We start from the raw sequence: 121,699 nt of genomic DNA, 5'->3' as shown, positions 1-121,699 counted from the left end.
CGGAAAAAAGCTTGTCCGGAGAAGACAAGGTGAGCGCTACCACCAGTCCTGTGTCATGCCAACAGTAAAGCATCCTGAGACTATTCATGTGTGGGGTTGCTTCTCAGGCAAGGGAGTGGGCTCACTCACAATTTTGCCCAAGAACACAGCCTTGAATAAAGAATGGTACCAACACATCCTCCGAGAGCAACTTCTCCCAACCATCCAGGAACAGTTTGGTGACAAACAATGCCTTTTCCAGCATGATGAACCCCCTTGCCATAAGACAAGTGATAACTAAGTGGCTCAGGGAACAAAACATAGATATTTTTGGTCCATGGCCAGGAAACTCCCCAGACCTTAATCCCGTTGAGAACTTGTGGTCAATCCTCAAGAGGCGGGTGGACAAACAAAACCCTACAAATTCTGACAAACTCCAAGCATTGATTATGCAAGAATGGGCTGCCATCAGTCAGGATGTGGCCCAGAAGTTAATTGACAGCATGCCAGGGCGGATTGCAGAGGTCTTGAAAAAGAAGGGCCAACACTGCAAATATTGACTCTGCATCAACTTCATGCAATTGTCAATAAAAGCCTTGAACACTTATGAAATGATTGTACTTAATATCTAAAGACACTGAGGCAGCAGACTTTGTGAAAATTAATATTTGTGTCATTCTTAAAACTTTTGGCCATGACTGTACATTCATCTAAACTCAGCAAAAAAAGAAAAGTCCCTTTTTCAGGAACCTGTCTTTCAAAGATAATTTGTAAAAATCCAAATAACTTTACAGATCTTCATTGTAAAGGGTTTAAACACTGTTTCCCATGCTTGTTCAATGAACCATAAAAAAAAAATATGAACATGCACCTGTGGAATGGTCATTAAGACACAGCTTACAGACGGTAGGCAATTAAGGTCACAGTTATGAAAACGTAAGACACTAAAGAGGCCTTTCTACTGACTCTGAAAAACATCAAAAGAAAGATGCCCAGGGTCCTTGCTCATCTGTGTGAACGTGCCTTAGGCATGCTGCAAGGAGGCATGAGGACTGCAGATGTGGCCAGGGCAATAAATTGCAATGCCCGTGCTGTGAGACGCCTAAGACAGCGCTACAGGGAGACAGGACAGACAGGTGATTGTCCTCGCAGTGCCAGACCACGTGTAACACCTGCACAGGATTGGTACAAACCCGAACATCACACCTTAGAGACAGGTACAGGATGGCAACAACTGCCCCGGTTACAACAGGAATGCACAATCCCTCAATCAGTGCTCAGACTGTCCGCAATAGGCTGAGAGAGGCTGGACTGAGGGCTTGTAGGCCTGTTGTAAGGCAGGTCCTCACCAGACATCATCGGTAGCAACTTCGCCTATGGGCACAAACCCACTGTCGCTGGACCAGACAGGACTGGCAAAAAGTGCTCTTCACTGACAAGTCGCAGTTTTGTCTCACCAGGGGTGATGGTCAGATTCGCATTTATCATCGATGGAATGAGTGTTACACCGAGGCCTGTACTCTGGAGCAGGATCGATTTGGAGGTGGAGGATCCGTCATGGTCTGGGGCGGTGTGTCACAGCATCATCTGACTGAGCTTGTTGTCATTGCAGGCAATCTCAATGCTGTGAGTTACAGGGAAGACATCTACCTCTCTCATGTGGTACCCTTCCTGCAGGCACATCCTGACATGACCCTCCAGCATGACAATGCCACCAGCCATACTGCTTGTTCTGTGCGTGATTTCCTGCAAGACAAGAATGTCAGTGTTTTGCCATGGCCAGCGAAGAGCCAAGATCTAAATCCCATTGAGCACATCTGGGACCTGTTGGATCGGAGGGTGAGTGCTAGGGCCATTCCCCCCAGAAATGTCCGGGAACTTGCAGGTGCCTTGGTGGGGTAGTGAGGTAACATCTCACAGCAAGAACTGGCAAATCTGGTGCAGTCCATGAGGAGGAGATGCACTGCAGTCCTTAATGCATATTGTGGCCAAACCAGATACTGACTGTTACTTTTGATGTTGACCCCCCCTTTGTTCAGGGACACATTATTCCATTTCTGTTAGTCACATGTCTGTGGAACTTGTTCAGTTTATGTCTTAGTTATTGAATCTTATGTTCATACAAATATTTATACATGTTAAGTTTGCTGAAAATAAACACAGTTGATAGCGAGAGGTAGTTTCTTTTTTTGCTGAGTTTAGATTATAGAATACAAAGACACAATGCAATGAATCAGCTTGTTAAATGAAAAGTAAACTTTTTTTATTCGTGAACCACAAAATAGACCTCTTTGGTTGTACAAATTCACTAGTTACAGTTTTGGATGAGCTTTGACCCCAGCACTTCTACCCTTTCCCTCTGACACATTTGGGAAAAATAGTCCCCCAAAATAATTCAAGAGAAGAGTGTAACCAAAAGGAAGTTCCAACAGTTGTTTGGCATAAAAAAATGTTATGAATCCCATTTTGTCTTAAGTTTTACCCACTACAGTAAGTAAAAAATAAAAATAAAAATTGTCAACCAATCGCAAATGTTATCATCCTAACTGAATTTCAGTCAGCGAAAGCAACGCAGAAAGATATGATTAGTACATTAAATTAAACACGAGTGCTTCTATCATGACTCTCCAACAAAGCTGCCATCAGATAACATCCATGACAGCAGCAGGTAAAGCAGAGGAAAGAGATTGAGAATGATGGTCGAATGAGATCCATTTCAAAAGGGATTAACAAAATGTCTTCTGCCTCTACAGGTTCTCCCAGTAAAGCCAATATATTGTACATGCAGAGAGAGAGAGAGAGAGAGGTAGGGAGAGAGCTCCCCAGTCCAGACACTTGCTTGGTCTTGGCTTAGTAGACTGGCTCAATTTCAACCGTACATTTAGCTTTCCATTCAGTATTTTGTACATTATTCACACAACAATAAAGGATTTTCAGTGGGTGTCAGATTTAAATTAATCAAAGGCAGATAAAAAAAAAAAGCAAACACCTGCTACCTTCACCGGTAAAATCTGGAAAACCATCCAGATAGGAGTGAGATTCACATTGACAAATGATTTCCACCAAAAGGGCAAGGAAAGTACCGTATATGTAAATGGAGATGAAGCTGAGATTATGTTCCTAAATTTACAGCCATTTTGAATAAAGACTAGTGGCTTATCTGTCCATGTGTATGTGGGTGTCTCTGCTGGTCTCTCCAGTGTAGTTACATTCTCGAGAATAGGAATGGGACAGAATTTGATAAACCTGGTCCAGGAAAGCTAGAGATCCTTTACTCTGATCCACCGAGATCAAACAACTGTACTGGGATCAGTATCCTACAAGTCTGTGACAGCATGTTCCTTGTAATGTACCAGTCAGAACCTGGTTAAGGCCTGTGCATCAGAGTGAAAACAAATGTATTCATTGTAAAATAAAATATATCTTGGTGATATGGATTAAACATGTGCTTGCCTCCTAAGATGTACATTTGAATTAATATGATATCATGATATGCATTGATGTCATTATGATAAATAAAATGATATGCATTGTTCTGTTGCACTCGAAAGTACAGGGGGTAACAACAATGTATTACAGGGGAGGCTTTAGAATCGAGTAATAAAATACAAGCAAAATAAATTATTTAAAAATAAACATGTTGTTTTCTAAGTAGTGTGGTAGTGCAGTTGAGATATGTATGTAGTGTTTAAAATGTGGAAGTGAAGGTAGCAGTATGTTCCCAATATATACACGCCCCCCCGAAGCCCGCTAAAAATCTTGACATTTCACAATATATTCATTGAAAACCTCAAAAATAGCATCTGAAAAATTAGTATTACATCTACACAATTCATATTTTTTCCTTTCTCTTCCAGAACACATTTTTCATTTAAAACAGCAAAAATCAGAGGGTCAAAAGTAAAAACATAAGTCACCTGTATAATTCAGCTACTAAAACGTAAACTGAAGAAAAATAACCCAAATAAAAAAGAGAATGGTATTTCTGAAGCGTAACGCTAGCTCCCCTCACCAGCCCTCCTCCTCCCTGGCCTCAGGAACGTTGGGCCTCATGTTCAGGCCAACACATCCTCAGACTGTAAAGGCAAGATATGACATTGTGTGTGTGTGTGTGTGTGTCTGTTGACTATCAGCATCATGGTCTCTGCAGTGGTTACATGGGACGCATCTCCCAAACCTGTGAGTGTGTGTAGTGACCCGGTGCCTCCTCTGTGTATGTATGTCTCCCAAGTCTCTTGTGGTAGATGTGTGTGATGTGTTATGTGGGCACGGCGGTCTCCAGGCTGCGGCAGCCCTGCCTCAGCTGGCGCGTGTTGCTGTAGAGGGCCATCTCCAGTGCTGAGGTGGCAGTGGGAACCTCAGTCCCGGGATCCGCAGCATGCACTGGCGGGCACAGAGAAACCAATATTAACATGACACCCTGGTGAATGACTAAACCTTTAAATCTAGGTTCCCCTTTCAGTGACTCATAGTGACCTCTAAGTCTCCCCCAATGCCAGCACTGTGGCAGTAGTGATGTGTAGTTTACGAACGATACATTCTTTTTGAAAGACTCTTTTTACTGACTTGAGAGTCATGACAATTTTGTCATGACAATGACTCATTCCAGACCAAATCCCCGTCATTCGCGTGAAGAAAAGACAGAAATACGGGGGACGGCGATCGGGGTGCCTTATCCGTTGGCGTTACCATCCGTTCGACGTGCAATCACTGGAGAATAAACTGGATGATCTCCGTTCGAGACTATCCTAACAACGGGACATTAAAAATTAATATATTACGTTTCACCGAGTCGTGGCTGAACAACGACACGGATAATATACAGTTGGCTGGGTTTTCCGTGCATCGGTAGGACAGAACAGCTACGTCTGGTAAGACGATGGGTGGGGGTGTGTGTATTTGTCAATAACAGTTGGTGCGTGATGTCTAATATTAAGGAAGTCTCAAGGTATTGCTTGCCTGAGGTAGAGTAACTCATGATAAGCTGTAGACCACACTAACTACCCCAGAGTTTATCTATATTTTTCATAGCCGTCTATTTACCACCACAAACCGATGCTGGCACTAAGACCGCACTCAATTAGCTGTATAAGGCTATAAGAAAACAAGAAATTAATCCAGAAGTGGCACTCCTAGTGGCCGGGGACTTTAATGCAGGCAAATGTAAATCAGTTTTACCAAATTTCTAACAGAATGTCACATTGCCAGAAGCATACCACCCTGCATCCCACTGCTGGCTTGGTCCTGGTCAGTCCCTGGATGGGAGACCACATGCTGCTGGAAGTGGTGCTGGAGGGCCAGCAGGAGGCACTCTTTCCTTTGTCTAAAAAATATCCCAATGCCCTAGGGCAGTGATTGGGGACATTGTCCTGTGTAGGGTGCTGTCTTTCGGATGGGATGTTAAACGGGTGTCCTGACTCTCTGAGGTCATTAAAGATCCCATGGCACTTATCGTAAGAGTAGGGGTGTTAACCCCGGTGTCCTGGCTAAATTCCCAAGCTGTACCTCACACCATCATGGTCACCTAATCATCCCCAGCTTACAATTGGCTCATTTATCCCCCTCTTCCCGCCTGTAACTATTCCCCAGGTCGTTGCTGTACATGAGAACATGTTCTCAGTCAACTTACCTGTTAAAATAAAAAATAAAACATGTGCAACCAGAAGAAAATAATAAAGGCTAGACCAACTTTACTCCACACACAGATGCATACAAAACTCTCCCTCGCTCCCCATTTGGCAAATCTGACCATAATTCTATCCTCCGGATTCATGCTTACAAACAAAAACTAAAGCAGGAAGTACCGGTGACTGGCTCAATACGGAAGTGGTCAGATAACACGGATGCTATGCTACTGGACTGTTTTGCTAGCACAGACTGGAATATGTTCCGGGATTCATCCAACGGCATTGAGGAGTTTACCACCTCAGTCGTCAGCCTCATCAATTGTATTGACAATGACATCCCCCCAGTCACCGTACGTACATATCCCAACTAGAAGCCATGAATTACAGGCAACATCCGCACCGAGCTAAAGGCTAGAGCTGCCGCTTTCAAGGAGCGGGACACTAATCCTGCCACTTATAAGAAATTATGCTATGCCCTCAGACAAACCATCAAACAGGCAAAGCATCAATACAGGACTAAGATTGAATCCTACTACACCGGCTCTGACGCTCGTCGGATGTCGCAGGGCTTGCAAACTATTACGGACTACAAAGGGAAACCCAGCCGCGAGCTGCCCAGGGACGCAAGCCTACCAGACGAGCTAAATGCCTTTTATGCTTGCTTCGAGGCAAGCAACACTGAAGAATGTATGAGAGCACCAGCTGTTCCAGACGACTGTATGATCACGCTCTCTGTAGCCGATGTGAGCAAGACCTTTAAACAGGTCAACATTCACAAGGCTGCAGGGCCAGACGGATTACCAGGATGTGTACTCAGAACATGTGCAGACCAACTGGCAAGTGTCTTCATTTACATTTTCAACCTCTCCCCTCTCCCAGACCGAGTCTGTAATAACTACAGTGGCAAGAAAAAGTATGTGAACCCTTTGGAATTACCTGGATTTCTGCATAAATTGGTCATAAAATTTTCTGATCTTCATCTAAGTACAACAATAGACAAACACACCATTCACAGGGGGTGTAGTGGAGCGGGTCGAGAGTTTAGTTCCTTGGTGTCCACATCACCAGCAAACTATCATGGTCCAAACACACCATTGATAGTTTGTCATAGACTGTTCTTTAAGCTACTGTACGGCAAGCTGTACTGGAGCATCAAGTCTAGGTCCAAAAGGCTCCTTAACAGCTTCTACCCCCAAGCCATAAGACTGCTGAACAATTAATCAAATGGCATCCAGACTATTTACATTGACCTGTTTATTATCTAGGCATAGTAACTTTACCCCTACCCATATGTACAAATTACTTCAACTAACCTGTACCCCTGCACATTGACTCAGTACTGGTACCCCCTGTATATAGCCTCATTATTGTTACTTTAAAAAAATATATATATATATTTTCTTAACTCTATTTCTTGAACTGCATTGTTGGTTAAGAGCTTGTAAGTAAGCATTTCACTGTAAGTTCTACACCTGTTGTGAGGAACCATCTAACATTAAGTTGTAAAATAAAAGGGGAGGTTCAGGTTAAGTCTTTGGTGTAGTCAATTTGAGTTCATGCAGGATCTGGATCTGCAGTAGTGTCAGTTTGTTTAACACACCAAATATTAATGTACAGCACTATAGAAAGTTTGACGGTAATGTTAGCTAATGTAGCTGGTTGACACGCGAGGAATGGTTAGCAGGCAAAGCCATCAATGGTAAAAGCAAACCCACTCCCAACGTTGGAAAAACATCCCTGATATGGCTTTAGCCTCCATAACGGTAGACACGGTTACAAAGGTTACAGACATATCAGGCCAAACCATGCCCGACTACTCTAAAAAGCTGAGAGCGGGAGAGAGCGGGAGAGAGCGAGAGAGAGCGAGAGAGAGCGAGAGAGAGCGAGAGAGAGCGAGAGAGAGCGAGAGAGAGCGAGAGAGAGCGAGAGAGAGCGAGAGCACTATGAACATATGGTCCGACTACGCTATGGTTTACCACACTTGACTAACAGGGGTACACAGCAGTTCACACACACTCGGGCCAAAGTTCAGAGGAACACACACGTACGCAAATGCACAGAAACCGTATGTGAATCCTACCAATAGGAGTTGCTTATCCCAGGAAGTCACCTGAATCAAAGGGATAAAAGTGATCAGGGTAACATATTGTACATTATTATGGGCTACGGTTGCAAAATTCTGGTAACTTTCCCAAAATTCCCAGATTTTCCAGATCCTAGGTGGAATTTTAGAAATCAGTAGGGAATAAGCAGAACATCTAGGAATCCTCCAACCAGGATTTCTGGAAATGTTGGTAAAGTTACCAGAAATGTTGCAACCCTAGGGCCAATTCTACTTAAAGCACCCTATTTTACCAACAGAGATGCTGGACCCTACTTGATGTGGTTGTCAAGAGGTTTTGTTGACCCTGACCCGCTGACACTCACCTGGGTTACTGGAGCCATCGTCAATGAACTGAATGTCATCGACCACGTCAGGGGACTGCAAGAGAAGGACACAGAGAGTGTGTGTGAGTGGATGACGGCTAGGGGATGTGGCCACCTATTATCCCAGGAACACCGTCACCAAGTTGGGCTAGGGGACTGGTAGTGGGTAGGTGTGGGTCTTTCTCCCAGGCGGTCACAGTGGCAGCAAGGGTGCAGAAGGTAGGTTCCACTTGGCCACAGCAGTCTGGTCAGGATGACGTTAGGATTGGGGGAGGTTAAATGGAGGCTTGTGTTAGTCCATCAGTTCCGGGGGTTGTTCCATCTCACAGGCAAAGCGCAGGGAGCAGCTGTTCACAGGCAAGGAACCATTACAAGACACTTAGCCGAACCACAGTCACCAACGCGGCAGAGAAAATCACAGCACAGCCCAGCCCACTACACAGGTCTCTCCCACTGGACTAAGCACACATACAATAGCCCATTTTTGGTGTGAATTCAAACACATACCTTGCTTCCCAGTTCTCCACAACACTTCTCCCTAAGTGTGCACTCGCATCATCACAGGGAGTGTGCATGACAAGTGCACACATCGGGAGAAGTGTGGAGAACAAGGTTGCACACATACCGTACACTGAGGTCTATACACACTGTTAAGCTCAGTAACCGTATGCCAGAAATGATGCACATTCCAGTGTCCTCCTGAGTTTGTGAGAAGCATATCAGTATCAGAGAAGCCTATTGGTCTCTACAGTAGTTCTACTGAATTTAGATCACGAGGCCTCAAGACAAGGCAAGCTTGCTTAAAGAACAGCAAATTATTAATTGAACGGGTGGAGCTATTAGAGTTAAGAACAGCACGTTAAATGTAGAACTCCACGGCCAAATTACATTGGGAGCAGTGGAGGAATACTTGGCGGCCTTTCATTGAGGAAGACTGATTGATAAAACAACCCACAGAGACCGGAAAAAAAGACTGATAGCAGTACATACTACAAAATACTGGACCAGAAACCACCACAACCACTGAGAAATAAGTCTCCCTGACCCCCAAGGAACCCCCTGTAGAATCATCCGTACGCAGTCTGAGATCCAAGCTTAGGGAGACCTCATTGAGTTTAGCCCAGGAAGTTCCCATCACCCATGTTGGTTAAGTGATAGACTGGAAAATACTTTGCACTGGGAGTCAAGAGCATGACAGGACACGAGATCCCAAAATATGTGTTGTTGTGATACAGGGAGAGGTGATCAGGAACCAGGACAGACACGTAAATGAGCCCCAGCCATGGAGAGATATGGAGAGCTGGTGAGAGTGGCTGAGAAGGAGGGAGAGATGCAGGATCTGGGCAGTTTCCTCAAGAAGCTGGTTAGTGGGGCTCAAATCACTGGTTGGTGAATGTTGATTTTGCCTGGTTGAGGCTGGTTGTTTGGAAATAACTGAAGGTGATTGGATGGTGAGTGGGAGAAAAGGGATGGAGATAAAGCTTTAAGCAGAGGTGAGAGGTCACCCTGATAGAAAACTGACCCAGGACCTGATTTGATTACGTGGTCAGTAGCTTACTGGTGTATTAGCGTATTAGCATTATATTTTCAAGATCCATTCATCAACTAAATCGGAGGCAGCAACTAACAAGCCAAATCCCCAGAATGAAGCACTGAATAATCAATCAGGGGGAAAGCCAAAATGGCGGCAGCTGTTGAAGCAGTGGCACCACCAGTGCTGCTGTAAGGACCAAAGGGGAGAGAGGGGGACTGGGGCGGAGGCAGAAGGGAAAGTCAGGGGGAGGGGTCTGGGGCCTGGGAGCTCAGCATGCAGTCAATACCTGGATGTCGTATACGGGTTTGGAAGAAGGAATGGCAGCAAACTGTCGGTAGTCAAACTTATTTTCTGACAGGGACTAGAAGGACAGCAAAATGGAATGAGTAGAGGAAGAGGTGAGGAAAGAGGAAGAGTGAAGGATAGGGACAGGTAAAGGGAAAGAGGGAGGGAGAAGGATGGATGACTCAGCGGCGTGGCTTGTTTAGAGAGGGATTTGATTGGCTGTAGTGATGATCCAGGCATTTGATAGGCTGAAGTGATTGTGTACAATGGTGGCGAAGCATTTCAATGCGCCTTAAAGCCCATCAAAACAACTTTGTCTACAAATAAGCACACTTTAGATGATGGAACATCTCTAACCGGAACAGCTACTTAAAAGATAAGGAAGGCAAAAGTTAGACTGTGACATTGTTATTCTCAACAAAAATTTGCTCTGGTTGTCCAAGCAACAATCTGAAGTCTCTATTACCCTGGATTGAAATACGTCAGTGGAGACATCTCTATGAACTCTGACATTTAACAAACAAACGCAGTAGAGAACTCAGTTCTTACCAGTCTGCCTGGTGACGTTACTCCTTGTGGACTGAAATCTGTTAGACAAAGGTTAGGACACTATTAGTCGATTGAGGTCTGGTATTGAGTGAGAGGCTGCATCCCAAACGGCAACCTATTCCCTATATGTATTTTTTTTTTTACCAGGGCCAATAGGACACAGGTCAAAAGTAGTGCAATATACAGTGAATAAATAGGGTGCCATTTGGGACGCAGACATTGAGTGAGAGTGAATTAATGTAGGTGCTAAGCTGTGTGAGAGTGTATGCGATGGCCACTGATGTACCTTCCAGAGGGGTGGGGGATGGCGTGAGGGCGGGCGAGGGCGACTCGGCCAGCTGGTCCAGTGTGCCACGCTTCTTTCCCTCCCTGGACTTAGCGATGACCATCTGAGCCTTCAAAGCATCCTGCTCCAGAGACTTCATCCTGTTGGTGAGAGAGAGAACACCGTCAGATAGAGAGATGGACCGGAGAGGGAGAGACAGAAAGAGTGGAAAAATTAGGACAGGACAGAGAGAAAACTAGGACACGTTGCTCTAATGGAGTGGGGAGGACAACCAGAAAACAGCAGATGTTGGGTGCTCCTTGTCCTGGCCTGCGGTGGTTCACTCAATGCAGAAAATGCTTGTTATTAAAACTAAAGTATAAAAGTACAAGACCAGCGTGGCAGCATCCAGGAGAAGGACTACTTAGGCGGGCCCTCCCCTCAGACTGCTACAGCCACACTGGAGGCAGTATGTTAGTATGATGAAAGATGCATTAAAACCAAGAGAAGAGCGAGAGAAAGAAAGACAGCGATTGAGATGTAGAATGAAACAAAGTGAGAGAGAAAGGAAGCAAGCTAGCTGAGTCAATGCCCCCCCCCCCCCCAAACCAAAGCACCCCAGGCAGCAATAACCCCACAATGAAATGCGGGCCAGGGTGAGCAGACCTGAGCTGGGAGGCAGCGGAAGAGGCGGCTGCGTTTTGGGACTGAGGGGGTGGCGCGGTGCCCTGAGACGCCCTCACTCGCGACTGGTAGAGCCTCTTAGCCAGGTCCTGCTCATACTGCCTAACATCCTCCTCTAGGCCATAGGGCCTGCACCCACAACGAGGGGGAAGGTGGGCAGGGAGAGGGGGAGGAGGAAGAAGAGGAAAGGAACACGCACAGAGGGACAGGGCACACAGAGGAAAAAAACACAGAGATGGGCAGTAAAACATTGAAACGAATAGGAGAGAGTCAGGAGAAAACCAATGAGACCAGTCTAGTAGTAAGAGATGAAAACAGTGAGAGGGAGGATTTCAAAAGTAGATACGCAGCCTTCAGAAAGTATTCACACCCCTAGACTTTTCCATTTTTTGTTGTGTTACAGCCCGAATTGAAAATGGATCAAATTTAGATGGTCACTGGACCACATAAAATATTCCATAATGTCAAAGTTGAATTATGCTTTCAGAATTGTTTACCATTTAATAAAAAAGGAAAAGCTGAAATGTGTTGAGTCAATAAGTGTTCAACCCGTTTGTTACGGCAAGGCTAAGATCAGGAGTAAAAATGTGCTTAATAAGTCCCACAGTGCATTGGGAAAGTATTTAGACCCCTTGACTTTTCCACATTGTGTTACGTTACAGCATTATTCTAAAATTGATTAAATATTTTTTTCCCCTCATCTATCTACACACAATACCCCAAAATGAAAAAGCAAAAACAGGTTTTTAGAAATGTTTTTAAATGAAATATCACATTTCCATAAGAATTCAAATCCTTTACTCATGACTTTGTTGTAGCACCTTTGGCAGCGATTACAGCCTCAAGTCTTCATGGGTATGACGCTACACATTTGACACCTGTACCGGTTCTAGGAAGAGTCTTGGTGGTTTCAAACTTCTTCCATTTAAGAATGATGGAGGCCACTGTGTTCTTGGGGACCTTCAATGCAGCAGAAACTTTTTGGCACCCTTCCCCAGATCTGTGCCTCGACACAATCCTGTCTCTGATCTCTATGGACAATTCCATTGACCTCAAGGCTTGGTTTTTGCTCTGACAGGCACTGTCAACTGTGTGACCTACTCTTAAAAGGTGTGTGCCTTTCCAAATCATGTCCAATCAATTGAATTTACCACAGGTCGACTCCAAACAAGTTGTCGAAACATCCTCAAGGTTGATCAATGGAAACATGAAGTACCTGAGCAATTTGAGACACAATTGGAGTTTCTCAAAGCAAAGGGCCTGAAGACTCATGTCAATAAAGTATCAGTTGTTTTATACATTTGTAAACATGTACAAAAACCTGTTTTCGCTTTGTCTTTATGGGGTAGTGTGTGTAGATTAGTATAAGTATAAGGCTGTAACGTAACAAAATGCAGAAAAAGGGAAGGGGTCTTAATACTTTCCGAAGGCACTGTAAGTCTCACAAGTTGCATGGACTCACTCTGTGTGCAATAACAGTGTTTAACATGATTTTCCTACAACGGGTTGGTCAAAACAAGCATTGTGATTGGCTTAGAACGCGTCTCTCGACCATACTAAAAAAAACATTTTGCACCGGTAAGCCTATGACACAAAAATGGGAATCTTGTTTTCTGTTCCATCTGAGAAATCATGCTCATCCACTGTCCCATCAGCACAGCCAGCCAATTCATTAACTTGACCTCCACTGTAAAGGGATTATTATTTCCACGCTTCTAGCCTAACATTTAGTTGAAACAACGTTGCTGTCTGTCTCTAGACATTTGCAACATAGTTTCAATATTACACTGAACAACAATATAAATGCCGAGGAGGTATTTCTGTCTGTAATGTGGGTTTTTCCCTTCTGTGGGGAAAAAAACATTTTGATTGGCTGGGCCTGGCTGCCAAGTGGTGGGCCTATGCTCTCCCAGGCCCAGCCACGGCTGCAACCCTGCCCAGTCATGTGGAATCCATAGATTAGGGCCTAATGAATTTATTCCAATTGACTGATTTCCTTACATGAACTGTAACTCAGTAAAATCGTTGAAATTGTTGCGTTTATATTTTTGTTCAGTATATACACTGCTCAAAAAAATAAAGGGAACACTAAAATAACACATCCTAGATCTGAATTAATGAAATATTCTTATTAAATATTTTTTTCTTTACAGGTCTGGATTTGGAGTCACACTCAAAATTAAAGTGGAAAACCACACTACAGGCTGATCCAACTTTGATGTAATGTCCTTAAAACAAGTCAAAATGAGGCTCAGTAGTGTGATCTCCTGAGGGATCTCCTCCCAGACCTGGACTAAAGCATCCGCCAACACCTGGACAGTCTGTGGTGCAACGTGGCGTTGGTGGATGGAGCGAGACATGATGTCCCAGATGTGCTCAATTGGATTCAGGTCTGGGGAACGGGCGGGCCAGTCCATAGCATCAATGCCTTCCTCTTGCAGGAACTGCTGACACACTCCAGCCACATGAGGTCTAGCATTGTCTTGCATTAGGAGGAACCCAGGGTCAACCGCACCAGCATATGGTCTCACAAGGGGTCTGAGGATCTCATCTCGGTACCTAATGGCAGTCAGGCTACCTCTGGCGAGCACATGGAGGGCTGTGCGGCCCCCCAAAGAAATGCCACCCCACACCATGACTGACCCACCGCCAAACCGGTCATGCTGGAGGATGTTGCAGGCAGCAGAACGTTCTCCACGGCGTCTCCAGACTGTCACATGTGCTCAGTGTGAACCTGCTTTCATTTGTGAAGAGCACAGGGCGCCAGTGGCGAATTTGCCAATCTTGGTGTTTTCTGGCAAATGAAAAACGTCCTGTACGGTGTTGGGCTGTAAGCACAACCCCCACCTGTGGGCGTCGGTCTGTTTCTGACCGTTTGAGCAGACACATGCACATTTGTGGCCTGCTGGAGGTCATTTTGCAGGGCTCTGGCAGTGCTCCTCCTTGCACAAAGGCAGAGGTAGCGGTCCTGCTGCTGGGTTGTTGCCCTCCTCCGGCCTCCTCCACGTCTCCTGATGTACTGGCCTGTCTCCTGGTAGCGCCTCCATGCTCTGGACACTACGCTGAGACACAGCAAACCTTCTTGCCACAGCTCGCATTGATGTGCCATCCTGGATGAGCTGCACTACCTGAGCCACGTGTGTGGGTTGTAGACTCCATCTCATGCTACCACTAGAGTGAAAGCACCGCCAGCATTCAAAAGTGACCAAAACATCAGCCAGGAAGCATAGGAACTGAGAAGTGGTCTGTGGTCACCACCTGCAGAACCACTCCTTTATTGGGGGTGTCTTGCTAATTGCCTATAATTTCCACCTGTTGTCTATTCCATTTGCACAACAGCATGTGAAATGTATTGTCAATCAGTGTTGCTTCCTAAGTGGACAGTTTGATTTCACAGAAGTGTGATTGACTTGGAGTTACATTGTGTTGTTTAAGTGTTCCCTTTATTTTTTTGAGCAGTGTATTTAATCTCCACTGTCCTCTTGAAAATGAACGTATTTTCTCAGCCAGTCGAAATATACTGTAACGACCCTGGGCCCAGGGTCGTTACAATACATTTTGATGGATAAAAAGAAATAAATGTAAATCGAAAAACAGGTGAAATGAAATGCAGCTGTTATTCTAGCTGCACGGTTTACAGGCAGCATGGCAACGGCACATTTAGAAAGAACGACTGGGTCGCGCCCATACATATAGAACATAGACTTCACGACTGTGTCACGTTTTTGGCAACCTAACCAATAGAATGAACAGACATTTTTTCTCAGCCAGTCGAAAACAAAGACATTTCAATAGAAAAACTGGTCAAACGTCATGAAATGCAGATAGTTTGCTGTTTTACCAGCTTCAGTTTGAAGTGATTACATTAGCTGTGTAGTTGGGCTAGCTCCTCTGAACAGTGTGCTGACGAGAGAGCACATGTTATATGCCAGGCGAAATCCAAAACAGCTTAAACAAATGCACATGCACCTACTTTGTGGTTATTCTAGCTGCACTGTTTGACCTGACTGTTTAGCAGTAGTTGGCTGGCAAGCAATGGATTAGAGCATGGCAACCAAAACACTTGCCAGCCAGCATGGCAACCGAACACTTAGAATGAACGACTGGGTCGTGTCCACACATATATAACAAAAACGACTGGGTCGCATCTCTGGCAGCCTAACCGACAGAATGAACGGCCAGCCGGCTTGGCTAGCAACAGAGGACTAGGCCTATATTTTTGTTCAGTGATGAAACAGGCAGGGAGCAGGTCTCGAACCCTTCTAGCCCAAAGTCCAGCGCGCTATCGACTGTGGCAATGTCCCTCAGCCGAGCAGTGAATTTCTAACAGATTCGACCACAAAGGCCAGGGAGGTTTTCCAATACCTCGCAAAGGGAATAAATTGGTAGATGGGTAAAATAATAACGAAACTAAATATCTCTAGAGTGTAGTGAGGTTATTAATTACACTTTGGATGGTGTATCAATACACTCAATCACTACAAAGATACAGGCATCCTTCCTAACTCAGTTGCCGGATAGGAAGGAAACTGCTCAGGGATTTCACCATGAGGCCAACGATGACTTTAAAACAGTTACAGAGTTTGATGGCTGGGATAGGCGACTGGATCAACTGAGGATGAATCAACAACACTGTAGTTACGCCACAATAATAACCTCAATGAGTGAAAAGGAGGAAGCCTGTACAGAATAAAACTATTCTAAAACATGCATCCTGTTCGCAACAAGGCACTAAAGTAAAACTGCAAAAGATGTGGCCAAGAAATTAACTTTATGTCCTGAATATGTTTGAGGCAAGTCGAACATAACACATTACTGAGTACCACTCCCCATATTTTCAAGCATGGTGGTGGCTGCATTATGTTATGGGTATGCTAGTCATCAGCAAGGACTCAGGACTTTTTTTTAGGCTAAAAAGAAACGTAATAGAGCTAAGCACAGGCAAAATCCTATAGGAAAACCTGGCTTTACAACGGACACTGGGAGACAAATTCACACTTCAGCAGGACAATAACCTAAACACAAGGCCAAATATACAGAGGAGTTGCTTACCAAGACGACATTGAATGTTCCTGAGTGGTAGTTACAATTTTGACTTATCTCTGCTTGAAAATCTATGGCAAGACTTGAAAATGGCTGTCTAGCAATGATCAACAACCAACTTGACAGAGCTTGAAGAATAAAAAAATATATAATATGCAATAATATTGTACAATCCAAGCGTGGAAAGCTCTTAGAGACTTATCCAGAAAGCCTCACAGCTGTAATCACTACCAAAGGTGATTCTAACATCTATCGACTCAGGGGTGTGAATACTTACATAAATAAGATGTCTGCATTTCAATTTCAACAAGTTTGCTAAGATATCTAAAAACATGGTTTTCACTTTGTCATTATTATGTATTGTCTGTAGATGGGTGAGAGCATGGCGCTTGCAACGCCAGGATTGTGGGTTTGATTCCCACAGGGGACCAGTATGCACTCCTAACTAAGTCACTTTGGATAAGAACCTCTGCTAAATGACTCAAATGTCAAATATTATAATGTATTTAACCTTTATTTAACTACCCAAGTTCCTTTAAGAGGAATCTTTGATAATCAGTCACTATAACGCGAGGAAAAGATAAGAAACACGACATCTGACAAAAGCAAAAATAGTAGAAACACAGAAAAATAGATTGGGAAGGCAAAGAGGAATCTCCTAGTTCTCTACATAGCTCAGTATTTAGAGCATATTGATCTATGTCTCTTTATTTTGTTCACACATATTCAAATGTACTTTTGTGATTGTGTGTGTGACCTGATTCTGTGTGTGTAAGTGTGTACCTTGCTGCCCTCCACAAGGCTCTCTTCTCGGCTTCCAGAGCCCGTTTCTCGGAGGGGGAGAGGTCCTTGTCTCCAGCTGGGGCCAGCTCTGGACTCTGCATCCTCAGCCGCTCCTGTTGCCTCCGTTCTGCCTTGGCTGTCCGGATGGGAGCCCCCGACTCTCCAGGGTACACTGGGATCAGACTGGGTGGAGATGGAGGAACACAAAATGTCAAAACACACTGCTAACACTCCACATAACACCTCACACACACTGCAGGAGACTTGGGAGTCACACACACAGAAGAGGTGCTGAGTCACTACACACACAAGTTTGGGAGATGCGTCACCACTGCAAAGACTATAATAATCAACACATACATGAATTTGTGATTTAAAATCTAGGACATGTTTGGTTGTCTTTACCCAGTCATGGAGTTGGGCCTCTGCTGCTCCAGCTTGAAGCTCTCCTCTAAGGAAATCCTCTGAGAGTCTCCTTTACCATCCACTGACGAGGGCCTATGGGCACAAACATATAACATATGTGAGGGAACATTTAAATAAAAAAAACTCACAATATAATCTTCCATTACTCAAAACAAAGGCAATCAAATCAATCTTCATTTAAAGTACATTTCCTAATAAATTCAAGAGAAAAGGCTGTATGTACCCTGAGCTACCACAGTAGCTAGGGGGTGTGGCGCTGTAGCTGGGGGGCGTGTTACAGTGCCTGCGGGGGGTGGCTACAGGCTCCACCTTGTACTCCACCCCGTCCAGCACCACTTTGCCCGTGGCCTTCAACACTCCCATCTGCTTCACCAGGTCATCCTCCTCCTCGTCATCTTCATCCATCAGGTACTCCCGTGCCCGCTGCTCGAATCTCCTCTCTGGGATTGTAGAAACATAGTTCCATTAGGATTCCATTCATCAGAGCTTATGCTGCGTTCATAACAAGTGGGAAACTCTGAAAATACTACTTGTAAACTGGGTTGCTTGGATTGACATGCTTTGAACTCGTTGAGAATGCTGCGTCAACCTGCACTAAAAGTACAGCTTCCATGCTTGTAAACAAATTAGTGTTCAAAAACCAGATGAACAGATTAAAAATATATATATAAATATTGTTTTTGGGTTGCATTTAAATAATGTTTTGTTGTTGCATTTAACTGCCAAAAATGCTGTTATCGAGGTCATTTCTATTGTATGTGACGTCAGCGTCAGAGTTTAGCATGTGAGAAGCCACCACCACTAACATACTGTGGCTGCTGCCAACATACTGACTCAACTCCAGCCACTTTAATAATGGAAATTGATGTAAAAAATTTTTTATCACTAGCCACTTTAAACAATGCCACTTAATATAATGTTTACATACCCTACATGACCCATCTCATATGTATATACTGTACTCTATATCATCTACTGCATCTTTATGTAATACATGTATCACTAGCCACTTTAAACTATGCCACTTTATGTTTACATACCCTACATTACTCATCTCATATGTATATTCTGTACTCGATAACATCCACTGCATCTTGCCTATGCCGTTCTATACCATCATTCATTCATATATCTTTATGTACATATTCTTTATCCCTTTACACTTGTGTGTATAAGGTAGTAGTTGTGGAATTGTTAGGGTAGATTACTCGTTGGTTATTACTGCATTGTCGGAACTAGAAGCACAAGCATTTCGCTACACTCGCATTAACATCTGCTAACCATGTGTATGTGACAAATAGAATTTGATTTGAGCTCAGATGAGACCATTTCCCACTTACTAATTACCAGTTGGAGGGGCGATCAAGTAGATATTTCCAAGTCGCATGCTGGTATTTAAGAATTTAAGATATGTTATGAAGGCAGCATTAGTCTCTCTGACCAAAATGAACCAGAGAGTTGTACCATTTTCAGAAGGGGGTAGAGTTGCAAGATTCCTGTAAGTTTCCCCAAAAATATTTTCCGTAATTCCTGGAGTAGTACCGGAATCATGAAGATTAAGCAGCAAATTCAGAATCCTCCAACCAGGATTTCTGCAAAACCTGGGAATGTTGGGAAAGTTACCTAGAAATGTGCAACCCTAGAAGGGGGTGAAGGGTATTATTTGGGCTTGAAATAAAGGAGCTGGCTGGCACAAACCTTCCTCCTCCCTCATCTTCTTCAGGTCGTCTGCTCCAACCAGGGACACGCGGCCTTTGGGCTTGGTGTCGGGCGTCTGCTGCTTCATGTCGATCTCAAAGTACTTCTGTCTGTCCCTGAAGGAGCGCTGCGCCAGGTCGTCTCTGCCACCAGGTGATGGAGTCTGTGGGAGAGGGGACCACGGGGATAGGGTGGTTAGGATGGTGGAAGAGGGGGACAGAGGTTGGTTTCGACTTGCCCAATCAAATGTTCAATGGACACAGACATAAGCCAGATCCCACAACAAAGTCCATAAAAATATGAGGATTTTTTTTTTATAAACTGAAATACTTTGATTTGACCATTTCAATTGAGAATTATCACAGAGTTATGAAAGTTTTACTGTATATCCAGCACAGTATTCATTGATTGTTAAGCAGGTGGGAAAAACTAGGCATTAAAATTAGGCAGTCGAATCACAACCCAACACCACTAGCTACGATTGATTCTGAGGATGATTTATTGACAGGATCCCACCTCTGACACCAAATGTAGCACCACCGCCCCTTCCCACTGTAAGTAACAGTGATATAGACACTGCAATCACCACCAAAGCAAAGGAGACCACAGCCCGATCTGAGCTTTTATTGGGGGCACCCATGGTGGGGCACCTTTACAACCATGTCCATGGAGGCTCTGTAGAGGCGTGGCGCTGCTGCCAGACTCATATAGTCCAGACAGTCAGAGGAGAGGGAGGGTCGGGGAGAGACGGGGGCTGCCTGACCCATACCCATTCCACCGTCCCCCTCTACCTCATCCTCAAACACCTCGTTGTTCAGCTCAGGCTGAAAGAACCACATGTACAGAAGTGGTCTCGTCACCGAAGTGTCAGCCAAATGGGACATGACCAACCGCCAATGTCACTTTAAGCAGGTTTTATCGGCACTTTTTCAACGTCTTCTAATTAACACACACTGACCTGCATTGCCATTCAAACTCATTCGATGTCACACAGACAACAAAAATCACACGTATGACCATTCATTTGTATTGTCACTGGTGGTACAAACGCTAACCTCTGGAGAAGGCTGATTGTGGTGGACGTTGTTCCTCTGGCCAAACAGATCCTGTCGATAAGACACAGAAGAGAACGTGTGAGAGGGAAACAGGAGGCAGCCATTGGAACAGACAGAAAGACAGACTGTGGAGAGGCACAAACATAGGAATAGAATCAGAGATGAATCTATTTCTATGGACACAAAGCAGGCAAGGTGATGAGAATGGTTGAGATGGGACTTCTCAGCACAGACAGACGGCTGATGATCAATGATCGCTTTCAGAATGGAAATTGTGAACATCACGCACCACCAGTACAAAAACAAAGAGTACAACACAACTGCATTCCAACACAGTACGGAGCACGGTTACAGGCCCAGACGGGGGGGGGGGGGGGGGGGGGGGGGACAGGCTTTGAGGGGGGGGGGGGGCTGCGTCAGTCGTGAAGGGGGGGCCGGAGCGACTAAAACAGTGACGACGACCATCACAGCATGCTGGCTGGGGCCCACGGGGTGTCTGGGTGGGGCGACCTGCCTACCTGCGGGGGAGGCTCCAGCACGGCCAGCCAGTGAGGCACGGCGGCGAATGCCTTGTATGCCTGCTTGGGGTTCAGGGGGAACTCATCGATCGTGTCGGGGGAGGGGGCACGAGGCTGCAGCTGGGAGGGGGGGGGGGGTCCATGAAGTGGGAGGAGCAAAAGGGAAGAGAGGAACAAGGAGAGGGGCAGACTATGAGAAAAAAACTGAAGAGCTGAAGAAGACAGCGTGAGAACAAGGTGGAGAAACGATGATGCGAAGGGGGATGTGCAAGAGACAGACAGTAGGGGTGGGCGAATGAGGCTGTGCCTGCCTTGTTGAAGATATGGCACTCAGATAATGTGTGCGCAACTCGGCGGCGGTGGCATTATATACAGGAACATGGGAGATTGTTGAGATTGCTGAGATTCAACCCATAGCTGCTTTATAGCAGTTGGATGATGAAGTAGGGTTAGCCCAATCACCAGATGGAATGAAACATTTCAGAACTCCCCTGTGAGCCATTGGTTGGCTCTGGCTACAGTAGTAGCGACTTAGATAAATCTTGCTGAGAATGCAAGTCCACTTTTACGCCGCTTGTCTTCAACAACAGTGCTTTTACAGCGAGTCCCTGTGCGCGAATGAATGCATGGACAGGGACCCAGCTCAAACTCCTTGGTAAGTAGCTTCTACAAATAGTAGGAAATAGTTGCGATGAACATCAATGACACTGCTGTGAGACGGCACCCATGATCGGGGGTGGGTGGGGGGGGGGTCTCACCCTCACCCTACGTGGTGGTGAGGGGTCTTACAAAGGTCTGAGAGTTGATGGGGGAGGGGCCATGCTGGAAGGGATTGGGGCTGCTGTGCCCGTCCGGAGTGGCTGGAGAGGTGATCGGCCGCCCGCCACCACGGGAGAGGGGCTGGATGGCACCTGGCCTTGTCTGGAAGGGAAAACCACAACAAAAGACGTTATCGTCATATATTTCTATGCAGGCTATGTCCAAAATGGCACCCTATTCCCTTTTTCTAGAGACTTAGGGTGCAATTTGGGATGGAACAACAGTCTGAGCACGGAGAACAGACTATGAATGTTTACTGTCAATGATGGACAGTGAGAGTACAGATCTTGCCCCATTCATTCTCTATGACTGGATTTAAGGTCAATACCTCATAGGGACTCAGTGGTGAGATTTCCTCCTTGGCAGGCAGTGCAGTAGGGGTGAAATGAATGCTTGCCTGAAAAAAGAAATACAGAATAATGCATGGAGTTGACATGACGGCTTACATGACAAGCCACACACCCCGATGCTAATATTTCAACATAGGTGTAGGGTGAAGTTACCCCTAGACGGTGTTCCTGGGTCAGTTTTGGGGATAGGAAACTGATACTAAATGTGTTCCCAGAGGAAAACTTCACCCCGGAGCTTTCAACATACAGGCGCGCTTTCTACAGGCGCAAACATGGATCTCACACAAACGTGCACACAAAATAAAAATGGTTTTGCAATTACTACCCTGACTTGAGCTACCCTGACGATGCAAAATGAACACTAGCTCTGAAATCTGTAACACATACGCTCTGAAGCTGAATAACGTGCAGTAGCTCAGAGCTAGGGCTGTGACGGTCATGGATTTTTGGATGACGGTAATTGGCCAGCCAAATGACCGCTGTCGCCGTAATAACCGTTCTCACTGCATGTGCTTCCATAGAAATATAATTAATAGAATGGGCATCCCCATTCAAGTACATAATGGCATAATTGTATTTTATTTTATACTTATGTTACCAGGGAAGTTGAATGAGAACACATTCTCATTTATATCATAACCCGGGGAATAGTTACAGGGGAGAGGAGGGATGAATGAGCCAATTGGAAGCTGGGGATGATTAGGTGGCCATGACAGTATGAGGGCTAGATTGGGAATTCAGCCCGGACACCAGAATTCAGCCCGGACACCAGGGTTAACACCCCTACTCTTACAACAAGTATATATATATTTTTAAACCAAAGGAAAGAGTGTCTCCTATTGGCCCTTTAACACCACTTCCAGCAGCATCTGGTCTCCCATCCAGGGCCCCACCAGGACCAACCCTATTTCGCTACAGAGGCAAGTGAGCAGGTATGGTGGTATGCTGCCAGCAATTGGTGGACTGGCAGCCATTGTGAGTGTACCCACTACCCATAGGAGCAAAGGAGGAAGTGTACCCATCAATATGTGCTGTGATTTGTTGATTCAACTCAACTGACATTACAAAAAATACATTCCATTGGACACAGTTAAAATATTTCTACATTATCATGGAAATGATTTCATCACAATACAGGGCATTCCGAGTTTACCAGTCAAATTGCCAGGGTTAGCGGTTCCAAGACTGTTCTATTCATTATAATCCTATGTGCTGCTGTTGGATTGTGGGGGGTGTTGCCTAGGTTACCGAAGATCATTTGCTACAACACCTTTTTTTATTACTATATACAGTACGAGTCAAAAGTTGACACACCTACTCATTCAAGTTTTTTAAATTATTTTTTTTACTATTTTCTACATTGTAGAATAATAGTGAAGACATCAGAACTATGAAATAACACACATGGTATCATGTAATAATCAAATAAGTGTTAAATCAAAATATATTATATTTGAGATTCTTCAAAGTAGCCACCCTATGCCTTGACAGCTTTGCATTCTCTCAACCAGCTTCATGAGGTAGTAACCTGGAATGCATTTCAATTTATAGGTGTGCCTTGTTGAAAGTTAATTTGTGGAATTTCTTTCCTTCTTAATGCGTTTGAGCCAATCAATTGTGTTGTGACAGAAGATAGCCCTATTTGGTAAAAGACCTAGAACAGCTAAAATAAGCAATGAGAAACGACAGTCCATCATTACTTTAAGACATGAAGGTCAGTCAATACGGAACATTTCAAGAACTTTAAAAGTTTCTTCAAGTGCAGTCGCAAAAACCATCGAACACTTAGATGAAACTGGCTCTCATGAGGACTGCCACAGGAAATGAAGACCCAGAGTTACTTCTGCTGCAGAGGATAAGTTCATTAGAGTTAACAGCCTCCGAAATCGGCAATTAACTGCACCTCAGACTGCAGCCCAAATAAACGCTTCACAGAGTTCAAGTAACAGACATCTCAACATCAACTGTTCAGAGGAGACTGTGTAAATCAGGCCTTCATGGCCAAATTGATGCAAAGAAACCACTACTAAAGTACACCAATAAGAAGAGACTTGCTTGGGCCAAGAAACTAGAGCAATGGACATTAGGACCAGTGGAAATCTGTCCTTCAGTGTGATGAGTGCAAATTGAAGATTTTTTTATTTTTACGGTTATGACTTAATTTATTTTCATGACGGTCTTCATCCATAACCGTCGGTTACACAGAAATTGTGTCAGCCCTACTCAGAACACATTCCGATACTTGGTAAACACATTTCAACATCATTCTCAATGCAAAGGTCAGGGTTCATTACAAATTCCAACAAAGCTAGAATTAAAAGCACAAATGACAAGTAGGGTCCTCAACAATTTCCAAAACCAGAGGGTGCATCCCAAATGGCACCCTATTCCTTATGGGCCCTGGTTAAAGGTAGTGCACAATGAAGGGGGACTAGGGTGCCATTTGGGATGCAAACAGAATCTACTACTGCATGAAGTAGAGAAAGCATCAGTAATGAGTGGCCATGGCAAGCTCAGCAGATGCGTGTGTTTAAAAAAGGTACACTTGTAGTATAGCTTCACTGTAGTACAACTCATTATAAACAGCTGACAAAAGCAAAGGGCCAGACTCCACTGATAGTTGTCTATGGAAGCTGAGCAGACAAAGCCAGGCCAGAGCAGACCACTTACGAAGCGGGTCTCCTTGCCTGCACACAGGGAGCTGGTGGAGGAATGAGCACTGGGCTAGGGATGGAGGAATGAGCACTGGGCTAGGGATGGAGGAATGAGCACTGGGCTAGGGAGGGATGTGAGGGGGGGAAGGAGGGAGGAGGAAGAACCAGCAGGTACACTACATTTACCCTCTCTGAAATGGATTATGTCAAAAGATAACAAATCTAGGTGCTGTGAATGCAGGGGTGTGAATGAGGGGACTTTAAAGGAGGATGTGAAAGGAGGGCTGTTGTTGGGCTGGGGTGGACATACCGGTTGTGTGGTTGGTGAGTAGGGGGCGTCTCTAATGGAACTGTCTGTCCTGGGGGGCTCAGTGGAGGGCGCCTGAGAATACACAGACAAAGAGAGATGGGGAGAGATTTAGCAGCTGTCCCATCATCCACCAACTCCACTCTCTGTGGAGTAAGCAGGTTATTATTATTGGTAAGGTTGCAAAATTCCAGATTTCCTGCTTATTCTGGAAATCTTCAAACTAGGATTTCTGGGAAAAAGTGGGACTTTTGGGAAAGTTACCAGATTTCTGCTACCCTACTGGTGCAGCAAATAACAGTACACATGTAAAAGTCATTTTTGGACATGAATGCCAAAACGTTCAGAAATTAAAGGTGCTCAAAGTTGACCCATTTTGCATAACCCACCATAGCATGAGACATCCATGTCTTCATCACTGGAAAATATAAACTGCTGCGATTGATATCATTTAAAAGCTTACAAAAAGGGTTAAATTATTTCATGTTGCCCTTCAACATCTTACATCAATTATCTGAACGTGTAAACTTATTTTTTCATATTCACATTATTTAACATAATCTAAGGTTTTGGTGTTGTGCCCGCCATCGGTTGAGACACAGCATGCTCTTGAATACAGGGTGGGTGTTATGTTCTGGCTGATAAATGGGACTACATTTGAACTTTCAACTGTCAAATGGTACCGCAAAGATGGTTGGAGGTCCACATGTCAGAGAATGCGGACTTGAATGGGAATATCTGTTGAAATCAGAGAAACAGAATAGACATGACCATTTAAGTTGACATTCGACGATGGGTGGACCTGCAGTCATCTTTGTGGTAGAAGTTACAATGTCAATACAATAAACAGTTCAATGGCGTACCAGCTAAATAGCAGTGGTATGAAGGGATAGGTCCAATCTATTCATTCCATTTCTATGATTGAAACAACACCCACCCTGTATTCAAGAACATGTTGTCTCAACCGATGGAGGGACAAACAACCTTAGATTTATGTAAAATAGGTTCTAAACTACAACATATGAGAATACAAAAAAAAAAAACAGTTTACACGTTTGTAGATTATTTTATAAATAGTTTGACAACAGTTTGTAAGCTTTTAAATTACATCAAACTCAACCGTTTATCTTTTCCAGTGAGGAAGACATGGATGTCTCATGGTATTGTGGGGTATGCAAAATGGGTTCAATTTGAGCATCTTTATTTTCTGAAAGTTTTGGCATTCATGTTCAAAAAGTCACATTCTGATCACTTCTTCCATGGGAAAACATGTATGGACAGTTTTGTTAAAATCAAAAGGGATGCTGTCAAAAAGTGAATGAATTCAAATGGATTTACCCCGGACTCATTCATAGCAGGAGATTTCTCCATCTCAATTCCAGCGGTCACATGCTCATGGCTATTTATTTTCAAAGGGTTAGTGGTCATTCAAGTCATCCTGGCTGGCAGTGTTTGATTGGCAATGATTATACCATACAAGCGCACAAGTGTGTATCCTTTGCTACAGGGAGGAACTCAATGAAAATAAGGCAGGTCAGGTTGTAAGCCTAACGGTTGTTACAATGGAAAAATCAAACACATAACATACATTCTACCTTATAACATCTTGGCTGAAACATGTTCTATTGGCTCACAGACAAAAGGAACTGCTAATCCTAAACCAGGCCACACACCATGCTGGCTCAAACCCACACGTGCAGGCAGGCAGTCTGCTTGCCTTGCTGAATAACCAGGGCTGCAGTTTGCCCGCACTCCCGTAGCCCACAGGAGGCCCTGAGAGGATGCGCTCAGAGGGGGGGCACCCCTTGCCCCTGCGATTGGCCACCAGGAAGGGGTTCTCAGTGAAGTTGATTGGCTGGGAGTCCACCAGAACCACCACCTCCTCATCTTCACCAGTAGGCAGGGCTTCTTGTCTAGCTGCTCCTTGATTGGAGGCGGTTATCAAGGGACTGGGAGAGTGCTGGAACATGTAGAGGGGCCCTGCCTCTGTGTTCATAATGGGGCCGGACTGAGGTAGAGCATGGGGAAGAGGGAAGAGGGAGGTGGGGGGCTGCCCCAAGTCAAAACCCAGGGGCTCTACGGTGAAAGAACATTGGGCCTGAATGGGGGCCTCCATGGGGGCAGTTGCACTGACAGAAGGAGATAACTGAGAGAGCGAGAGAGAGAGAGAGAGAGAAAAAGGGGGCACAGTGAGACAAATGGTAAGAGAGGGATAAAGGAAAACTCAAATCTGAAAGGAGAGGGATGCAGATTAAACTCAGAGGGGGAGAGAGGGAAAAAAACAGAATAGTAGGTGATGTCCAGATATGTCCAAAAAGGGGAAACTCTGAAATAACTACTTAGAAATTGGGAGCAACGAGTTGTGTGCATTCATGTGCTTTGAACTTGAGAACAGCGATTGGCTAATGGCAAACAAGCTGCGTCAACCATAAACATAAAAGTAAAGCGATCATGCTAATTAGCAAATGACTGTATTCCAAAAAAAAAAAAAATAAATATATAAATATATATATATATATATATATATATATATATATATATATATATATATATATATATATATATATATCTATATATAGGGTTTTTTATAAATAATGTTTTGTTGTTGCATTTATAATGCAGCACAAGCTACATAAAAAGAGATGGAGACAGATCGCTACATGTTAAGAAATGGGAGACACACTGGAGGACATGAGGATGGAGACAGATCGCTACATGTTAAGAAATGGGAGACACACTGGAAGACATGAGGATGGAGACAGATAAATACTTAAGAGAGAAATAGGGAGCCATGTGGAGAATAGCTAAAATAGACACACAGATCCACAGTACACACTGGCTGGCCAGATCAGAGCAAATCACACACAAAACCCAAAGTACTGTCACCACGAGAGTTGCAAAACTTTCCCAAAATCTCCAAGTATTCCAGAAATTCCGGTTGGAGGATTCCCTCGGTTTCCTGCTTATTCCCTCCTCCTGATTCGGAATTTCTGGGAAACCAGGGAATTTTGGGAAAGTTATCGAAATGTTTCAACCCTACACACATCTCAAATGCCTACCGTCCAGTTCGTACGCAAAACTTCCCTAATGTTGAAGGGATTTGAGTGGGTAACGGAGGAGCGGAGCCCACGTGACAGTTCCTTTAATCTGTGAAGGAGGAGCTTGGCAGATAGATAAGTCATCATACCAGAAGTATTAAATGGTTGTCTATCCCTCTAGTTACGCTCACATAACCAGAACAGTAGCCTGCCCTGCCTGGGCCCCAGCCTTAAATAACTCACACTATCAGTACAGTTAGACAGCACTAGACTCTTAGGCTTCAGTCCACTCCTTACACTTACGAATCAGGCCTCAATACACTCCACATATGACATAGGAGAGAGTTCATTAAAGAAGCACAACATGACAAGACACAATACCCCACAAAACCTCAAATAAGGCCCTTGGATAAGAAACTAACTTGATGCAGTAAAACAAATATTCTTCAACCAAGTGACACAGCAGAAGATTGAGTCCCAGAGAGCATTCCACTGCGACCAGGTTGGATTTGAACTCAAATGTGCCAAAAATGCTAGGGCTTAAAGTGGGACGAGGCTTAGTGTCTTCAGAACTACATTGTTCTACACTGACCGTGCATTCCAAGACACGGCCTTGACATGTCGTGACAATCCAAAGAGTGTCACTAGGAATACATGCAGTCGTGAACTGTGACACATCGTAGTGTTGGTGTCGGACATGGTGGTTAAATGTGGCCTATAGTACAGAGGTCAGTGGGGCGTAGGGTTTCCATTAGGAAAATGTGTCGCCTGACAACATGACCAGGAAGATTTAAATTTACCAGACCCATATGCATTGGGTGCGTAACCCATTAAGGCTTCCACCCTAGGTGCTCAGAATGGCAGAAATCACTTTTAAACTCACCAAAATAAAAGAAACGTGCTCTCACTGTCAACTGGGTTTATTTTCAGCAAACTTAACATGTGTAAATATTTGTGTGAACATAAGATTCAACAACTGAGACAAACTGAACAATTTCCACAGACATGTGACTAACATAATGTGTCCCTAAACAAAGGGAGGGTCAAAATCAAAAGTAACAGTCAGTATCTGGTTTGGCCACAATATGCATTAAGTACTGCAGTGCATCTCCTCATGGATTGCACCAGATTTGCCAGTTCTTGCAGTGAGATGTTACCCCACTCTTCCACCAAGGCACCTGCAAGTTCTCGGGCATTTCTGGGCGGAATGGCCCTAGCCCACACCCTCCGATCCAACAGGTCCCAGACGTGCTCTCAATGGGATTGAGATCCGGGCTCGTCGCTGGCCATGGCAGGACACTGACATTCCTACCTTGCAGGAAATCATGCACAGAACGAGCAGTATGGCTGGTGGCATTGTCATGCTGGAGGGTCATGTCAGGATGAGCCTGCAGGAAGGGTACCACATGAGGGAGGAGGATGTCTTGCCTGCAACGCACAGCATTGATATTGCCGCAGTGACAACAAGCTCAGTCAGATGATGCTGTGACACACCGCCCCAGACCATGACGGACCCTCCACCTCCAAATCGATCCCTCTCCAGAGTACAGGCCTCAGTGTTATGCTCATTCCTTCGACGATAAACACGAATCCAACCATAAACCCCTGGTGAAACAAAACCGCGACTCGTCAGTGAAGAGCTCTTTTTGCCAGTCCTGTCTGGTCCAGCAACTGTGAGTTTGTGCCCATAGGCGACGTTGTTGCTGGTGATGTCTGGTGAGGACCTGCCTTTACAACAGGCCTGCAAAGCCCTCAGTCCAGCCTCTCTCAGCCTATTGCGGACTGTCTGAGCACTGATTGATGGATTTTGTGTTCCTGGTGTAACTCGGGCAGTTGTTGTTGCCATCCTGTACCTGTCCCGCAGGTGTGATGTTCGGATGTACCAATCCTGTGCAGATGTTGTCACACGTGGTCTGCCACTGCGAGGACGATCAGCTGTCCATCCTGTCTCCCTGTAGCGCTGTCTTAGGCGTCTCACAGTACGGACATTGCAATTTATTTCCCTGGCCACATCTACAGTCCTCATGCCTCCTTCCAGCATGCCTAAGACACATTCACGCAGATGAGCATGTTTTTCAGAGTCAGTAGAAAGGCCTCTTTAGTATCTTACGTTTTCATAACTGTGACCTTAATTGCCTACCGTCTGTAAGCTGTTAGTGTCTTAACGACCATTCCACAGGTGCATGTTCATTGTTTATGGTTCATTGAACAAGCATGGGAAACAGTGTTTAAACCCTTTACAATGAAGATCTGTGAAGTTATTTGGACATTTACGAATTATCTTTGAAAGACAGGTTCCTGAAAAAGGGATGTTTCTTTTTTTGCTGAGTTTAGATTATGGTAATTCATCTTAACAGAACATGCAACTCCTGTAATGAAGCAGCTAATAAAACCTAATTTTCAAACATTTTCCAAAATGCAATTCGCGAGCGGTTTTCTTAAGTGACAGATGAAAATCTGTTAGAAACTTAGAAAGAGGGGGAATCTAAAGATGCAACAACTAGGATGGGCTGCTAATATGACTAGGATTGTGCCTTTGGCTTCTGGACAACGAAAGAAAGTTGAAAACCAACAGAACAGGAGAGAAATGCTGGTTTCAATGGCCTATGAGGAAGTCTTCATAAAATAATTGCCTCCACATTTCTATGGTGGGATTTTGCCTCGGCTACTTTGAAGCAAGGTCATTTTTATTTATTTTATTTGACCTTTATTTAACTATTCTTATTTTCAATGACATTCTAGGAACAGTGGGTTAACTGCCTTGTTCAGGGGCAGAATGACAGATTTTTACCTTGTCAGCTCGGGGATTCGATTTTGCAACCTTTCGGTTACTAGTCCAACGCTCTAACCACTAGGCTACCTGCCGCCCAAGGCATGCCTCATAATATATGAAGTAAAACGACCAGGTTTCAAACAAATGAAGTAAATGTTTTCAAAATGCATACTGCCTCCAGCTTACATTGTAAAGTGGTGGGTGACATGCCTACCGTTGCCTATAAACCTGTAGGGTGAAAAGGAGGCGCGCTTCAATTACAAGTTGAGAAAAAATAAACATAGAGAAGCTCTGTTTTTAACATGTAATTGTGGTTACATTTGTTGCGCAATGACTGGGCATCAGCACATTTCTCTCCAGCAGCAACGAGCTGAGAAGCTGCAGCAGCAACTCTAGCGGTCTGACAAGCGATATTCCCCTCAAAATAGGCGTGCGCGATAAATAATGAAAATACACAGGCTGATAAGCATGACTGTCAAATGCATCTCCATCAACTGATATTTCCATCAATGAATAAAAAGCATTATTTTGAAGTCAATTTGGCCGGCAATTTTTTTTTATTGGCTTTTCATACTTTCATTTTTATCTGTCAATTACTGGCTAACGGAAACCCTGGTGGGGTGGTATGTAAACCAGTACCCTTTTGGCACAGGCTCAGAAGACTGTCGAGGACAGCTGGGCTACGGCTGGAGGCCTGAGGGAGGAGGGGAGGTGCAAGAAAGACGATCAACATGCCAACAAGGTGAGACTAACTTTACCCAGAAGGCCTGGGTGAAGGGTGGAGCCAAGTGTGGTTCATCACGACACAATCTCTGCTTACCGCTCCCTTCTCATGCCAAGAAGCATGTTTCTTCATATGACTTGCTACATACCTTAGATACTATGATTACATACCATAACATGACCAAACTTCAGCTGTCAGAATATCGCAGATAAACATTATGATAAAAATAAACTATAGACGGGGATTAAAATTATCGCAAAAAATGTAAATCCAACAAATGAAAATCCAACATACCAATCGACAGGAAAAATCTCAGGGAGTCATGACAAGAACCACTGGTAATCATCCTGGGTACACAGGTCATGGAACCCAGGGGTCCTCATTCTAACTCTAATGCACAGCCATAATGCAAGAACAGCTGCAGGCAATATATAGGTTAAGCACTCCCAGAAAAGCCCCATGGCCTAGTACTAGAGCTTATAGGTCTAACCACTGTTGCATTAAGGTAAAATAAATAGCTAACAGAACACAAATAGCTCAAAATACAATAAAGACCCCGAATACAAACTAAGCTTGGGAAAAAAACTACAATATTGACACAAATAGTAGCCTCTCATGTACATGCATCTATGCAAGACCCTAAAACGGTGACAGGTATGAGAGCGTAATAATGTATTTATGTCAGCTCATAAATCCTTGGTAATTTACAGCTTTAGCAAAAATGGCTGCTGTTCACACATGTAGCTAGAATATAGAATTGACACAATGACGGTAGAATACATTAATACATAAATGAAGGAAGGAAACGTGCAAGAAAGACAGAAGAGCCCAGCCCAGTTGCCCCGCCAGGCGCTGTCCCTATACTCACTGTAGGCTGTTGGGACCAGGGGTGCAGTAGCTCCAAACTCTTCCAGGGACACTGACTGACTGACTAATAGAGCCCACACTCTTCCAGGGACACTCTCCCTCCCTCTCGCCTGCATCCCTCCCACTCCCCTCCTACCCTAAGTTTAAAATAACGGCCAGCTGTCCCCCCTTACCCACCTCCTCCAATCAGTCCAGCGACTTCAGTGCTTTTTCCTGAAACAGGTACCAACCATTTTGGCTGCATCATTTCACTTCTCTTCTATTTCCCAGCATTCCAGCTAATGATGTGAAAGGCAGCCTTCAGTTTTTCTTTGTGTCCTCACCCTTCGATTCATCTCATTTTGTTTTGTAAACGATGTCTTCAAGCCAAGGTAGACGGATCCATTGACATGGCGTGCATGATGAAACAAATGGATCTTGTTTTGGAATGTAGCATCTCATCATATCACAGAAGTGAGTGGAATGGTTCCATTCCATTGTAGAGGCAATCGATTCTTTGGGCCCAAGGCGTTGGTGAGGAAGGCAGGAGTCAGGGTTGTGAACATTGGGAGGGGATGGGGGGGGTCACATTCTCCCCCTAGCCTCCAGAGGCACCTGCTTGACCTCTGGCCACAGAGGGTTTCCCGGGAGATAAACAGGGTGGATTCCACAGGGAGGTCTATTCTGGGCCCAAAGGGACCATTTCCAAGATAGTCAGCAGACAATTCCAGGCATTTCACAGCCTTAGTCAAGGTTCACAGGTCTTATAAGAGGTCTACTATAAGAGTTACCTTTCAAGTAAACTAATTACTGTATATTTCTTACTTACCCTGTTGACCTTCTGAAGAGCGGTGGTGGGCAGTGCGGCCAGCGTCCGGTAGTCCAGTTTCAGAGGCCCAGTGCCCAGGTTCTGAGGGAAAGGGGAAGAGGGTGGAGTGTCAGACATAGTGGGGGAAAATTACTTCCCTCTCATGTGTCACTCTGTAAGGAAGTAACTTCATGATTACATAAATATGCATTGAAGCGCAACAGGTTGCAAAACATCTCAGAGGCTATAGTAAAATCCTCTGGAGCTGTCCACCTCTCTGACAGGGAGGCAGTTGGTTGAGCTGAGGACTCTGAGGCCCAGGGGGAACCAGTCTCACCTCGGTCTTCTCTTCTAGCAGGCGAGTATCTTCCTCACGCTCCAAGCGCATGCGCTCCTTCACAGAGAGGACAGGGGAGGACACCCAGCCACACAGATAATGGAAAACAGGGGATGACATGAATGCAGGTGAAATGGGATAAAAGACAAACGAGATGGAGGAATTAAGTGGAGGTGGAGTGAGTGGAGATGGGAGTGGTGTATGGACGACCCAGACATTATGAGGGGAGGGAGGGGAGGGTCGGGGGAGGCAGAGAAAGGGTAGAAGAAAAGAGAGTAGGGGGAGAAAGGATAGAACCCACACACATTAGAAAAGGGCTCTGTTAATTTGCCACAGTAGCAGAAAAGGCATGCGAAGTAGGACTTGGCTACATGGTCTCACTCACCACCTTCTCCATCTCTTCTCTCTCCCACTGGGACGTCTCTCGCACCATCTCCACCTCCTAGGAAATAGATTTTAGGTCAAAATGTTTCATATTAAAAGTGATCTACTCCGTTTTCCCCTGTGTTTAGTATGTGTGTGTGTGTGAGAGAGTCTTGTGTGTGTGTGAGTGAGTGCGTGTGTAGTTGAAACGTATGCTTTTTTTGTTGTTTTTTCACTTTGCACTAACAGCTTTTGTTATTCTTTCGAGCATGGATTAAATTAAGTATATTTTAGCATCTCGGCCTCGTTGGGTTGAGTGCGACTACCAACGTAGTTCTACACTCAGGTTTTTCTCCCACGCACCGGACACCATCCACTGAAGCCTGAGTGCAGACCCTCCCACTGGCTGTGTGTCATATTATTCTCACCTTCTGTAGGATGTCCATCTCCTCGGGACTCAGGTCTCGGTCTATAGAGGAGATGCTCTCCATGCTGTTCTTACGCACGATGCCTGCGGCAAACGGGTTGGCAATGATGCCCGGTGACGCCTGAGATTAAACAAAGACGCGCTATTAACATGGCATCCGATTTGTATCTGACTCTGTATCTAAGGATCATTACAACCCGGAATGGATGTTAATCCGTTTCCCTCACCTCTACAGCGGCAGCGTTGCCAGGGTCGAAGCCGTCACACACCAGCATGACCAGGGTGTCTCCCACGGCGCGGAGCACGCGTACAGCCTCCGTGTGGGTCATGCCCAGCAGGCTGTAGTTACTCACCTCCAAGATCCGCATGCCCACAAGCAGACGGCCATCCCTGGCCGCCGCACCGCTGGAGCTCACCTACAGGGGGTGATGCAGGGATGGGGGGGTTAAGAGGAGTCAATATATCAAAGGAGGTCAATCATTGGCCATATTCCAAGGGGGATAGAATGACAAGGTGGGTTCCAGGTACCTTGGATATGAAAATGCCCTCATCGGTGGCGTCGAAGGGGTTGCCAGCGTGGCCCTTGGCACCGCCGCGGATGCTGATGCCCAGCTTTTCTCCAGGCTGCTTCTGGATCACTATCTCCTGTATTGGGACACATAGATCAGGAGATGAGACTGGTTGGGGGGTGTGTGTGTGTGTGTGTGTGTGTGAGAAGGGACAGAAGCTGTGTGTGCACGTATGTGGGTCTACTGTGTAGGCCTATTTCCGTGAACACATGTGGGTTTAAGAGACGTCACCTCCATCCCGGGAGGCGAGGGGTCCCTGCGCACCAGCATGCGGATCTCCTGCTTGTTGGAGAGCAGGGCTTTAACAGCCTCCTGGTGGGTGGCGTGGCGCAGGTCGATGGTGTTCACCTCCAGTATCCTGTCCCCCACCCGCAGCCCACTCTGACACGCCAAGCCATGGGGGATCACCTAGCACAGGCAGGCGAGGGTGAAATACACAAACTCGGGAAAATGAGAGAGAGGGAGTGAGCGCGACCGAGAGAGACAGAGAGTTGAAGTCTTCTGAATTGAGAGAGAGAGAGAGGGGGAGCAAGAGAGAAACCTTAGAGATGAAGACGCCAGGCTCGTTGATGCCGAACGGGTGACTGGCGTGATCACTGCCTCCCACGATGCTCAGTCCCAGGGGGCCGCCCGCTTTCACCAACACCACTTCCTGTCAGGAGAGGAAATGAAGCTACAGTGTTGTTTCAATTGAGGGACAAGGTTCTACGATATGGGCTCTACAAATACAGTATCAGGAGACATGAGGAATTCGGGAAAACATCAGTGTCACAACCGGCAAATACCAAATACACTCAATCTTTAAGTCAATAACTTCTACTAGACAAGGAACACAAACTATCCATGGATCTACTATATCTACTTGAAGACAGGTATGAGATAAGACATAGGCCTAAGCTCTAAGTCAATGGAACAGACTCCAGGTCTTGCTGCATTTCACTGGGCCACACTACACCAGCCTAGGTTTATTATGCTTTATTATGTCAGGACTAAGCATTCGTACCTTGCACCATCTTTTCTTGAGCTGTAGAGCATTCGAGATAAAAGCCTAATGTAAAGGTATTAAAACTAAAGTTAATCTGAAGCTTGAATGCTCCATCATGGTAACTTACCACTATCCCCATAACATAGCCCTATACCATTTTTCCACCCGCTTCGTTCGCTCCCTTCGTCTCACCTCGATGGGGTATTCGTCCTCCAGCGGCTGGCTCAGGTGGTTCCCGTGGGGCAAGAGGCTGGAGTCGTCGTTGCCCTCTTCCTGGTCGGGTGAGTCAGAGGGCTCTGGAGGTGGGGGGGAGTGGGCGCGGGCACGGGACAGGCCCGGGGAGCACCCTGGGGTGCCCGGCTCGGCCTGGTCACGCTCCACCAGGAGAGCAATGGTGGGAGAGGTGCCGGTAAGCAGCGCTACTGCCTGGTCGTGCCTGGCCTCGGTCATGTCTACGCCATTGATCTGGATCCAACGGCACAACCAATGAGGGCAGGCGTCAGTAGGCTGACTGACTAAACACAGTGTGCAACACTCAGGACTAGAGGTTCAGTGAGGGAAGAGAGCTATGTGTTCGGGGGTTGGAACCGGTTCAGGGAACAGAAAACCGGAAAATAATGACATTTTTTGAAGAACAGAACCAAGAACGAAAGTGATATATACTGTTCTGGAAAATAACTTATTTTAAAAGCACAGGAACCGGTTAATAACTTAATTTTACATTTCAGGCATATTGTCCAGTGTCAAAAAAGAAAGAGAGAAAAAAAAGCCATCGCTGTCACTCAAACTTATTTCAATGTCTACCTGCCAGCTGAAAATCTTTGCCAGTGTGTATGTGTGTGCGTGCGTGTAGGCTACCTGCCTCTCCCTTCCCTCCGAAGCATGAATAGTCTACTGTAGCTACTGACGTTAAAGGTATGATTAATAAATTAGGGAGATATTTTTAAATCGAGAACAATGGATTCACTTTTTCTATGCGAGTTAAGGACAGTATAGTTATCAAGTTTCACATTGGACTTATTAACTACAAAAAAGGTAAGATATGTTTTCATTTTGGTGTTGCTAGCTTGTTGACTAGCTCTGGTCTAGCTCTTGATAGCTCTAGGCAGTATTACGTGTAATCTCATGGAACTGAGAGTCATGATCAAGAGCAAGCTCTGGTCTAGCTGTCGATAGCTCTAGGCAGTATTACGTGTAATGTCATGGAACTGAGAGTCATGATCAAGAGCAAGCTCTGGTCTAGCTGTCGATAGCTCTAGGCAGTATTACGTGTAATGTCATGGAACTGAGAGTCATGATCAAGAGCAAGCTCTGGTCTAGCTGTCGATAGCTCTAGGCAGTATTACGTGTAATGTCATGGAACTGAGAGTCATGATCAAGAGCAAGCTCTGGTCTAGCTGTCGATAGCTCTAGGCAGTATTACGTGTAATGTCATGGAACTGAGAGTCATGATCAAGAGCAAGCTCTGGTCCAAACGTTAGTTAAGCAAACACTGAAGTTCAAAGACATTCAAAGTTCCTTCATAGAAGTCACTCAGTGAGTGAGTTAATCTGAAGCTTGAATGCTCCATCATGGTAACTTACCACTAGATATAATTCTGTGGGTATAATTCTGTGGGCCTAACATAGATAACGCATGTCATAACAACAAGATGCCCAGCGCTCTCCTCACTCTCAATTTCAGTTCAGTTCAGTTTCAGTCGTGCGACTTGCAACTGAAATTGAGAGTGAGGAGAGCGCTGGGCATCTTGTTGTTATGACATGCGTTATCTATGTTAGGCCCACTACACTCCACTACACTTGTCTGTCAAATGCATGTACATGGCTTACCGGCTCCATAACAAGCTGCTCTATTCCATTTGTGAACAAATTTAAGCTAAATAAAAATAAAAATAATAAACATTCAGAGGCTTAAAAAGGAACAGAAAGAAACAATATAAACCATGACTTATTTTTGGTTAGAACCGCTTCATAACTTTATTTTTCTGTTCGAAATAGTGGAACGGAATGAAATAAATAATGGTTCTGTTTAGAACAAAACGATTGGAAAATAATTTGGGTTCCAACCCCTGGTTTAGACTAATATCCTCATTGTTTAGAAGCACATCACGTTGCCATAAAGCTGTATATTAGTACTATAATAAAGTAACTCAATCATTGCTCAATATAGTACATTGAGACGTACAGCAACAAAGTAAGCCAGAGTGAGTGATATCTGAAGAGACCAGGAGCCAATACCCATACAGAAGAAGGGAGGCAGGAGGAGAAGGGAGGAGAATGGAGGAGCAGAGGGCAAGCTAGCAATGAGCTTCTTCAGGAACTTCTGCATGTTAAGTCTTCCTCCAATGTCCAAAGTCTTGAAAGTAGTCCTACAAGTCCTGTCAATGCAATTAACTATACAGTCTTTTGGACGTTGGCCAATCTGACTTATGTTTATGCCATCCGTTTGCGATTGCTCACTGATACAGAGAGCAACGTCATATGATGGACTGCCAAAGAATGGGCTGATCTTGAGTCAGCAAACAGAGTTATCAATACTTTTCTACAGCTCCAGCCTCAGTGCTGCTCCTAGACCTAGCTCTTGTCCTTTACACATTTTAAACTATTCTATTGCTTTACAGAGGGCATTTGAGGATTGACTGCAGTCTGTAAACTTTCCTAAAATGTAGAACGAGGTCCTGATACCTCTGAGGGGTGAGGGTCAAAAAAGCGGGCTGTGTCATTGGTCCTCTTGTCCGAGAGACAAACAGAAGCCAGCACTGACCATAGAGTACCGGCTCTTACCGTTGGCTGAAAAGCTTACTGCGGCTGCTGCTATGGTAATACATGCGGTTACCACAGAAGCTCCGCCCACACACCCAACAAAACACCCACCACCACCGAGCAGGCAAGGAGACACATTGAGCATTAGTTGCCATGCAGGGAGAGGGAGAGTGAGAGAGCAGGTTCACAGAGAGGGAGAGAGAGAGCGCACGAGAGAGAGAGAGTGAGGGAGAGGAGAGAGAGCGAAAGCGCAAGAGAGAAGCCGAGAGACCAGAGAGGAACAGAATCATTCAGGAAGCCATTTTAGGATTTCCCTCACATAGGAGGGGGAAGAGGCAAGGGAGAGAGAAACGGTTATGACTCAGAGAATGAGGGAACAAGACAGTAGTAGTTGTAGAGACACACAAGAGGACACTATTTCACGCGGCACACAAACGTAACTAAGGGGTTAGCGAATGTCTCAAGATAGAATGAATCACTGGATTGGTAAAAAAGCCTATTGAGCGATCACATCAAGGCCCTACCTTTGTAGCCATGGTCAAGGATATGAGCATGAGGTGCCACTCTGAATCAGCACTCTGTCAGCAGGTGAGGCCATGCCATTGTATAATAAAAACACTATTATAACCACAGTAGAGAGGCACAGTGAAGAACCGTGCAGGAACCTTGGCTCCAGCAGTCAGTCACACACATGTCAGCTAAGGTCATGCTAGTCTAAGATTGCGTCCCAAATGGCACCCTATTCCCTGCATAGTGCACTCATTTAAAAAAAATATGTTACCCTCTTTTTCTCCCCAATTTCGATCTCGTCTCATCGCTGCAACTCCCCAACGGACTCGGGAGGCCAAAGGTCGAGTCATGCGTCCACCGAAACATGACGACCCCCCCCCCAAACCGTGCTTCTTAACACCCACCCGCTCAACACGGAAGCCAGCCCCAGCAATTTGTAGGGAGGAAACACTGTTCACCTGACGACCAAGGTCAGCCTGCAGGCGGCCGGACCGCCACAAAGAGTCGCTAGAGTGCAATGAGCCAAGCAACTAAATCAATCATTTGAAACCTTGCTTATATTTGTATACAAACTCCCTCTAACGCTTGAGAATACTTGAAAACAGATTTCCAAAATTAATACAAAAATAAAAGAGTTCAGTTTACTTGAGTGGCCTGCACAGTCCCCAGACCTCAACCCAATAGAGCATCTTTGGGATGAGATGGAACGGGTTGTTAGCAGCTTGAATGTACCATATTGTGAGTTTGATGAGATTACTCACCACATTATCTAACGTGTGTGTGCTTGGTTGGTGTGTTTGGCATGAAGTTCACACAGATCGAGCTCTGGTCCAGAGAGCAAGAGAAGAACATGGGTGGTGTCTCAATTAGCACCCTATTCCATATATAGTGCACTGGTCAAAAAGGGATAGGGTGCCATTTGGGATGCCTCCATGGGGCTTAAACAGAGGAGTGGAGGGGTACTCACGGTGATGACCCTGTCCCCTACTCGGAGTGTGCAGTCTCTGTGGGCCGCCCCTCCCTCTGCGATCCGCGAGATGTAGATCCCCTGCAGAGACGGACACGTGGCACAAGAGTCAGTTCATAATTTCATCCTGTCTATGTCCTAAATGGCAGCCTATTCCCTATATAGTGCACTATACGGCGCTGGTAAAAAAAAAAGTAGTGCACTATGTAGGGAATAGGGTGGCATTGGGGATGCAAGCCCATGTCTGTGCACATCATCCTGGTTCTAATGAGTGTCTAATATGAGTGCATGAAATTGAGATTGAGATCAGAAATGATTTACACCCCTTTACTTTTTCCCATTTTGTGGTGTTAAAGCCTGAATTTAAAATATATTACATTTCAATTGTTTTGTCACTGGCCTAAACACAATACCCAATAATGTCAATGTGGAATTATTTATTTTGAAATTTTACAAAATTAATAAAAAATGAAAAGCTGAAATGTCTTGAGTCAAGAAGTAAAGCCACCGTGCTTCTACACCTGCATTGCTTTTAGGCTGGGTTTCTGTACAGCACTTTGGGACATCAGCTGATGTAAGAACGGCTTTATAAATACATTAGATTGATTTGATATTTAACCCTTTTGTTATGGCAAGCCTAAATAAGTTCAGGAGTAAAAATGTGCTTGTCACATAATATGTTGCATGGACTCACTGTGTGTGTAATAATAGTGTTTAACATGATTTCTGAATGACTACATCATCTCTGTACCCAACACATACAATGATCTGTAATGTCCCTCAGTCGAGCAGTACATTTCAAACACAAATTCAACCCCAAAGACCAGGGAGGTTTTCCAATGTCTCGCAAAGAAGGGCACCTATTGGTAGATGGCCAAGCATTTTTTTTTTTCAAAAGCAGACATTGAATATCCCTTTGAGCATAGTGAAGTTATTAATTACACTTTGGATGGTGTATCAATACACCCAGTCACTACAAAGATACAGGCGTCCTACCTAACAATTGCTGGAGAGGAAGGAAACCGCTCAGGGATTTCACCATGATGCAAATAGTGACTTTAAAACAGTTAGAATTTGATGGCTGTAATAGGCGAAAACTGAGGATGGATCAACATTGTAGTTACTCCACAATAATAACATAATTGACAGTGTGAGAAGGAACACAAATACTCCAAAACATGCATCCTGTTTGCAACTAAAGGCACTAAAGTAATACTGCTAAAAATGTGTCAAAGCAATTCACTTTTTGTCCTGAATAAGAAGTGTTATGTTTGGGACAAATCCAACGCAAGACATTAGTGAGTACCACTATCCATATTTTCAAGCATAGTGGTGGCTGCATCATGTTGTGTGTATGCTTGTAATCGTTAAGGACTGGGGAGTTTTTCAGGATAAAAAAGAAACGGAATGGTGCTAAGCACAGGCAAAATCCTTGAGGAAAACCTGGCTTTTACAACAGACACTGGGAGACAAATTCACACTTCAGCAGGACAATAACCTAAAACACAAGGCCAAATCTACATTGGAGTTGCTTACCAAGAAGACAGTTAATGTTTCCGAGTTACAGTTTTGACTTAAATCTACTGGAAAATATATGGCAAGACCTGAAAATGATTGTCTAGCAATGATCAACAACAATTTTGACTGATCTTGAAGAATTTTGAAAAGAATAATGGCCAAAAATTGTACAATCCATGCGTGGAAAGATCTTGGAGACTTACCCAGAAAGACTGACAGCTGTAATTCCTTCCCGGCGCACCAGGAGAGCTGTGGCTAATTCAAGTGTGCCTACTGCGCTGGCCAATCAGATAGCTCAAATCACTGTGGCTACAGCTCCCACAGCAAATGTTGATACTACATGAGATTTCATACATTTTAAAACCATGACCAGACAGAGACATTCTCAACAACAAAAAATGTGCATGAAAACAAATCGTCTCTCGTTGAATGACTTCAAAGACTTTATTGAATAATCCCAACTGTTGACCAGTCACAGACAAAGAGGCGTAGACTTTAGCTATCGACTTAGTCTGATGCAACAGGTCTGCAATGCCCCCTGCTAGTTAAATCAGTCAGTCTATTCTGGGAGAGGGCTTACCAGGGGATGTCCAATAATGATGAGCTGAACCATTACAAGCATACCCATAACATGATGCAGCCACCACTATGCTTGAAAATATGGATAGTGGTACTCACTAATGTGTTGCATTGGATTTGTCCCAAACATAACACTTCTTATTCAGGACAAAAAGTGAATTGCTTTGACACATTTTTAGCAGTATTACTTTAGTGCCTTTGGTTGCAAGCCCAGCCAGGACTTAATATAGTCTAGCGGTCTTATTCAGTCACTAGTCTACCACTACCCTCAATTGTTTGTTTGGGCTCGTTAAGTAGTATTTATGCGGCAGGATCTCAGCACAAGAATAACTGAAGTACATGGACTTCACAGGAGGTTGGTGACACCTTAATTGAGGAGGGCAGGCCCATGGTAATGGCTGAGGTGGAATGATACGAAATACATCAAACGCATGGTTTCCATGGGTTTGATGCCATTCCATTTACTCTGTTCCAGACATTACTATGAGCCACCCTCCCCTCTGCAGCCTCCACTGTTGTACTTATGGTTCAGCTCCTAAATTCTAAACTATCATGCACAGGGGCAGACAAAGTGAAGGCCTACTCCTAACCCATCTCAACAGAGATACCATCCATTCTAGAAAAAGGCAGACTTACAGACTCCAGCGATAAGTGTGCATCTCGGTTTCTCTCCACAGGCTCCCCGAGCTGTGTGTGTGTTTGAGAGTGGTGTTTGCACAGGACATGTAGCCATGAATGTAGCCAATGCAGTGGCAAACAAAATACCCCCTGGCCCCTCCCGTCCCAGTTACACAGGACCTATCAGGTGTCGGCTCGCTATTCACATCTCTGTCTCCTTGGTGATGGCTGTAAATGCTGGAACTGGAAAAGGGGTTGTCAGAATGAGAAAACCTTAGAGGGGTTGGGGGGGGGGGAGACTATGACTCGGCATAATACAGAAATACGTAGGAAATCCACGAATCCTGACTCTTAAACTCTCCCTCTAATGCTGTAGCTAGCGCAGTTAGAGGTATCGTGTTGTTGACTTGAGAAGTGGGACAACCTGACACCACATACATACAAAAAGGGTTTCACTACTAAGACCAGGAGGATGAAATATTAATCGGCTCTGAACACCCAATATTCCTACACCACTCTGTTGTACATTGAGGGATGTGTGTGTGAATCTCAGTGTCTACTGTACACACTAGGGATGTGTGTGTGTTCAGCTCACCATGTCCCCCGTGCGGTAGGCTGTGGAGCCTTTGCCCCCGGCAATGCTGAAGCCGAGACCTTTGTCATTGCGGACCAGGCAGGCAGACAGCCTGTGTCGGAAGCCTGCGGGGGAGCCTGCCTCAATGCAGAAGGGAAGGCCACTGGCCTGTCTCTCCCGGGGGAAGTAGTCGTCCTCTGGCCTTAGCGGTGTGGTGGTGATGGCGTTCTCCGGCTCCACCATGTGCTCCCGGAGGACGCTCATGGAGACGGCGGCGCCCGAGCTGCGCAGGGCCTCTACCGCTGTGTGGTGCTCTGCCCCCTGGAGAACCACACCGTTCACCTGAGAGAGAGGGCGGGAGGGAGCGGAGATCATGGTTCTCTCTACAGTCAAAAGGCCTGTTCATGGACCTTGACCATCAATGCACCATGGCTGCAAACAGGCATAAGAATGGGCACCCATACGCTTATCAAGCACGCACATGCACACACTTTACCTCTAGGAGTTTGTCTCCCACTTTGACCCCAGCCTGCGCTGCAGGGCCCTCTTCAGACACCCTGGAGATGAAAATTCCCTGGAGGGACAGACAAGTACACAGTCACAAGTCTCAATCAGTCCCCAGCATGTATCCAGAATAATATCGTCTTCCTATGCAGTGCACTATTTTGACCAGGGCACTGGTTCCCTATAGAGAATTTGGGACACAATCCATCTGTACATTTAGGAGTCTCCACAGCTGTCCTTGGCCCTCACCTCATCATCCCCCTTGTAGGGTGTGGATCCCTGTCCTCCGGCTATGCTGATGCCCAGGCCCCCAGTTTGACGTAGAATGGTCAGGGTGTACTGGAAACGGAGGAGAGGGGGTCAGCGCACTGAGCTGAGTCGCCTCATACAACAGCCCTATCCTCAGACAGGACAGGAAGGAAGAGGGCTCACCACACTCCACTTGACACAATTGTTTTTAACAAGATGATACTTTTGGGTCAAATGTCAATTTTAAGGTTGCTGCATATTGTGATGAACCAACTGATAATGTGATTACGTGTAATGTTGATTGGACAGTAAATTAATTTAATTGACTATTTATTTAAATGAAGTCAAGTGGAGTGAGTGAACCCCCTCTCCACTCAAAATGTGGTGCCGATCTGGGGAGTGCGGCATGGATAGACTAGGGACAGACAGACGGGATGGACAGGGCTACTCTGGTCTCAGGGCTAAACTCAACTCAAGTGTATGTCGAATGAGAAAAGGCCTGAGTCTTGCCTTCCATCTCTCCGTACAGAGAGTAGCTACAGTAACTTATTAAAAAGGTGGCCATTTTGGAGTAAAAATATAATTAACGGTAGTACTAAACAAATTACCCATCATATCACAAGGCATTGACATTAGCCCAAAGACGCACAGTGAAACGACTCGACACACGTAATCCTTTTGACATAAAACATTAAGGCTAGTTTCAGACACAATACTCGGTCATGGAACAGTCACATCAAAGGTGGTGTGTGGGTCTAAACTGGATGTGTGAATGCTGTCCGCGCAAGCTGTGCAGAGTGGTAGTAAGTGGGGGATGAGGGTGAAATATAAGTGGGAGAGAAAGAAGAGGAAAGAAATAGTGAAGTGAAAGAGTGCTGTGTTCTGGGGTGGGGGGAAGGGAGTGGAGGTTCATTCCAGTGTGTCGTCGTCAAAAGGCTCCGTTCTCTCACAAACTCGTTGTCACCGTTGCAGAACGCTCATGCAACAACGGGCAGCGCAGATGCACAATATGCATGTACCAACCATTCCATAGGCATCCTCACCAGAAATGCAGACCCAGTCACCAAGGCCAACTATCACGCCTCCATAACCAAAGCCACCAACATAAAATAATCAGTAGGTATCTTGTATCTTATCTTATTAGTTAAGTATGTGCTACCACCCAACGACACTATTCAATCCTTTCAAAGTAATACACATTAAAATAGTAGATATGTATAGAAATATTGTACAAAATGAATCAAAATCCAGGCGTCATCATCTCCCATCTAGACTACTGCAATCCTGTTGGCTGAGCTCCCTGCTTGTGGCATCAAACCACTGCAATTGATCCAGCACACCGCAGCCTTCCAAGTTCATCCATGTGACCTCGTCCCTCCACACACTCCACTGGCTTCCAGTCGAAGCAAAGGGAACTGCCCCTCCCGATCTTCAGGTTATGCTCAAACCCTACACCCCAACCCGAGCAGTCCTTTCCGCCACATCTGGTCTCTTGGACCTCCCACACCTACGTTGGGTCAGCTCCCACTCAACCCAGTCAAACCTCTTCTCTGCCCTGGCAGACCAATTGGATAACCAGTTTCCGCGACGCTAGGACAGCAGAGTCCCTGCCCATCTCCTGAAAACGTCTGAAACCCAACCTCTCCAAAGAATATCTTAGAATATCCACCCTAAAAATAAATATGCATATATACACACACACTGAACAAAAATATAAACGCAACATGTAAAGTGTTGGTCCCATGTTTCATGAGCTAAAATAAAAAATCACAGAAATGTTCCATACGCACAAAAAAGCTTATTTCTCTCAAATGTTGTGCAAACATTTGGCTACATCCCTGATGGTGAGCATTTTATTTCAACCACCTGACAGGTGTGGCATATCAAGAAGTTAATTAAACAGCATGATCATTACACAGGTGCACCTTGTGCTGGACACAATAAAAGGCCATTCAAATGTGCAGTTGTGTCACACAACACAATACCACAGATGTCTCAAGTTTTGAGGGAGCGTGCAATTGGCATGCTTACTGCAGGAATGTCCAACAGAGCTCTTGGCAGATAATTGAATGTTAATTTCTCTACCATAAGCCACCTCCAATGTAATTTTAGAGAATTTGGCAATACATCCAACCGAACTCACAACCGCAGACCACGTGTAACCATGCCAGCCCAGGACCTCCAGATCTGGCTTCTTCACCTGTGGGATTGTCTGAGACCAGCAACTTGGACAGTTTATGTTTTTCTGTTTGTAATAAAGCCCTTTTGTGGGGAAAAACTCATTCTGATTGGCTGGGCCTGGCTCCCAAGTGGGTGGGCCTATGCCTTCCCAGGCCCACCCATGGCTACATCCACACCCGTCATGTGAAATCCATAGATTAGGGTGTAATGGATTTATTTCAATTTATTGATTTCCTTATATGAACTGTATGTAACTTAGTAAAATCATTGACATTCTTGCATGTTGCGTTCACATATCTTAGTGTGTCATCTTAAAGCTTAATTTTAAAATGGGGTCACGTGAGAAAAGGTGTGCTTGGTTTATAGGACCAGGGTTACGTCAGTAACCTCCAGTAGCCGCCAGATGCAGCTGTAATAAACTTCCTACAAATGTGGCTTCATCTTTTGAATGCTTTAATCTACAACATATTATGACCCCATCACTGGCGTACTGTTTGCATTTACTATGCCCACAAGCCGTTAGAAAGTAGTGGACAAGACCAGGCACTAAATCAGACTGGTGGGGAAATAACGTCAATTATGTTCTTTCCTACACAGAATATCATACAACATCATTACCTGATGACTTTCTGAACTTCACAATACCTTTCTGATGCATTTCAGTCACTTCAAACCATACCGTCTTCAGATTGAAATACTGTCAAAAATACTTTGACTAATGTTCAAACTTAGACGTCAAACTGCATCAAGGTTCTGGTCTAATGCTTCTAAAAATGTTAGGCATAACCATGTTCCTGGAGAGCTCAACTAGTGGTACACCTCACAGATTATGGTGTATGTTCTGTTGGTGCAACTGTCATAGCCCAAATTAAAATAGTAAACACTGACTGTTTATTTCAGAACTTTGTTTTACGTGGTAGAGTCCCGAAAACATTTGGTTTTCAAAATAGGGATCGCTGGCCAAAAGAAGTTTGGGAACCCCTGGTCTATTAACTAATTTACTACCCGGTGATGTCACCAGGCAGACTAAAACTTCTTCCCACAACAACAAAAAAAGGTGACATTTCAGGTGGTAATTTTCACAATATTATTCCAACCTTAGTGTGGAAATCTATATTAAAACACAGGAAAATCATGTTTTTGACTGCACTGGGCCTTTAAGTTCTTGATAAGTTGCTTTGTGGTTCTTGAGCTATTCAGCAGTGCAAACCGTTTAGCAAAGTGCTTACCCTCTGGACTATAATGTCTGGAAAGAGCCAGCGTGTTCCTTTGTCATATCATAATAGATGTAGGGCGTGGTACCATGATGAGAAAGAACAGCATTTTATTTTTTGATAATGCACATACATGTTCTCACAAAGAAATCCTTCAACTACTTTAGATGGTTTAGATACCTTTAACAAAACACATTTCTCTGGGTTAAAAGTTGCATGTGTGTGCCAGATCCTGCTAGACACACCGGTTGAGTAAATGTAAAACCTGAAAGATGGTGCTGAAAGAAGATGGACCTCCTCCATCACAGACAGCAGCACCAGCAACCTCATTCACTCACTCAAGGGCCACACAGCCTGAACAGGATGATGAAGAACGGGAGAAGGACGAGCAACAGCGTGGTAGAACTTGAGAATGGGGTAGGGCGTCATTGATGGGTAAACACTTGTTTACCAATTACATAGAACTTCTTCATTACAATTGTATAACCATATTGTTTTATATTCGGAAAGTATTCAGACCCTTTGAATTTTTCTACATTTTGTTACATTACAGCCTCATTCTAAAATGTATTAAATAGTTCCCCCCCCCCCCCCCCCCTCAGTCTACACACAATGCCCCATAATGACAAAGCAAAAACAGGTTTTTAGAAATTTTAGCAAATGTATTAAAAAAATATACTGAAATATCATAATTACTTAAGTATTCAGACCTTTTCAGTATTCAGACACCTGTATTTGGAGAGTTTCTCCCATTATTCTCTCAAGGACATCCAAAGACTTGTCCCAAATCCACTCCAGCATTGTCTTGGCTGTGTGCTTAGGGTCATTGTCCTGTTGGAAAGAGAACTTTCGCCCCAGTCTGAGATCCTGAGCACTCTGGAGCAGGTTTTCATCAAGGATCTCTATACTTAGCTCCGTTCATCTTTCCCTCATCCTGACTTGTCTCCCAGTCCCTGCTGCTGAAAAACATTCCCACAGCATGATGCTGCCACCACCATGCTTAACTATAGGGATGGTTCCAGGTTTCCTCCAGACGTGATGCTTTTGGCAAAATCCAAGCGGGATGACATGTGCCTTTTACTGAGGAGTGGCTTCAGTCTGACCACTCTACCATAAAGGCCTGATTGGTGGAGTGCTGCAGAGATGGTTGTCCTTCTGGAAGGTTCCCCCATCTCCACAGAGGAACTCTGGAGCTCTGTCAGAGTGACCATCCTCCCTCACCAAGGCCGTTCTCCCCCGATTGGTGGTTCCAAACTTATTCCATTTAAGAATGATGGAGCACAATCCTGTCTCTGAACTCTACAGACAATTCCTTCGACCTCCTCATGGCTTGGTTTTTGCTCTGACATGCACTGTCAACTTTGGGATCTTCTTTAGACAGGCGTGTGCCTTTCCTTTCCAAATCATGTACAATCAAATGAATTTGAAACAGATTGACTCCAATCAAGTTGTAGAAACATCTCAAGGATGATCAATGGAAACAGGATGCCCCTGAGCTCAATTTCAAGTCTCATAGCAAAGGGTCTGAATACTTATGTAAATAAAGTATCCGTTCTATTTTATATATATATATATATATTAGAGGTCGACCGAATAATCGGAATGGCCGATTAATTAGTGCCGATTTCAAGTTTTCATAACAATCGGAAATCTGTATTTTTGGGCGGCAATTTGCCAATTTTTTTTCTTTCTTTCCTTTTACACCTTTATTTAATCTTTATTTAACTAGACAAGTCAGTTAAGAACACATTCTTATTTTCAATGACGGCCTAGGAACGGTGGGTTTAACTGCCTTGTTCAGGGGCAGAAAGACAGATTTTCACCTTGTCAGCTCGGGGGATCCAATCTTGCAACCTTACAGTTAACTAGTCCAATGCTCTAACCACCTGCCTCTCGTTGCACTCCACAAGGAGACTGACTGCCTGTTACGCGAATGCAGTAGAAGCCAAGGTAAATTGCTAGCTAGCATTAAACGTATCTTATAAAAAACAATCAATCATAATCACTAGTTAACTACACATGGTTGATGATATTACTAGATATTATCTAGCGTGTCCTGTGTTGCATATAATCTGACTGAGCATACAAGCATACAAGTATCTAAGAATCTGACTGAGCGGTGGTAGGCAGAAGCAGGCGCGTAAACATTCATTCAAACAGCACTTTCGTGCGTTTTGCCAGCAGCTCTTCGTTGTGCGTCAAGCATTGCGCTGTTTCTGACTTCAAACCTATCAACTCCCGAGATGAGGCTGGTGTGACCGAAGTGAAATGGCTGGCTAGTTAGCGCGCCATAATAGCGTTTCAAACTTCACTCGCTCTGAGCCTTGGGGTGGTTGTTTCCCTTGCTCTGCATGGGTAACGCTTTTTCGATGTGGTGGCTGTTGAGGTTGTGTTGCTGGTTCGAGCCCAGGGAGGAGCGAGGAGAGGGACGGAAGCTATACTGTTACACTGGCAATACTAAAGTGCCTATAAGAACATCCAATAGTCAAAGGTTAATGAAATACAAATGGTAGGGAAATAGTCCTAATACTTATTTTCCACCATAATTTGCAAATAAATTCATTAAAAATCCTACAATGTGATTTTCTGGATTTTTTTTCTAATTTTGTCTGTCATAGTTGAAGTGTACCTATGATGAAAATTACAGGCCTCTCATCTTTTTAAGTGGGAGAACTTGCACAATTGGTGGCAGACTAAATACTTTTTTGCCCCACTGTACATACAAACATACATACAATTTTTTATAAAAACCTGTTTTCACTTTGTCATTACGGGGTATTGTGTGTAGATTGATGACTTATTTTTGTTAAATATATTTTAGAATAAGGCTGTAACGCACCACAATGTGAAAAAGTGAATAGGTCTGAAAACATTCCCAATGTACTGGATATGACTTAAATCCTATAACCCTTTGACCATATAAAGCGTTACTCCTGCATCCTCCCCTTCAAGTTCTACTACACTGGCGATCCGATGGAGAGTTGTGGTGGGAATTTCTCTGGGCATTTGGCTTGGATTAATCATTGATTTATGTGAGTTATTGTTTGTTTTTTCCCCCCAACTGAGAGCCAGCGGGTGGGTGAATGGGTGAGTGGGAGAAGGAGAGAGAACGAGAGTGGATGGAGTGAAAGAGAGTAGGTACAGACCTCTTCCTCCTCAATTCGAGCAGGCTCAATCAGGAGATTATTGACTTGATCAAATGACACCCCCTGTTAGGACAGGAACCAGCGAGAGGCATGCGGATTAGTGAGGCCAAAGTAACTAATATGCACACAAGCATACTCTAACCAAATCCATTCAAATCAGAAGAAAAATAACACACGCTTCAAAATAACACACACACACACACACACACACCAATTCAGCCACTGGGATAAACCCCAAAAGGTCATATACACTATTGTATAATGTGTGAAGTAAGGACATTTATTATGGCCAATTTGATTTCCAGTGGAGGTCCTTTGAACAATGGCAACACCAGTCACACACATCACTCACTCCCCAGCCACCAGAGGCAGATGCAGGCAGGGGTGGAAACTCGAGACCCAGAATAAGGCGAGCTACAGGCCACACAGGGACAGCAGCTTGTGTGCAGAAAGAGAAATGGGGGAAAGAAAGCAGTGGCTCCCAAAGCAACGTTCCCTCCAGCCTATAGACAGACACCACAGTAAACCCTTTGACCTGGGTAATACACGTTCTAATGTGCAGTAGTCTTTCTCAGATTTAGTTGCACTTGTCAATCAATAAACAACCCCAAAAAACAGATTATATAAAAATTCTAAATCAGCCATTAAGCAATAACAAATCAATTCCAGATCTAGACAGCCTTGTAAAAATAGTGGCTAGATGTGTAAAATGCAAATGTAAATTGTTCTAAGCCATTGATGCGTTGTTATCTTTTAAGATTGAAATCTGCTGCAGAATTGTTCGAAAATAGGTTGTTATGTAGGTGCATACCTCACTCTAACAATACTTCATGAATGAAATCGGTTTGTCTGGGTCTCAACATTTCCACCTCTGCCAAGACAAATTCCGGATGGTCTGCAGATTAACAGGCATAGACTCGCACATACACTATATCACACACACACACCCCCGCACTCATTCTCTGCATATTAGGTAGCAGCTCTAGTGGTGATTACGATTAATAATCCATTTGAAAAAAAAAATATTTCAGGAGCCCTGGTGTACACCTTTACACAAATATAGGAAGGCAGGTCAGAGAGAAGTCATTAACCAATTAAAAACAGAACAGGAGACAGCAAATTATATGGTGAGAAGCATAGTACTGAGGTGGGCAGACAGAGGCATGGTGCAGGGGACTTTATGGCAGGGGGCCAGCAGGGGGCGTCTGGTGCACAGCTGATGGGGTGGGGATTCGTCATTTGATAGACAATCACTTTGTATTAAAAGATTTTATCATTGGCATTATTGACAACTGGTCCAAGAGAGCCGGCAAACTTGACACGAGAGCTCAGAGCAGCCAAAAGAGGGAGCTCCACTCTGAGTTGACTGGGAACTGTGTGGGTAAACACATGAGTACATCCAAAATGGCACCCTATTTCCTTTGTAGTGTACGACTTTTGATCAAGACCCATTGGGCTCTGGTCAAAAGGAGTGCACTATAAATGGAATAGGGTGCCATTTGGTACACAAATAGGACTAAAGGGGTGAAATGTGTCCACGTTTTAAGCATTTAAACAACTCACACTGGATTTGGTTTGTGCTGGTTGTCCATTTGTAAACTGTCAGTCTGTTTGATGACATTTACAAACATTTATCAAATGTTGTTAATGAGAAAGTCCACTCTTGTTAGTTATTATATGTCTTTCAACAGGTTACCGACTAGCGCCATCCTGTGAATGTCTGAGAGAATCCTGCTTGTGTGGGACAGAGAGAGCAACGTAAAAGCACCCGAGTGCAAACTATAAAACTCCCGGCAAACATTCCTGTAAACAAATCGTTTTTCCTATGCAGGGCAACATGACATGCAATGTAATCTCATTCTCAATCCAATCCAGTGCCAGCAGTCGGACTGAATGCAGGTTGCAGGGTGACAAGACTGGGGGCTTCTACGCATTTGAGTGTCTTGGGTGTGCATCGAGGCGAACAGGCCACTGACATGTCAGGATGAATAGAACTGGTGTGCAAAAGCTTTATTCAACTGTCTGTCAGCTTTATTAGGGCAAAAAACACTAAAGGAAAACGAGCCCATGGTAGTCCTGGCTAATTTGAAATTGGGATACATGGTTAGGGGCGCCAAGTTTTTCGTGACCAGGTGGCCCCAGTTAGTGTAGTCAACTTATCAGAAGGAGTAAAAAACGTGTGGCTCTAAACACGACAACTACATAATAACATGATAGTGAGTGTGTACAGACCTGCCAACCTTGAATCATTTTTATGAGTACCACCTCAGCACGGCGGAGGGACCCCCGGACCTCACGACGGCGCTCGCAACACCCAAACTGCTCAAATCACAGGTAAATGCACCTTTTTTTAGCCTAATAATGATGTTGGCAGAAGACTGCCTCAGTATGAACGGTAAGCAATTGACTTGGTAATTAGATGCTAACTAGAAGGTACAATCAAGGTACAATCAAGGCTCTCCCTAGGATTTTCTGACGAGGTGGTGCTGATGTATGACTAAGGTTGGGTAGGGTGGAGGTCCGGAGGGGGTCAGTCAACTTCCCCCTCAGGAAGTAGGAGCATTTTGCATTATTAAAAAAACCTGTAACTGCCATGTCCTGAACCCTAGTCTTAAATGATCAAACAATGTAACCAATACAAAGTCTCGTATTTGATCCTAAATAAAATTGAAATGGTCTCAATGACCACTTGCACAATTTAGGGGTAATGATTATTGTAATTAACAGGTGTCTTTGTGTGAATAGTCTAGTGAAAATGTAAAACGGGCTTCTTCATTTTGTTTGGGAAGAAAATTCGGAATTACTCAATCATGCAACGTAGTAGTCTAGCTTACTGTAGGCTACATGGAATATGAAACTGAACTAGGCCTACAAGAGCTTGTTCCAGACCTCATCCATCCAGTTAGGTCTAACTACTAGGCCAATCAGCAACATGCCTGGTTGTCGTTGGTGACCTGACTATTATCTCAGCAGCCTGCTGGTGACACACAGCTATATCAAGAGGACCAATCAACAACTGATTCATGAACAAAGGTCTTTTAACCTTTAAGTCCAACATAGCTTTCTGCGAAGGACGGTTTTAGCGGAAGAGTTCGCTCTGCCATGTTTGTTTCCATCAACACAGCGACGTGCACTGAACTACCGTGACTACATACCTTCACCGTAATGACGCCTAATGTGATTGATTAACACACACAATTTGGAAAACACAATCGTGCGCATAGAATTGCGTCATTCTGCACAGGATGCAGAATTTGTGCAGGTTGGCAGGTCTGGTGTACGTTTTAGTTTTGTACTACAGCCCTACTCACTATGAACTATGTAGCCTGTATAGTAATTGTGTTTCCTACCCACCGTCCCCTGACCCCCCCCCCCCCCCCCCTCCCAGTTTACCTTGACCGGCTGCAGGGAAGAGTTGACATGAAGCAGACTCCTCTCCTCCTGCTTTGGCTCTTCTATTCTGTTGTGGCGCTGTGGAGTAACCATACACTCCTCCTCTTCCTCTTCCTCCTTCTCGGGGTCAGGGTGGTGCGAGGTGGGGTGTTGGGCCAGGTGTGCGTCGGGGCTGAAGCCCTGCAGCAACGCGGCCACCGCCTCGGGTTTTGGCAGCTTGGTGATCTTGAAGTGCTTCTTGTAGTGCGGCGTGTCCTTCCTGATCAGACGCTGCTTCTCCGTAGGGAACTGGGGCCTCTGTTCCTCTATGTCGCTGCATGGGACCCCGTCCCCACCCTCCTCGTCCTCACCGTCCTCATTCCCACCCTGGTATATGGGCTCCTCTGCAAAGTGCACCGTGGGCTGGCGGAAGAAGGGAAAGGATGGTGTGAGTGACGGGAGAGAAAGAAAGAGCAGGGGGGAACCGATCGTATTGAAGACAATGATCCGTCTCACTGGTCATGGTTATTTAGTTTACCTGACCAGGAAAAAGTGTAGAACTAGGGTACAGAGTTTTCCTAGCCACGAAGTGCCAGGTCTTAAAATTACAGCACCCGTATTAGGAGAGGTGATTGAAACAGATTGTCGTAGTAGTGAAATTCACCTCCACATACTCCACCTCCATCTCGTCTAGCTCCTCCTCCTCCTGTTCACCACGCCCACCCACTAGGCTCTCCCTCGCTGTGGTAATCACGCACCGTCTCTCCTCGTGAGAGTTGGCAGAGGCTGTGCTGTTGGACGCCGCAGAGTCGTGGCTCTGATTGGACAGATTGCTCAGTCGTTTCTCCTGCAACCACCAATCACACGTCAGAATCCTTAGAACAACGTGCTGGATAAGTGGCCAACAGGTACAGACTTAGATTCTGTTTCAACAGTACACCTTTACCTATAATCTGTATGGACCACACCCACAGCAATGATGGTTTTTACAGAATGTATGCATTTAAAATGTTAAAAAGCTTCACTCACGGATCTCAAGTATGGTGGCATGTAGGATGTACAGTGGTGTGTTGTACCTCAGTACCAGGAGACTCTGGCTCTCCATCATGACAGGATATGTAGGCCTCATTCCTCTTCTCCTCAATCACCTTCTTCATGACCTTCAGCTCACTGGGGTGGGGCGTCGCCCGGCGCTGGAGACCCTGAACAGACACACGCGGACGAGAATCTGTCAATTCCCCAGACTGACAGTTCATCTACAGACACACAAGGAGGAGACCGCCTCAAAAAGTATTTTGCAAACTGTAAATTAGACACAAGAAAAGAACAACAAACTGACTCAAGGAAACTCAAAGACCGAGATGCCGAAACTAGACTGGAATGGAGTCTGCTACTGATTTCCCTGACTGGATATCTCTCTTTACCCTGTCATGCCCTGTCAGAATGGAAAGAAAGGACAATGAAAGGAAGCTAAGTAATGAACCAGCCATAGAGCGTTTCATTTTAAAACGTGTTGGTTGGTGCAGTGCACGAGTCACATGAACCAAGCTCCTCATAAAGCACTGTTGATGTATTGTATACTCAGCAAAAAAGAAACGTCCCTTTTTCGGGAACCTGTCTTTCAAAGATAATTCCTAAAAATCCAAATATCTTCATAGTAAAGGGTTTAAACACTGTTCACCATGCTTGTTCAATGAACCATAAACAATTCATGAACATGCACCTGTGGAAAGGTCGACACTAACAGCTTACAGACGGTAGGCAATTAAGGTCAAAGTTATGAAAACTTAGGACTCTAAAGAGGCCTTTCTACTGAAAAACACCAAAAGAAACATGCCCAGGGACCCTGCTCATCTGCGTGAACGTGCCTTAGGTGTGCTGCAAAGAGGCATGAGTACTGTAGATGTGGCCAGGGAAATAAATCGCAATGTCCGTACAGTGAGACGCCTAAGACAGAGCTACAGGGAGACAGGATGGACAGCTGATTGTGCTCGCAGTGGCAGACCACGTGTGACAACATCTGCACAGGATTGGTACATCCGAACATCACACCTGCGGGACAAGTACAGGGTGGCAACAACTGCCCAAGTAACACGAGGAACGCACAATCCCTCCGACTCAGACTGTCCGCAATAGGCTGAGAGAGGCTGGACTGAAGGCTTGTAGGCCTGTTGAAAGGCAAGTCCTTACCAGACATCACCAGCAACAACGTCACCTATGTGCTCAAACCCACAGTCGCTGGTCCAGATAGGACTGGCAAAAAGTGCTCTTCACTGACGAGTCGCGGTTTTGTCTCACCAGAGGTGATAGTCGGATTCGCGTTTATCATCGAAGGAATGAGCGTTACACCGAGGCCTGTACTCTGGAGCGGAATCGATTTGGAGGTGGAGGGTCCGTCATGGTCTGGGGCGGTGTGTCACAGCATCATCAGACTGAGCTTGTTGCCATTGCAGGCAATCTCAACGCTGTGCGTTACAGGGAAGATGTGGTACCCTTCCTGATGTGGTACCCTTCCTGCAGGCTCATCCTGACATGACCCTCCAGCATGACAATGCCACCAGCCATACTGCTCGTTCTGTGTGTGATTTCCTGCAAGGTAGGAATGTCAGTGTTCTGCCATGGCCAGCGATGGGCCCGGACCTCAATCCCATTGAGTACGTCAGGGACCTGTTGGATCTGAGGGTGTGGGCTAGGGCCATTCCCCCCCCCCAGAAATGGAAGAGTGGGGTAACATCTCACAGCAAGAACTGGAAAATCTGGTGCAGTCCATGAGGAAGAGATGCACTGCAGTACTTATTGCAGCTGGTGGCCACACCAGATACTGACTGTTATTTTTTATTTTGACCCCCCCCCCCCCCTTTGTTCAGGGACACATTATTCAATTTCTGATGGTCACATGTCTGTGGAACCTGTTCAGTGTATGTCTCAGTTGTTGAATCTTATGTTCATACAAATATTTGCACATGTTACGTTTGCTTAAAATAAACACAGTTGACAGTGAGAGGACGTTTCATTTTTTGCTGCGTTTACATGTATAAGTGTATTAGTAGTCTTACCCTGCGCTCTGCAGCCGCCTCATCGTCCTCATCCTGCTTGGTGGTCTCCTCCTGGAACTGGATAACGGACACCCGGTTCAGGTTGCTGTCTATCCAGCTGTCGTCCACACTGTTCTGCAGCAGATTCTCTGTAGGGAGACAGGATGGAGAGAGGGACCTGGGTTACAAAAACAGTTTACGGGGATTGAAACGGTCATCGTTGTGGTACATGGGAGTTGTGGTGTTATGGGAACATCTTAAGAACATTTGGGTTGAGAGTGATGGGAGAGCAAGAAGGACTCTGGGAGAGGAATGTGCTGCTCGGTGTAAAATTGCACTCGGGTTCTATTTTCAAGATTTCGATACGCAGCTCACACTTGATAAGGTAGTTTGGACCTGTTCGCGCTGGCCAAAGGTTTCCAGCGTCACGGGTAAAAAAACAACAACAAGAAACAGACTGATTTTGCAACACCCCAGTGTAGCTCCTATGTTAGAGGAAGGAAAGGGAAGAGGATATGCTTTGAAGGAGGACTTCGGGTTCAGTTGGTAAATAGTGAATAGCCCAGGAAAAAGTTGAGATGGAGAACGGAGCGTGATAGAGATGTGAGAGAGGAGGAGGAAGATGATGTCCACCAGGAGGTAGGTGTAGGGCTAACTCACCCAGGCTAGGGGAGGGCTGCTGGGGCAACAGGTAGCAGGTGAGCACCTTCTCCCCGGTGCTCTCGTCGTCCTCCGTCTGGAACTTGAGCATGGGCTGGGACTGGTTCTCTGCCAGCCACATGGCCTTCAGGTTGAGGTTGGCCAGGGCAAACGGCAGGTTCTGTAACCTGGGGACACCACACAACATGGACAAATTTCATTCTGAAGAATAGTCCGGTGTTGCTCAGTTGGAAGAACATTGCGTTTGCAACGTAAGGATTGTGGGTTCCATTCCTGCTGGGGCCACCCATATAAAAATATATGCATGCACTACTTTAAGTCACTTTGAGGGAAAAAAATGTCATAATTAATATTTGTGTTATTATATCATTATTAGACTACAAGATTTGATAAAGGGTTAAGAGAAGCTCAGACTACTTCAGAAGTGGAGTCACTAGATATGTTATTACAGGAGAGAAGTCTACCAACACCAGTGATTTACAGGACCTATATGGGGTGTAGAAGGGTTACCTGTTCCCTGCCACATCCAGAACATGAAGCTCAGTGGCGTCAGCCAGCTCAGCGGGCAATTTGGCCATGCGATTGTCTCTGAGGGAGAGCACGTTGAGGCTGGCGCAACCACCCAGCTCATCTGGCACGTCGCCCAGCCGGTTGCGGTCCACATTCAAGTTGGTCAGCTTCTTCAACTTGCCCAGCGAGCGAGGCAGAGTCTATTGAATAAAAACGCGCAACAATAAAACATGTCAAATTGAATGGATGTTTAAAGCTATGCATCTCAAGGGGGATGTTGAAAGGACAAGGCCGGGAGTCTCGGGACAAGGCACATATTGTTCTGTACATTTGTTCTGAGCCAGCGAACTGTGGTTCTAAAATGTACCTGTAAGAGGTTCTCGGTCAGTACGAGTTCCGTCAGGTTCTCACACTCTCCTATGGAGTCACTCAGGTGGGTCAGTCGGTTCTGGTCCACTTTCAGGATGGACAGCTGCTTCAGAGAGCCTAATGAACACGACCCAGGTCAAAAACCGTCACAAGCCTTTGAGTCAGTTTATATGCATCATTTCCCCAGTAGGGGGCAGTATGGTTTTCAGTGCATTACCTTCTATTACATCCAAGCATTGAAAATGCCCAATGTCCATGGGTCTAATTCAACAGTACTTGGTTAAAAGCACACACCTTGACAAAGTACTTTGAAAAACTCAGTTTAGTCTGACAATGAAGCTACTGTGTAAATTAGTTCAGGTGAATAAGCCACCGTACAACGGAACAGCGAATGCCATCAGGCAACCTTTCCTCCCTCTCTCTCCCCATCTACCTCCTTCCCCCGCTCTCTCCCTCACCTATGCTGTCGGGGACCACCTCCAGGAGGTTGTGTGAGAGCAGCAGGTCAGTGAGGGCCAGCAGGCCGCTGAGCTCTGAGGGCAACTCCTCCAGTCGGTTCTCTGACACGTCTAGACACACGAGTCTCTGCAGGTTCCCCAGCTCCTACAGACAGACAGACACACACACACACACAAAGCAATGTCGTTTTTAGTGTGAATACTCCCACTGGAATGTATGTGGTAGGTTTCATACTAGGCTTCGGCAGTACCCAGATTACCATACCTTCATACCGACCTTGTGCCATACCGAGATACTCATAACTGGACACAAGGGGCGCTATTTTCAAACCCCACTGCCAACAAGTACATGTACAATCCTTTAGAGAATGCGCACTAAATGCTAACAAGCACATTGCAAACATTTTATACAGTCTTTACAGTATTTACAGGACAGATGTATAACTTTATAAGCCGGGACAAGTAACTCAATACTAATAACAGTTTGCTGCATGCACAAAACCAACGCTAGACAGCAAGGCTCTTGATCCAGGAGGGGACTCTGCTGTTTCCAAACAAAGATTTTGGAAGAAGCTAACCACTGAGCTAATAAGCTAACTAGCTACTAAAATAGCATACCAAATGCTCAACTGCAGAGCATTTAGCACAGTTTACTTAATAGGTATAAGATACAGTATCTGGATACAGTATCTAGCTGGCAAACACTTAGTTGTGAGTTCCATACTGTAACTAGATCCCCTGGCGCGTGCTGCACAACAGTGAGTGACTCACAAGGCTCTGGTCTCTTATTTGTGTGCTTGTAAACAAAAATCACATGACTGGGGACTTCCAGGAAAATGAATGACACCATCTTCTTTATCTCCTAACTTATTGCAAAAGTTGACTGCAGGTATTTACTTCAAAACGTATATATTCACATGTATACAAATAAAACATCAAAGAAATTGTTTCAACGATAACGAAAAACCATCTCGTGGCTACTTCCAAATATCCCAGTATAAGGTATACCGCCCAAGCCTATATCATACTGAGCAATGTTCTGGTTCTAAGCGAATAAGGGCATGCCAAGCCAGGACCGTACTCACTAGTGGCAAAGAGGAGAGCTGGTTGCGGTCCAACCACAGCTCTCGTAGGTTAGGGAGAGCACCAAGTGTGTCCGGCTGTTAGAGATAGAGACAGAGGGAGGGGAAAAAGAGAAAAGAAAGGTAAACAGAGGACCCAAAGTTGTCTTTGCTCTGCTTCTAGAGCGAGTGGGAACAAACATGCATCCTCCACTGTACTTAAATATGCATAATTTGGGAAGGGGAGAGGAGGCGTCTACATAAACACACATCACACGCCCCAAATACCACCGCGGTGGTGGAGTCCCCAAATGGCTGTGGGAAGGGGCAAGATTCACCTGACCAAACAATTCCTGTAAAATGACCCCAGATTGTATTTGAGTGACGCATTACATTAAAAGACTAGCATGCATGGGAGGGATGAGCAATGTGCAGTATGACAGGCAGGCAGCCAGGCTTTCAGGCGGCAGCATGACGTCAGGTTGTTTGCTCAGCCTCCGCCTGTCGGCTCAACAGGCATTATTTACCCTGTACATTGAGATGACTAGCCAGGCAGGCGTTCCCATGCTAAAAGAAGCAGGACTCAAAGGGCAACATATTACCTACGGAGCGCACAACATTTGACCAGGGCCCTATCCCTTTTCCCTACATAGTACACTACTTTTGGCCAGGGACCATAGTAATGCACAATATAGGGAATAGGGTGCAACATGGGATGCATTCATAGCACACAGTGGCCCTAATGTCCAACAGACCAGTTCCAAGCCATTGTGTTTGTTTGTGGGTTAGATATGTGGTAGATAGATGGGTGCTTGTGGTCGGGAAATGTAAGAAGGGTGTTTGGGTAGTGTGTGTGTGTGTGTGTGTGTGTGTGTGTGTGTGTGTGTGTGTGTGTGTGTGTGTGTGTTCGCGCACGCCCGCACGTTCTGGACATCAGGGTTGGGGTCAACTCAAATTTAAGGCAGTCAATTCAGGAAGTAAACTTTAATTCCCATAAATAAATAAATAAATAAATAATGTACATCTATATTGAATTCTCTTCTCAATAAGCAGAAAAGGAGAAGCTATGTCAAGTTCTGGATTTGAAAATCAAATCACTTCTTGAAATGACCGACTTCAATTCAAATTGACCAACCAAAGATGGTTTAGTACGAAGATAAGTAGAAACGGTTGTCCAATAGAAATCCCTGATCACGGTTGTAGGCGATATCACAGCTCATCCGCAGAAACACGTAATCGGTTCGAACGGTCATCTCGCTCTAAACTCCACATGTACAGGCCGTCAAATTAAAAAGCACTCTTTCGATAAAGTTGTTATTGACAAAAATGTAAAAGTGTCAGTGTGACACTTTTACAAGTTTGTAGTAATGACATGTTCACCTACTTAAAACATTGGTTTGAATGTTGTGCCTTTAGAAAAAAACAAAAAAAAAACAAAAGGAATCATTTTTTACTTTTCTCATTGACTTCTCAAACCCTAAACCCCGGTCTGGTGTGCAAAGTCTACTTCACAAGCGTTCCCGGAATGTTGGGTCTCTGGGTTTATAAAAATCTGTAACCCAACCCTGCTGGACATCCAGGGTGTACGATCCTGTGTGGCATGTCCTGTGAGCTGTATATCTAACCAGCTTGCTTGTATGCAAGACGTGTTTTGTGGCACAGCATAAACCAGGGTCAAGGGTGCGTATATTTCTATGGCCCCCATGTATGTTGAGAATGTGAGTTATTGTCATGCTGTATATCACACATCCTTTACATAGCGTCTCCGTTGAAAATGGCACCCTATTCCCTATGTAGTTAACCACTTTGTACAAGGGCGCTGGTCAAAAGTAGTGCACAATATAGGGAACAGAGTGCTATTTAGAGATTGTTCTTACCAACACATCCAGTTCATTGCTGCCCAGGTCCAGATGCTCCAGTTTCACCAGGAAAGAGAGTGACCTGGATAAGCGAGAGAAACACATAAATCATAGAAAACACTGATGTAATGGGGACTACTGCACACTCAGACGACACGGTCTCGTTGAAACTCACTCAGCGTTGTGAATATACAGTGCCTTCGGAAAGTACACCCCTTTTTCCACATTCTGTTACGTTACAGCCTTATTCTAAAATGTATTACATTTTTTCATCATCAACCAACACACAATACTGCATAATGCCGAAGCGAAAACAGGTTTAGACATTTTTGCAAATGAGTTTTTTTTTTTTAAATTAACAGAAAAACCTGATTTACATAAGTATTCAGACACTTTGCTATGAGACTCAAAATTGAGCTCAGGTGCATCCTGTTTCCATTGATCATCCTTGAGATGTTTTTACAACTTGGAGTCCATCTGTGGTAAATTCAATTGATTGGACATGATTTGGAAAGGCACACGCCTGTCTATATAAGGTCCCACAGTTGAAAGTGCATGTCACAGCAAAAACCAAGCCATGAGGTCGAAGGAATTACACAGATCTGGGAAGGGTTCCATAACATTTCTGCAGCTTTGAAGGTCCCCAAGAACACAATGGCCTCCATCATTCTCAAATGGAAGAAGTTTGGAACCACAGACTCTTCCTAGAGCTGGTCACCCGGCCAAACTGAGCAATCGGGGGAAAAGGGCCTTTGTGGACGCTCAGACCATGAGAAACAAGATCCTCGGTTCTGATGAAACCAAGATTGAACTCTTTGGCCTGAATGCCTAGCGTCACATCTGGAGGAAACCTGGCACCATCCCTACGGTGAATCATAGCGGTAGGGACTGGGAGACTGAGGATTGAGGGAAAGATGAACAAAGCAAAGTACAGAGAGATCCTTGATGAAGTCCCGAGTGCTCTGGAGAAGGTTTTCAGACTGGGGTGAAGGTTCACCTTCCACCAGGACAACGATCCTAAGCACACATCCAAGACAACTCAGGAGTGGCTTCGAGACAAGTCTCTGAATGTCCTTGAGTGGCCCAGCCAGAGCCCGGACTTGAACCCGATTGAACATATCTGGAGAGACCTGAAAATAGCTGTGCAGCAAAGCTCCCCATCCATCCTGACAGAGCTTGAGAGGATCTGGAGAGAAAAATGGGGGGAACTCCACAAATACAGATGTGCCAAGCTTGAGGCTGTAATCGCTGCCAAAGGTGTTTCAACAAAGTACTGAGTCATTTTTATTTTACATTTAACCTTTATTTAACTAGGCAAGTCAGTTAAGAACAAATTCTTATTTACAATGACAGCCTACTGGGGAACAGTGGGTTAACTGCCTTGTTCAGGGGCAGAACGACAGATTTTTACCTTGTCAGCTCGGCGATTCGATCCAGCAACCTTTCGGTTACTAGTCCAACACTCTAACCACTGCCGCCCCAAAAGGGGTCTGAATACTTTCCAAAAGCACACTGTATTTATAATCTATATATAAATACATCAACAATGTATTTGAAGGCGACTTCTGGACTGTTACAGTCTGGATCAGATAGACTAACTGATTGTCAGACTAAACCATCACGCCCAATCATTGACACATTCCCACACAGTCACACACATGACAAGCTGGTCATTCAGCAAATCACACATTTACAGTCTGTCCTTCTCACAACAACTGTATCCATAGTGAAGAGAGCAAATAATATTGGTTGCTAGTGAACAGATATACTAGAGAGGACTTTGTGCTTCAAATCACCAGTCATATCATCAAGGTCTCCTTTCTAGGAAATAACCACCTTCCCTAGCATGGAGGGTGGCTGGGACTATGCCAGGCTGAAGAGGGCACTTACGTGGGCAGGGACTTGAGCAGGTTCTCCCTGAGCTCCAGCGTCACCAGGTTGGCCAGGCTGCAGGAGAGAGGGAAGAGAGGACGAGAGAAGAGGAGGAGGAGTTAAGTCTGGTTAACTTTGCATGGCGATTGGTCTCGTCCAACCGGTCACACAGTCAGTCTGTCTGAGAACCCATTGTGTCATGTAATTACGCCTTTACCAAGGTCTGTCATTTTACAGAACGAGGAGGCTGAATGTTTAGAGTAAGAAGGAAACCTGTGTCGTGGTTGGGTCTGCGTATTTTGTTGGTGCGTGTGTGTGCACTTACTTTCCTATGTCGTTGGGCAGTGTCTGCAATGACACGTCGTTAAGTGCCAGGTGGGCGAGCCCTCTGAGCTGAGTGAAACCATCAGGCAACCTGGTGATGAGGACAGAAAGGGAGAGGGGAAAACAGATGGAGAGAAACACAGAGGGAAAAAAATGGCCCTTTAACACCAGCCCTTGAAGCACTTGGAACAGCTGCTTCATCTGCCTATGGCAGCATCCCAAATAGCACCCTATTCCCGTCATAGTGCACATTTTTAGTGGTGCACTATATAGGAAAAGGGTGCCATTAGGGACGCAGCGTAAGTGGCCAGATCCATCTGTCAAAGCACTCACCATCACCACTCCTGCCAACAGTTCCTTTCTTATTCTATAGGAGAAGTAAAAGCAGGGAGATGGTTTGCCTCGCCAAAAGCATTACACTTCTACAGTATACTTAAACGCCATGTTAAAAGGTGCAATACAGCCGTTTTTTCCACAATATATTATAATTTCTCAAGCAATAATTTTGCTAGGACTGTCTGGGAGATGTCTGAGTGGGGAGGGGACAACTGAAAACTAGCTTATATTAGCAGAGAGGCTTGGAACGCTTTCTTATTGGTCTATTAACTAATTAACCGTGGCGTAACCATTCAGGCCAAAACAGGCTGCACTGTCAGGCAGTCTTTTCAAACAGCTCTTAGACTAAAAGGGCATTATCATCACTTTCACTATATCACAGTATTATTCCAACCGCAGTGTGAAAATATGGACACAGGAAATCACGCTTTTGACTGTACTGGGCCTTTAATGTAGTTTCAAGGTCAGAGAACAGCATACTGTATCATCACAAAGCCTTGTTCTCCTCCAGGTGTTTTGCTCATGTACTGTACATAATCTAATACTGAGAAAGGGCCTGCTCTGAGCCTTTGACACATCTGGGCAACAACTACCTGCACATTTGTTTCATTGTCTTGAGCTGTTTATCTTCAGGCCATTATGGAAAGGAAATAATCACAACATGGCACAAAGCACACGTATGACAGTGACCTCCCCCATATATCTCAAAGGCAAAAACACAATGGCAACAGCAGAGAGAGAGGTGGTACTGGACTGATCCACTGACTTGGAGAGGGGGTTTCCACTGAAGTCTGCAATCTCCAATGCTTTGCAGAATTTAATGCTCTCGGGGATCTCAGGAATGTCTGTGGACAGAGACAGAGATTAGAGAGGGGGAACAAAGTCAGATATAACAATATTGTATACTGCTTTTCCTGTCACCTGCTATATGATATGTACACCAAGGACACAAGAGAGAAAATATTATTTCCATTGTGTGTGCTTGTGCTGAGTTGCAAAATGAGAAACCATTTGAGATCGGTTTGACGTAAACAATCAAGGGCGGAATTGACTTCTGCCATTGATATGTAAGGGGGGGGGGGGGGGTTACAGTGCATTCGGAAAGTATTAAGACAGCTTCACTTTTCCACAATGTATTACGTTACAAATCAAATGTTAGTCGTCACATGCGCCGAATACAGGTGTAGAACTTGCAGTGAAATGCTTACTTTAGAGCCCCTAACCAACAATGCAGTTGAAAAGAATACGGATGAAAATAAGAGATAAAAGTAACAAGTAATTCAAGAGCAGCAGTAAAATAACAATAGCGAGACTGTACCGGTACCCCCGCTGTATATAGAGTCAATGTGTGGGGGCACCGGTTAGTTGAAGTAATACGTACATGTAGGTAGGGTTATTAAAATGACTATGCATAGATGATAACAACAGAAAGTAGCAGCGGTGTAAAAGGGGGAGGGGGGCAATGGAAGCTGTTTAATAGCCTCTTGGACCTAGACTTGGCGCTCCGGTACCGCTTGCGTGCGGTAGCAGAGGGAACAATCTATGACTAGGGTGGCTTGAGTCTTTGACAATTTTTAGGGCCTTCCTCTGACACCGCCTGGTATAGAGGTCCTGGATGACAGGAAGCTTGGCCCCAGTGATGCCATGGGCCGTACGCACTGCCCTCTGTAGTGCCTTGCGGTCGGAGGCCGAGCAGTTGCCACACCTGGCAGTGATGCAACCAGTGATGCAACCAGGATGTGCTCGATGGTGCAGCTGTAGAACCTTTTGAGTATCTGAGGACCCATGCCAAATCTTTTCAGTCTCCTGAGGGGGAATAGGTTTTGTCGTGCCCTCTTCACGACCGTCTTGGTGTGCTTGGACCATGTTAGTTTGTTGGTGATGTGGACACCAAGGAACTTGAAGCTCTCAACCTGCTCCACGGCAGCACCGCCGATGAGAATGGGGGCATGCTCGGTCCTCTTTTTCCTGTAGTCCATGATTATCTCCTTTGTCTTGATCACGTTGAGGGAGAGGTTGATGTCCTGGCACCACCCGGCTGTCTCTTCGTTGTCGGTGATCCGGCCTACCGCTGTTGTGTCGTCATCAAACGTAATGATGGTGTTGGAGTCGTGCCATGCATTGCAGTCATGAGTGAACAGGGAGGGAGGGGACTGAGCACACACCCCTGAGGGGCCCCTGTGTTGAGGATCAACGTGGTGGATGTGTTGTTACCTAACCTTACCACCTGGGGGCGGCCCGTCAGGAAGTCCAGGATCCAGTTGCAGAGGGAAGTGTTTAGTCCCAGGGTTCTTAGCTTATTGATGAGCTTTGAGGGCACTATGGTGTTGAACACTGAGCTGTAGTCAATGAATAGCATTCTCACATAGGTATTCCTTTTGTTCATGTGGAAAAGGGCAGTGTGGAGTGCAATAGAGGTGGTGTGCAAATTGGAGTGGGTCTAGGGTTTCTGAGATAATAGTGTTGATGTGAGCCATGACCATCCTTTCAAAGCACTTCATGGCTACAGACGTGAGTGCTATGGGTGGGTAGTCATTTAGACAGGTTACCTTAGTGTTCTTGGGCACAGGCATGATGGTGGTCTGCTAAAAACATGTTGGTATTACAGACCTCGGACAGGGAGAGTTTGAAAATGTCAGTTAAGACACTTGCCAGTTGGTCAGCGCATGCTCACAGTACAGGCCCTTGCAGTCCTTCTGGCCCCTCGGCCTTGTGAACGTTGACCTGTTGCGGAGAGCGTGATCACACAGTCTTCCGGAACAGCTGGTGATCTCATGCATGTTTCAGTGTTATTTTCCTCAAAGCAAGAATATAAGTAGTTTAGCTCATCTGGTAGGCTCGGTTCACTGGGCAGCTCTCAGCTGTGCTTCCCTTTGTAGTCTGTAATGGTTTGCAAGCCCTGCCACGATTCGATCTTAGTCCTGTTTTGACGCTTTGCCTGTTTGATGGTGCATCGGAGGGCAGAGCGGGATTTCATATAAGCTTCCGTGTTATAGTCCCGCTCCTTGAAAGCGGCAGCTCTAGCCTTGAGCTCAGTGCGGATGTTGCCTGTAATCCATGGTTTCTGGTTGGGGTATGTACTAGAGGTCGACCAATTATGGTTTTTCAACGCCGATACCGATTATTGGAGGACCAAAAAAGCCAATACCGATTAATTGGATGATTTTTTTTCTTTCTTTATTTATTTGAAATAATGACAATTACAACATTACTGAATGAACACTTATTTTAACTTAATATAATACCCCAATAAAATCAATTTAGCCTCAAGTAAATAATGAAACATGTTCAATTTGGTTTAAATAATGCAAAGACAAAGTCTTGGAGAAGAAAGTAAAAGTGCAATATGTGCTATGTAAGGGTGATTGAAAGATGAACTGACGTCCACAACAGAACATGAGAACATATGAAAGCTGGTGGTTCCTTTTAACATGTGTCTTCAATATTCCCAGGTAAGAAGTTTTAGGTTGTAGTTATTATAGGAATTATAGGACTATTTCCCTATATACCATTTGTATTTCATTAACCTTTGACTAATATATATTCTTATAGGCACTCTCCTCGCTCGAACCAGCAACACAACGACAGCAGCCACCATCGAAGCAGCGTTACCCATGCAGAACAAGGGAAACAACCACCCCAAGGCTCAGAACGCTATTAGCGCGCGCTAACTAGCTAGCCATTTCACTTCGGTTACACCAGCCTCATCTTGGGAGTTGATAGGCTTGAAGTCATAAACAGCGCAATGCTTGACGCACAACGAAGAGCTGCTGGCAACACGCACGAAAGTGCTGTTTGAATGAATGTTTACGCACCTACTTCTGCCTACCACCGCTCAGTCAGATACTTGTATGCTTAGTCAGAATAGAATATGGATAGAATTATGGTCAGATTTGCCAAATGGAGGGAGAGGGAGAGCTTTGTATGGTCTCTGTGTGTTGAGTAAAGGTGGTCCAGAGGTTTTTCCCCTCTGGTTGCACATTAACATGCTGATAGAAATTTGGTCAAATGGATTTAGGTTTCCCTGCATTAAAGTCCCTGGCTACTAGGAGTGCCGCCTCTGGGTGAACGTTTTCTTGTTTGCATATGTCGGAATACAGCTCATTCAATGCTGTCTTAGTGCTAGCCTTTGACTGTGGTGGTATGTATGTAAACAGCTACGAAAAATACATATGAAAACTCTAGGTAGGAAGAAAGAGTACCTCATGATAAGCTGGAGACCACACTACCTCAGGCAAGCAATAGCTCGAGACTTCCTTAGATATCGACACACCTACTCATTCAAGGGTTTTTCTTTATTTTTTACTATTTTCTACATTGTAGAATAATAGTGAAGACATAAAAAATATTAAATAACACATATGGAATCATGTAGTAACCAAAAAAAAAAAGTGTTAAACAAATCACAATATATTTTATATGAGATTCTTCAAAGTAGCCACACTTTCATGCTGACCAAACCGGACGCGCACCTGCGCCATCACGCTGTTGATTTTGTACCCCCATACCACACACGATTACGACACGCATGTTGAAATATCAAAACAAACTCCGAACCAATTATATTAAATTTGGGTACAGGTCGAAAAGCATTCAACATTTAAGGCAACTTAGCTAGCTAGCTTGCTGTTGCTAGCTATTTTTCCAGGGACATAAATATTGGGTTGTTATTTTACCTGAAATTCACAAGGTCCTCTACTCCGAAAATTAATCGACACTTACTCTGGCTTCTTTTTTTACCTCTTTGGACGTTATATGGAGGTTGGCAGCCAACTTTACGGTGCATTACTACAACCGTGGTTGACCACAAGCAGTGTGGTCAGCATGTTTGCCTTGATGACTGCTTTGCACACTCTTGGCATTCTCTCAACCAGATTCATGAGGTCACCTGGAATGCATTTTAATTAACAGCTGTGCCTAGTTAAAGGTTCATTTGTTTAATTGATTTGCTTCTTAACGCGTTTGAGGAAATCAGTTGTGTTGTGACAAGGTAGGGGTGGGTATACAGAAGATAGCCCTATTTGGTAAAAAAAAAAAAACAAGTCTATATTATGGCAAGAACAGCTCAAATAAGAAAAGAGAATCAACAGCCCATCATTACTTTAAGACATGAAGGTCAGTCAATCTGGAACATTTCAAGAACGTTTCTTTAGGTGCAGTCGCAAAAACCATCAAACGCTATGATGAAACTGGCTCTCATGAGGACCGCCACAGGAAAGGAAGACCCAGAGTTACCTCTGCTGCAGAGGATAAGTTCATTAGAGTTAACAGCCTCAGAAATTGCAGCCCAAATAAATGCTTCACAGAGTTCAAGTAACAGACATCTCAACATAAACTGTTCAGAGGAGACTGCGTGAATCATGCATTAATGGTCGATTTGCTGCAAAGAAACCATTACTAAAGGACACCAATAAGAAGAGACTTGCTTGGGCCAAGAAACACAAGCAATGGGCATTAGGACCGGTAGAAATGTGTCCTTTGGTCTGATGAGTCCAAATTTGAGATTTTTGGTTCCAACCGCCCTGTCTTTGTGAGACGCAGAGTAGGTAAACGGATTATCTCCGCATGTGTGGTTCCCACCGTGAAGCATGGAGGAGGTGGTGTGATGGTGCTTTGCTGGTGACACTGATTTATTTAGAATTCAAGGCACACTTAACCAGCACGGCTACCACAACATTCTGCAGCAACACGCCATCACATTTGGTTTGCACTTAGTCCCCACTATCATTTGTTTTTCAACAGGACAATTTTTATTTTTTTATTTTATTTTACCTTTATTTAACTAGGCAAGTCAGTTAAGAACAAATTCTTATTTTCAATGACGGCCTGGGTTAACTGCCTGTTCAGGGACAGAACGACAGCTTGTCAGCTTGGGGATTTGGGGATGGGGATTTGGGGATGGGGATTTGAACTTGCAACCTTTCGGTTACTAGCCCAACACTCTAACCACTAGGCTACCTGCCGCTTCACACCTCCAGTGTGTAAGGGCTATTTGACCAAGAAGGAGAGTGCTGCATCAGTCATCCACAATCACCCGACCTCAACCCAATTGACAAGGTTTGGGATGAGTTGGACCGCAGAGTGAAGGAAATGCACCTAACAAGTGCTCAGCATATGTGGGAACTCCTTCAAGACTGTTAAAAAGCATTCCCGGTGAAGCTGGTTGAGAGAATGCCAAGAGTGTGCAAAGCAAAAGAAAAGGGTGGCTACTTTGAAGAACCTCAAATATAAAATATATTTTGATGTTTAAAATCATTTTGGTTACTACATGATTTCATGTGTGTTATTTCATTGTACATTGTAGAATAACTACAAAACTATGTAGAAAATAGTAAAAAAATAAAAACCCTTGAATGAGTAGGTGTGTCCAAACTTTTGACTGGTACTGTAAGTATTGAGACCCTTTGCTATGAGACTCTGAAGGTTCACCTTCCAACCGGACAACGACCCTAAGCACACAGGCAAGACAACGCAGGAGTGGATTCGGGACAAGTCTCTGAATGTCCTTGAGTGGCCCGGCCAGAACCCGATCAAACATCTCTGGATAGACCTGAAAATAACTGTGCAGCAACGCATCCCATCCAACCCGACAGAGCTTTAGAGGATCTGCAGAGAAGAATGGGAGACACTCCCTAAATACAGGTGTGCCAAGCTTGTAGCATCATACCGAAGAAGATTTGAGGCTGTAATCGCTGCCAAAGGTGCTTCAACAAAGTACTGAGTAAAGGGTCTGAATACTTACTGAATACTCCGGAGCTCACTGGTGCAGCTAGTGTGAGCTGCCGGGCCATAGCCTACCCAGATTATAGTTGATCAAATGTTTCACGTTTGTTGCAGACAGCCAGAGCGATTGAAGAACATGAACAAACCCCCATGCGTAGCCAATGTGTTTCATAAGATATTTATGTATATCATGATATTTTCTAACTGCAATGTTTTTATTAGAACACAGGTGTTTATATATGGAAAAACACGTTTTACATTTCGACCAATCGATTGGAAAGAACAGATGACTCTCGATCGACTAAGATTTTATTTTGCCGGGGACAGCCCTAGTTTCTATTGGTCTATTTAGACTTTTGCCTGCTTGCTTGTATTTTGTTAAGCTCGCCTGCCCATGAATGCAGGTTTTTGCTCTAGGTCTTACTTTGTTGGTTCTCTGTAAGGGATGTTTTGCAGAATTTGACATTTATTACCGGGTGGTTAAATTTGGTGTCTGTTTATGGTGGTAATTTGCACGCACGTCTGCTGTATGCTGGTTTTGAACGTGGTTTTGACCCCAGCAGAGGGGGCCGCAGACCGCCAGACCACCTGTTTGTGTGTGTGTGTGTGTGTGTGTGTGTGTGTGTGTGTGTGTGTGTGTGTGTGTGTGTCCAAGCGCACGTACCGTTTCTGGAGATGTCGAGCTCCACCAGCTGCATGAAGTTGGCCACCTCAGGAGGGAGCCTCTGGATCTCATTGTCACTCAGACCCAGTTTCCGCAGGTTCAGAAGTCTGAAGAAAGGCTAAAGAGACAGAGGAACACTGGGTTAGGACAACACAGCTTTGAGAAAGAGCCACTGAGGTGGAAACACGTCAGCTTTTTAATAAATAACAGCATTGAAAAATGACATCACCAAGCCATTTCATAGCGTTGGCATATCTAAACTCGACTGGGTTTGGACACTTCCCATCTGCAACACATAGCCTATGCTGTAACCAAACACTAGACTCAACATTTGTCAATGAGATCAAAGAGTTGATCGAGGGTGCATGTGAACGCAAAAAGGTTGGGATAAATCAACTATGTCGTGCTGTTTACCAGAAAAGTTAGTGTTGAACTTTTGATGCAGTGCATGCTCACAAGGTGCAATTTAGATAAACAATCAGCGCATCTCAATTCCCTCCACTCCATCAAAACACACGGCAGACATCAGCACGCTACGGGTTGTAAACACAGAACTACACACATATCCCTGTAGGTTTACCAGGGCAAGCCTACATCTTTCAAAAATATTTACTTCAGTTCCATCAACACATCCCTAAACCCCTCCTTGTATCACCATGGCAACGGCAGCCCCCCCCAAAAAAAGTGGCTTTGGATAGGAGAGCTCTGCTCGGGCTGTGCTACCAAGTACTTTCACAAGAGGCTGGTTGTTGGATTCAGAACACACCTCCAGCAGGCAAGACCGGGCGGCTAGACGGGCTGACGGTGTGTCCTCCGCTGCTAGCTACACAGCCTGGAAGACTGGCACAGGGAACGGGTCCCAAACTACGCAGCCATTAACTCTAAGCCTCCCACTGCAGCCACTGAGGGCCAGCGTCCTACTCTGGTCCGCCAGGGCAATGAGGGAATCATAGTAATAACACACTCAGACACCATAGACGGGTTGCCTGACAACGTAACGACAATGATGTGCGCACATTGCATTGGCAAAAGGCTGTGCTATGATTCTGAAGGGTCAGAGAGCAGCAATGACAAGAAGATGCCGTGTGGGGAATCATAGGCGGCTTGTCTCAGCGACTTGTTTCTTGTTCTTGATACCATGCCTTGTTTTGAGGTGTGTTGACTCATGTCACATCTATGCTAATATGGCTAAAATCCACTAGCTAGCTAACCAACAACTGTAACAATGTCTTTGAGAGACAACAAGTACCTTATTGTGTGAATGTATGTGTTTTCAATAAACATTGAGGCAAAATATAGTTGACATAATCCTATAATTGTAAATCAACCCTGTCTGTTTCCGGCCTCTCGGGAGCAAGCACATCGGTTTTGCAGGTAAACATCCCAGCCATCTAAGGTAGCGGGGCAATGAGGACAAAGTGAGCGAACTCCGATTCTTAAACAGGAATCCATGATTCAGAATCAGAGCGCATTCCGAGCCGTCAGAGGACATGAAGCCTGAACCCAAAGTCAACCTAGACAGACTCGGCCTCCCGGGTGGCGCAGTGGTTAAGGGCGCTGTACTGCAGCGCCAGCTGTGCCATCAGAGTCCCTGGGTTCGTGCCCAGGCTCTGTCGTAACAGGCTGCGACCGGGAGGTCCGTGGGGCGACGCACAATTGGCCTAGCGTCGTCCGGGTTAGGGAGGGATTGGTCGGTAGGGATCTCCTTGTCTCATCGCGCACCAGCGACTCCTGTGGCGGGCCGGGCGCAGTGCGCGCTAGCCAAGGTTGCCAGGTGCACGGTGTAGCCTCCGACACATTGGTGCGGCTGGCTTCCGGGTTGGCTGCGCGCTGTGTTAAGAAGCAGTACGGCTGGTTGGGTTGTGTATCGGAGGACGCCTTCAACCTTCGTCTCTCCCGAGCCCGTACGGAAGTTGTAGCAATGAGACAAGATAGTAGCTACTACAACAATTGGATACCACGGAATTGGGGAGACAAAAGGGGTAAAATAAATAAATATATATATATATATTTTTTTTTTAAACCTAGTGACGTTGGGTTTCGTGTCATGAAACCCAACGTGAAAATCCCGGAAATTCCTAACTGGTTCCCACCACTCAAGATGTTTTACAATTCCACTGCAATATTCCTGTCTCTAGGGGGAAGTTGCATAAACGTTCTGAGGCGTATCGAGTAAATCAAGGTCTCCCTTTGTGCAGCGTGCTGTAATGTAATGTTCCTGTCTGACAGGCAGCAGCGGAGAAGACAATGTATGTGTCCCAACTGGCACCCTATTCCGTATACAGTGCACTAATTTTGACCAGGCGCCATTGGGCTCTGGTGAAAAGTGGAGCACTATATAGGGGAATGGGGTGACAGTTGGGACACAACCAATATGACATGCTAGGAGACAGCTCTACAATTACACTGCCAGACGGACGAACGATGCTGCAGCTCTGCTCTTCACTGACACACGCTTCCTCTGCTCTTAGTGTACATTGTATTTGGCTGGGGTCAGGTGGTGAGCTGCACTCTCTCCCCTAGGAGTGTTTGTGCGTGTGAGAGTGTGTGTATGATAATGTGTGGCAGAGAGAGAGATGTTGTGGTGGCACCCCTGGCTCTGTCAGGTGACTGGTATCGGGAAGAGAAAATAGGAGCCAGGGGACTGGCTGAATCCCAAATCAGCCCCTTCCCCTCGCCCCTTGAGCTGGGACAATAAACCGAAAATGGTCAACACCGACCACTTATCGCAGGCATTTTGCTGATATCTTTCATTATGATAAGTAGCCTATACTAGAGACATTATTGTTAATGGGCCAATTGATGGCTACAACTATCAAACTAGTAGTAGTTTAAAGGATTGTTATTTTTTTTCATTACAGTGGTGCACACAGTTAGAAACTTGTCGCTCTATGAATTGCTATAGCAATACAGATTATCGCCCGAAGCTGAGGGAGTGAAAATGGAGGGTGTCGGGGCTAATTAGACCCTCCAATAGCCACTTTGACCGAGCCAGCATTGCTGCTGGCTTCAGAGCAAAGTGGAATCCCATAAGGCACAGCATTTTTGCGTTTACATTTGTTTTATTATTTAAAAGTGGAACATGATTTGCATGTGTCTTGAAGTTGATAGCAAGTTGGTCGGGGCGAGGGGGTCATTTGAGATTCACGGTCTGTGACCTGCCCTGGGCCCAAAGAAAGCAGCCGCACACCACTGGCACAAGTGTTTACCCTAGAGCAGGAGGACCTCCACACACACACACACACACACACACACACACATTTACGCACCCATACACACACACACAAAACACAGGTGAACACACACCTAACCTGTAGCCCTCGACATTGACTCGGTATCGTACCCTTGTATTGTTACATTGTGTTACTTTTTATTTTAATTTTTTACTTCAATTTATTTAGTAAATATTTTAACTATTTATTGAACTGCATTGTTGGTTAAGGGCCTGCAAGTAAGGATTTCACGGTAAGGTCTACTGTTATATTCGGCGCATATGACAAATAATATTTGATTTGACCCACACACACACACACAGACAGAGAGGTCTTCAAGTTCAGGGTCGTTTTCTGCCAACCAGACAGACAGACATTCAACAGGAGTCAAGTAAGTTCATGGGCAGAGACAGAGACATTTGCTTAAGCATTCCCATACCAACCACTTGAGTCAGGAAAACAACAGGAGACCCCAAAACAGAGAGAAGGGGGGTGGGAACTTCTCCATGCGAGACCATACCAATTTAGATTAAAGCCTCAATACATTCCCCTTCCCTTCTCTCAGAGGGTTTGTCCAAAATGGCACCTTATTCCAGTAAGAGCATTTATTTTGACCCGAGTCAATGGGGCTCTGGTCAAAAATAGTGTACTACATACAGACTTAGGGTGCAATTTGGGACACAACCAGTGTCTGCAGAGCTCAGTGATAGCAGGCCATGTAACACAATAAGTCCTCTGAATGGACGATTATGCCCCACTGACAAAGACGGCCATTCAGTCTGCTGCAGAGTGGCTAGTCGGGATTGACCATGTCAACTTCTGTGCTATGTTGATTATGTACTCATAAACGATGGTATCACACCCTATTGGGAAAACGTAAACAAATCAATTCTGTTATAGCGCCAAATCGCATGCTACAACTGGAAGAATCATGACAAAATATAATGTTGTTGAAAGCCTGGGCAGAGGCTAAGTGCAGGCAAATCTTTTTGAATATTCCTTTTTGGTTGAGTTTCGGGGTGGAACAGGTGTGTGTGTCTCGCGCACATGATGGAGCAAAGTGACACTGAACCAATGAGGAACGGGCTCTCATACCGTTGTGAGTTAGGCTATAAATCACGGGCTTCCTCAGAAGTGGATAATAATTGCTTTATTTGCCTCATCCTCCGCTCTTAATAAGCCATTGTTTGTTCTATCTTTCATAAAGCTGTGATTGAGATTAGCCTACGCCTATAGACGCAGACTTTCATTCTTGTTCTTTCTTTAAAGTGGCAACTTTAGGACAACAGTACCTTGTTAGGCTATTGGAATATACAGTGGTTCTTCCTTTAAAGTTGCGTCGTACTGCGGCACAGCTTGCAGGCTGCGGCAGAATTCTATGGCACGTTACTTACAGTTGAAGTCGGAAGTTTACATACACTTAGGTTGGAGTCATTAAAACTGTTTTTTCAACCACTCCACACATTTCTTGTTAACAAACTATAGTTTTGGCAAGTCGTTTAGGACAGCTACGTTGTGCATGACAAGAAATGTTTCCAACAATTGTTTACAGCATCTTCACAAGGTCCTTTGCTGTTGTTCTGGGATTGATTTGCACTTTTCGCACCAAAGTACATTAATCTCTAGGAGACAGAACGCGTCTCTTTCCTGAGCGGTATGACGGCTGCGTGGTCTCATGGTGTTTATACTTGCGTACTATTGTTTGTACAGATGAGCGTGGTACGTTCAGGCGTTTGGAAATTGCTCCCAAGGATGAACCAGACTTGTGAAGGTCTGCAATTGTTTTTCTGAGATCTTGGCTGATTTCTTTTGATTTTCCCATGATGTCAAGCAAATGGACACTGAGTTTGAAGGTAGACCTTGAAATACATCCACAGGCACACCCTCCAATTGACTCAAATTATGTCAATTAGCCTATCAGAAGCTTCTGAAGCCATGACATAATTTTCTGGAATTTTCAAAGCTGTTTAAAGGCACAGTCAACTTAGTGTATGTAAACTTCTGACCCACTGGAATTGTGATACAGTGAATCATAAGTTAAATAATCTGTCAGTAAACAATTGTTGGAAGAATTACTTGTGTCATGCACAAAGTAGATGTCCTAACCAACTTGCCAAAACTATAGTTTGTTAACAAGAAATTTGTGGAGTGATTGAAAAACTAATTTTAATGACTCCAACCTAAGTGTATGTACATTTCTGACTTCAACTGTACATGCATACATAAAATTGATCAGAAATACAGTGAAGACATTGTTAATATTGTAAATGACTATTGTAGCTGGAAACAGCATATGGAATATATACATAGGAATACAGAGGCCCATTATCAGCAACCGTCACTCCTGTGTTCCACTGGCACGTTGTGTTAGCTAATCCAAGTTTATCATTTTAGAAAACCCTTTTGCAATTATGATAGCACAGCCTAGAAGGCCAGCATCCCGGATTCGCCTCTTCACTGTTGATGTTGAGACTGGTGTTTTGCTTGTACTATTTCATGAAGCTGCCAGTTAAGGATGTGTGAGGCATCTGTTTCTCAAACTAGACACTAATATACTTGTCCTCTTGCTCAGTTGTGCACCGGGCCCTCTAACTCGTCTTTTTATTCTGGTTAGAGCCAGTTTGCGCTGTTCTGTGAAGGGAGTGGTACATAGTGTTGTACGAGATCTTCAGTTTCTTGGCAATTTCTTGCATGGAATAGCCTTGATTTTTCAGAACAAGAATAGACTGATGAGTTTCAGAAGAAAGTACTTTATTTCTGGCCATTTTGAGCCTGTAATCGAACCCACAAATGCTGATGCTCCAGATACTCAACTAGTCTAAAGAAAGCCAGTTTATTGCTCTTTTAATAAGCACGTCCTGCAGGCCCAAGCATGGATCAAAGCTGGCGAAACATTCAATGACGTCATCTTCACAGAGGAATCTACCATGGCCCTTGAGCAATTTGTAAAAAATTGCTACAGAAAAAAAGATCAAGCAAGCCGAGTCCCAAGCATCCCTTCAAACTGCATGTGTGTGTGGGGGGGGGGGGGGGGGATTTCTCGTTAGGGACCAGGCCCATAGCCTACTATTCAGGGGTTTTTCAGCCCTGCATGGATTTCTTTCTTAAGCTTAAAATGTATATATTTGTTTTATTCATGTTAGGCTGTTCAAGCAACTTTTTCGAGCCCAGTCCCATTCATATCGAATGGCGAGACAATGGAATAGTTAAGGAGTGTTTGTTACAAAAAATGAATAGTTTAAGCCTGTAAGGCCCATGCATCCGACAGAGCGAGCAAAACAAGATTTTCTGACAGGACATTTTGTGCTTTTTGGGTGGGATTCTCCACTCTGTCAAGCCTACATTTCTATCTTGTGTTCTTTTAGGCCTATATAACATACAGTGGGGCAAAGTATTTAGTCAGCCACCAATTGTTCTCCCACTGAAAAAGATGAGAGAGGCCTGTAATTTTCATCATAGGTACACTTCAACTATGACAGACAAAATGAGAAGAAAAAACCCCCAGAAAATCACATTGTAGGATTTTTAATGAATTTATTTGCAAATTATGGTGGAAAATAAGTATTTGGTCAATAACAAAAGTTTATCTGAATACTTTGTTATATACCGTTTGTTGGCAATGACAGAGGTCAAACGTTTTCTGTAAGTTTTCACAAGGTTTTCACACACTGTTGCTGGTATTTTGGCCCATTCCTCCATGCAGATCTCCTCTAGAGCAGTGATGTTTTGGGGCTGTTGCTGGGCAACACGGACTTTCAACTCCCTCCAAAGATTTTCTATGGGGTTGAGATCTGGAGACTGGCTAGGCCACTCCAGGACCTTGAAATGCTTCTTACGAAGCCACTCCTTCGTTGCCAGGGCGGTGTGTTTGGGATCATTGTCATGCTGAAAGACCCAGCCACGTTTCATCTTCAATGCCTTTGCTGATGGAAGGAGGTTTTCACTCAAAATCTCACGATACATGGCCCCATTCATTCTTTCCTTTACACGGATCAGTCGTCCTGGTCCCTTTGCAGGAAAACAACCCCAAAGCATGATGTTTCCACCCCCATGCTTCACAGTAGGTATAGTGTTTTTTGGATGCAACTCAGCATTCTTTGTCCTCCAAACACGACGAGTTGAGTTTTTACCAAAAAGTTATATTTTGGTTTCATCTGACCATATGACATTCTCCCAATCTTCTTCTGGATCATCCAAATGCTCTCTAGCAAACTTCAGACGGGCCTGGACATGTACTGGCTTAAGCAAGGGGACACGTCTGGCACTGCAGGATTTGAGTCCCTGGCGGGGTAGTGTGTTACTGATGGTAGGCTTTGTTACTTTGGTCCCAGCTCTCTGCAGGTCATTCACTAGGTCCCCCCGTGTGGTTCTGGGATTTTTGCTCACCGTTCTTGTGATCATTTTGACCTCACGGGGTGAGATCTTGCGTGGAGCCCCAGATCGAGGGAGATTATCAGTGGTCGTGTATGTCTTCCATTTCCTAATAATTGCTCCCACAGTTGATTTCTTCAAACCAAGCTGCTTACCTATTGCAGATTCCGTTTTCCCAGCCTGGTGCAAGTCTACAATTTTGTTTCTGGTGTCCTTTGACAGCTCTTTGGTCTTGGCCATAGTGGAGTTTGGAGTGTGACTGTTTGAGGTTGTGGACAGGTGTCTTTTATACTGATAACAAGTTCAAACAGGTGCCATTAATACAGGTAACGAGTGGAGGACAGAGGAGCCTCTTAAAGAAGAAGTTACAGGTCTGTGAGAGACAGAAATCTTGCTTGTTTGTAGGTGACCAAATACTTATTAATTTGCAAATTAATTAATAAAAAATCCTACAATGTGATAATTTTTTTTCTCATTTTGTCTGTCATAGTTGAAGTGTACCTATGATGAAAATTACAGGCCTCTCTCATCTTTTTAAGTGAGAGAACTTGCACAATTGGTGGCTGACTAAATACTTTTTTGCCCCACTGTATGCTATTTATTGAAATAGGCTATAGCAGATATGAATAGGCAGATTACTGGGAATGCTGCCTTGCAGCAAAAAGGCTAAACTATCGTCTGTTACGTCTCAATGTCTGTCAATAGTCTTCGATAGACGATACTATCATAATATCGGCTGAACCTAGTAGCCAGCTCGCACATAAAACTCCCAACCCTGAGTCAAGTCAGAGAACATGAAACGGGAAAAAGTGTTTTCTAGTGGAGGTTAACCTGGTCTACTACCTAATCTTAATCTACAACCTAAACACATTTTTTGTGTGTTCTGTGGCTCTCATTTAGCCATTTTAGTGTGCCAATGTCAGGACAACAAGTCCATGAAAAAGGGACACCCCAAAACATCCCTCCTCCATCCCCTGCAGTCACACACACACACCTTTTTACGTAAATCAAATACAACTCTGTACATATGTGGTACCCTAACTCCATCAGTAGGACAAGCCGGCACATCAGTGAGAACCAGCGAGCTACATTTCCTTGGCGAGTGGGGCCTTCTTTTACCCACACCCTCGTGAGTGATGTTTTTTGCTCACAAAAGGGAGTGAGGGTGGAAGGGAGTGAAGGGTGGGTAGAACTGGGAGGGGAGAGAGAGGATGTGCTTAGTTATTGGGAAAGAAATATCGATATATATTGGGTACTAATATGTATTATTTATTGATACATTTTTGCTAGGTAGCATTAGCTAGCTCTAGTCGGCTATACCTGTGGCAAAACGTTTTCCATCCTATAGCTTGTTCTTAATCTTCTTTATAAATAGTGAGCCACCATGTTTCCAGAACTTTCATTTACATGACTGATAAACTCGTTTTCTCATGGCTCCCTCTGCACCAGGTATGGTGAGTAATATGCTAGGAACATCGGCTTGCAATAAAACCACAGTATCGAAATACATACAGAACCGTGAGAATCTAAATACATACCATATCGGCACCTAAGTATCGTGATATCGTATCCTGAGGTACCTTGACATTCCCTGCCCTAGATGTGCTCTGATGCAGCAGAGGGCACTGTGGCACAACAGTCCACTCCGGGGTAAAGCTCCCCTGAATCCCCTTGGTACAAATCTAGGCTCAGCTTCACCTCAAACCTAATCTTAACCCTCGGTAGGGATAATGCTAAACTGACCCACGAACACGGTCTAGGGGCAATTTCACCCTAGTTTTAAACCAGGCCGGATTCACATCCTCACTTTGCCAGGAGAGGTAGGCCTAGATGAGTCTCATGAAGTCAGTCAAAAAGCTGATGCCACTGATGTTGAAACGCCACTGACGGTACCAGGCCAAACATGTTGCTAGATTACTGCAGGAGCAGCTGTGGGATAATGACCCGTTATGCTGCAGTTGAGTACGTGATAAATACAGACAGTGAGTGAAATAGCCTCTGTAGAGCAGGAGAGAACCATTGAACTACAGTTAGTGTGTTTACTGTGATGTCGGTCATTCAGTCAGTGACACCTGGCCACCTATCAGAGGCCGGTGACAGAAGCGCTTGTCTGTGAGTGAGAGCGCCCCATGGGACCAGTGTGTGTGTGTGCGCCTGTGCGTGTGGCTACGTGACAGACATGCAGCACTACAGTGAGTGTTTGAGGAGTGACATGAGAACAGCGGGCTCTGGGAGGGTCCTATCTGCACTTCACCCAGAAACACGGCTACAGTCTGTGTCCCGCTTGGCTTACTGACACCCCTCTCAGGGGCACTGTGTGTGTGTGTGTGTGAGAGAGAGGGTGTTTCCTTGCCCTCAGAGACTAATTCCTTGAGGGCAGCCATAGAACACAGCTGATTTCATTTGAGCATGTGTGTATTTAGCCTGTGTTTTCCTACTGCAGATGGACATAAAACGTTCAGAACTGCATGAGCAATTATTTATCCGTCAGTACACACACAGCTTGTACTGTTTACAGAGGCTTATCACTGAGGGCGGTTAGGCTAGCTAGTAGCTACTATAGGTAAGGCACTGAGTGGAGAACTGTTAATGTGAATGTTTGTGTTTAAGACTCGGTTCAGGTTTTAGTGTGTGTTTATGTGTGCTGGAACAAAGCTGTAAACCCACGGGTAGAAATGAGTGTGTGTGTGTGTTTGTGTCCTGTGAAAGCAAGGCCCATAGCCTAATGAGGAAGCCGGGGAGCAGCCACTACCCCAAAGACAACGGTGTTGCACAGAGGACATGCGCTTGTGTCTATGTCAGTATGTTGACTATCACAGGCATTTCCATGCACAAATTAGCTGTGGGGTGACTTGGGAGCCTGTTAGAAGATACCCCTCACCTGGGGTGTATTCATTAGTGCACCCAGTATTAAAACAGTTTTGCAACAGAAAACAGAAAAACAAGAGTGTCCTATTGGACAAATTCAGTCCCTCCCCGTTTTGGTCCATTTGGTTCCTAGTGATCAGGCCCCAGACACACGGGGTATACCCCAGACTGCCTTTCACAACCCTAAACAAAAGTCAACCACAAGTAACAGGGTAAAGCGAGTTAGAGAGATATGCAGTGAGAGATGGAGCGACAGAGTAGGGTATGGTGAGTAAAGGTGCGATGCTGAGCTAAAGCTCCATGGACAGAGGCGTTAGTGTTCCAGTCAAGTGACTTCATTTATCCTCCGGCTGCTGTCCAATCAAACCCTTACACACAGAGGTCCGGTGGCCTGTAATGTACAAGAGACCAATGAAAATTGGTGGCCCAAAGTTATGAATCTAGAGAAACCCACACTCACTGTTGAGCCCAGATTTGCAAACAACATCATTGAGTGGAAAAACCAGAGAGAGAAATTCAACAAAAAAAGAAACCTGTCAACTGTGTTAATTTTCAGCAAACTTAACATTTGTACAAACATAACAAAATTCAACAACTGAGACAAACTGAACAAGTTCCACAGACATGTGACTAATAGAAATTGAATAATGTGTCCCTGAACAAAGGGGGGGGGGGGGTCAAAATCAAAAGTAACAGTCAGTATCTGGTATGGCCACCAGCTAATTAAGGTCTGCAGTGCATCTCCTCCTCATGCACTACACCAGATTTGCCAGTTCTTGCTGTGAGATGTTACCTCACTATTCCACCAAGGCACCTGCAAGTTCCCAGACATTTCTGGGGAGAATGGCCCTAGCCCTCACCCTCCAATCCAACAGGTCCCAGACGTGCTCAATGGGATTGAGATCTGGGCTCTTCGCTGGCCATGGCAGAACACTGACATTCCTGTCTTGCAGGAAATCACACACAGAACGAGCAGTGTGGCTGCTGGCATTGTCACGCTGGAGGGTCATGTCAGGATGAGCCTGCAGGAAGGGTACCACATCAGGGAGGAGGATGTCTTCCCTGTAACACACAGCATTGAGATTGCCTGCAATTACAACAATCTCAGTCCGATGATGCTGTGACACACCGCCCCAGACCATGAGGGACCCTCCACCTCCAAATCGATCCCGCTCCAGAGTACAGGTCTCGGTGTAACGCTCATTCCTTCGACGATAAAAGCAAATCCGACCATCACCGCTGGTGAGACAAAACCACGACTCGTCAGTGAAGAGCACTTTTTGCCAGTCCTGTCTGATCCAGCGACTGTGGGTTTGAAAACATAGGTGACGTTGTTGCCGGTGATGTCTGGTGAGGACATGTCTTACAACAGGCCTACAATTCCTCAGTCCAGCCTCTCTCACCCTATTGCGGACAGTTTGAGCACTGATTGAGGGATTGTGCGTTCCTGGTGTAATTCGGGCAGTTGTTGCCATCCTGTACCATACCCACAGGTGTGATGTTCAGATGTACTAATCCTGTGCAGGTGTTGTTCTGGGACACTGTAAAGTCCATGGCCACGCTCAAGGTCCTAAACGATATCCTAACCGCCATCGAAAAGAAACAATACTGTGCAGCCGTATTCATTGACCTGGCCAAGGCTTTTGACTCTGTCAATCACCACATCCTCATCGGCAGACTTGATAGCCTTGGTTTCTCAAATGATTGCCTCGCCTGGTTCACCAACTACTTCTCTGATAAGAGTTCAGTGTGTCAAATCGGAGGACCTGTTGTCCGGGCCTCTGGCAATCTCTATGGGGGTGCCACAGGGTTCAATTCTTGAACCGACTCTCTTCTCTGTATACATCAATGACATTGCTCTTGCTGCTGGTGAGTCTCTGATCCACCTCTATGCAGACGACACCATTCTGTATACCTCTGGCCCTTCTTTGGACACTGTGTTAACAACCCTCCAGACGAGCTTCAATGCCATACAACTCTCCTTCCGTGGCCTCAAATTGCTCTTAAATACCAGTAAAACTAAATGCATGCTCTTCAACCGATCGCTGCCTGCACCTGCCCGCCTGTCCAACATCACTACTCTGGACAGTTCAGACTTAAAATATGTGGACAACTACAAATACCTAGGTGTCTGGTTAGACTGTAAACTCTTTCCAGACTCACATCAAACATCTCCAATCCAAAGTTAAATCTAGAATTGGCTTCCTATTTCGCAACAAAGCATCCTTCACTCATGCTGCCAAACATACCCTTTGTAAAACTGACCATCCTACCGATCCTCGACTTCGGCTTTGTCATTTACAAAATAGCCTCCAATACCCTACTCAATAAATTAGATGCAGTCTATCACAGTGCCATCCGTTTTGTCACCAAAGCCCCATATACTACCCACCACCGCGACCTGTACGCTCGCGTTGGCTGGCCCTCGCTTCATACTCGTCGCCAAACCCACGGGCTCCAGGTCATCTACAAGACCCTGCTAGGTAAAGTCCATCCTTAGCTCGCTGGTCACCATAGCAGCACCCACCTGTAGCACGCGCTCCAGCAGGTATATCTCTCTGGTCACCCCCAAAAACCAATTCTTCCTTTGGCCGCCTCTCCTTCCAGTTCTCTGCTGCCAATGACTGGAACGAACTACAAAATTTCTGAAACTGGAAACACTTACCTCCCGCACTAGCTTTAAGCACCAGCTGTCAGATCAGCTCACAGATTACTGCACCTGTACATAGCCCATCTATAATTTAGCCCAAACAACTACCTCTCCCCCTACTGTATTTATTTATTTATTTTGCACCCCATTATTTCTCTCTACTATGCACATTCTTCCACTGCAAATCTACCATTACAGTGTTTTACTTGCTATATTGTATTTACTTCGCCACCATGACCTTTTTTTTGCCTTTACCTCCCTTCTCTCACCTCATTTGCTCACATTGTATATAGACTTATTTTTCTACTGTATTACCGGCTTTACTCCATGTATAACTAACTGTGTGTTGTTGAATGTGTCGAACTGCTTTGCTTTATCTTGGCCAGTTCGCAATTGTAAATGAGAACTTGTTCTCAACTTGCTTACCTGGTTAAATAAAGGTTAAATAAAATAAAATCAATAAACACGTGGTCTGCCACTGCGAGGACGATCAGCTGTCCGTCCTGTCTCCCTGTAGCACTGTCTTAGGCGTCTCACAGTATGGACATTGCAATGTATTGCCCTGCAGTCCTCAAGCCTCCTTCCAGCATGCCTAAGACACGTTCACGCAGATGAGCAGGGACCCTGGGCATCTTTCTTTCTGTGTTTTTCAGAATCAGTAGAACGGCCTCTTTAGTGTCCTATGTTTTCATAGCTGTGCCTACCGTCTAAGCTGTTAGTGTCTTAACGACCGTTCCACAGGTGCATGTTCATTAATAGTTTATGGTTCATTGAACAAGCATGGGAAACAGTGTTAAAACCCTTTACAATGAAGATCTGAAGTTATTTGGATTTTTACAAATTATCTTTGAAAGACAGGTTCCTGAAAAAGGGACATTTTTTTTTGCTGAGTATAGATTCATCTCTATGGATTAACTAGGAAATCAAGTGGGGCACAATTCATAGAAAGGAAACCTTTTCAAGCAGAGAATTACATAGCATTAATATTATGACTCGGTCTTCTCTCTCCGTTCCTCTTTTTCATCAGGGAGTGGACTGCACACTAGATGGTGTGGCCTATTCACTCTGCTCCATCTCCTGGTTAATCCAGTGCCAAACACTGCTCCACTACTACTGATCCCGTCCTAACCACACACACACACACTAACACACACACACACCCACACCTGGGGTGAGGGGCATAAAAATGGGGTGGGTGGCAGAGGGAGGGAGGCAGGGGAACAAATGCTTTTGTGATGGCCTCTTCTTTCATGACCCTGGCTGGATGGGAGAGAAAATAGAAAAGCAGCTCTGGGAGGATTTGGTTGAGTGAGTAACTTGGCCAGTCACTTGAATAGGAGGCCCCATGTCATGACAGCACTCGATGTTCCCTCAAAAACATTTTCAGCACAAAGCAAACTTCAGGTCTGCTGTGCGCAAACTTGAATGTTGTGAAAATTCGGTGAAACTTCCAGCGCGCGTTTACTGTGAACACTGAGGCTGTACCCGCTTTAAGTTACAGTTTTAACAGTGGCCAAGAAGGCTACTGTGTCTAACAATGTAGGCTTACCAGAGTGGCATACTATCAAAAACATCCCATAACATTTTAACATGGAAATAGCTGTTCTATCATTCAGCATACAGCAGCAGCCAATGTGTGGTGTTCAATGTAGGGCTTGACCTGTTGACCTTCAGACGAGGAGACTAAAAATGTTGTTGTTTGATTCAAGAAACCACTTTACAAAATAGAATGCATCATTCCAATAGAGAATCTGACAAATTATGCTACCCTCTGCCTATTGGCCACTTAGCTTATATAAGCCGGTCTCAAAATACAACACTAGCCCTTTTAAGAAAAATAAAAGACAACTGGAAATGTACAAGCTTTGTGCTCTTGTAGGATGCAATCACTCCCCTATTGCGGACTACAAATGATCTGTAATTGGTCTAATAATGCACTAACTAGCAAAAGATATGAACACGTGCTAACATGCAGCTCTCGCTATGATCTCAAAACAAGCGCATCTACTCACGACCGCTCATGCTGTAAACACAGTCCTGTTCAAAGTAAATGGCACAGATCCATATATGGCAATGGTCTATTTGCATATAGACCTACTGCAGCTCTGATTGTTTATGCACCACAGGTCTGTGTACAGCACGAGCTGAATAGTGTGTTCCAATGCAATAGAATCCTACTCCGATGTGTTCTGCCTAGAACAAAATCTCTTGCATAGTTTGTTTTGGGATGTTGCATTGAAAGTGGCTAATATTGCGTTGCTTCGATCCCAATTACCACAGTGAAGGGAAACATTGATAGTGTTAACAGGGAAAACTCTAGAACAGTTGTCACCAACCTTTCCTGAGTCTAGATCACCGAGTTAAAATGCAAGCAGAGATCTACCGCTCAATTTTATTTTAAACATGACTTAAAAAGTGTAAGAAATTTAAAACAGTCCTGTAGCAATGAGGTTTGTGCAGTAAGCTATAGGCCCAATACATTATCACGCATTTTAGCTTTGTTTGAATCGCCCTGCCAATGCAGTGACATTTTTTTAATATTTGAGTTTGGCTATATGATCACATCAGCAATAGATCCATTGTTGTATTACTTGTGAGGCACAGTTAAGTGAGCATACATTTGAAAAAATAAAATCTATATTTTTTTTACTGGGCCTCACAAGTAATACAACAATGGATCTATTGCTGATGTGATCATATAGCCAAACTGGTTTTTGAATCTGATGTTCAGTCTCAGCGGAGGGAGAGTGCAGCAGACTGAGCGTCCGCCTCAACATCCACTCTCCCTTTCCTCCAATGACACAAAAAGGGACACGGTCTCCCAGCTGATGGCGAAAATTGAGTCGTGCCTCATGCACAAATTCATGTTGTAATTCCTATGAACAGAGAAAGTGAAATATTCCTTGATTTTAAAAAAGACACAAGCCGCTAAATAACAACGCAAGCCTATAGATACACTTTCCTACTCATTCATTACTGCTGCTGTGCTTGTTGTAGCGCTGAGTGGAAATAGGAAGAAAGTGCATTTTATGGCTTATAAAAGTGTTGAATACAAAGTGTTGACAGTGCTGAGTAAGAACTTAAACAGCAGCTCTTTGCTGTATTCGTTGACACTGTCTCTCTAGTCATGGTTTTAAACATTTTGACATATCACAGTATCAACTTTACTGTAGCTTTCTTTTATGCCTGTTACGTTACAGCAGACGCAGTAATCTGAGTTATGCGATTGGCCAGCGGTAGGCCTATAGTCCATTTGATTTGCTCTCTGGGCCTGCCAGGAAGGTAGAGTTTGTACCTTCAGACACATGCAATTGTTCAAAATGGCAACAGTTCGACCTAGCCGGCGGGCAGGGCAGCTGAAAATTGGGTGTACCTACCGGGAACAGCCCAAGATCCCCCAAAAATGATATTAATACAAGGCTTTATCGTTGGGTTTTTTACAGAAATGTTTGGCGATGGACTTGGAATTGCCTTGGAGATGGACCAGTCGACTGGTTGGTGACCACAGCGATAGTTTGTAACTGCAGTAGTATTTTTCCTTCATAGCTTGTTCTCCCATCTTTTTAAATAGGGAGCCAGTTTTCAGCCATTTTATTTCTGTGAGACTTTTTCCTGTATGTCCTGTTTTGCCTTTTGCCTCGGGAACCTTCACAAAACAGCTTTGGGTGTGCGGTAGATTCTGCCTAATTTCTATGACTGATCAATGCTCGTTCTCGTGGCTCTCTCTTGTCCCTCTGCAGCAGATATATGGTGAACAATACATATAGAATTGTGAGAATCGCAATACATAGCATATCGGCACCTAAGTATCGTGATTATAACGAATCGTGAGGTCCCAGCTCTACTAGAATGGTGCTAACTGGGAAATAACAAAGAGGAACACTGTCTCTGAAAGAAACTCAACAGGTGTCTGAAACTCATGTGAACGCATGGGTGTGTCCCAAACGGCATACCATATTCCTTACATAGTGCACAACTTTTTACCAGAGCACTATGGGCCTTGGTCAAAAGAAGTGTACTATAAAGGGAATAGGGGTGCCTTTGGACGCTCACCATGTGTCCTCTCTCTTTAGTCCAATATCTCAATCATGTGCTTGACTTAAATTAAGTTGATACATGATCCATAATCAACAAGAATGCTATAATAGTAGAGGCATTGCCAATGCCTGTCTGTAGCGTGATAGTGGAGTAACGGGGGGTTAAATAGTTCCACTGATGTGCTGTTACAACAGGGTCTCGTTGTGCGCCCCTCCCCTCACTCCACAGGGAATTAAACCAAAAGCCCCAGCAACACATCAATGCAGCCCCTTACCCACCCATCCACCACCCCTCCTCCTCTCACTCCCTGGCCTAGCTCCTCCACCTCACTCTCAATTTTACTTGGGCTTTAGGGACAAAGGGTGAGCGGACAGCCCCATACAGAGCAGTCCGTCACAGGGTGGCCGACTCGCTCTTCCCTCCCACCGGTTGAGCTGGGGGATTCCTCCATTGTTCAGAGAGGGCAGGAGGAGGAGAGAAGAATGGTCTGGAAGTGGAGGGATGGGAGGGGGGGGCTTGAAAGACAGCTAGGAGGACAAAAAGGAAAGAATGACTAAGAAGAGGAATGGGATAGAAAGGAGAGAGGAATGGTGGATTATTAATGAAGAGGGGAAGGTAAACAATTGGGTTCCCACAGGGGAGTTGCGCTCTGGTCATGCTGCTTAGCGTTTGTTTTGAACCCTAAGCCATGACTAAACACAAGATATGCCTACATGTTTTTTCCTTACCACAACACAATCTGCCCAGGGAAAACTGAACTCTACCGTCATATTTAAAAAGTATCTCAGAGTAGGACAGCTGATGAATAATCTTATTCATTATGATCTAAAAGGCTAAACTGATCCTAGATGAACACTCCTACTCTGAGAAGCTTTATGGATTCAGGCCCCAGTCTGATCAGGTTGTGGTCAGGGAAAAAGTATTTTACTGGGAAAAAAGGTAACACGTCAGTGCTCCATGAGGTCCCCCCTCTTGGTCTGTGCTAAGTGGTTCAGCCCAGGGCTAAATCCCTCCCATGTTGACAGTGTGCAGTGGTTTACTCTGGCCTACTAGTGGCATCACCTCTATTAACCGAACCGTACCTCTGCCTCAAACCTCAACCAACCTCCCCCACACACACTCCCTGTGTGTCAATAAATGCAGGTGTGTATGTATGTGTATATAATCTACTGTACACATGGTCCACAAACAAGCCTGTTCTATTTGTTAACACAATACGGCATGTGCATTTCATTTAAAACAGCGTATCTTAATCAGATTAGCCATGTCACACATCGTGCACATCTCGGCACGCGATCCTCGGGCTACACAAACTGAAGGTGGCCACAGAGGGCAATCAGGCCAATCAGTACACACACAGTCTGTACTAATGATGTAACGAGTCACATCGGTCCCCGGTTCAAATGTTTAAGATGAGTGTGTCGGTATGCGGGACCCCAAACCGATCCAAATATAGCATGAATCGGTCAGAAAATCAATTAAAAGTAACAAAAATACCTCATATTTTGTGACAACTGATGCGTCCTCTCCTTCAGTGTCGAACTAAGCATTGTAACTGTTGACAGTCATTCATCTACAAGTAATTCTGCATGCCGAACAACCCATGCAATACCAGTAGCCTAGCCTAACTGCATTAAAATGTTTGTCAAATGGCTAGTTAGTGGAGTGACTAATTTAAGTTGCTAGATTGTTATCAAATGCGCTGTTAAATTGTGTTTTACCAGAATAAAGTAGCCTAAACTACAGCCCGAGACAACTCGTCTGGCCATAGCCTACCTGCTGATCGTTACATTGCATAGGTTAGATTACATTATTACTAGCAATAGTTTTGGTAGTTTTGCGTTAAAGCATCCGTGTATATGGTCATTTTTAGGAACACAGGGTAAACTTGATGATTTCATAAGGCCAGCAATCGCTTTTGCTACCCACAATGCACCTTCGAAGCGGGAGGAGAAGAAACGTTCGCTCCATAACAACTTACAAACGGTCTCAACCATTCGATGAACTCCAAAGTTGTGACATATATTCATCGGCTATGTAATAGCTCATTTTAAGATAAATATTCATACACTACTAGCTCAAACATTTTGAATCTGCAAAAATGACAAATTAGCGGGTGGTGGTGATTTCAGATCAAAAGTAGGGGGACAAAAAAGCAAACATTGGCCCCCTTATAGTGCGGTGGTAAATGCCCAGTTTCCCTTATGGCTCAGTTCAGGTGACTACATACACACACACACACCCAGCTTGAGAGCTCCATCAGCAGCGGATTTAATTTTGGAGTGGAAAATGAATGTGTTTATACAAAATTGTTAGTGCATCGTACCGCATCGATTCGTTCCTCTAGTCAAACAGAATCGTTTCAAACTATCGTTCCTGTATCGTATTGAAGCCCATGTATCTAGATGTGTAAAATTGTCTTGGAAGGGAAAGGGGTAGCACAGGTAAGTAGCAGGCATTGTACACAGAACTCCTAAGCACTTATTTCAGGCCACCTGCAGTGGTTAGCTAGCTTGACCACATCGAGAGCTGCCTGGGTGATTGTGGTTACAGCTGCAACTGCACTCTGGCTAGCACCTGTCCGGTAAGTCCCTTTGATCTCTACCAAGTCACCCAGTCATAAGTCAACACAACACAGAGCCAAGTACAAAAGTCAGCAGCACTTGCACTACCTGCAGGGGACATACTACTACAGACGGATACTCCGTTCTGATGGCGGTGGAGAAAGCAGGGATGCAAAAATCCCTGCTAGTGGGAAATGCTGGATAACTAATTAATCAAAGAATTTGACCATATTTGTATAACATAAAAAGTGTTTAATGTGAACCTTCCACACAGCTAAAAATGGTAAGGAAATCAATCAAATGTTATTTTTTGCTGGACTTTACTGCAAATGACTCATTTGGGGCGGCAGGTAGCCTAGAGTGTTGGTAGTGGTTAGAGCGTTGGACTAAAGGTTGCAAGATCGAATCCCTGAGCTGTAGTTCTGCCCCTGAACAGGGCAGTTAACCCACTGTTCCTAGGCCGTCATTGAAAATAAGAATTTGTTCTTAATTAACTGACTTGCCTTGTTAAATAAAAGGTCAAATTAAAATGTATTGAGAAAAAGAAAAAAAAACGAATATTGCAGTTAGCCATGACAGAACGCTTGTGACCACACACATATCTAAATATTGCACTTGGGGAAAAAAAACTTCTTAAATTATTTTTGCTCTATTATAATGACCACTATAGTAGACATTGAGTGCAAAAATTACATTCACTGAGTAAAAAATTAAGTAATTCCCCCTCACTCACACACACAAGTGTTACTGTCAGTTTCAACACAACAAAAGCAATGTCTTTGGACTAAACTGCACACTATTACATTGTACACTTTCTGCCTGTGGACATCTGTTCTACAATGTGCCAGCACAGCATTAGACCCTTTGTTGACATCATTTCTCTCTTTCAGGCAGAAAGTACACCTGGCATACCACCTTCATCCACTGACGAATTGAAAAAGAGGGAAAGTGTGTCGTGTTCCTTTGACCTCTGTAGTGGCATCCAGCTTAAGCCAGGCCCAGCTACACTAGATCCCTGAAGCAACGCCTCATTTTCACCTAATTCTCTCCTTCTGAAAATCAACCACCTACTGTAGAGTCAAAACATTAGTTCATAGATTAGTTAACATTTCACACATAGTTGCTTACTGGACCCTGGCAATAACAGTAACGTTATAACTTGAGAAACGACAAGGAGTCGTATACCAGTTAATACTATAGCAAATTGGTTAGGTTACTAACATTAGCTCATCTGATGTTTTAACGTTCGATAGCTGTCTGACTATTATAGCAAGCTAATTTTCACGCCATAAAGTTAGTAATTTGATCACTAAGTTGTCTAATGTTGCTCAACATTTCTCTGGCTGGTTAACGGAGAACTCAATCCAACTAACAGTAGCAAGATACAGTTGAAGTCGGAAGTTTACATACAGTTAGATTGGAGTCATTAAAACTCGTTTTTAGACCACTCCACAAAATTCTCGTTAACAAACTATAGTTTTAGCAAGTCGGTTAGGACATCTACTTTGTACATGACACAAGTAATTTTTCAACAATTGTTTACAGACAGATCATTTCACTTATAATCACTATCACAATTCCAGTAGGTCGGAAGTTTACATACACTAAGTTGACTGTGCCTTTAAACAGCTTTGAAAATTCCAGAAAACGATGTCATGGCTTTAGAAGCTTCTGATAGGCTAATTGACGTCATTTTAGTCAATTGGAGGTGTACCTGTGGATGTATTTCAAGGCCTACCTTCAAACTCAGTGCCTCTTTGCTTAACATCATGGGAAATCAAAAGAAATCAGCCAAGAACTCAGTAAAAATAATCTGGTTCATCCTTGGGAGCAATTTCCAAACGCCTGAAGGTGGTGCCACGTTCATCTGTACAAACAATAGTACGCAAGTATAAACACCATGGGACCCCGCAGCCGTCATATGGGGCGGCAGGGTAGCCTAGTTGTTAGAGCGTTGGACTAGTAACCGGAAGGTTGCAAGTTCAAACCCCCGAGCTGACAAGGTACAAATCTGTCGTTCTGCCCCTGAACAGGCAGTTAACCACTGTTCCTAGGCCGTCATTGAAAATAAGAATTTGTTCTTAACTGACTTGCCTAGTTAAATAAAGGTAAAATAAATAAAAAATACAGCTCAGGAAGGAGACGCGTTCTGTCTCCTAGAGATTAACGTACTTTGGTGTGAAAAGTGCAAATCAATCCAAGAACAGCAGCAAAGGACCTTGTGAAGATAATGGAGGAAATAGGTACAACATTATCTATATCTACAGTAAAACGGGGGACAAAGATCATACTTTTTGGTGGTCTGATGAAACACAAATAGAACTGTTTGACATCCTAACTGATAGACAGAGGTAGACAGAGGGAAGGTTATTGGCCTGGCCAGAGCAGAGCTAACAGGGCAAACATGTCTGTAATGCTCAATGTGCTGTGCTATTCTAGAGAACCATCCCACTGGTTAGGTGCTGAGGGGGGATCCTATTCATTAGTACACACCGTAGCAAACCGCTTTGGAACAGAAAACAAAAAAAGTCTTATTTTATTGGACAAGTTCAGGTAGTTCCTCCCCATTTCAGGTCGGGTTGCTTCCTTTTTGCTCCTAGTGAATACGACCCTAGTCTCTGACTAGAATACTGGATCAGAGGAGTACAGAGAGCCAGCCAAAGCCCCATAGACCTGTGTGTTGGTGGCTACAGGCTGCTAGCTACATAAACCATACTCCCACACCTGTGTGAACGTGTCCTCAATGCTGACAATGCATTCTTCCTCTCCCTCACGATCCACTCCTCTTCCAAGCACTACAAACACTGCTGCACCTACAACGACGGTTGCGTTCCAAATGGCAATATCCCCTTTATAGCGCACTACTTTTGACCAGGGCCCATAAGCCATACTGTAGGGTGCCTTTATAGTACCGATGTTGAGTACGAAACACTGATAAGAGCGAGAGTCGCCACCGCTGGTCTGATGATGTTTTCATAGGGGCTCTCATTGTTCAGACTCGGAGTGAGCTGATTTCACAGAACATGCTGTACCATTTATTGCATAGTCATGATGAGCCTATTTGTGTTACTCGTTCGCTGAGCCTCCATAGGGCTCTGGTCAAAAGTAGTGCACTATATACGAAATGGGGTGCCATTTGGGATGCAATCTAGGTTTCCCCTGCTAGTATTAAGGCAGGCCCCTGGCCCTCTGAGAACAGAACAGCACGTTTTGTCCTTCTTTGTGTGTGTTGATCTTTAATAAAACAAGCAGGCTGTGCAGGGCAGTGTCCTCATTTATCAATGGTGCCTGGGTACAAAAAAAAAAGACAACCTTGCGCGCGATAATTTTCCCGCAAAGGTTGGCATTTATCCATTTTGAACATGACGGAATAGTGTGCGTATCTCCACGCAAACGACAGACCATGCGCATCCACAAGTTAGTGGTTGATCAACTGTACTGCAAGCAAATATTGTTATTTGGGGGGGAAATGGAGGTGTTTGATTCACAGGAACTCTAATAGTGGTAGGCTAATTAAAACAAAACGTTGGCCTAATGATAAAGCGGATGCATTTGCCGTTGGTAAGGATATCCAAATACCGCATGTCGCCCAATATATTTCTTTCACTTTTATTATACAGGCCAAAATCATAATCATATTGCATGACATGACGAACAGCCTCTGGCATGTTAGAACAATGTATGTAAGGGAAGTCGGCAAGTCAGATCCGTAACTTCGGGATAAGGATTGGCTCTAAGGGCTGGGTCGGTCGGGCTGGGGTGCGAAGCGGGGCTGGGCTCGAGCCGCGGCTGGGGGAGCAGTTGCTCCGCCTCCTTTCTCTCGCCACTGCTGGAAGTTCGTTGTGCGGCCCATCTCGTGGGCTCTCGTTTGTGGTCTCGCAAGGGGCTGCTTATGGGGGTTCATTGGGGTGGTGTCCGTCGGCGTTCCGAAGGTGGATCGGTGGGGGTTTGGTTGGTGGTTGGCAGCGGCGACTCTGGACGCGTGCCGGGCCCTTCTCGCGGATCTCCCCAGCTATGGTGCTCGCTGGCCTCGTTTACGCGGGGTCTCCGGCGGGTTGCCTCGGGCCGGCGCCTAGCAGCTGACTTAGAACTGGTGCAGACCAGGGGAATCCGACTGTTTAATTAAAACAAAGCATTGCGAAGGCCCAAGGTGGGTGATGACGCGATGTGATTTCTGCCCAGTGATCGATTTCAGCCCCGGACTCGAGGGGTTATTACGAACTCTGCATGAGGTTCAGTCGAAGAGAGGGCGCTACCCAAGTCGAAGTACACCCCTGTAGTGGGGAGTGGACTAGAGGGAAGGACAGAATTGCCATCTCTGGCGGGTTAGGTAAGGGAGGAGCCCCCTAGTAGGGCTTCTTCAACCCCTACGCGTGCGACACCGACAGAGGTGGCTATTTTGCTGTGATTGCCATCTCTGGCGGGTTAGCACGGTGAGGTAAGGGAGGAGCCCTCTAGTAGGGCTTCTTCAACCCCTAACCGTGCGACACCCGACAGAGGTGGCTATTTTACTTTAATCCGAGGGCCATCCAACTGCTTTGGGCCGGCTGATGTGGGGGGTTCGAGTGAGGGCTCGCATGGGTACATGCTTGAGCCCACGCTCCCCTCACGCATGAAGTCCGTTCAGGGCGAAGACCGAAGGGCTGACGATGTTGTCGTTTGGGTGGGCTGGCATGGTGAGGAGGGGGGGGGTCCCGGTATGTTGGCGCATGTGGGGCCCGGCGTCTCCTTCTCGTGTACGGGCTGTCCGCGACCCCAGGTGGGGCCCCTCCAGCCCCTACCCGTAGTTCACCTATAGCAGGTGTCGATAACATAAAACAAGATCTGCCTCGGTACTGGTCCGCTGTAAAGAGGGTTCTGCATATGGGGCCCTCCGCTATCATTTATGGTGGTGGTCACATCCAACTCAATGATTTCCAGTGGAGGTCTTGAACACGAAGCCTGTCTCCCGGCAGGCAGCCAATCAGAGAATGATGGCATAAATGACAGCTCCGGCTGGAAGTGGCGGTCCAGAATAATGGAACCGGCTGATTAAGCGTCATGTAGTATCAGCCTGATCACAGATATCTGTGACAAAACAAATCATTTTGCGGTCCCTGCTTGTCTGGACAATCCCAAACCGTTTAAATTGAACGCTGCCCACTGAGAGGGAACACTAAACGGGGATGGCCTGTGTCATGCGGTCGGTACTACCAGGGCTCAGGGTCACCTGAGTCGAGACTCTACACGTTATGGTGGGAGCTCTCTCCACACTCCTTGGAGTATATAGTGGAATGGCATGGCTGACCATTAGCGGGCACTACTCAGGCTTGCCTGAGAGCGGGACTTCACACATTGTAGGTGTGCTTGTCCCCCCTACGTTCGAGACTCAAGGTGGTGATCACCCATAGGTCCTGCGGCGATAGGGCATTGCATGGAGGCTTGTGCCCCAAACTGTTGGGGTATGAGAGTCGAGGATAAGGCGGTGCCTTGAGAAGTACCTGCTCGTCAGGGAAATCGGGGTACCAAATTGTATCGACACCACCAAGACCGTTGATTCGCCGTGGAGCTACCTATCAACAGCCTGGGTACCCACTGGGTTTCGTCATGTCAGATCCGCACAACAAATATCAGGCTACCATTTATCCATGCTCAAAAGTCATTTTAAATGTTTGACAGTATGGGTTGGGTAGACTATTGCTTTGCAATAGGTGCGTGACATCATAGACTGTTTAATCTCAGAGCCTATACCAAGGCCAGGGTTCATACACATTTTGACAGATGGAATTTCAAGACTTCTCCATTACTTTTAACCAAATTTCCATGACCAACAATTCCTGGCGTCTCTATGAACGTATAAAAAGAAAGTGTGTGTAATGTGGTATGGACACTGGGAGGCTGCTCTCTGATCCCATGTACCATCTCCTGTTGTTATGCAAGGCACCTAACACCCTTCAAAGAAGTACATGTTAGGCAACTATACAAAACACGTGGTAGACCCTCAGTCTGGAGAGTTACTGGGTGTGCAAGCTTTGATCAAGCACTGCTCAAAACACACAAGGTTGAGTTGAGCAGCTCATTTCTAAAATATGGATTGTTCGAGGGGGACTGGAATAAAAGCCTGCACACCCATTAGCTCTCCTGGAGGATGGTTGACCAACCTTGACGTAGCCTATAACATTGCAACATAACAACCAAATAAGTTTAGCCTTTTTTATTTATTTGCTGATTCAGTATATCAAAGACTAAATGGAATTGGTGGGTTACAAATATTTTTATTCAGCTGCCACAAGCCCACATTTTTTTTTTGTCAATGTACCTTTAGTAATATTTATCTTACACCGAACAAAAATAAACGCAACATGCAACAATTTAAAAGATTTTCCTGAGTTACCGTCCGTATAAGGAAATCAGTCAATTGAAATAAATAAATTAGGCCCTAATCTATGGAGCAGGGGTGCAGGGGTGTATTTTATTGTCCCCAGCACAAGGTGTACCTGTGTGCTGATCATGCTGTTTAATCAGCTTCTTGATGTGCCACACTTGTCAGGTGGATGGATTATCTTGGCAAAAAGGAGAAATGCTCACTAACAGGGATATAATCAAATGTGTACACAATTTGAGAGAAATAAGCTTTTTGTACGGACAATTTCTGAGATTTTTTATTTCAACTCATGAAACAAACACTATACTTGTTGCGTTTATATGTGTTCAGTATATACCTTAATTTTAAAAAAAGATAGTCTCCGCTTTCATTTGACATGGTCTTATGAACTTCACGCGGGTGCTCATGGGTCCTTTTAAATGGAAATGACCCTCAGTCAGCTCCAGAATAGGGATTGGTTTCGGATAAAGATATAGGCCTAAAAATCTGCCACAAAATGTCACCTAGATCTTCACACTTGTTAAGTTTTAATGCTTCAAAATGATTAGACAATAAGCAATAATGTATCCTAGACTCAATGCGGACTCGGAATACAAATAGACAGTGGTGTAAAGCACTTCAGTTGCGTCACAAATGACACCCTATTGGGCGGCAGTGGTTAGCGCGTTGGACTAGTAACCGAAAGGTCGCAAGATCGAATCCCCAAGCTGACAAGGTAAAAAATCTGTCGTTCTGCCCCTGAACAAGGAAGTTAACCCACTGTTCCTAGGCCGTGATTGAAAATGAGAATTTGTTCTTAACTGACTTGCCTAGTCAGAGGAGCATTTGTTGTTGCTTGACCACAAGACACTTTTGTTCAGTCTGCATGGTCAATGCAGCACATGCAACAATGTTGATAACAACGATGTTGTTTCCACTTTGATCTTAATATAAATCCACAAAATTCTATAATTACAATATTAGTTGTGTTTCTTACAACTGCAAACAGCTAATTTGTATTTTGTAGACAAGTTATGCTAAATCGTGTTAACCACTACTGCTACTGCTAATCCCTAGTTAGCTGGCTAGCTAACTAGCTAATAAAAGTACAGAGTCAGCACAAACATAGCTAGCTAATATAGCCTGATACCAGTACTGGTGGAGGCTTAAACCTGTTTGGGATAGGGGGCAGCATTTTCACTTTTGGATGAAAAGCATCATAAGGGCTCTTTGAGTCAGTGGTCTGGCAGAGTGTCTCAGGCGCGTGACGCGCGACAGAGTTAACTCTCGTTCCATTGCTTTTCTACAATGGAATTCTCCGGTTGGAACATTATTGAAGTTTTATGTTAAAAACATCCTAAAGATTGATTCCATAAATCGTTTGACATGTTTCTACGAACTGTAACGGAAGTTTTCGACTTTGTCTGGACCTAGTGCTCGCTCCTCATGAAGATGGATTACTGGGCTGAACGCACTAACAACAAGTGGCTATTTGGACATAAATTATGGACTTGATGGAACAATCAAACATTTTATTGTTGAACTGGGATTCCTGGGAGTGCATTCTGATGAAGATCAAAGGTAAGTGAATATTTATAATGTTATTTCTGACTTCTGTTGACTCCAACATGGCGGATATTTCTTTGGCTGGATTGGGCTCTGAGCGCCGTACTCAGATCTTTTTCCGTAAAGTTTTTTTGAAATCTGACACAGCGGTTGCATTAAGGAGAAGTCTATCTTTAATTCTGTGAATAACACTTATATCTTTTATCAATGTTTATTATGAGTATTTCTGGGATTTGATGTGGCGATCTGCAAAATCACCAGATGTTTTGGAAGCAAAACATTACTGCACGTAACGGGCCAATGTAAACAGATTTTTGGATATAAATGTATGTATTGTGTAAATTTATGTATTGTGTAAAATGTATTGTGTAACATGATGTCCTATGAGTGTCATCTGATGAAGATCATCAAAGGTTAGTGATTCAATTAAATCTATATTTCTGCTTTTTGTGACTCCTATCTTTCGCTGTAAAGCCTTTTTGAAATCAGACATGATGGGTAGATTAACTAGAAGTTTCTTTCATTTGATGTATTGGACTTGTTAATGTGTGAAAGTTACATATTTCAAAAAAATATTTTTGAATTTCACGCACTGCCTTTTCAGCTGAATGTTGTCAAGGGTTCCGCTAGTCACAAGAACTTAAAATCAGCATGTTGTTTGTGCAACAGTATCTTCTAAATCAAAGAGGAATATGCGAAGCATGAATATGTTGGATAAGTGAAAGAAATAGGTTCTGATTATGTTTTACTGGTAATGGGGACATATGTAAAATGCCAACAAAATAACTTTTTGGTCAGTGTGGTGTGTGTAACCTTTATTTAACTAGGCGAGTCAGTTAAGAACAACTTCTTATTTACCGTGACGGCCTACACCGGCCAAACCCGCACGAAGCTGGGCCAATTGTGCGCCGCCCTATGGGACTCCCAATCACGGCCGGTTGTGATACAGCCTGGAATCCAACGAGGGTGTCTTTAGTGACGCCTCAAGCACTGAGATGCAGTGCCATAGAACGCTGCGCCACTAGGGAGCCCATAATTACAGTGACTAAACGGTCACATGGAATTTGACTGCGGTCATGACTCGTGTGGCGGTAACACGGTCACCGTAACGGCCTATATCAGGGCTCGGCGCAGACCAGTCAAGTTCTTCCACAACGATCTCGACAAACCATTTCTGTATGGCCATCGCTTTGTGCACTGGGGCATTGTCATGCTGAAACAGGAAAGGGCCTTCCCCAAACTGTTGAGACAAAGTTGGATGCACAGAATCTGTTGTTGAGTCAGGATTTGGCGTGAGAAGCATGAGTCCATGGCCCCATCCTGCCGGATTTAAATTGTGCAGGCTGGTGGCGGTGGTATGTTTTCAGGGCCCACGTTAGGTCAAAATGTTTCAATGCCCAGAAAAAATGTGCTTGTTCTAAGGCAAAGGGGGGTCTAACACTGTATTAGATGGGTGTACCAAATAAACTGACCAGTGTATATATATTTTAACTTCCATAATAATATTGCTATATGTAACATTTTCCACCATCATCACTAACACCGCAGCACAATTGCTGCTGTTGCAAATTAGCCATCACCTATAGACCTAGTCTGCTTTAGACCACTCATTATTATAATAACCTAATAAGCCCAGATCACAATGGGACAAATATTAAAAAGCACAACATTGTCAAACTGACTGGATGTGTCCATTCTCACTATGCCTTCTGGAGAGCTTAACGCCAGTACCAAAACCTGCCAACTGCGCACTCACACAAGAGGAATAAATAAGTGTACACGGGGAGGTCAGGGAGTAGGTGGACAGGACAGAAGACAACAGCCCCCCCCCCCCCCCCCCCCCTCCGTTGTTCCCACAGACGTGACACAAAGCCACCCGTCCCTATTGTTTATTGGCCTCCTGAGGATGTTTGGCTCATTCCTGGACGGGCCAGATCCGGTTTGCGTTAGTCAGTCGGACAGACTACCACTACAGACAGGCAGCAGTGTGTGTGTGCATGTGTGTGATCCCTCTCGGTCACTCTGGCGCTGCCTGCCCGGGCATTGTTTAACACAGGGGCTCTTCCTGTCCGGGCAGCCCGCTGTCAACTCGTGCCCTGATCAAAAGACCCTAAGAGTTACGGCTGAGCCAGCGCTGAATACACAGTATGCATGTTTCCCAAATGGTACCTTATTCCCTAAGTCCCCAGTAAAATGTAGTGCACTATATAGGGAATAGGGTGCCATTTGGGACATAACCAGAGGCTTATCATCCCCGAGAAATCTGATAGGCAGCTAAATGAAGAGATTAGCCATTAGATGCACATAGATATGTAGCCAAATAGAGAAAAGTTTTGTGAGACTGGCTGTGGTGGTAGAGTTGTAAGGTGATAATTGTCATCAGCTCCTCACGTTACTGTTGCACTTTAAGATGCCTCACCCCAAACCTGTGAGTCTCACTAACACGTACTGTGCACTAGAATTCCGCAAGGGCATGAATTTTAAGCCCTACCAATGCCCGCGACGTTCAGGCCCTACCCTACCCAGGCTTGATTGCCTCTGCCAAATTTAAGGCCCTGCCCAAACCTAAAATCAGAAATAGCTTCCTCCATTTAGTATCCATTAGCTGCTCGTCTGACTGTCCCACGCCCCCTGAGCTGCATGTGCACTGCTTGTGTGAGTTTCCATAGCAATGCCTCTGCTTGCTGTTCTGCTCAATGAGGAGACAGTTTACAGCTAACTACTCTCTGTCTACTTTGTCACTCTAAACTCCAACAAAACTCAAGGAACATTATTATTTATGGTAAAATAATCTCTCCTGTGGACTCAGACAATGTTCTGGTCTTATGTTTGATGACATTGAAGCACTTCTGATACCATGACATGTACTGCACAGCAGAGCACGATGAAACGTTCAGCTTCAAAAAGTTAATGATCAATTTAGTGACGCCCGAGCCCCAGTTATTGATAATATTTATTTTTTTTAAATGAGGGGGGGAAAAGTACGTTTTTTTAATTCATTTTTTTAATAGATGCCCTACCCGGCCCTAACCCGATGTATAATGTTGGGGCCCACAGGACTTGGTTCGAGTAGCAGAGCTTTGCTGCTCATTACGGACAACCCAGAATCCCACAGAACTAGGTCAACTCATGACTGTAACCAATAAGAACATTCTCAATGGCCTTGATGGAGACATGTAGTGATTGCGTGTGACTCGAGCTGATATTCCAGTGCTGATGTTCAGAGTTAAAGGTGTGTGTGTGTGTGTGTGTACGTGCCATCCTGGCCTCGGACAGGTACAAAGCCTCATTGTGTGTCCAGGTTGCAGTGGCCACCTCACAGGATCATGTGCCTGAGTGTCAGTGGCTCGAAGGCAGCATCCACATTCCCAGGCTCCCAGTAGTCTCCCGCAGCAGGCTACACATAGCCCAGACAGACTCAGGCCTGCATGGAGGAATGCACCCTGCCTACACCAAGTAGTCCCAGATTCAAACCCCTAATAGTGCTCCTCACATTACCCCACTGCCGACTCACAAAAAGTAGGTTAAAAAAATGCAGCACACTTTCCAAACTCATTCATTCAGCACCATACCAGTGTCCACATATATTTCTCTGATCTGTGGTTAAAATGATAAACGTCCTTAAAAAAATGATTCTCTGTGACATCACAGGGGAACATTTTCTTCATTCAAAAGGGATTTTTAAAACCTGCAACTAGTTTCTAGCCAGGGGGAGAGTATTTTCTTGCTCAAAAGTACGACGTTATCACGTATGTAGACGATGTTATGGCGCTGCAGAAAATGAAAATGTGGTGGATACGGCTTTTCCTTAATACCATGACCTAAGACGCATGTTGGCATGTAACACTCTGATTATATGTAGATATAGATTTTTTTAATCAAAACAGCACGAAAGGGCATAAACTCAGATCAAGAGGAAGGCAAAATCCAGCGTCAACTATTTTTTGTTCTAGTTTATCCCCATCACGTAGTCCACAGATATTAGAAACACTGCCTGTCCCCATAAAAAAAAACTGCTCCATATTTAGATGTGCTTGTTTGTAACTTTGTTAGAGGCCAAGGACAAACTCTGGCTTGCAGACACAGGTCGTGCTGGCTGAGCTCCCTAGGACAGCTCCTATGGACTGGGTGAATGGTATGTCTTGGAGGTTCAGACCATAGAGAGACTAGAGAGCCTGGCTGAGTTTCAAACTCATAGAAGACACAGCCTCGTCCACCTACCCTCGCCTTATGCCCTTGGGGGAATCCCCGGTCACCATCTTGGACGTCAGTCCAAACGATTAGCCAAAAAAGGGAAAGTTCGCAGTGTAAGCCCCTCAGCCTTTGTTTTTGATCGAGTTTGCGAGCGTACAATTATGTTCATTTTCGGGGCCCGAAACGCCCCATAATTAAATGTGATGATTGTACAAATGTTTAAAAAGTCAGCCAAAATGTAAAACCTCATCGTTATAATGGAGAAGTCAACATACGGGTGTAAGTAAAAACAAATGTAAATAAGTTAGAAATCATGCTACTAATGCACATGACGGCAGAAACACGTCTCGTAAAAGTAATTATGTTTTTGTTTGGCTATCTTTTGGAAATGGTAGAAGTAAAACATTTTCCTTCAGAAATTCCAACTAGGCAGGCTAACGTTAGTTAACTAATTAAATTGCTAGCTATCATACAGTAGGTGTGATCAAGGATGATCAATGGAAACAGGATGCACTGGAGCTCAATTTTATATCTCCTACCAAAGTGTGAATACTTATGTCATTATGGGATATTGTGTGTAGATTTTAGAATAAGGCCAGAACGTAACAAAATGTTGAAAAGGGATCTGACCACTTTCCGAATGCACTTGATTTTAGGGTGTGTCTATATGGGAAAATACACAGTTTAATCAATTGGTCAAAAGAAAATACCTCTCTTGGTGGACCAAGATTTTTTGTTGGGGACAGCCCTAGTAGAAATGTAGGAAATTAGCTTCAGATGCCCCCAAAAAATCTGAGGCAGGACCCCCTGCCAGGTTATGTCACCCCCCACTTCTAAAACGAGAATTGCACCCCTGATTTTCCGTGTTATAGCATAGGCTATAAAAGGCCTGGGGAAGTTGTGTAAATCGAATAAAACCAGAGGAAGAGGCAAACTAGTCTTCTTGGTGAATTTGCAAAGCATGCAAGATAGGAGATTTCCAAAACATATGAGCATGCTTCTGCCTCTCTCTCTGTCCAGCCTGCTCTGTCTCTGTGCTAATGATGCAAGTGTGTGTTCAGTCATAGGTCCGTTGCATGACAAATATCCTAGCCTATTAATCTCAGTCCAGCCTCTCTCAGCCTATTGCGGACAGTCTGAGCACTGATTGAGGGATTGTGCGTTCCTGGTGTAACTCAGGCAGTTGTTGTTGCCATCCTGTACCTGTCCCGCAGGTGTGATGTTAGGCTGTACCGATCCTGTGCAGGTGTTGTTACATCTGGTCTGCCACTGCGAGGACAATCAGCTGTCCGTCCTGTCTCCCTGTAGACAATCTGCAGTCCTTATGCTTCCTTGCAGCATGCCTAAGGCACGTTCACGCAGATGAGCGGGGACCCTGGGCATCTTTCTTTTGGTGTTCTTCAGAGTCAATAGAAAGGCCTCTTTAGTGTCCTAAATTGTCATAACTGTGACCTTAATTGCCTCCTGTCTGCAAGCTATTAGTGTCTTAACGACCGTTCCACGGGTGCATGTTCATTAATTGTTTATGGTTCATTGAACAAGCATGGGGAACAGTTTACAATGAAGATCTGTGAAGTTATTTGGGTTTTTATGTATTATAGACAGGGTCCTGAAAAAGGGAAGTTTACACACACACACACACACACACACACCTATCTGAGGCAATTTTGCAATTAGGATTCATAATATGCAATGGTTATGATAAATTAGGATTCATAATATGTAATGGTTATGATAATGTCGGTATTGTTGCGCACTGTTGGCATATAGATAAATGCGCACATTTTTTTCCAGTGCTTCTTTATTTTCATGCGAGTACTCAAACCAAAAAGTTCAAATGCCCATCCCTATTGACAGCATCCCTTTTGATTTGAACGAAACCTAAAATACATATTTGCCCACTGTAGCAGTGCCCAGAAAGTCACTTTTTGGAACGGAATGCCAAAACATTTAAAAGATAAAAGTTGACCTATTTTGCATACCCCACAATACAAAAAGATAAACGGTTAAAATTGATATTTAAAAAAACAATCACCAACCAGTCGATCAAGGCAAAGAGCTGCTATTTGAGTAATTTCATGTTTAAGTTTATTATTCAGCACTGTCAACACTTTTATAAACCATAAAATGGGCGTTTCGATAAGCTTGCGTTATCATTATTTGCGGCTTTTGTCTTTTTAATATCAAGAAATATTTCATTTCTCTCTGGTCATACGAGCAACATGAATTTAAGCATGAGGCAGAAGTAATGCAGTGCGACTTAAGTTTCACCATTAGCTGGAAGAGGAGGGACGGTGAGTGGGGTGAGAGGCACTCTCACCACTGCTCCCTCCCTCCCCTCAGACTGACCATCAGATGCAGGCCAACAGTCCAGTAAAAAAATGAACTAATTATTATACTTACTCAGTTGTGGCTCACAAGTAATAGAACAAATGATCTATTCCCAGTGTGATCATATACCTAAAATGTTTTAATAACCATTTCAAAATGTTCTGAGAAGAACATTGGCAGGGCAATACAAGCGTAGCCAATATGCAGTGATAATGTATTGGGCCTATGGCTTACTGCACAAACCTCATTGCTACAGAACAGCTTTTAATTGGTTAATGCCGCATAGGCTTATGTTTTTAAGTCATATCTGAGCGGTGGATCTCGTTGTCCAATTTGACTCAAAGTGATCTTGACTCAAAATGTTGGTGACCACTCGATTTAAAAAGCTTACAAACAGGGTTGTCAAAACTATTTTATACTTTATTTTTTTGTTTATAAAAAAACAATAATTTAACCCTAAACGTAAATGATCTAAAAACACGTAAACTCAAGATTTTTTTCATATTTGCATATGTTGTAGCTTAGACCCCATTTTACTGAGGTTTTTGTGTAGTGCCCACCATTGTTTGAGGCACAACATGCTATGCTCTTGAATAGAGGGTGTGGTGTGAAGGGTTGGTGTCTCCTAGATACGCTGGGTAAACAACAGAATTCCCAGCTCAATGAATCCCAAGGAAGGTCCCAATTAATGAACCATCTCCCTGGAAACCAGCGCTTGGATTGGAGGGAAGGAAAAGATGCAGCCAGCAACATCCATGATTAGACAGACACTATGGCTTGAGCTGGAGGACTGAGTGACTGAATGACTAAGTATTGATTATTCTTTCCTTCAGTATGACCAAGCTTATCTGGGGCAGAAGATAACATGCAGCTTCCTGTATTGAATATCAGTGGAAACTGTTACAAAACCACTACTAGCTAGTCTATGCAGATATGCTATAATCTGGCATTAAAGCTTTGACTGCATTGACCCTCGTGTGTTTATGTGATTGTGAATCGAGCCTTTTGGAGATAGGCGAGGCCAGAGCAATACAGTTCGTGAAGCGATGTAATGCCATTGAGTAACACTGATGTGGTACAGTTTAACAAGATCGTGGCACTAAAAATCAGGCTCCCAGTGAAACTCCATGAATTGCTATTATGAAGCCAGTATAATTACAGTAGTGGCTCCACACACCCATCCAGAACGACTCAGAAGAGGATCACGGCCAGGAAGCCCACTTCCCCAGTGTGTGAGTGTGTGATGTCCCACAGATAAGTACACGATCTTCCATCTACATGTGTTTAAATTAGTGCCGTTTTCAGTCCAGAACATGTTCTTTCTACCTGGTTTGTGCACTGAAACACTCCAATAATCAGCTTCACTCCCAAATCCTAACCTTAACCATTAGCGGGGGAAAATACTAACCCAAGATCAGCATCTAGGGAAAACGTCACCCTATACTGACCAGAAGGCCTCTGATATAAGTGGTGAGAAGGATTATGAGGAACTAGAGGGCGTCAGTCTGTGCGTAAATGAAAATGCCCCAACGGTGCACATACTTTGACATTATCATCAACCATTTTTGGTGTAAGTGCTGACAACAAAGAGATGGGAGGTAAGGTGCTAGCTGGGGGTCAAACAGGGTCTCAGCACAGTCAAGGCTTGCCTCAGTACAGCAGGTTAACGTGTACACTTTAGTGTAGTGGCTGCCAGAACTTCTAAGCTCCATGTCAGGGCCCTCCAGCAGCTGCACTGTCCAGGACTAACAGGATGGGACTAACAGAGGACAAGGAGCAAGAGAGGCTGGGAGGGAGGAGACCCTTACAATTCCATCGCTTAAAAAACACTCAAGAAATCTGTCATTAATTTTGACATTTTTGCAGAGGAGAGGTTAGTCGTGGAATTTTACATCTAACTAAGATGTTTGGTGCAGTATTTCTCAATGAAAAACCACGAAAACCAGTCGCTTCATTGAATGACAAAGACTATTGAAGAATCCTTACTGTTGACCAATGGTATCCACATTATCATAAAAGTGTTACATCTGCAAACATGCACTAACCCCTCAAACATTATGCTGTCTAGTTGAGTATTGACAGCCTTCCTGTATAATTTCCAAAGCATAGTGTAGGCTGAGTAGTCTTCCTGGGTCCTATGTTGGGCGGGATTAACCATCTTATTACCAAACAGGGCTGATTAAACCATGCAACTCTTTGAATAGCTATGTCTAAATTAGAGGTTGACCGATTATGATTTTTCAACGCCGATACCGATTATTGGAGGACCCAAAAAAAAGCCGATACCGATTAATAAGCCGATTCCTTTTTTATTTTTTAAATTTGTAATAATGACAATTACAACAATACTGAATGAACACTTATTTTAACTTAATATAATACATCAATAAAATCAATTCAGCCTCAACTAAATAATGAAACGTTCAATTTGGTTTAAATAATGCAAAAAAACTGTGTTGGAGAAGAGAGTAAAAGTACAATATGTGCTATGTAAGAAAGCTAACGTTTAAGTTCCTTGCTCAGAACATGAGAACATATGAAAGCTGGTGGTTCCTTTTAACATGAGTCTTCAATATTCCCAGGTAAGAAGTTTTAGGTTGTAGTTATTATTAGGAATATTTCTCTCTATACCATTTGTATTTCATTAACCTTTGACTGTTGGATGTTCTTATAGACACTTTAGTATTGCCAGTGTAACACTATAGCTTCCGTCCGTCTCCTCGCTCCTACCTGGGCTCGAACCAGGAACACAACAACAGCCACCCTTGAAGCAGCATTACCCATGCAGAGCAAGGGGAATAACTACTCCAAGTCTCAGAGTGAGTGACGTTTGAAACGCTATTAGCGCGCACCCCGCAAACTAGCTAGCCATTTCACATCGGTTACACCAGCCTAATCTCGGGAGTTGATAGGCTTGAAGTCATAAACAGCTGCTGGCAAACGCACGAAAGTGCTGTTTGAATGAATATTTACGAGCCTGCTGGTGCCTACCATCGCTCAGTCAGACTGCTCTATCAAATCATAGACTTAATTATAACATAATAACACACAGAAATACGAGCCTTAGGTCATTAATATGGTCAAATCCAGAAACCATCATCTCGAAAACAAGACGTTTATTCTTTCAGTGAGATACGGAACCGTTCCGTATTTTATCTATCGGGTGGCATAAGTGTAAATATGCCTGTTACATTGCACAACCTTCAATGTTATGTCATAATTACGTAACATTCTGGCAAATTAGGTGGCCCAAACTGTTGCATATACACTGACTCTGCGTGCAATGAACGCAAGAGAAGTGACACAATTTCACCTGGTTAATATTGCCTGCTAACCTGGATTTCTTTTAGATAAAAATGCAGGTTTAAAAATATATACTTCTGTGTATTGATTTTAAGAAAGGCATTGATGTTTATGATTAGGTACACATTGGAGCAACGATACGCACCGCATCGATTATATGCAACGCAGGACACACTAGATAAACTAGTAATATCATCAACCATGTGTAGTTAACTAGTGATTATGATTGATTGATTGTTTTTTATAAGATAAGTTTAATGCTAGCTAGCAACTTACCTTGGCTTACTGCATTCGAGTAACAGGCAGTCTCCTCGTGGAGTGCAATGAGAGGCAGGTGGATAGAGCGTTGGACTAGTTAACTGTAAGGTTGCAAGATTGAATCCCCCGAGCTGACAAGGTGAAAATCTGTCGTTCTGCCCCTGAACGAGGCAGTTAACCCACCGTTCCTAGGCCGTCATTGAAAATAAGAATGTGTTCTTAACTGACTTGCCTAGTTAAATAAAGAAAAAGGTCAAATCGGTGTCCAAAAATACCGATTTCCGATTGTTATGAAAACTTGAAATCGTCCCTAATTAATCGGCCATTCTGATTAATCGGTCGACCTCTAGTCTAAATGTCTCCTACATTCTGCCAGCTTTGCTCCTTACCCAGGCTCCGGTTGTGTGAAACCCCCTGGAGTAAGGAGGCCGGCTTAATTAAAGTATAATGAGAATTAGAGAGCCTTCATTTTAATACTGCCAAAAATAGTGAAGTTTGATTAGTTGAAGAAAAATGTGCCTCTGTTGGAAGTTCTCGGGAACATGTGCATTTGTATGTAGCTTCTCTGTGTTTGTCGATGTGTGATTGTCTCTAGTGTGCACCACGTAAAACGGTGTGTGCGCGCGTGGCTTAGTAGCAGGCGTAAAGGTCTCTGTGTGTGTGGCCCGTTCAGCCAGGAATGTAGACTAACTAGGATCAGTGTGGTTGAGGGAGAGTTCAGGCGCACAGACGGCAGGGCAGGCAGATTGCTTCAGATTCCAGTCATTCCTGCATTTCCTCTTGCTGGCATCATGTACTACAGAGCTCAGAGGGCCATGCTGGGTTAATTACTCACAGTATACACACTCCTACTCAGAAAGATACAATACAGTACTTAGTCACTCACAAGCCTGGCTTTAAGCCACCTCTCAAACAGAAAAGTAGGAGAGAATAATAGTTGTTTGCAAAAGTTAACTCTTACTGTAGTACTACAACAAAATGTGTTGGATTAAAAACAATGCTGTACACCCTGTCAACACTTTTCAGGAATAACTCTAGCTGCCCTTTTCAAACCATTTTGAACAGATTTCCAAGAACCAGAGTGACCAACTGTGACGTAGCGGGACACAGACATTATGCAAAAGGCTTCAGTGCTCAGAGCAAAACACTTTCATTGCAGTGTTCTTGCTACAATGGTACAGGATTTATGGGTGGGCTCTATTGTGTGATCGCAGAAAATCAATGGCATATCTCCTGCCCATCTCATTAGTTGATGCTTATTATTCATGGACGCATATAAGCTACTCTGAGCCAAAAATATAAACGCAACATGCAACAATTTCAAAGACTTCTGTTACACGTCATAATAGGAAATCAGTCAACTGAAATAAATTAATTAGGCCCTAAGCTATGGATTTCAAAAGTGGCAATACAGAGGGCCCTCTGGGTTAAACTGAGGACAACAAATACTTTGACATTAAAATTGTCTTTAAATACCCAAACCAACGCACAGAGAAACAAAGAGCGTGAGAGAATGGTGTCACATTGCGAGGCCACCATGAGTCCATGTCCCCCAATCCCTGGCTCTGTGTAGTTAGCTAGTGGTCCTATGGCACATCATTCCTATCGGTGCGCACCATCCATGCACACAGATGCTCTCTGCTATCGCTAACACCAGCCTCCCGCCACCACCGCCATGGCCCATTGTTTACCTTGGTGGTGGTGACTGAGGGGCAGAGTGCAGGAGGAAAGTCTTGAGATTTACAAGAGGCATAATTACTATCAGGCTGGTTTCGGTGTAATCTGTTTACCAGGGAAAAAAAGGTACGACTTCTACGGGAGGGTTAGTCTGCGCACACGCACCACACCTGCAGCAGTATCTCCCTAGGGCTTGCAGGGCTCTTAGCACCAAGACAGCCTCCCTGGCTGGATGTTCTCCACCCGACACCATCACTCAGCCCGTCTGGCTGTTCTGTGGTCTGGGGGGGGGGGGGGGGGGGGGGTTAATCCATCTCCGGAATAAATAAAAAACATCTCCAAATGGAAGGGCGGGGCAGGATGTGGGACCAGCTGGTCATCATCTCAGACAAAGGAACCTGTTGAATGTGCTATTGCATTAGAGGGACCTCTACCTCTTCACAATGCTTCTCCACTGGCTCCTCACTTCTGGTTACCTTTCACATACTTGGCTCTTCTCAGAAGTGGGACACAGCTTTCGGATTGTGCACACACACACACACACACACAATGAGGACGTCCGACTTTGATTTGACTTAAGGATTGGCCAGTGCAGACTTCTCTCTCAGCAGCAGTCTCAATGTCAGCCTTGAGAGATCCATAAAACCAAACTACATCAAAAGAAATGCAGACTAAAGGAAGAGTCCTTTGGAAAACTTTCCCATGCTTCTGGGAAACTTACTGCCTTGAGAGACAGACGGAGCCAGGGGAAGGGGGGAACTAATGTGGGTTTACCGCAGGGAGGACCAGTGGCAGGTGTGATTTATCACCAGTCATGGCCTAGTTCAGCTAACAGAGTCACAGAGGCTGGAATAGAGGGGAAAATACAAATCTGTACAGCACTTTATGGAATCAGGATCTGCACAGTGTAGGCCTAGGATAGGTCTAGAGATTCTGGCAGAGAACCATTTCTTATGCCTGGCCAAACATTAGGATATACTTTAATGCTGAACTTCTGGGGGGGGGGGGGGGAGTTCTGTATATTTTTAAGTGGAGCCCCCGTGGGTCATTAAAGATGATACTTTCTGTTAGAGGGCTAGGTTGGAAGTGGTTTCATTTTGAAGGCATGTTCCTCCTGAAATATTAAAGGGAAGATGTACACCTCCATTAGGTTAAAGGGTGGTTGTTCGGATCTCATATCTGCAAACAAAACAAAACACAATGCTGATGTGTGAAAGACTGACTGCTCTTCGCTCAAACAAATGACTCATATCGGTAAAAGAAAAACAATGGAAACGGTTACATGGCATTCAGTAATAGCAGAGCCAAGTGGACCCAAAGTCCATCCGGGTGCATTGTTTTCATGGTGTGAATTGTTTGTCAATGTTTCGCTATTAGGGATGTAACGATTCACCGATTCGCATCGGTCTCGATTCAAAATGTTTAAGATTTTACTATTGGTCCGCAGATCCCAAACGGATCCAAGTATAGCATGCATCAGTCAGAAATCGATTCGAAAGTTACAAATCGCAATTCACTAACATTTTGCTCATGTTACTTTCTACCTTTAGAAAATACATCATATTTTGTGACAACTGACGCTTCTGCTTCATCAATGTCGAACTAAGCATGTAACTGTGTTGTCAGTCATTGATCTACAAGTCATTTTGCATGCCAAACAACCCAAGGAAATATCAGTAGCCTACTCAAACTGCCCCGACTTGATGCACTGCCCCACCCCGAAATATCAGCAGCCTACTCAAACTGCCCCGCTTCGCGCACTGTCCCACTTCGTCTTTGCAGCATGCAGCAAAGTGCCTTGTCCCTGCTAGCATGAAAAGGAAGAGCAGGTAAAGCTGTCCAAAAGCTTGGGGATAAGCGATCCGCTTTACATGACCGGTTCATCTTCAATCATTGACAGAGACGATTGCCCATGAGAAGGTCTAATGACCCTCTGCTTCTCAGAGACACACTGGAGATAGAGGAGTGCTGAAACTGACTAATTCCATTCAGTGTTTTTTTTTTTCATTCGCATTAGGAGGCAGTGTTATTTGGTAAAACCACTGAGGAGCCCTACTTAGCAGCAACACAAAAGACGCATTAAGGAATAGTGAGGATTAAGCGTTGCGTAATGAGAAAACAGAGCTGGGGCTTGATGTTAAGGGCCCAGAACACATGGGCGTGAGTTGGAATTCCTGACTGCGCTCTCCAAGGGTCCTTCTGGGTTCTGTATAGTAAAGGGGTGTAATCATTATGCCTAGAATTAACACCCGCCACCTGCATTGGTGGGTCTATTTCACCAGCCACGTTGGCGGGTGGTCAGGGCTCCAGTTTGTGAATAAAAATAGTCAAGTATGATCATTAATAGTAACAAATGCTGCAGTAGCTGTTTTCAAAGTATTTCCACAGTTTCGTTTCCTAGCTGGTAAATTAATTACACAAAATCAAAGAACTACGAATCCTATATACTGCCTGGCTGGGGGCTGTGCGCACGTGAAGAGCTGAGTGAAAAATACATTTTTAGAAGCGCTGTGCACAGGCATAAAAGTTTGTCTAATTTACTTGAAACAAAGTGATACTTTGTCCTTGTTTCTTGGCTATTTACATTGTTTTGTTCACTAGGCTAAGGTGTTTTTCTGTTTGAGTTTCAATTGCTAGTGAAGAGAATCTTCTACTAATCAGACTCAACCTCACAGGAACAAAGTAATATGTTTTACTAGTAATACATTGTTTTAGAAACATTACAAAGCATGCTAATCCGTTTGGTGTAATTTTTGCAAAGAAAAATTGGGGGGCTGCCTCTGTGGCTGATGGACCAAAAAGTAAATTTTATGCCCTGGTTGCAATAGTTTTGCATCAGAAACAGTTTATTCCAAATATTTTTATTTTATTTTTTTTATTTTACCTTTATTTAACTAGGCAAGTCAGTTAAGAACAAATTCGTATTTTCAATGACGGCCTAGGAACTGATTTGTACAGATATGTACCTTGCTCAGCTCTGGGATTTGAACTTGCAATCTTCCGGTTACTAGTGGTTAGAGTCCAACGCTCTAACCACTAGGCTACCCTACCGCACCTAAAATTCAACCGATAGTTTCTATTGGACAAATTCAGGTATGTTCCTCTCCGTTTCCTTCTGTTTGGTTCTTCAACGGTAAACATTTCCGTAATGAATACACCCCAGAAGAGAGGTCTATGAAGGCAAGCCTCATTTTGTGCCAAGGCAGCCTGTGCGTAGCGCTTTCTGTTTGAGCTGATAGGGTTGAACAACTTGTTCCAACATGTAATTTTGTTCTTCCAGTGTAATACAATGGTGAATAATATTTCGAAAGAAAAAACCTTATCAGGAAAAACAACCTGGAACCCGGAGCCATTTGATAAAACATATATTTTTCCCATTTTTGCCATGCAATGCTTAACTGAAAAAGGCAATCCTACAGTACACATAAGCTAGGGTTGCCAGGTGGGGCTCAAGAAACACACAGTGAGCCTAAGACCCTGTCAGGGCATCTGAATCTCCATCTGTTCACACTGTTAAACCCCTTTCCAAAACATATAAAGAAAATCTACCCCTCCACAGCACAATCCCCATTATAGTACTAATTTGTCTCATTGCATAGTACATCCAATTTTCCTTCTGACTGTACGGAGAATATTAATGCCTCATGGGTTGTGTGTGCCAAATGTCATTGAGCATTGCTCAAGCAGACTTGGAAAAACTCAAGTTGACAGCTTGGGTACAGACATCGGGTCTGTGTACGGAGCACTGGCTTTAGGTTTGCTGCAGAGTGGCCAATCTCCACAGTGACTTTTGTGAAGGTGGAGTGTGCCAATTATTGTCAATGAGAGCTGGAACACTTGGCGGTGCAATAACACCCACAATCTCTCCATTCGGTCACCACCGTAGGCTGTTCCCTGGAGAGGTGTCTGTAGTAGTTGAAAAAGTAAAGGCAATTGAAATCATAACTGAAAAGATGCTTTTCTTTGGGGTAAATCCATTTGGATTCAATCGCTTTTTGACAGCATCCCTTAGGATTCAAACAAAACTTTCCATGCATGTTTGCCCAAAGAGGATGTCAGAAAGTGACTTTTTGGACCTGAATGTCAAAACTTTGAGGAGATAAAGGTGCTCAATGTTGACCCATTTTGCATACCCCACACTGGAAAAGATAAAGTTTGATATCATTTAAAAGCTTACAAACAGCATTGTCAAACTATTATTATTTTTTTTTTACCTTTAAAGAGATTCTGCAGTAGTTTTGTATACTTTTTAGCCAGTAGTTCTGAAAGTAGTGTTCATGAACAAAAAGTGGTTCCCAGAAATTGTGCACTACGTCACATGCAGTATGTGCAGATATGTGCACCATGTCATTGCTCACTCTCTCGCTCTGCTGTGTGTGCCTCTTGCTAGCTGTCACTCATATGGCGAAGGGCTCATTGGTTGAACTCTACTCTACTTGCTAGGGGGCTGGCCCACATGGGAGAAAATGGCGCAGCACAGTTTTCAGAAAAGTCGCTTTCAAACTAGGGATTTAGTGGCTAATTGAGGTAAAACAGTAATTCTGCTCATAGATTACGCATTTATGAACTACATATTGATACATCCTGCCCAATACAGATTTTTTTTTTTTAAACATAGTAATCACCAAAGTTCTGGAGCATGTCTTTCACGTCAATGATCTAAAAACACATCAATTCAAAAAAATAATATCCATATTCACATGCTGCATTTTAGACCCTTCCTTCACATGATTGGGGGTTTTGTGCTGTGCCAGGCCTCAGTTGAGACGCAACATGTTCTTGAACACAGGGGGGGGGGCGTTATTTCAAACAGGTCCATTCCATGAATTCTATCCCTTCAGACCAGGGTTTCCTTTAGCTGGTAATAGCCGAGCATACAGATAGAACCTAGTTGAAGCGAAAATGTGTCAGACAAAGTGAGTGCTGCTCCTACAGCTTCTGTTGCTGCTGAAATGAAACATGCTTTTATATGCCAATCATTGCGCAACAATTCTAAATTAAATTGTGTGTTAAAAACAGTTATGATAACTGTAGAGAGCTAGAGATGACATAAATAGCCATCATAGCATGACAAGGAGATACCAAATGAGATGAATGAGAGCTCACGATTCTATTAATGGTTTGAGCGTTCACCATTATTGCCATGTTTTCTCCACATGGCCTATATTATGGGTCTGACCTCTGATGGCCCCCTCTCTCTCCGAAGCCTTTCTATAAATGCAGGCAAGGGGACCATATGCTTTGTGTCTGCACGCAACACGGCCACCTGCTCTGTCACACCACATTTGTGTCTCTCGGCTAAATACAGTGCCGTGTTAGTGGTCCTGAGTGTATGCCTTCTGCCAGCCTCACGGTCCCCTGCACCGCCAGGCCGTGTGACTGGGCCCAGTCATGCTGAGTCAAGCAGACCAGGCGATGCACCCTTAGATACAGCCCCCCACCTCAGCCTTGATCTGTGTCAGGAAACCCCAGTCAGCATCTGGCCGAACTAGCAGCCGGGTTGAATATTAAACAACTGGATGTCTGCGTGTGCTTTTGTGAGTCCTAGAGCAACACTGAGCTGCTCCCCAACACCCTCCTCTCCCTTTATTTGTCTGTGTCCTTCCTCCAGTGAACATAGGGGCCTGAGCCAAGTCTCAGCCCGCTCAGCTTAGTCATAAACAGAGCTTTTTGGTCAAGTCGGCACAAACAGCCACACACACGGTCCCTCTCATCCCTGTTATGTCCATGTACAAAACTCAGACAAAAGGTGAGTGACATTTTAAGAGCGAGTGCAACTGAGGTCTTGGTTGACAAATCAGATTGTGTTTTTCACTGGATTAGATTGTGAACAATTGCATTCTCTCTACTAACTTAAGTAATAAATGCAATTTGTGATTACCTTACGTACTGGCGCTTGCATATTTTAATATAATGGCCTGGGACTCAGGGCATGACTCAAGTGGTAGACTGTCAACAGCCTAAGCAGAATACTTAGGCCTAGAAGTGACTACTTACACAGGTATTCAAACTCTCTATAGAGATTCTTGTGGACCTGCACACTTCAGTAGACTTTGCCATCTTAGCGTAGCTTCTTATGACCTTGGGTTTGTCGACACGACAGAAGAACTACTGGTGACTGTGCCACTCTCCCCACCACCACTAGCCATGTCTGAGCAGCAACACATCTCTGATGAACTTGATGTCCATTATCTTGCACAGCCATTCCCTTATCCCATAGCAGAACAATGAACACAGCGGCATAATGAGGTGAAACTCAGGTCACTCTTACGCCCCAGTGCTCTGGTGTAAATGAGTGTTGGAAGCTGGAGGTGAACATAATGCACAACCAGATAACCATCCTGCTCCCCTAAAAATAAACATGAGGGGCATGCCAGCAGAGCTTATGTCATTTGTCATGTAGGAGTAGTGTGAATGGGTTTCCAATCCCACCGGCCTGTGCCGTTACTGCGGGCAACGTAGTGCAGGCCAGCAGACTCCTTTCATCTGCTGAGTCCGTCTGCACATTTGATATCATGCAGCATATGCCCACTCCACTCTGAAGCAGGAGCCTCCTCTGCTTGACTCCACACAGCAAGCATCCAAGGAAGGCAGAGACCCGTTTCTCCTCTGATTCCTATTCTCTGCTGTTATCAATGTGCTGTCAGCTGACAATGTGCTGTCAGCTGCTCTGAGCAGCCAGCCTGATGGTACACACCTCCTCTCTCAGCTACTTTGATGACACATGCATGGGGAGTAACCATTGACAAGAATAAGAGGACAAAGGTAGCATCATACCTTCCCGCGTATACAGTCTTAGCCCCCAGAATATGAAAGTAGCCACAACACTCACCCAATATGGTGTTTGGAATTTTAAGTAAAGGCATTTAAACCCCTTTCTAAATAAACAGTATGTTGTTCCTGCGTGATGGGATTAGTTAGTTAATATGCTCAGTTAATTATACTGATGTTGCCAGATGTTTATAGCAGGCAAAGTAAATCAAAACATCAGCCACCTGTTCCATGGGGGTTGCATGCATTGATAGAGTGGAGATCATTCCGCTATCCTTGATTTGACCATGCATAATGGTTTGGATAGCCAGGATAGGCCACAATGTGCTAATGAAAATCACTGTTTGCTTACCTTGGGTAGTTCTCGGAGTTGGTTAGCGTCGAGGAGAAGCTCCTCCAGACTGCGGCTGTAGCGAAATATCTCGTCGGGGACATTTTGCAAATTACAATGTCGCTTGTCCACTGACTCGACGTGGCGGTTACAACGCCACAAAGGGATACACTTCAGCATGTCCGGCCGCCGTTATCGATTTGGTTGCCGGCGTTACTCAGCACTCCGCATCGGAGAGAGAAACGGGGAAAGGTTGTGGGAGGGAGGGATAGGAAAATGTATACAAATATCGACGTGACAGATGAGTGGGACGTCGAAATCCCGCTGCTCCCGCGTCGAACCAAAAGGGGGAGGCCAAATCCAGTTAAAACCAGGGACACAGAAATCATTCGTCTCGTCAATTGATATCCAAAATTGAGTCTTTTGTTGGCTCTCAGCAACTCAAATCCAACATAAATGTGATAATTACATTTTTTTTTGTTTAAATACGATTATTAGCTTCCGTGTTTGGAGTCAATGTCTCAAAAATTATATACGGTTTGCTAATAATCTAAAAAAAAACAGGCACTTTAAAACAAACTAACGTTCTCATTTCCATAGTTCTGACAACGCAGTCCAGCCACCATTAACGTTAGCTACTAGTACTAGACGGTTTGCTATTTGATACAAGGAAGCTGGCCTGTCTAGCAAGATGGCTAGCTTACTAAGCAAATATTATACGGTTCCCCGTTACAAATGTGTGTTATGTTGCTCAATGCGAGAATGCTGATCGGTAAAATATGACAGGCTGATGCATTATCGGAAATAGTCCCATGTAGGCACACTGAATGGCCTCTCGAAGTTACGTCTGGAGGGATGGAACTCGTCTGCTGTATTGTGTCGCTAACGTTACTAGCTTGTGAGCACTCGTGCCTCTTTAGGCTACGGATACAAACTTGCAGTTTAACGAGCTACCAAATTCGAAACCAATTCTGGGCAGTCTTTCAAAAGCTGTCTGCACTGAAAACAATAACCAGAAGTCGTGACACGTGTAAAGCAACAACTATTGAACCCACAATATCAACAATCGTATGATTTTCCCTCCCTCCTTGAGCCAGGCCGGTGGAGTGTGTGAGAATGGGCAGGGCTAAACTGGAGGTTACCACTGCTTTGGTGACTAGCTGTGCACGGCTGGGATGCCACGCAGAACAAGTCAGAGGTGTTTGGATTTTTGGACTCCTTATTTTAGCGAACATTGAAGAAATCCTCTGTCGCAAAATATTCCGCTCGGGAGTTTCCTCACTCGGACCGGGTGTGTGGCGATATAAGAATGTGGTGGCGAGCGCTGACCACTGACTCCTCCCTATTGATGTTGGAGCTGGGTGCGCTCGATTTACAACTGACACCTCGCTCATCTCACACGCGTGCCTAGTGCCTACTCAGAATTTAGACATTCAAATCAAATTAAATTTGCTAGACTGAATAGAGATGATATCGGCATTAGTTTTTTGGAGGACTACTACCGCCCGACACTGATAGGACTGCATACGCCGGTCAGCCCAGCCACACATATCCAGGAAAATAAAATCAAGTGCATCAATTTGTCCTTCTCCCTCCCTCCCTCCCTCCCCCGGCAAACACCCAAACTGCAAATATGTAATAGCGACCCCAAGGGGCTAGGAGGTATTCAATATAACTTTTAGAAGAGGGTTGGCTTTATTCTGGTTTTCATTCTGACTTCAGAGTCTGGAATGGCTCTTTGATGTTGTTGGCACAATGTGTCAATAATAATACTCAAACACCCACATGCACAGCCCCCGAGGCCGCCCCCTTCCATTACAACAGTTGAATTTTCTATTTCAAACACATTTTCAAGTTCACCCCCCCCCCCCCAAAAAAACCAAAAAACAATTTGAGAGAAGAATGAAACCCGTCGCACAACTTCTGAGCGAATATGGCATCAACCGGATTCCTGTGTGTCCAGACCTGTGTGGTCACAGCTCACCCGAGGGTCGCGTCAGCCAGGCCAGGTTGGCTTTATGTTAAAGATGGGAAAGCTCTACTTTTGTTGCTTAATATATTGCCCCATCTAGCGGTAATGAAAGCGAAGTAGACAGACTGCACAGCCGAATTCAGCAAATGCGTAATGTAATAACACAAGTTGGCGAAAGCGGGTCCGATGACAGGTGGATACAGTACCAGTCAAAAGTTTGGACACACCTACTCATTCAAGGGGTTTTCTTTATTTTTACTATTATTCTACATTGTAGAATTGAAATGCATTGTAAAATAATAGTGAAGACATCAAGACTATGAAATAACCCAAAGAAACATGTAGTAACCAAAAAAGTGTTAAACAAATCAAAATATATCTTAGATTTTAGATTCTTCAAAGTAGCCACCCTTTGCCTTGATGACAGCTTTGCACACTCTTGGCTTTCTCTCAACCAGCTTCAGTTTGATCTAAATCTCTTCATTCAAAGACTCAATCATGGACACTCTTACTGACAGTTGTGGCTGATTTGCATGATGTGTTGTTGTCTCTACCTTCTTGCCCTTTGTGCTGTTGTCTGTGCCAAATAATGTTTGTACCATGTTGTGCTGCTGCCATGTTGTGTTGCTACCATGCTGTTGTCATGTGTTGCTGCCATGCCATGTTGTTGTCTCAGGTCTCTCTTTATGTAGTGTTGTCTCTCTAGTCGTGATGTGTGTTTTGTCCTATGGTTTTATTTTATTTTAAATTCCAGCCCCCGTCCCTGCAGGAGGCCATTTGCCGTTTGGTAGGCCGTCATTGTAAATAAGAATTTGTTCTTAATTGACTTGCCTAGGTAAAAAAGGTCACATAACATTTTTTTAAATACAAATTAGGTAGTCCCTGGAATGCATTTTTAATTAACAGGTAGGCCTTGTTAAAGGTTAATTGGTGGAATTTCATCCTTCTTAATGCGTTTGAGCTAATCAGTTGTGTTGTGACAGGTAGGGGTGGTATACAGAAGGTAGCCCTATTTGGTAAAAGACCAAGTCCATATTATGGCAAGAACAACTCAAATAATCAAAGAGAAACAACAGTCCATCATTACTTTAAGACATGAAGGAACATTTTAAGAACTTTTAAAGTTTCTTCAAGTGCAGTCGCAGAAACCATCCAGCGTTATGATGAAACTGGCTCTCATGAGGATCGCCACAGGAAAGGAAGACCCAGAGTTACCTCTGCTGCAGAGAATATGTTCATTAGAGATACCAGACTCAGAAATTGCAGACCAAATAAATGCTTCACAGAGTTCAAGTAACAGACACATTTCAAC

General features: G+C 44.5%; 1 protein-coding gene across 50 annotated transcripts; it reads right to left on the bottom strand.

Annotated features, from left to right (window-relative positions):
* Positions 1-2,215: 2,215 nt before the first annotated feature.
* On the bottom strand, positions 2,216-119,981 carry LOC110535656 (protein scribble homolog). 50 transcript variants are annotated; one of them, XM_036935396.2, is made up of 46 exons: positions 118,437-119,981; positions 71,939-72,056; positions 65,318-65,396; positions 64,217-64,306; positions 63,910-63,966; positions 62,038-62,101; positions 60,185-60,259; positions 59,100-59,244; positions 58,640-58,758; positions 58,273-58,472; positions 57,763-57,929; positions 57,124-57,251; positions 55,144-55,269; positions 54,732-54,914; positions 54,089-54,490; positions 50,696-50,758; positions 44,155-44,244; positions 43,898-43,975; positions 43,423-43,743; positions 40,113-40,193; positions 36,066-36,338; positions 35,430-35,540; positions 35,120-35,296; positions 34,848-34,964; positions 34,547-34,735; positions 34,321-34,440; positions 33,915-33,971; positions 33,530-33,586; positions 33,214-33,294; positions 26,721-27,149; positions 25,007-25,078; positions 22,021-22,089; positions 21,663-21,794; positions 20,874-20,993; positions 20,356-20,406; positions 19,301-19,463; positions 17,826-18,042; positions 17,582-17,674; positions 17,177-17,359; positions 11,333-11,479; positions 10,688-10,827; positions 10,402-10,439; positions 9,854-9,928; positions 8,034-8,088; positions 7,655-7,716; positions 2,216-4,362 (listed from the first exon to the last, which is right to left on the bottom strand). In XM_036935396.2, exons 1-45 carry the CDS (start codon positions 118,593-118,595, stop codon positions 7,700-7,702), a joined length of 5,928 nt encoding a protein of 1,975 aa, XP_036791291.2. In that variant the 5' UTR covers positions 118,596-119,981; the 3' UTR covers positions 2,216-4,362; positions 7,655-7,699. The 50 variants fall into 50 exon arrangements, with proteins under 50 accessions (XP_036791291.2, XP_036791290.2, XP_036791285.2 ...); XM_036935395.2 differs by having other exon boundaries at positions 7,687-7,716; XM_090190044.1 differs by lacking the exon at positions 7,655-7,716 and adding an exon at positions 19,951-20,124 and having other exon boundaries at positions 2,221-4,362; positions 20,350-20,406.
* Between the last annotated feature and the right edge of the window lie 1,718 nt (positions 119,982-121,699).

The sequence above is a fragment of the Oncorhynchus mykiss genome, chromosome 11 (assembly GCF_057628025.1).
Source record: "Oncorhynchus mykiss isolate SJ-2025 chromosome 11, ASM5762802v1, whole genome shotgun sequence".
NCBI classification, from domain to species: domain Eukaryota; kingdom Metazoa; phylum Chordata; class Actinopteri; order Salmoniformes; family Salmonidae; genus Oncorhynchus; species Oncorhynchus mykiss.
The sequence above is the reverse complement of the archived record's forward strand: the minus strand, read 5'-3'. Positions and strand labels throughout refer to the sequence as shown.

Excerpts from the sequence above, each read along its gene's own strand:
- LOC110535656 (XM_090190044.1), bottom strand. The coding sequence starts at position 118,595 with ATGCTGAAGTGTATCCCTTTGTGGCGTTGTAACCGCCACGTCGAGTCA. Across the intron at positions 40,194-43,422 it reads CCTACCGCACGGGGGACATG|GGGATCTACATCTCGCGGAT; the intron begins GTGAGCTGAACA and ends CCGTCTCTGCAG. Across the intron at positions 35,541-36,065 it reads AGGACGAATACCCCATCGAG|GAAGTGGTGTTGGTGAAAGC; the intron begins GTGAGACGAAGG and ends CTCTCCTGACAG.